The following is a 144179-nucleotide window of genomic DNA, read 5'->3' on the forward strand; positions in this document are numbered from 1 at the left end:
TGCTCCAGCTACTTTCCAGCAAAGGATGAACGATCTTTTTCGTGAACATTTGGGAAAATTTGTGGTGGTGTTCCTGGATGATATTTTGATTTATAGTCGTACTCTTGAGGATCATGTCAGACACCTCACGATTGTCTTATCTATTTTAAGACAGAATCGATTATATGCTAAGTTGAGTAAATGTAAGTTCTTTATGACCGACATCATTTACTTGGGACACAAGATCACTAGAGATGGATTGAGCATTAACTATGACCGAGTTCAGAAGGTTTTGGACTGGCCTATACCACGAACAGTGAAACAACTTCGTTCCTTCCTCGGTTTTGTTGTTTTTCTTCGGAAATCTGTACGGGAGTACTCTCAGCTCACACTACCGATGACCGACTTATTGAAAGGTCGTGGACGTAAGTCAAATCAGCCTATCACTTGGAATAACGATTTGGATATGGCCTTCAGACTTTTGAAAGATAAAGTCAAGGAAGCACCTATCTTAGCATTGCTTGATCCTAGTCGGTCTTATGTTCTTGAAACTGATGCCAGTGACTATGCTATCGGGGCTGCTTTATTTCAAGATGGTAGACCCGTTGCTTTTGAAAGTAAAAAGCTAGACGACACTCAATCTCGTTGGCTAACCCTTGAGAAGGAGCTTTATGCTGTGATTCATACTCTCAAGGTTTGGAGACATTATTTATATGGCTCCAAGTTTGTGGTATTGACTTATCATCAGTCAATCAAGTATGTGTGTGATGCGGATGATTTGAGAGGAAGGAAAGCTCGTTGGGCGGCAGAGTTAATGCAAGATTTTGATTTTGAGATCCGTTATCGGAAAGGGTCCATGAATAGTATTGCAGATGCGCTTAGTCGGATTAGAGAGGTGAATACTTTGTCATTCACCGAGATTTCTACTGACTTATTTCAGTCATTGAGAGGGCTTTGCAGGACTGATAGTTATTTTGGTCCATTTTGGCAGAAGATCCAGGACGGGAGCTCATTGATTGACCAAGACTCGATGACTGAGCAGTCTACTATTCAGGTTGCAGGAGGTCAGTTGATGATTCGGAATGGTTTGCTATTCCGTAATGACAAAATTTGTGTACCACAGATCTCAGACATTAGGTCCAAGATTCTTAAGGAGTGTCACGACGCCCGACTCTAAGTTTACAAGTGATTTTTGGAAACTTGTTTTTGAGAAGTTGGAAACAACTTTGAATTTGAGTTCCTCAGATCATTCTCAATCTGATGGCCAGACTGAAAGAGTGAATCAAATTTTGGAGGATATGCTTCGAGCATATGTATCCAAAAGACAGAGTTCATGGGAGGATTATCTTCCTATGTTAGAATTTGCATATAACAGTACTAAGCATACGAGTACAGGGTTTAGTCCTTTCATGCTTAAGTATAGTTTTCAACCAAGATCACCTGTTACAGTAGGATTCTCAGGACTTTAGCATGATGCAGCACGTGATTTTTTGCAAGATATACAGGAAATGTTACAAGTTGCAAAGGAATCTATTAGAAGTGCTCAAGACCGAGACAGGTTTTATTCTAATAGACATCGTTCACCTAGAGAGTTCTCTGAAGGAACGATGGTGTATTTGTGAGTTCCGAAAGATTCCGAGACTTTACGGACAGGTAGATCTCCGAAATTATCCCCTAGATACTGTGGACCATTTCGTATTACACGACGGATTGGTTCAGTTGCATATGAATTGGATTTGCCTTCTCACGTGAAAGTTCATCCTGTATTTCATGTCAGTAGACTTAAGGAAGTATTGGGTGGAGCAGATCAGTTAGCTACTCCTCAAGAAATTATAGATGTCGAGGACATGACATTTGTTCCGCACGAACCTGAAAAGATTCTTGGATTTCGTGAACGAAGATTGCGTAATACGCTTATCACGGAATACAAGATCAAGTGGAAGGATCGTGTTGAGGAGGACGCTACATGGGAGACATTGACTACTCTTCAGAGAGATTACCCTGGCTTTTTAGAGAGCTCAGGAGTGAGCTCTTAGAGGAAGGGGAGTATGTCATGTGCACAATGTCTATCTACCGTGTGCTATACGCATGCAAGACTAGTTTCGAGGCTTGGGGAAGCTTGGAACTAGGTAGGTTGATTGACGAGCTGAGTTAGGGAAATACTAACGGGCGGGCACCCAAGTATGGACGGGCGAGCGGCCAAGTGTGGACGCCCGATGACCGGCCAAGAGCCTATAAAAGGGTGGCCAAGGTTAGTTATTGTACTATAGAGTCTCGCGAGTTTGTGAGAGCTCTATGGTCTTGGAGCCTGGATCTAGTGCAGACGTACACCTGCTTTATGCAGCCGAGGCCGGTAGCAATCTCGAGGCCCGCGAGGGCAGCTTCGTGGCGGTATGGGACGTCGCGAGGAGGAGATTGGTCGGTATGTCATCCTAGTTAGCTCAGCTCATGGCTCGGTGGGGACAACCAAGACTGTGGGCTCGCCCACGGCTGTCATGGTTGGGAGGTGAGTCAGGCCTGCACCCCCTTGCTTGTTTGTTTGTTCGTTTGTTTGCAGGATTCGAGTTTCGAACCAAGATCGATCACGAGGGGATCCGTGGGGATTTGACAATGAGACTTCATCCGCATGCCAGGAATCCTCACCAAGGTATCTACCCTTCCATGAAGCTCTTCCACATGTACTGAGCCATGCCATTAACTCACACCAATATATCAATCCTTCCATGGGGTCCTTCCACATGTAACAAATCATGCCAGGAGCTCACACCAGGATCTCAATCCTTCCATGGGGTCCTTCCACATGTAACAAATCATGCCAAGAGCTCACACCAGGATCTCAATCCTTCCATAGAGTTCTTCCACATGTGCTAAACCATGCCTGGAACACACACCAGGGTCTATACCTACCCTTCCATGGTGTTCCTCGACATGTGTAGGAGCTCACACCAGGATCTCAATCCTTCCATGGGGTCCTTCCACATGTAACAAATCATGCCAAGAGCTCACACGAGGATCTCAATCCTTCCATAGAGTTCTTCCACATGTGCGAAACCATGCCTGGAACACACACCAGGGTCTATACCTACCCTTCCATGGTGTTCCTCGACTTGTGTATAGTCAGAGATATGACAATTTACCAAGCACGTATACCCTTGGCAGTTTAAGTTGCAAATGAGAGCTCCGCCTTACTCACCTTCTCTATCGGGCTTCATGGTAGACTGGAGAGAGCCAAGACCCCTTTAGAGGATTTTAGGAGATGCACCTTGTAGAGGGTGAGGGTGATTGGTTTTCATGGACATGAGTGGTACATCGACCCTCCACCGGCCAAGGTGGTCAAAGAGAGACTCTGGTGGTTATGGATATGGGAGGGCCGGCCTTTCACGAGTCTCTAGTGGGACTCGGGAGAGTGAACATGGCATGATCCAGAGGATAGTGAGGAGACGCCTGGCACCCGCTTTTTTGCTTACACTGCACGGTTGGGCCGTTGGATTCAGATGTGAGAGTTGGAAGGCACTCCAGGAGTAGCAAGACATTGTCTTCTGCCACACGGCCATTTGACTGCTGTAAGATCAGGTGCCCATAAGTGTGCTCCATACATCAATGCCGGAGTGTCCAAGGTGTCAAATAGCCTCATCTTGGTCCTCGGCTCTTGGAAGTGGGCCTAGAAGCGTTCTCTCCATGAGAGCAAGAGATGCATACCCTTGTATCAGTCTAGCCTGTGTAGCATGGCTCATCGAGAAGACCAGTCCTGGAAAAGTGACTCAAGTACACGAGAGTATGCAATCTCCATTGGGCTGCCCATGTAGGTGAAACTCAGTCGAGATGTGAAAAGAGGAGATGTGTTGAAGAACAGAATCTTGGTTTTCCCAAGGTTTACTGCGAGACCCCACTGTGCACAAAAGTCCTGTAATGTGTCAAGATGCTATTGAAGAGCCTACAATAAGCACAATGTCATTAGCATAAAGTAGTATGGAAACAACGATGTGTGCTAGTGATACACCTCCTCCCCCTCCTCTATCAACGAAGGCCGAAATCTCGTCAATGTAGAGGCCAAAGAGAGTGAGAGACAGTGGGCATCCTTGCTTCACTCCAATGGTGTTGGAGATCTCCTTTGATAATCCTCCTGGGCATCTCACCCGCCCTATGACCGACTCTTATAGTCCCATGATCCCCCAAATCATGTCTGATGGTACCCCCAAATCGTGGAGTCTCTGCAGTAGTCTGCCTAGAGGCACTGTATCAAATGCTTTGCAGAAATCCACAAAGCAACAATAAACCTGTTGGTGTCGTGATCTGGCCTCTTCTATGATGGCTTGGAGGGTGAAGATGTGATCCAAAGTAGAGAATGACCTGCGGAAGCCTACCTGCCCTATGCTCTGTGCGCATGTCTCTCTGCTAGTGTGTTGAGCTGAAGATCAAGTACTAACTAGTGTGTGGCCAATCATAGTAGTCTTGTAGTTGTTGGGGTCCATGGGATCTCCAGCTTTATGGATGGGTGTGATGATATGGGCTGTCCTGGTGGGCGGGAAGCCTTCTGAAAGAGCCCAGTTGAACATATGGGCCACGAGGGGTGTCAGAGTCTCCCCTGCATGGGAGATGTGCTTTGCCAAGAGGCGCTTGTGTTCTTGTGATCTACCGTTATTGAGTCTTTGGATGGCTCGGACTACCATGTCAGATGTGAAGAAGGTGGATGTGATGGTGGTGGGATGGGGAGCTGATTTGGTACTTTGGATAGGGATTGTGCATATGTTTGCCATATGGATGGAGATGTGATGGGTGTGGGTGGACATTTCTCTTGGATTTTCTTATAGCTTTCAGTACAGTTGACACCTTTGAGAGATTGGTACAAGTCCTTGTATTGGTATTAGTACGATGCCCTGCATCTTTGGAGGTTTAACAGAAACTCAATACGAAGGCCTTTGTGTGAATATATGCTCGTGTGTGTGTGTGTGTGTGTGTGTGTGTGTGTGTGTGTGTGTGGAGTGCGTGTGTGAGAGCATATCTTGATACAGAGTTCTACACCCACTATTGGGCACTGATGACGTTAGTGGGGATGTCGTAGTATCTAGTCCATACTATGCATGATGGAGTTGATAGTTATATAGTCTTGTGGGTTAACTACCATGAGTATATAACATGCACGTTCCTAAAAGGTGAATTTGGGCATGTTCCTGGATTCATCTAGGTATATAAGTCCTTGTATTGGCCCTTAACATGTGCTCGTTTCTTACGTCTGGTTGTGTATTGGTTAATCCTTTGAGCATCTCGCTCTCGGATTTGGCCAGTTGCAACCTTGCGTAAGAGACACTCACGTGTTGTGTGGCATTCCTCGTCATACAATCATTCTGAGGCATGGTGCTGGTGGGGGGGTTTGGCGGTAGATTGGTTGGTGGATGGAAATGCGGCTATGGCAGAGGTGTGTAAGATTGTGGTGAGCTGAGAGGTGAGGTGGGCTAGTGGGAGATTGGGGTCTACATATGTTAGATGCCGGTAGAGACGGTTGGAGTAAGTCGAGTCTCCATCATGGTGGAAGTGAATCTAGGTGTAGTCAGAGATGGGTGGTGGTGGTGAGGATGGTGGGGAAAAGCGAAGGTTGAAGGAGAGATATGCATGGTCGGCTCTGAGGGGGCGGGTGGGAATGGTGAAGGTATGTATGGATGTGGCTAAAGCCGGGGATCCCATTAAGTAATCCACTCTACTCGAGTCTCTGCCATGTGGGAAGCATGTGAGAGATCCGGAGGAAGGCCAATGGGACATCCCATTGAAGATGGATAAGCTATGTGTGGTCCCTAGCACGAGGAACTCTCTCCCTGATGCGGTAATGTTCTCTGTGTCCTGTGATGCTCGTTGAATGCCAATCTCCTCCGAGTCTATCTCCTGCATGGTCGGCTCCTCCTGGTCATATACAGATGCCTGCTCGCTCCGGGTCCTGGTGTTGAAGTCCCCTAAAAGGAGAACTTCCCCCAAGCGTGAGAACTCAATGATGTCTGCATGGAGAGGATAAAATTGCTCTCCCTCCTCCAGAATAGCATATGGGGACTTGAAATTTCCTACGTGCGCAGTAAAATACTGCAATGTGTATACATCTCTCCAGTGTGATTTGTAACTTCACCCACATAAAGCATAACTCTACGTCCTTGCGGACTATGGTAATCATGGGCTGTAGATGTGTCTTGAATAGTACCTCCACTCTACCAGACTGGCGTACCCCACCACATGTGCGTGTCTCCTCTCAGTAGGCAGATGCCCACTCATAGCTTGAGATGCGTGGTAGCCCTCTCGCTGGGCTCTAGCGGGTCTTCTTATCTGAGAATGAGGTACATAAGGTTATGAAACATGGAAGATGTATGTGAGACCAAAATGTGATGGTTATAAAACATGGAAGCGTAAAACAACCTATCTCTCTATTGTTCCACCAACACATGGTAGCAACAATATGCAAGAGAGCACGTAGGACAAGAGAACATTACACAGGGTATGTGATCTTGTAATCCGGTTCCTCCCTCCTGCACTTTCTTCCATATTTAAGCATAAAAGCTTACCAATCGCAAGTAGAGTCGATGACAGCGGAAGTCTTCGCAATGGAAGTCCTTTCGAGTGCTTCGATTTGTTGCATTTCTTTGCGACAAAAGTCTTCAAGAGGATGAAGGGAACCCTGGGAAAGCTTCCCCTATGGTTCAATTTGAGAAAGGAGGGCTGAAATTAGGGTTTTCAGCAAAAAGACCAGAAATTACAGCAATAAAGAGCTGTTTTTCTGAATTTCAGTCATTGGGAGTGTGTAGGAGAGTGATTAGCACCCGGAAACACTCTTGGAAGCTTGAGAAACACCTTAGCAAGCTTGGATATGGAGTTGGGAAGGAGAAAGTGCAGAAAATACAGCCCAAATGCCCTCATGAAGGAGGCGCCTATCTCGAGAGAGATGAGTGAGGTGGTGAGTTGTCCTGTGTAGGTGGCAGGCAGGTGCTTTGTGGAGCAAGCTAGAGTGGACACATGGCTGGTTACTCCCTTTGTACAAAGGGGATAAGGACTGGGCGATGGGAATTGGGTTTTGTCCACCTCGGGACATCAGTGTGTGTGAACACGAGGCTAGTCATAATTTATAAGTGAGTTTTGGTCGCCCAAAATTTAATGAAGTGTGTACACATTCACTTATAAATTAGTGCTAACTCCGAAGGCTAGGTTTATGACCAATACTTACCACCTATCACATGCCACATAACCATGTTAGCAGACAGTTTCACACGCACGGTTCACGAGCGAGCATCCCCTTACCCGGAACTACACATTGGTCAAGCAAGCATGAAAACAGCATGCAATTTCAATTGCAAGCAAGCACATAAAGATGCTATGCAATGCAGCATTGGTATGGACAATCCCCGTTCATGAGACTACACCAAAATAGACGTGTTCCAGGCAAGTACACGAAGTACCAGACCCAATGGAACACCAATCTACCAAGCAGCATGTACACAGAGGCACAAGTCCCAACGGAAAGCCAAGTCCACAGTATCACATGAGTGGCATCAATCCCCGGCATATACAACTGCCATGGGCACCAATCCAATGTACATACATGATGAGAAAGCACGGGTGGACCAATTGGGTGGCCAAATGGTGACACTTGGATGTGCAACAGGCGGTGTTTGGACGTCTGTTTGGGACTGCCTTTGGAAAGCTTTTTGGTGTTGTTTGTATCTTGATGTTGAGGAAGAGTTTTGCTGAAGCTTTGTGGAGAATCCAGTGCAAGTTTGCATGCGCACCTTGGTTTGTTGTAAAAGCTTCTACTCTTAATGAAGAAGTACCTACGGGGGGTTGGCGGTTCCAACTTAGTGTTGTGCTTTGGTATTGCTTGTGGTGTTTTCTTTGTGTTTCAAAGTTTGTGTCTGGTACTGAAATGTTTGTCTATTGCCATGAGTTTCCCTGATTGGTTTCATTGGTATGAGAGCTTGGCCTTTCTAGTAGAGCCGAAAGGAAAAGAACTTGGTGGAAACCGGGTTTGATAGCTATTCATACCATGGACAGGTCAATTTTGTTGGGTTACGATCCATACAAGCTTTTTGAGCAGATGTTTGCAAGACTCTTGATTGCCATCAATAGTTCTTTTGTGAGGAATTGGATAAGCTTTCAAAGCAATTGGTTGACAAACAAGCCTTATTGACACTCTATAGATGGGATCCTTATGCTAATCATAGTCACAGGGGACGCCTGTCTTAGGCCTTTGGGACGAGGGAACGTTGTTCGAGCCTCCCTTTCACGTGGAGATGCGTCCCTTTACAGGGGGAATGTCCCATGTGCCGTCCCTCATTAGGGGACGACCGTCCTGTGTCAGGGGACGACCGTCCTGTGTCAGGGGACGTCTAAAATTTGTGGGACGGGGGTGTTTGGGGACATGAAGAAAAAAACGTGATCTTTTCTTTTTGGAAGGCTTTGCCTCTTAGGTTTTAAGTTTTAATGTTTAAAAAAAAGGTACGTAGAAAGGTTGAAGTCTGAAGTTTGCTCAACGATCTTTGCTCTCCTCCATGTCTGCTGTGCACACTAGCTCTCCTCCATCTCTGCTTTGCAGTGTGCACACCGCACAAGTTCTTGAGGCTTGAGTGCGCCAAAGCTCCATCTAAGCTTCTGTCAGCCTTCAATGGCCTCTTCCTTGTGAGCACCAGCAGTTCGTGATGGGGGCAAGGGTTCAGGTGGTCTTGGTGGGAAGAGGTGAATGCCCAGTGACACACCCTATCCCTGTTCCACCCCTCGTCCCTGTTCTCTACCTCAAGGCGTTGAGGAAGAGCACCAGCAACAAGGATTCAGGTTGGTCTTGGTGGGAAGAGATGAATGCCTAGAGATGCGTCCTGTCCTCGTCCTCATCCCCATTCCCTACCTCCAGGCGTTCCCCATCCCCATCCCCATCCCCATCCCCAAACCCTTCCCCCTCCCCTCCCCGTTCCTGTCCCCCGACCCATGTGACTATGATGCTAATAGGCTTCTCCAGGGCAAAGTGGCTCGAGATTGAGATGTTATGGACATCTTTGGAGATCTTGCTCAAGTATATGCAGAAAACACAAGAGATCTAGCTTAGAGATATCTTTGGGAGAACGGGGATATCCAGGTTAATCCTACTAACCAACATATCATCCCACATCCTTCTCTACAGCATAGGAATCAATAACCAGAGGGTTTAGACAGAAACTCCTGCTACGAAAAGAAGAGATCTAGATTCTCTTTGGTGACACCTCCGGTTAGACACGAGGATTTGGAGAGGACTCTTGATCTTCTTTCTGGCCTTGAGGATGGCCCTCGAAAGAAAACAAAACCAAAGTGCAGAGTTAAAGACGGTGTTGGGTTTAACTTGATCAGGTTCTTTGTCCCCACAGTTCACAAGAGACTTGAGAGCAATTACCATCTTCCCTTGTTTGTGGATATTGTGGACTCCGTGACCATGAGTCACTTTTTTGCACAAAATTGATAATTTTGAGTGATTTGGAGGAAGAGTTTGAGCAACGAACTCAAACAAGGCACATTGGGTTCGAACCAGATGAGTATGAAGGAGAGTCTCAAGAGCTCTGAGATCGTCTATTATTATTGAATATTTTTCATGTGGTAATTCTTTTTCATGGCTCGAGCTATGCTTTTTGGGAATCCCCCGATGATTATGCTTCCTTTTTGGTTAAGTACTACCTTATTTGTAAGTTGTACTTTTTGATTCCAGCAATATTTGTATATACTCCGAATTTTTGGCTTTTTATGAAAGTGCAAGGAGCAAGTGTGTTTTTCTGAGTGTGCTTCAGAAAAGCAAAGATTTCTTGTTGTAGACAGCCATGTCTTAAGTTTTTCTGGAATGGATCTCTACTTTCTTGTACTATGGCCGCAATGCCTATAACTATGTTGAGATGGAAATACTTTCTTGTTATGGAAAGGAATTTTATGATTTCTCTTATGATTATCTGATCCAGCTAGTGGTGTACTGCGGGCCATCGTCTTCGAGGATTATTATCGGTGTTGAGATCAAGCTTTTGGAGTGATTCAATGGCTGGTAATGAGCTGTATTTCGCACTTTTACAGGCTATTCTGAGCCTACACCCATATGGGACAGCGGTTTTCTTAAGTATGACTATTCAGACAGTGTTTATATCAAATTTTTTGATGAATATGTCTTTTATCATGGCTGGCCATGTGGACAGCACTATGGACAACCCATAAGGTTTCCATCGAGGATTGATGTATATACGCATGAAGCGAGGTTCATTCTGTATGACCTCGTGGTGAAAAAGGAACGCCTGTGAGGACACCATCTATTTGCTTATAGTGCTAGTGAAAGATCTAGCCTTGTGGCTTAATTTTCAATATTTGGCTTGTACAAGAGTTAGTGAAAGACCTAACCTTGAGGTCAGTGGACACATATTCTGTGCATGTGAATGGTTGGATCCCCAATAAAAACTTTGGTGTGAGCCCAAAGACATGCCAAGATGGATTTTTGGCATGTATATAGGGATTAGCTAGCCTTGGTGCCATGGCTTATGACATGTACAAGGTTTACCCTGATGTCTATTTTTGGAATTCATGACGTGACAAGAGCAACTCTCGCATCTACATCATATTGTGCATGTGTGGCATATTGAGCGCGACATGACACCACATGTATGGCATATGGAGCTTGACATGACAATACATATATGGCCTATGGAGCCTGACATGACAGTGCATGTATGGCATATGTAGCCTGACATGACAGTGCATGTGTGGCCTATGGAGTGTCACGCGTGACATGACAGTACATGTGTGCCCTATTGAGCTTGGCATGGCAGTACATGTATGGCTTATGGAGCCTCACGTGGTGTGTTTTCCTAGGACTAGCTATCTTGGACTTCACTTTATATTTATGTTTTGGGAAGGTTCCGGAAGAATCCTGGATCCTTGAACATTTTTCCTGATTGATACAACTGGGCAAATGGGTGTTTCTTCCAGCTTCCATTTATGTATGTGTGTGAAGAGTATTCCACTGGTATCACCCTTATCCAGTTGCGGACAACTGCTTTATAATACAGAGGGGATGTCACCATTAGGTTCCTTTACGAGTTTTTATCAGTGTCTTGGGGCAAGCCCACACACTGAACAAAACCAAGGTGTGAACGGGGATTTTCCATACAAGAAAGCTAAAGCATTCATTGGCAAATTTTGGCCTGAAAGATGGCTACAGAGCATGAGCAACATGGGATTTTATTTGTTGGTGTGACTTATAAGGTTTATAAGTCAACAGGTTCACACATAATCAAAGTTTGGCAGTACTTATTACTTTTTGGGCATGCATATGTGGACAGAATGAGGCGCCTAGTGGAAACTTGGGCTACAAGTTGAGAAAAGCATAAAGTTGATATTTTTGGGCTAGTCCAACTTCTTTTAGAACAAAGGGAAAAGCACCACCCAAAAGTAGAGCTGGTTGACTTTATTAAAAGCGGGGAGGTGTTCCTCTTGGGATCATCTTCAGCAGGCGCCCTCATCTCCTGGCCGGCAGCAATCCTCTCCTTTTCCTTGCGCTGGCCGTACACAGCAGAAGTAGCCGGTTGGTTCTGTTCTCTCTCTCTCTCTCTCTCTCTCTCTCTCTCCTCATACAGGTATCTGGCGGTGCTCTTTTCCTAGCGCTGGCCGTACAGTTCAGTATCCGTGCAGTCCTAGCTGTGCAGCAGGGTGTGTTTGGACTGATTTTTAGACTCTTTGGGACTGCCTTTGGAAAGCTTTTTGGTGCTGTTTGTATCTTGATGTTGAGCAAGAGTTTTGCTGATGCTTTGTGGAGAATTTGGTGCAAGTTTGCACCGGCACTGTGGTTTGTTCTAAAAGCTTCTACTCTGAATAAAGAAGTTCCTATGGGGGGCCGGCCGTTCTGGCTCAGTGCTGTGTTTTGGTATTGTTTGTGGTTCTTCCGCTGTGTTTCAAAGTTTGTCTAGTACTGAAGTGTCTGTCTATTGCCCCGAGTTCCCTGGATTGGTTTCAGGTAATGTCTTGTGTACTTGGGAAAAGCAACAAATAAATATTCCCTGGCTAATTTTAGGAATTAGGGCTGAGTATTGATGACAGTGACTAGTGTTTCATGAACCTGATATATACCCTTGTGAAGGAAACCCCAAGTTTTACAACAGTCTGCGAGTTGCAATTCTGCCTTTAGCCAAACTATGCCAGTAGTCGCTGTAGAGATCCTGCAGCAAACCACCACCTCTGCACAGATTTCCCAGATCAGGTCACTAGAAGTGGTATTCCCGGCTGCCACACTGTGGAACTGTAGCAGGTCTGGGCTGAATCCATCAGGATGTTAGCAGGTTGCTCGGTCTGGGCTAAGTTTGAGTTGAGATCTGTTCTGTTGAACTAGGTTTTGGCTTGCTGCCCCTTGAGAGATTGGGCACCTTAACGTTTAAAAGGGTGGGCTTAGTCCTACATTGACTGGGCATTTGGTTGTGTATGTGTGGGGAGAGAGAGTGGGGCAAGCAAGGAGAGAGAGAGAGAGAGAGAGAGAGCAGTTGCACCTTAGCGAATAGCACACCTCACTTCAACAGAGGGACGATAGTGGGGCTACTGTGCAGGTACTCCAAGGGGTTTTGCGTGAAAGAGCTACTCACCAAAAGAACATTTTCTAGTTGGCCACAGATGGCTACCCAACTTTGGCCCAAGCAACGGTGACTTAATGAGAACAGAGGCTATTAGCCATTTAGGAACGAGAGATAAACACTCCATTATATTAAATGAATACTTGGATTTGTAAATAATATTTTTGGTGATTAGTTACAATTCTTAATGTTTACTTTGCATTGACTTTAGGATGCTTTTATCAAAATCCATATGAAAGAATACTATGGTCATCCACGTCTAGGATGCAACTCTACTTCTTAGGAGAGTGAAGTCAAACCCCTTAGACTAGGGTGCCTACAAAATGGGTCGTAAACCATTGTATTTTGAGGAAAATAACTTGAAAAGTTTCTACACTAATTGATAGTATAAAGAATACAATGTGTAGGAGGCATGTGGTAAGGTTGAGCATAAGGATTCTTAAGGTCAAGAGCACGAGCATGAAACCACATGCTATCTAAACTAGGAGCATGGCGAGGGTGATTGCGAGGACACAAAATATGATGAGATCAATCAGACATGTATTTTCTTACAAAGTTCCATGTCATCCACACATTGTGACATTAATAGGATCATTTTGCAACTATCTAGATGCTACTCCCCTAGCAATACTTACACTTCAAAGAAAGTTCTTAATGTTTGACGTGTTGCAAGGATCTCTTTTAGTTGTAGTGGTTTGTCCCAGCTTTTCTTTTTTGCATGTATTTTTTCACCCTTGTCTATGGCTCCTTATTTTTGATAAACTTTCAAGCCGAAAAGTAAGCTGAGAGCATTTAGGGAGGCATCCTTGAGTTGCCTCTCTTCAATGCACTTGAGTGCTTTCTCACCGATGCCCATCTATGGCATATGCTTGATTAACAAATTCCACAAGACGTCTTAAACATCATGCTTGTTTAACTCATGTGCTATGCTAATCCACAACAATGGGTTTTCTAGTAGCCCTATTGTCTCATTATGTATTTTTTCCCCTTTTTTCATGGCTTCCATCTTGCTACAAGCTATCAAGATCCAAACTATTGACACCATATGCAAAGTATTTGTTTAAAACACTAAAGTGACAACATATGCAACGTATTTGTTGAAAACACTAAAGTGCTATTTCCTCATACCCACCATTTACTTAGGGAATTTGACAAGCTTGCCAGAAAATTCGTTGACCTTGTTTGCAGTTCCATTACTTTCTTATGCTTTTAATTTGCTAAAAATGTGGCCATGAAGGGAGAGCATGTATTTTTTATTTGTGCATGTTGTACGGTTTATGGAAACAAAGATTGTTTATAATTGAAAGATGAGATAAATGTAATATGGAGATATGAGGAATGTCATAGGCTCACATGTTGTTACATGGATTGTGTTATATGCACATGGTGTACAAGCTTTCAAGATCCAAACTAAAGTGACACCATATGCAAAGTATTTATTTAAAATACTAAAGTGCTATTTCCTCATATCCACCCTTAATTAGGAAATTTGACAAACCCGCCAAAAAAATTCCTTGACCTTGTTTGTGGTTCCATTTCTTTCTTATGCTTTTAGATTGTTGAACATGTGGTGATGAAGGCAGAGCATGTAACTTTGATTTGTGCATGTTGTTGTATGGTTTATGGGAGCAAAGATTGTTTATAAGAGATAATGCAATATGAAAAAGGGGATGGAGATACTATATGTCATGAGGGATGTCATAGGCTCGCATGTTGTCACATGGAGTTTGTTATGCATGTGGTGTAATAAGATTTCCTATGTTATGAATGATATCATGGGCTCCGATGTTGTGCTAGTCATATAGAGTCATATAGAGTGTGTGCGTCATCAGCGCTCCTTGGTCCTTGAGCTATAAATGATTATACTTGGGTCCAAGAGAAAATTTGTATGAATAGATTGATGTGATTTATTATTTTCTAAGCATGTTCTTTATTAATCATTAGTTGTTTTGATCCTCCATAGGCACCTTGATTTCTAATATAAGTTATAAGCAAACATAATTTTAATGTTTTTTTTGGGAAATAGATATTTATAATATAACACTGCAAAATCTTCACAAAACAGAACCGTTCAGAGGGGCATTGGCCTATTCTAAATCTTTTACATTGCAATTCAACAATTTACATAACATATTCCACCTATCATCCTCCCAAACAAAGGAAGACTGGCTCCAAGATACATGGTACCCCAACTGCATACATACATGCTATCATCATTGCTTTTGTGGCACATTCTTTAGGGGGCATCTTCTCCAAGATTTGTTTGCCTAGCTAAACCTTCACCATTGGTCTAGTTCCTAGAGGGTTTTCTATGAAGGCCACAAAGGTATAGGTGGGGTGTTTTCCTTGAAGTACCATCTTCTTGTCTTTGGCCCAAATTTGGGGTGCCTTGTCTTCACATCATACCCTAAATATCCTTGCACAACACCAGAAGTTAGGAGACCTAGTATGTACACGGGTCTACTCACCAGCAAATCAACTAATCCTAGTTTGTAGAGAGTAAATATCTTGAAAAATATTAGCATACATCAACTCAGTCACATCTAGACCGTTGTTTCCTCCTTTCTGAAACATAATCTTGTTCCTGGATACCCAAATTTCCCATAAGCAACCAAATCTAATAGTATTAAATAGTATATTAGTGACATCTTCAAAATCATCCCCCCTTCCAAAAACTCAATCCCCCCACATCCCCTAAACTCCCATAGACTTAGCTACCCATTTCCCTATTCTAACCCAAATCCCCCTAATAGTAGGGCAATCCCAGAAAGCATGCCTTTCATCCTCTAGAGCTGATCTACACCTGGGGCTGCAGCCTGATGTGAAATTTCTTTGAAGAAGTTTAAAACCAAGGGGAAGAGCCAACAAGTAGACTCTTCAAATAGAAAAGCCTCAAATTTCAAGGGAATATTTGCCTCCCCATATGAGTTTCCACCTCTTCCTCCAAGTTCCATCTTTCCAATTTACTTTCCAAACTTTATTACAGTAAACAATGTTTAGTTCACTTTTCCTCAATTCCATGTAAATGACCTTAGCCATCCCTTTATCTAGCTTCACCCTATTGAACCACATCCAATCCTTAATCTAGCATGAGTCATCAAAGGTAGGAGACATCCACTCTTTTTGAACTTCAACCATCATCTGTCCAACCAACTGTCTTTCTTTGGGTAAAAGATCAAATTCTAATGCCAGATGATCTGGTTCTTTCTAGCCTACTAGAGACCAATCCCAACAGTCTGCTAGTCTCCTTAATCCTCTATTGTTTAGTATTTTGGAAAAAGGAGAGCTAGAGGGGGGTTAAAGTTATGGGACCACCAAATCCCCAAGTTGAAGGAGTTGCCGGTGGCTTTGAGGTAGCCATCTCAGTTGATTAGTTCCCTCACTTCCTTCCATTTCCCACATAGGAAGTTGCGGAAGGGGGAGCTTGAGATCTTGAGAGGGGTAGTAGAGAGTAAAAGTTCAGGCCTAGCCATCTGCCTTTCTGAAGGACAAGTGAGTCTTCCACCACCCCTTTGAAAATTCTAGACCATACTTCTCCTTGGTGTAGACATTTGGGAAGAAGGAGAGCAGTTATGGCTAAAGCATGAGTAGGAAAGTGTAGTATACCCAGGACACCTTCCATTTAGGCATGCTTACCTTGTCCCACGCTAACCAAGCTGCCATTCTCTTGTTACTGCTCGTATTTCTCTATAAAAATCCCCCTATAGGACTTATGATTGTGTTCCATTGGGCTTTGCTAAAGTTGATAACAGGACAGAGAAACATTATATAGGCATTCAACACAATATTACAAATGGTCACTCTATCATGAAATGGAACTCTTATCCCTTCCCATTTTTTCATTTTCTGAAGGAATCTTTCTAGGGCCCAGTAAGATATTTGCTTGTTTGTAATCTCCACTCCAAAGAGAACTCCCAAACAAGTGCCTAACAATTTGTCCTCTTCTGACCACCTCACAGCCCCATCTTTCCATATCAAAATCATTTAGCCACAAAGGACCAATGAATCCTATCATTTCAAGATCCAGCAGAAGCATTATACATTTCTGATTAGTTCTTTGGGCTACCTCCCTCCCTATCATAACAGTGAGAATATTTTCATAAATGGATCTTACCTTAATAAAGCCATATTGTTTCCTAGACACGACTTCATGAAGGACTAGAGATATCCTTAAAGCAATAAATTTGGCTAGGATTTTATATATGACAGTTAGCATAGTAATGGGTCTCCAGTGGTGGTTAAATCTGCCTGCAGGTAGCTTGTTTAGGAATAAGCTTCAGCACTCCCTCCTTGAGATCTTTGTCTAGGAGTCCAGAGCTAAAAGCCCTCTACATATGTCCCAAACTATATCCTTAAGAGAAGTCTAGAAGGAGATAAAAAATTCCACTGACAGCCCATCCCACCTCAGGGATTTTTCCTTACCTAGATTGAGGAGAACTAGCCAACATTCCTTAAGCTCAATTTCTCTCTCCATCCATTTGACTTTATGTGTGTCAATTCTTTGCTTAACCAAGTTTAAAAGGTTTTTTTCAGCTTGCAATCTTCTTCTGGACCCATCCTCTTTCAAGCATAAGGTGAACCCCAAACTCTACCCATTTCCTTGCCACTTGATGAATCGCTCCCAGCTCCTACCCATTCTCATCCTTGATAAGTCCTACTAATTCCCTACTACCTTTGTCTTTAATTAATTTGAATAAATATCTATTATGCTTCTTTTTGGAGGTGAAGGTTCTCCTTCTAAGGGCCCCAAGACTAGAACTTGCAAGTTTGTCATCCTCCTCTTTTAGGCTAAGTTGGCATTTGGTGTAGAGGTAAGTCTCATCCTTAGTGAGTTTTCCCAACTGTTTTTTTTTTGTTTTGTTTTTTTTTGTAGAGCTTCTAGTTGTTCACTCCAACATTTCGTCCTCTTCTTCCTCTGATAGGCTCTTAGTTTCCCCACTTTTCTAATGATACTTTTCATCTCATTGTTGGCAAAAGACCTCTAGGCTTCTTCATAGTTACCTTTCCTTCTCAGTCTAATGATGGCATCCTCAATGTACTTGATAAACAACTCATCTTTTTTTCTCAATATGATGATGGCATCCTCAGTGTACCTGATAAACAGCTCATCTTTAACCAGGGAATTGTTGATCGTCAGCTTCCTAGTTGGAACTCCGCTCAAATTCTCTTGCTCCCACTCCTTCACATGCCATTCCCATTTCAAGGGCATATGATTAGAAAGGGTAGTTGAATTGTCAATTTCAAACCTTAGAGTATGGGGAACCTAGGTTGCTTGTTGACTAATGAAAACCCTATTTATTCTGCAGCAGGAAGAGTCAATGTATTGTAGATTGAAGTACGTACAGCCAACCAGGGTTAGCTCCCCAATCCCCTAAGCTCCACCCATCAACCAAGCCCATCTTACCTCTCTGAGAGCTCTTTCCATTTCTTTTTTTTTCGGGCCCATTAAGGTTGCATTTTGTTTTCTATCCTTGTGATACCTTTCACATTCCAAGTGCACCCCCTAACCTCTAGCTTGTTATTCATGAAAGAGTAGTTTCTAGGACCATATCAACCTCCTCACTACCTCCCTTTGGTTTTTGGGCATCTTTCCAGGCTGCTTCAACCTGCTAATTAAATCTTTCCATAGATGAAGTCTCACTATCTATTCTCCCAGGAGGATTAAAGGGATTAGAGTAAATCAAGGACTAAGGTCACTAGAGGGTTTGATGGTACCTTTTTCCTTAATTATAGGTTTATTTTGAGTTTTCTTAGCTTCCTCCTTAGCTAATCTAAGGCTAGATTTGTTCTTTGTCTTCTCAACGACTAGAGGGTTTGATGGTACCTTTTTCCTTAATTATAGGTTTATTTTGAGTTTTCTTAGCTTCCTCCTTAGCTAATCTAAGGCTAGATTTGTTCTTTGTCTTCTCAAGGACTTTAGTCCACCCCCCTTCCATTTGTTTACTTCCTTGAGGATCAAGCATGCCTTTACCTTTGTTGTTTTTTCTCTAGATCTCTACAGCCTCCTCATTATCAACTTTCATGTCCCCCCTGAATCAACTACCTCTTTCTCCTTACCGCTGTCTTTATCTTGAGGCCCATTTCCACAAAACCTGGCTATGTGGCCAAAGCCTCCACACTTGAAGCAGGCCCCAAGGAAGGGGCCAAATTATAGGACCAGTTCTATCTTCCCCAATTCGTACAACATCAGTGTTCCAAGTGATACAAAAACTATTTGCATGCGGGCTGGAATCATCTTCCTTTGGGATGTACAGAGTCGAGCCTAGAGAGGAGGCAAGAACCCCAATCGCTAGAGTTAGAGCAGCCAAGGAGGAAGACCAACAAGTTCAACCCACACACACAGCACAAGCCTCTTTGAGGCTTTTATTTACATCAAATAGAGGGTCAAAAGGTAATGCATGCACTAACTTAGGACCCATGAACAAAGGCGCTCTTGCAAAGAGCTCAGAAACTGTTGATCCTTTCGTGAATAAAACATTAAAAAAACCTTTCCCAATATAAAACATCTACGCAACCACCTTGTCATGAAAGATATCTTCCTGCAGCCATTTACCAAGTTTTGCTTTAGAAGGAGACCTACCCCTGGACATAATAAGATGGCGATGCATAATAAGATGGCGATGCATAAGCCACACTCGCCCCATACACCCACATCTTGCCCATGCAACTACTTGACGTTTTACATGCGCGACATATGCCATCCACGTGCCCCACTCGCTTGACCATGAACGCTTGGAGTTAAACGCCACGTTCCCACTTGTCCCACTCTCTCACTTAATTTTTTAATGTTTTCTCACCACACTCATGTGTTACATATTAATCCAATGTATGTTACTACATCTCTAACCAAAAGCAACTTTGTGTAATTTTGCAAGTGAACCACATTTTGGAGTACATATATGATCAATACGCTGCAAAAAAAAGTGTTTGATAGCTTCTTTCTAATGATCTCAACATATCTCATTACCCTTATATATGGTTTTTATGCAGCTTTAGATGATGGATTAAGAGGATGGATCAAGATGTGCTCATGGGAGATCAAAGAGGATTAGTAACACGATCAGGACGATTAGTGAGAAAAGTGATTAGAATGTTAATGACATACTAAATCACATGATTGAGGCAAAAGTAATAAATTAATCCAACACCAATTTTAATTTAAATGGAGACTCTTGTATAGGCTTGTAGTACAAAGCATTTGACATCACTAATAAGGTCAAAAAGTTCCCCCATAGTCTCCCCCCATGAATCTAGACCCCATGTGGGCTCAAAGTCAACATATGCACTTGCATTAAAAATAGTAGAATCTCCTACAGTCCCATTTGAGTTAGGCACCTGTTTCTAGTAGATTCTTGAGCTTTTACTAGAGTAACTAGCAAAAGCATATGAGCTTTTACTAGAGTAACTAGCAAAATCATATGTGTCCACTTTAGTCCCCAATGTCTATGACCACTACCATTACCCAATAATGTCCATACCATAACCATAATTGGAGATGTACACTAGGAGGTAACTTCTCCTCCCGTTGGTTCTTACATGGCCATATTTTGGGATTTATGATGACTCTCAAGCGGAAACCATTAAGGGTTATTAACAAACATACCATTACGTGACATGACATCCATAAAGTTCATGAATTAAAAGGCCCATTCATCATCATAGTGAGTGAGCTTAGCCTCTTCCATGGGGGCTTATTCAATCATATTAGCTTTGGGTTCTTTAACTATGTTGACTTTGGCTTTGTTTTTGTGGTAGCATCCATCTTCTAGGTGTACATGTTTACCACAATAGGTGCATTCCAACTTTGGGTTGTCTTTGAACTTGCAATCCTTGAGCATGTTCCCAAGTCTTCCACAATGCATGTATCTTGATATTGTACCATTACCATTGCTCTTTATTTGGGTCTTGGTGTAGAAAGTCCTAAGATCTCCAATCTTGAGTTGCTTCTGATTCTTTTATCCTCTTCAAAAAAGGCACTTTCTATGCCTTCAAGTATGGGATCCTTCATATACTTCAAAGCAGGTTCTTTTTTAACATGTTATTCTTGAGTATATGCAATAAAGTGTCTTACCTCACTCAAAATGTGACTAAAATTGATGGTGAATTGATTGGTAGCTTTGATTTTGTGGGAAAGTTGTATAGCCAGAATAGGCAAAGCTTTTCCATACACGATCTTGAAAGGAGCTCGACTAGTAGCCGAATGAGGAGTATTACTGTATGCCAACTATAGAAGATGAATGAACCTCAGTCTGTCCAGAAAGCCATGGAGAAGTCAAGTTAGCACTTGAGTTGGAGAAAAGGGCGATCCAAAATTACTATAGAATCTAGAGTCTCTGTAAAAAACAATGAATTTTGGCAAACCATGATGCACAAAGATTTGCTTGATAAACATAATCGCGGCTTGCTAAGAAGTAAGCGTTTTCTTATAAGGTAAATAGGCTTGCTTACTTAGACGGTCCCACTATAGTCCAAATCATATCATTATGACCCGATGTACTAGGCAAATCCGTGTTGATGAAGTCCATTAATATTTGTTCCCAAGTATCATTTTGGATTATTAGAGGTGTGAGAAGCCTTTGGGTCTTACCTTTTATAACTTTTAATTTTCTAACAAATAGAATAACGTTTTCCTTTCCTAGTTGATATTGGATCATGGGTTGAAAACTCGCTATAAATGAAGCCCATTTGATAGGGCGGGCAGTCAGAAATCAAAGGTTGGGTCAACAAATGATAAATGCTTTGTTCATCAATTTTGATTAAAAATTCAAATCCCATTATGTAATGGTTTGAAAGTCTTAAAGCATGTATAACAATAGCTAATTTCTTATCATATGTACTATAACTTCTTTCTACTGGTTTAACCTTATGACTCTCATAGGTAATGGGATGTTCATACTTAATGAGAACATCACTAAAACCTTGCCCAATTGCATTAGTAACTATTGCAAATAATGATCGTTGAAAATCCAGTAGTGGAAGAATTGGTGCACGAGTCAAAGATTTCTTAAGCTCTGAAAAAGGAATGGTCTTGTTTGCTAGTCCAGTCAAAGTGTCTAGCTTTCTTAAGAGGTTCGGCTAAAGGATGTGCAATGTATGCAAAATTTCTAATGAACTTCCTATAGTAGCTACATAAGTTAAGAAAAGATTATAGTGTCTTTTCATGACACTTATTAATGTCCTCAAATGGAGGAGCATATTTGTTAATCCAAAATGGGATTAACATCCCCCGCTAACCTGATGTAGATTTTGTCCTCAAAACCTGTTTATTGAGGTCGAAAGACGTGGTCGCCGAACTCATGACGATAGAAGTTATGGCACGCGACTAAAGCTTTTTCAGGGTTCTTCTGAATGCAGCGTGTGATCTCTAGAACCCAGTGTCGACCATATCCTCAAATGTAACATGTATATATGATGGTAGACACCTTAGGTGATGATAATATAGCACCATATCCATCATATCTTTCTTTGGGTTGATCTATTAGAACCACAATCAGTTTTCAAAGGATCTACTCTCTGTGTTGGTGGTGCACACATATATTGATGGCTATATTCTGGAATTGTAAGGTACTCTTTCCTCCAATTTGGCTATATACCAAAATCCTTCAGTTTGGGGTTGGCATCATCTGTGATAATCGTTGTATAACCCTCTCTTGTGTGAACTGGATTAGCCTTCCTCCACCTGCGGAAGTAGTAACTGATCATAAATGTAACAATCCTTATTTCTAGCAAATCTGCCAAATGTGGGTTTGCCATCTTTGTGTGTTGTGCCACGTTGGACCATAACGTGCCCTGTCTAGCCAAAGGTAATAGCTCTTCTAATTCTGGTCTTGGTGATCGAAGAGGGTACGGTACATACAGTTGTTTCGTTGCTGTGATGGTAGAATTCGTCGAGTAGATTCAAAGGGTGTTATTTGCATTACCACCTTGAACGTGAGCTTTGGTTTAAGTAGTAGATTCCTGGCTCTTATTAAACCTTCGTACTTTGAGCAGACAAGGACTCAAGAATAGAATCATCAGTAAATGGCGCAATTGTATCTTGTGGTAGAGTGTGAGTAACCTCTTGAGTTGGCTGTGGTGGAGACGGGTCAGGTGCCGAAAACTCCTCAGGGGCGAGATTGTTGGTGGGAAATTCTAAGTGTTGAGAAGGAAGAGTAGAAAATATACATTCGGCTTGAGATTGTTAGTAGGCAAAGCACTTGGATATGGATTAAGTTACGGCGACATTTGAATATACAGGGTAAGTAGGATTAAGGGATGAACTAGATGCTTCTTCATGATCTTCTCCTAAACTAGGGGGTGGGTGGTTGGGTTTGTGGAGCTTCATAAAGTCTTGCAGCTTAGTGATATCCTCCGGAGATATGTTAGGATACTCAATATGTGTTTTATCAAAATTATAAAGTATGGTGGTTAACATGGCTTAAATGTTAAAAGAGGAATTCCCATTACATTGGAATTCCATGATTGGATGCGAAAAGAGAATTTCTTATGATATAGTTTGAGAATACCAAAAGGAAGATATAATGAGGACTCACATAGATTTAAACGCTGGTGAGTATTATATACCTCTAACCACCCATGGCTTATGATCCATTGATAACTTTGAGCTGCAACCTTGTAGTTGGCCAGTGTTTTAGGAATATCATCCGAAACAAACACGTCTAATTTATTGACGCTATTGTCCAAGATGTCGGAGTTTTATAGCACTCGACACCAACTACAAAGGTTGAGTACAATGGGGTGCAAAGGATAAAAGTAAATATCTTTAGGATCAGTTAGTACTAAGTCCCCTTGAAAAATTCCCATGATGATGGTAGGATCAGCATCACGTTCTGTGTTTTGTTTAATAAGTGTTAGTTCTCCTAGGCTTAGGTCATCAAACAGGTTTATATCATATTGAAGTAAAGAGAGGGTTAGTGTAGACAAAAAGAGACTCAAAGTTTGAGGAGGGGCTTGAGGAGTTACTAGCAACAAACCTATCTCCGAGGCTCGCTCAAGGAGTAGTCACATCTCATCAGGGTTGGTTCTTGTCATTGGTTGTGTTCTTGGATGGCTAGCTGGCATTCCAACTCTTGTATTCGCGAGTCCTTGGTGGTGAGAAGGTTGGAAATAGCGGTTTCTCTTACCATCCTTGCAGCATTCGGCTCTTCAAAACACCTTGTTGCTTCTTCTTGTGCTCGTTTGGCTGCAGCCTCCCTTCCCTGAGCCTTTGTAATCTTGTGAAGTCTTTCTGCGGTTAAATTTTGACTTTCTTGGAGAGCTGCTGTGTTATTTGCACCATAGCTTCTTTGTGTGTAGCCATCATTTTTTGCATTTCAGACTTATTGGTGCTGATGGTCTCATTAAGTGCTTAAGTTCTTTTGCATTTGCTTTGTTGCTCTGTTCCCTTTCTTGTTGTAGTTGGAGCACTCTTTGTTCTGCTTCCTTCAAAGTTAAGGATAGTGAATGTAGTTGTCTTTGTAGCTCTTCTTCCTTGGCAACATCCGATATAATGCATCTCGTCTTTTTCTTATCTCCTTCTTTCTCCCTTTCTTGATCTTCTTCATGATCTCTTTAGTTTCCATCAGTACGGCTTATCCTTCTTTGCATTTCTTTAGCAATAAGTGGTGGTTGTTTTGTCAATAGTCCTGGTTACATCCTTTCTTTTGGTTCCGGATCTGGAAGAGGCTTCTGAGCTACGTGATTCAGCACCTGTGTCATTAGGTAAGGGTTGCAGATCTTTGATTGGTGGGCCTTTAGATAATTTTCCATCTCTATGGATGTATAAGCCCAGTCATCCTCTTATTCCTCATGTACCTTGGCTATCCTGTTTAGGGGCACCTTGTTATATCTATCTACTAGCTTTACTTGCATGATGAGCGACATTGCCGTGCAGGCCTTTTCTGTTGCTTCATCCTTGATATTGTCATATTCTACTCCATTAGAGTTGTACAAACTCTTCTTCAGTGTTTCATCTAGGGGCATCTTTTCGTAATTGTGTGTGTATTTTAATTGGTGGTGGTAATTGTAGAGCCTCACGTATCAAGTCTTCCATGATCAAAACCAGCTCTATGGTGCCATCCGCTTTAGTTACTGTTCCCCTCTTGGTGGCCATGTATGTTTTGATATATTCCACACACAACTCTGTATTAATGTTTTGGGGGAGACTATGTGCAATCCGCCCTAGGCCCACTTTCTCTAGCTTTTCTTTGACTTCAGCATCCTCCAAAAATTGTTGGCACTCAGGATTGTGGTACTGTAGAGCTACCTTTCCATGCGCAGTGTTGATGATCGCGCCATGGAACGCGTGGGCATACTGACCCATGTAGCTCATCTTCGAGCCGCGTCTAGGTCTTATCTTTTTGCTCGCTGGGGATCCCGTTGCACTGGCTTGTGTTATCGCCGGGTCTCTGTGGCTTCCGGGCTAGATGTAGCTCAGTCGACATCTGTACATTGAGAAGAAGGTTAGTCCATAGACTGGTGAGGGCATGTGCCATGCCTTGTTATTTTCTCTCTTTTTTTTTTGGGAAGTGTCAAGGTTAATTTTGATGGGAAGTGTGTTAGTGGTGTGAGTAAATGAGAGGGTACAAGTGCTGTGACACGACAGGGTTCAAAACTTATGAGTTGGTTAAACATCGTGAAAGTGCAGGTATTTAGGCCGTGAAGGGTTATTCCGTGAAACAGTTTAAACCCATGAAAGTGTAGGCCGTGAAGGGTAATCCCGTGAAATGGTTTAAACGCATGGAGGGTAATCCTGTGAAAAGGTTTGGAGCCGTGAAATGGTCTAAACCCATGAAAGTGTAGGCCGTGAAATGGTCTAAACCCGTGAAAGTGCAAACCGTGGTGAAAGGGAGTCCCGTGAAATGGTTTAAATCCTGTGAAAAGGTTTAGAGCCGTGAAATGGTCTAAACCCATGAAAGTGCAGGCCGTGAAATGGTCTAAACCCGTGAAAGTGCAAACCGTGGTGAAAGAGAGTTCCATGAAATGGTTTAAATACGTGAAGGGTAATCCCGTGAAAATGTTTGGAGCCATGAAAGTGTAGGCATGAAATGGTCTAGACTCGTGAAAGTTAATCCTGTGAAACGGGATAAACTCATGAAATGGGATAAACGCGTGAAGGGTAATCCCGTGAAATGGCTTAGAGTGGTGAAATTATAGGTTTTGGCTTGGAGCCGTGAAGTTGCAGGTTTTCTACCTTGTTTATGAATAGTGAAGTTGTTTCGTGTTTAAATAACCCGTTTTCATGAATGCATGATGTGATTGACCCGCAGAGCATGGGGTTTGTGAGATGATGGTAAACAAATGGGATTGAAGACAAGGGGGCAATCAATCATTTCCAATCATGCGAATTATGCTTAAGAAGAAAAGAAATGAAAACATGAAAAGAAAATGCAAAAGCATGGTACAAGCTCCCACCTCAAACCCGTATATGTCGATTTCGCACACGATGAAGGAAAGCTGAAATCGATGAGAGCCAAGCTTGATGGTTGCGCACATGATGAACGACGAATGCAAAATGGTGAAAAAGAAAGGAAATTCAATTTTATGGTGCAGTCATCAGACTGGGCGGCCGACTTAATGAAGAATGCCACGTGTAATCATTTCTTGACGGCGTGAACTCTTGAGGACCAGTTCACGGCATGAACTTTTTAGGACCAGTTCATGGCGTGAACTGCTTAGAATGTTTCATGACGTGAACCTTTTTGTACCAGTTCATAGCGTGAATTGTTTTGTACCAGTTCACGGCGTGAACTATTTTGTGCCAAGTGTGTGCAAGATTGATACCCTACATTTCTCTTCATGCTCAGACACTCAACCATGCATTCAAAGATTGGATGAAGTGAATGATACCCATTTTTACCTTGTATCCATTTTTGAGTAATGGATACTTCATCTTTTTATTGCCATGGAAACCAAGGTGATACTTTGTTGGCACTTCTGGACAGGTGTTGTTGCAGGCGTTTTAACTCCGTGTGAGAGTGCTTGATCCTTCCCTCCACCCAACTGAAGAGTGTTTCTATTGAGTCCTGTGGATTGGGGTTTGTAACAATGTCCATTTGTTGCACCTTCTTTTTCTTCTTTTTAATAATCTTGTCCAGCTCCCTGATATCGTGGTGGTCACAGGTATTGGTTTTGTTATATCTAGCCCATCCTGTTGGATAAGCTATAGAGATTTCCACCCTGAGCCGTGTTTGGCCCAATGTTTAGTTCATCTTCGTCAAGGAGAGTTAGTGAAGCCATGTTCACATGCAACATTCTCTTTTGGAGTATCTGTTTGGCATTGGCCTCCCTTGCCTTAGCCTCTTCTTGAACTTGCTGGATTTTTTCTTTTGCGAGCTCCTTCCACCCATTGTTTTAAAAGATGTTCTTGCAAGAGCATCTCTTGGGTCCGTGGTCCAAAATATTTTTTAAGTTTGCTTCCATTGATGTAACCCTCCATTTGTACGCCCTCAATTGTCGCAATTCTAAAACCGATCCCTGAGGTGTGATCTTGGACACTTGAAAAGGTCCTAGCCTTCTGTACTTGAGTTTCTTTTTTCTGGTGCTCAATACACCATACATGAGGACAAGGTCTCCCATTTCTAGTTCCTTTTGTTTTAAGTTATTGTCGAACCACTGTTTTCTTTGTAGTTTTTCGACCATAAGTCCATGTGAAGCAATTAGTCTAGTTTCATCAAGCTTCTCTAAGTCTATTAGCCTTTCAACTAATGCATTCTCCGTCAAACGTTCTTGCATTGCAATTCTCAAGCTTGGAACTAGGTACTCCATATAGGCATTAGTGCTTCAACACCATAAGCTAGACGGAAGAGAGTATATCCCGTCGCTACCTTATACGATATGTTCGATATTCCCATAAGGCTACTGTTAGCTTATATTCCCAATCAGTCGACTTGCTTCCAATGTCTTTGTCAAGATAGTACACAAAATCCTTTTTGTACTCTCTGCTTGACCATTAGCCTGTGGATAATAAGGTGATGACTTCCGATGGACTACAGGGAGTCCAACAAGTAAGTGATCAATCACCTCATTAATGAAATGTAAACCGCGATCACTGACTGACTTTAATGGGCAACCGAATCTCGAAATGATTTGCTCATATAAGAACTTAGCTGTTGTTCGTGCATCAGCTCGCTTAGAGGCTATGGCTTCTACCCATTTCGTGAAATAGTCTGTGGGCCACGATTACATATCGGGCTTATGTGGATGTGCAGCTGGACTAATAGATCCAACAAAATCAATTCCCCATTTCTCGAAAGGTTGTCTTACAATAACAGGGGTAAGTGGCATCCTGTCCCTTTGTTGTTGCGGGATAGCAAATCGTTGACATTCTTTGCACCTTCTTTTGACAATCTCTATGGCATCCCTAAACAACGTAGGCTACCATAGTCCTGCTTGAAGCACCTTATGAGCCGTAATCTCTCTAGAAAAATATCTTCCGGCTACCCCTGAATGTGCTTCATCCAATATTGTGAATGAACTCATCTTCCCTCACGCATCTCCTTAGGACATTGTCTTTACCTAGCTTGTATAGTTCTCCCACAATTAATTGATAAGATGCAGCAAGCTTAACAAGGTGGGGTGTGGATAGGTGGCCATGCACCCACCCCCACACATAAAAGGTTCCTTCTTACCCTTCATGATGAAAAAAACGTGGGTGCTCACCTACCAAGGACATCACTAAATATTTGGGAGGATGCCCACTCTGTTAATGAATGTGAACTTACAACCTTATAAAAATAAAGGTTAGAAAGAAAGCTATTAAACAAACAAGTGCAATACACTTACCACATGTTCACACGCAACAAAACTCGTCAGAAGACAGAGCAAACTTCACGACTCACTGGCAGGCATCCCCGGTCAATAAGTGGCACGTCAAACAGGCAAACACAAGAATACAAGTCATGCGAAAACAGCTCCAAACATGCAAAACATGAATGCATGTGCAAATAGTATCATGGACATATCTCGCGTTCACGAAACAAGTACAAAACATCTGTCAAGCACAAAAATGGCACGACAGAAAACATAAATCCCGGTCTTCCTATGGAGTGACAGTCCCATAGGTAAGACACAGATCCAGGCACGAGCCTCCCTATGGAGTGACAGTCCCATAGGCAAGACACGGCACAAAAACTGGCTCTTCCATGGCGTGACAATCCCATGGATAGAACACAGTCCAGGTCATACACGGGTGGCACTAGTCTGGCTCCCGTCCATACGACACCGTCCTGCTAACACACGGGTGGCACCAATTTGGCTCCCGTCCATGTAATGCAAAAATACTGGCCCCTTCACATGAGACACTGGCCTGGCCTCAAGTGAACGAGACAAATCTGGAGATGGACCAAATGGTCGGCCAATTGGTGACAGGAGTAGGCACTTCCAATTTCCTTTCCTTTATCAACTCGTTTCTTGGATACACTGTATCCATAGCCCTGTTAGCCCTTAATCTGGCTTCGTGATTTCGTTGGCACTCCTCAACTAGAGTACCCACAAAAATGCATTTCACTACCTTATTATCAAGCTTCGTGCGATGCTACTCAAGAACAAGAACATAAGCATCCAAATACACACATATGAGCCACTAATGGCTTCCTACCATGCCAAGCTTCGTAAGGAGTGATGTTTTGCAAAGCCTTTATCAGACATCTGTTAAGAACATAGGCTACACACATGACAGCTTCCATCCAAAACTTGTGAGGCAAGCTTTGGTCTTTGGCCATACATCATGCCATTTCCATGAGAGACCTATTTTTTCTCTAAAATACACCATTTTGCTGAGGTGTATAGGGCATGGTACACTGATGCTGAATGCCTCTTTCTAACAAATATGCACTGAACTCTTTGGACATGTACTCCCCCCCTCTATCTATACGTAATGTCTAAATCTTACATCCACATAGATATTCAACCATGAGTCGAAAGTGCTTAAAGAGCACATAAATACCTCAGACTTCTGCTTCATAGCATAGACCCAACTGAATCTTGAAAAGGTAATCAATGAACGTCACTAAGTATAGACGACCTCTAATGCACTTGTCAAACATGTATGTGAGGGTTGCATTTTAGGCAAAATGCATCACCATCCATTGAGTGCCAGCAATGCAAAGACCATATCATGCCTTCGTTGGCGTAGCAGACTAGCAAAGTTCAAGTGACCAAACAAAGCATATCAAAGCTCTGCATTTGTCACACTGGATATACTAGATATTGCATGTGCATCATATGCAACTCTCTTATATGCATGGAGTCTGTAGAGACCATGACCTAAAGTACCCGATGCAATAATAATATCCCCATCACCAGAATCATGTATAGTGCATTTGCCATCCATAAAACGGACCACTGGGCCGGACCCAACAATGGCCGAAACTGACAAAAGACTCTTCTTGATACCAGTACATACAATACATGAGAAAGAGTGATCGTCCCACCATGAAGCAGTGAACACAATCTTTCCAACTCCTTTGACAGCATAACTAGAGTTGTTTACACATGTAACTATGGCCCCCTTGGGACCATCCTCCAAGGAAGAGAAGAGATGACGTTGTGATGTGATGTGCTTGCTAGCACCACTATCAAAGTACCATACATCAGCATCTGTAGCTGCCATACATACATCATGCAAAGAAGAATCATAGCTACATTGTACCTAGAATACACATTCATCTTGAGCATAGCTAGCTGAATCCTTTTTGTCAGCACTTGGTGCTGATGCATCGGCCAACAGACATGCCAAAGCCTTTCTTCTCCTCCTCTTTTGCAAGCCTCTTCCGGCATTCATTTATGTAGTGCCCTGGCTTCTGACAGTAATTACATTTACCCTTCTTCTTGGGTTTCTCACTGTCACCCTTGTCTACATCCTTGCTAGAAGAGGCAGTTGTCCCACCTTGATGCCTTGCCTTTACCTTTACCTTTGCCTTGGGCAGCAAAAGCCTGATCACCAACCTTCATTTGACTTGTTCGTCTGGGATTGATAGCCCACCAGGCTTCGAATGATGAACAAGCGTATGAAGAAGGGAGACCGAATGTTGAGTCCTTAAGGCAAAAATAGAAGCAGACTAGAACCATCAGGAAGATCCGCCACCCTCAGGCCAACCTTCCGCTTGATCTTCCATTGTATCATGCAATAGGTTTGATTTCACCTATAACACACCTCTATTGTTGCACTCACTCTAGATGGAATGCACCATAAGGCTAAGCAATCTCATTTTGATCATCTTTGTCCATATCAACTATGTTTACCCTCCTCTTTTCGGTGGAACATAGAGGTTTTCAGCTGCTGTATATTTCTGGCATCCTCCAACATGCCAGCATCCACATATATGTTTGACATAAGCATATATGCAGATGCATGTTTATCATCAATTAACATGGCACTGTTGAAGCATCGTCTTCCAAGGCTCACATCACCATGCATCCTGCAGTGACTAAGGAGAGACATCCATCCCACAAGATCAGGTTGGAAAGGTAGAGTTCTGAGTATGATTTCTGCCTCATTCAAGTGTCCTGTACGACCCAGAAGGTCAATCATACAGTTATAATGTTCATGTGTCTGAAGGATAGCATACTCCTCTCTAGCAGAGTTGAAGTAGCAGCAGCCATCATCAACAAGGCCCATATGACTGCATGCAGAGAGGAGGGAAGCAAATGTCAGAGTGTTTGGCCTCAAACCTTCCTTCTGCATTTGCCTTAATGACTTCAGGACTGATGGGTAGTCGTTATGCTGGGCGTAACCTGTAATTAGTGCAGTCCATGTGGCAATGGTTTGCTCTGGCAATCTATCAAACACCACACTCGCGTCCTCAAGGCTCCCACACTTAACATACATGTCAACCAGTGCACTGCTTGCAGATGCATCTGGTTCACCTCCACTTATGATGATATAGCTGTGTACAAGCTTGCCTTCGTCTAACAATGCTATGCTTGCACATGCTGTTAGCATGCTGACAAATGTGGTACTGCTTGGCACAATGCCTTCCTGCTGCATTTTCAAGAATAGCTGCAAAGCCTCCTTCCCATACCCATGTTGAGCATACCCTGCAATCAATGCGCTCCACGTTACCACATTGTGCTTTGTCAATCTCTCAAATACTCTGTGTGCATCTTCGAGGCTCCCACTTTTAGCATACATGTCAATCAGTGTGCTTCCAACAAAGGCATCTTGCTCACCATCTTCTGCAATCACATAAGCATGAAGCAGCTTCCCCTGACCTATGTCTTCAAGCCTAGAAGATGCTTGCAAAACGCTGGCATAGGTGACACTGTCCAGTTTCACACCCTCCGTTAGCATATACTTAAAAAGCTGGAGAGCTGATCTACAATGCCCATGCTGGACATAGCCTGCAATCATCACACTCCATGTGACTGCATCCCGGCTTGTTACTTGGTCGAACAACCAGACAGCATCATGCAGACTCCCACATTTTGCACACATGTCAATAAGAGCATTGATAACATTGATGTCCAACACAAGATCTTCCTCCGTGATGTAGGCATATATCTCATTCCCACGATCTGAGGCCAAAATGCACGAACATGCTTTCAGAGTACTGACTATTGTCACCTTGTCTGGTTCGACTCCATCATCTTGCCACATCTGATTGTAAATCTGGAGAGCTTCCTGGCCACAGCTATGTTTGGCATACCCTGCAATCATTGCATTCCATGTCACTACACTTGTCTTAGGCATCCTCTCAAACACTTTATATGCATCATACAGGCTACCACATATGGCATACATACTAATAAGGGTATTGCAAACAGTAACATTTGAGTCAAGACCACTCTCAAGTAAGTGTCCATGTACGAGCTTGCCCTCATGAAGAGCTGATTTACTTGAACATGCTTTTAAAACAGCAATGTACATGTATTCCCCTGGATTTATACTTGACTGTTGCAATTTGCTGAACAAATTAATCACATTTCCACCGTGCCCAAACTTTGCATGTGCCAGAATCACAGCAGTCCATGCAAAGACATTCGGATTCGAAAGCTTTGAGAACACTAAGTTTGATTCTGATAAACTACCACACAAAGCATACATTCTAATCAAATGGCTTCCCAAGAAAGTGTTGAGCTCGTACCTACTTCTCCTTATAAGAGAGTGCACTGTCCTGCCAGCATCCAGGTCCTTTTTGTCAATGCACCCTTGTAAAAGATAGTAGAACATAGTGGTAGAAACATGAGAGCTGTGCCCGTCCACTGTCAAGTTGTCCACAGTCTGGATGGCTTCATGAAGCCTACCCTCATTACAAAGCTTTTTCAATCCTTCAACAAACTTCTGTGAGTTATCACTCTTTGCCATCCTGCATCACATGTGGTTTGATGATACCCAGTGCTTAATTGAGGATCTGCCAGCAACACTGGCTTGCTTTTAAAACATCGCGGTTCAATAGAACACGAAATATAGGGTCTTTTTTGTTGTCCTATGCACACCCGCAAATAATTTTCTGGTGAGCGAGCAATCATGGGCCAAAGCCATACAACAACATCAAAAAGGAATGGGAACATGAAGTGATAACAGGTGGGGAAAAGACATGGCATTGGATGAAAAAATTTCTAGTGAAGTTTTGCAGTTTGTAACGCTGGGTTTTCAACAAAGCACTAGACAGAACACTAAAATGAGTCGGTGGGAACTTGTTGGCCCGTAGAATGTGTCCAGGTGATAATGGTTCAAAATGGGCATGCTCAGCTCCTACGCGGGTTGCCAGGTCACATCTGGAGATGCACCGGCCTGGTCATGGTGACGATGTGGGGAACCTGCCAAAAGTTGCTGCAGCAAATCGATGTTTGATGCTTCTTTGTTTGAAAACTCCATCTTTGAAGAGATGGACAATGCCATAGAGATTGAGACTTTCCAGGTAGCTACTCTGATGGATGCAGTTTGGCTTTCACAAAGAAGTAACTCCTTTTGTAGGAAAATCTGTAATTAGGTAGCACCTCTTAAGGATGTAATGATAGGAAGCATTTTAATAATGGGAAACCTTCTCAGAGACCTCTTTCCGCCCCCCAGGGACAGTAACAGCCCTAGAGGGGACCATCAGGAGACCTCTTTCCACCCAGGGAAAGTAGCAGCTATCCTAGATGAGGCAATTCAGGAGATCAGCACCTCCCTCCAGGACACAGCCCGGGTAAGACTAGAGTCCTTCTGCCACGAGCACAAGAGGAGCCTGCATCGGGGATTCACATCCCTCAAACGTCTTCAGGAGGAGAACCCCAGACAGTGTACGGGTAGGAGCCCAGATGGTGGACAGCCCTTGAGGCAATCGAGACCTAGAAAGAAGATTATCGCTACCATGCCCATGCCTCCTTTTTAACTCAGGAAGGAGATAGGGTCACATGTGAATTCTTTGCCATGTCAGGCCCTCACCATTGCTGAGAACGTGTTTGGCGCCTTAGGGATCCAAAGGGAACGATGACCTCAGACCCCTCCCAGGTTCGTGCCATCCCCTCCTACTTTTACAGGCATCCTCTCTCGACAAACCTTACTCCACCGCGCCTCAAAGCCAAACCTTTAATCGTGTAGCACACTCGCCAGTTGTGTCAGCCAGACTTCGGTGGACCTTAGATTCCCCCTTCTCCATGGACGAGCAGGAGAAGGCCCTTCAGACTTTACCCTGCAATGCCCAGGAGAGGATTGACGTCCTGTTTCTTTCTTCCTCCACCATTGGGACATTTTGAAGGCTGGCCTTAAGGCAGCCTTCACCGAGGTCATGCAGACAGGTTTTCGTCCAGAGAGGCTCTCCAAAGACCTCATCCATCTTATCCCCAAAAAGGGCAGGGAGGACCGGCTGGAGATTCGATGTGGGAGAACACCTGCACAGAAAGCTGCTTGTTATACTAAGGGCCAAGGTGTGCGGGCACTGTGCAGGCTGTTGCATCAAGCTTGGGTTGCTGCCAAGAGCTACCGGCAAGTGCTGTATTTGCTTGTATTACTCAATTATGCAGATGTACAAATTGATAGTTACCAAAGTATGGATCTGCTGGGGTGACCTGACCTCTTTGAAGATGTGTTGGACTGATCTGGGCCTGACTTTTGGCAGATGTGCACCGGGCTGTTGGCCCGTTGAGCCGTGGAGAGAACTCAACGCAAACCTGTACTGGTCACGGAATGCTCCTTGGTCTTGGTGGGCGATCTCCTTGCTACTCCGCCCTTGCCACTGAACATTTACATGTTGATTGGTTGCAGAGGAGCAGTCCAAGGAGGAGGCTTCTTCCAAACCGGAGATGAGTGTGAGGGAGATGCATTTGTGCGCGTCTCAGTTTTCTTCATTTCTTAGAGCACACACCAGGGCTCCATTGCCTTAGGCCACATGCACGAAGTGAGGAAGTATTCAGCCAGGTCTCTAAGGGAGAGTCTTCTCAGTTGCCATCTATGGCGCACGCTAGGTGGAGAATCTTTGGCCTCCGCAGTGGTTGCTTTAGTTTCAGGGCTAGTACAAGAGGACTCTTCTCACGTGCCGTTTGCATTGGGTGGAGTATCCTCAGGGTCGGATGTCATGGAGGCACTTCAAGAGGACAGATCATCTTATGTGTCTTCACCTTGGGAGGATGGAGTGTTCTTCTCGTGGCTATTGGAGGATATACTCCCTGGCTTGCAGAGTTTCTTTAGGAGCAGTTGGGGCCGACAGAAAGTGCTAGATTAGGTAGAAGTTGGTCATCTGCAGGTTTCTTTGCAGGTCTGCTGACATGGCGAGGACGGAATGTGAGCCTTCACACTGGATAAAAGCGGTCTCGCAGTGTTCGGGACCTTCGTATCTTGGATGAGCTTTGCTTGGATCTTTCCCTTTCACGGAAGGGCACTTTATATAGACACCGTGCAATTGAGGATAGCTGCAATGCAAGTGGGGAAGAATGTGACACACCTCACCTGTGACTACACAGAGGATAGCATGTACAGGCCCATGGGCACGTGCAGGTGTCAAGAGGCACTACCATGTGGCAGTGACGTGGTTTTTGCTATGTTTCCATGGGCCAACAACTTAAGATTCTTGCCAAAAGTAGATCTCTATGCCATGAATTCTTGGTGCATATCACCATTTGGGCATTCTCTGCGCTTCTAACCTTTTGACGAGCTTGGACCAATGGACGAGCTCCATAGCGGACATTACGCCTTATGGCAGGGGACCTATGTCTACACTGAGGACTCGTAGGCTGGATGTGTTAGACTGGAGATTTTGGTCCGTGCCCATATTCAGAGTATTGGCCTGGGACATAATGTCTATGCCCAAAATGACCGCCCGTTACAAGAAAAATGAAAGAAAGATTGTCCAACACATTCTTATGCAGCTTATCAAGTGACCCCATGCATAATCGTGCAAACTTGTCTTTCTTTTGCACAAATAAAATAGGTGCAGCAAAGGGCGAGGATGAGGGATGGATAAATCCAGGTCGGAGTAACTGGGAAAGCTATGTTGGAAACATGGCTAGGTCCAAGAGAGAATGGGAGTAGAAGGAGAGGTGGAGAGATCAAGCCATGGTGTGTGGAAGCATAGACATGGGTATGAGAGAGAGAGAGAGAGAGAGAGAGAGAGATGCAATAGAACTCAAGTGAGAGAGATATTGCACATGAACACAATGATTGTATTATGAATGATAATACTCACACCATGTACAATGTATTTATAGGCACTAAGGTCTTCATCTTTTGACGTAACCCTTAATAATAAGGGACGTTCACACCTAAGAATGCGTTCACACCAAAACAACCTAGATGCAACCCACACCATTGAGGCTTAGATAATTCCTCCCCCCCCAACCTCTCAGAATATGCAGCAGAGATGAAGACAAGATCTGAAAACACAAGAGCAAGTGCACTGCAGAAAAACACAGCAATAGAGAGGGAGAGAGAGAAGCATATAACTCTGCTATATACACAAGAAAACGCGAACCTGAATACAATGTGTGGGGGGCCAAGGGGCCATTTTATATGGCCCCTATAGCCAGTCGGCCTGCACAAAAGACAGCCGACAGCAGTCAAAGGGTCCACAACCTACTCCACCATCAGTCGGCCAGCACCTGTCAGTTGGCCAGCATACAGAGAGGGTCGGGGAGCAGTAGAACCAATCGGCTAGTGTCTTGATCAGCCAAGAGCCACAGGACAGCCTTTCACACCTAAGGAAAAATAGGGAAAAATATGGAGAGTGGGGAAAAATGAGAAAACACCTAAATCGGGCGGGCACACCCACAACAGAGGCTAAATATACAGACAGGAGATGACTGCTAACATCCCTTCTCAGCTCCTGGATGTGGAACCAACCCAAGGGAGCTCGAGTGCTGCCGGAGCATAGCCTGAGATAGAGACTTCGTGAAGAGGTCCACCGCACTGTCCTCCATCGAACAAAACTCTAGCAAGATGTCATTAGCAACGATCTTTTCACGAACAGAATGCCTCTGGATGACCTCAGGTTCCACCAGTGGAAACCCAATCCCACCAAGTAACCTCTGCAACCTCGCCACCTCGTAAGCAACACCACAAGCAGCCCGGTACTCTGCCTTTGTCGACGACAAGGCAATAGTTGGGTGCCTCTTACTGCTCCATGATACCGCTCCTAAGCCGAGGGAAAAACTGCCTGATGTGGATCTCCTCGTGTCTGGATCTCCTTCCCATCTGAGTCACTCCAACCTTGGAGTCTGACTCCATCCACCAATCCCCCTCTTGTGTAAAAGAGTCCAAGATCCTTCGCATGCTGCAGAAACCACAAGATACGCAATCCTGCCTCCCAAAGAGTCCTCTGCAAACATGAGCTCAACAGCCTCATCAGGAAGCTCCCATCCAATCTGGTATGCATCAACCAAATCAATGAACCATTCTGCTTCCAAGTCAAGGAGGCATCATACTGCTCACAAGGATCAACAACTGTTACGGTGGGATGCCAAGTCCTGGAAACCTGCTGAAGACCACTCAAGGCCTTCGTAAACTTGTAAAACACCTCCTCTGAATCCTGAACCACAAAGCCTGGAGAATGTGCAACATCCGCCTCCTTCTGCAAGTAATCAACTGCCAACTGCTTAGCTTTCCAATAGGTCCCCGTGGAAAGAGCTTCCTCAAGTATAGGAGTGTCTTTGTCCCGAATGCTACGAGACATCAGAGCATAGGTTACCTGTAAAGTTTCCTCTGACTGACGAACACAAGAACTACCAACATCGGTACTGGAAAGTTCCTACCAACTGTTGCCATCAACTGGCCAGCCATCCACCATCTAGTCTAGGAAAGCTTGCACCTGCAGCGTATCCACACTTAAGTGGCCATTACTAGACTGCCACTCATCACAAAACTGAGGACCTGGGAGAGAGAGTGCTGAAAGTTTGTAAACTCCATTCTCCACTCCGCCTTCCCAAACTACCTAGCCTCAAACTCCACCCGTATGCCAATCTTGCAAACCTGATGCACTGACAACAGATGAAAACCAAGTGATGGAACATACAACACCTGGGAGGAATGCTTCCCCCTGTCAGAATATGCAGCAGAAATGATAACCAAACTTGGGTTGACAAGAGCAAGTAGAATGCAGAAAATAGACAGCACAAGAAACACAGAGAAATCTGTGTGTAAACTCTTCTCTATACACAAGATCCTGCAAATAACTGAATGAGAGGTGGGGGGCATGGGGTCTATTTATATGCCCCATGCAAGCAGTCGGCCTGCTCTAGAGGCTCTCCACGACTGCATAAAGTAGTCGGCCAGCAGTAAATGCCTCCACGACTGCATGAAGCAGTCGGCCAGCAGAGAAAACTCCACGACTGCTGTTTAGGCAGTCGGCCAGCCACACGACTGCTGTTTAGGCAGTCGGCCAGCCACCAGAGACTTCTCCCAACATCTGGCATCCATCCACACCACAGAAAAATGGGAAAAAATAGGAAAAAAATACGAGTGAGGAAAAATGATAAAACACCTCATAAGGGCGAGCACACACACAACAAAGGCCCTGGTGTATAAAAATAGACAGGAGATGACTTCTAACACCCCCTCTCAGCTCCTGGCTGTGAAATCAACCCAAGGGAGCTGGAGTGCCGCCTGAGCGTAGCCTGAGGTAGAGACTTCGTGAAGAGGTCCGCCGCATTGTCCTCCGTCGAACAATAAAGTAGCAAGATGTCACCAGCCAAGATCTTCTCACATACAAAGTGATACTGTATCTCTATGTGCTTGGTCCGGGCATGGAAGACCGGGTTCCGAGCAATAGCTATACAACTCTGGTTATCGCACTGGATGACTGTGGGCTCCTTCTGTGGAAACCCAATCTCGCCTAGTAGCCTCCGCAGCCACACAACCTCACAAGCAGCCCGGTACTCTGCCTCAGTCGAAGAGAGGGCAATAGTTGGCTGCCTCTTGCTGCTCCAAGAAACTACTCCTAAGCCGAGGGTAAAACTGTATCCTGAAGTAGATCTCCTCGTGTCTGGATCTCCTCCCCAATCTGAGTCACTCCAACCTTGGAGCCTGACTCCATCCCCTCCTGTGTAAAAGAGTCCTAGATCCTTCATACTCTGCAGATACCGCAAGATCCGCAATCCTGCGTCCCAACAAGACTTCAATGGCGTCTGCATGAAAGAGCTCAACAGCCCCACGGAGAAGCTCAAGTCCAATCTGGTGTTCAACAACCAGATCAATGAACCAACCAACTTCTGGTACTACGAGGCATCAACTGGCTCACAAGGATCAGTAACGGTTAACTTTGTGTTCGGGTCCATCGGCGAAGTAATAGGCTTGCAGTTCTCTATTCCAAAGGCCTTAAGCAACTCATGAACATACCGCTGCTGAGAGACAAAAAAACCCCCTCTTGGTCTGCCAGATCTCCAATCCCAAAAAGAAGTGGAGTAAGCCTAAGTCGGTCATCTCAAACTCCTTTGACAAGGCAGCCTTCGTCACTCCAATGTGCTCCACATGACCGCCAGTGAGAATGAGATCATCCACATAAAGGATGATAATCGTGACCATGCCGTGTTCCCGAAAGAGATACAGGTTTGGATCTGCAACCGATCTCTGAAATCCAGTCCGAACAAAGAAGGAATCAATCTTCTGATTCCAAGCCCTGGGAGCTTGCTTAAGACCATACAAGGCCTTACGTAACCTGTAAACCATCCCTTCAGATCCTGGAACAATAAAGCTTGGAGGCTGCTCAACATACACCTCCTCTTGCAGGTCACCATTAAGGAACGCAGATTTTACATCTATTTGATACACGGGCCACCTCTGAGAAGAAGCAAGGGCAAGAACGGTCCGAATCGTAGACATCCGTGCTGTCTGCAAAGGTATCCTCGTAGTCGATGCCTGGCCGCTGAGCATAACCTTTAGCCACAAGTATGGCTTTGTGTTTGTCCACTCACCCATCAGACGCATATTTGGTCTTAAAGACCCATTTGACACCAATGACTGACCGCTTTGATGGCCTCGGTAACCAACTCCCAAGTGTTGTTCTTCTCGATGGCATTAAGTTCCACCTGCATGGCTTTCCTCCAAGTATCCTGTGAAAGGGCTTCCTTCGGAAGTGGGCTCTTTGTCCTGCATAATACGAGACATCAAAGCATAGTTCACCTGAAGAAGCTCCGCTGTATTGCTTCTATCTCGGACTCTATGTGATCTTCGAGGGCCGTCCTCTGTGGTCCACTCGGAGGGTAGCTCCGTGACACCTGACTCCCGAAGGGTGTCTAACAACCACCTAGGTACTCGAACAGATCCTGGAGCCTCCTGTGGTCGCGGGGGCTCTACTCCAGCTACGGGCTCAACCTCCTGTATTGACTGAGGTTGATCAACTGGAATAATGGACTGGGAATCATCATCAGACTCCTCTGGATCTCCAAGAAGTGACGGCTCCTCGACAGTGGATACTGGAACATGCTCGTCAAAGACCACATCCCGACTGACAACAATCTCGTTCCTGTCTGGATCATACAATCTGTATCCCTCGGAAAGAGAATTATACCCCACAAATACAAGCTTGCGGGACTTGGAGTCAAGCTTCCCCCTTTGCTTCTTCGGAATATGTACATATGCGTCACTCCCAAAGACACGGAAGTGCGAGACATCAGGTTTCCTGCCAAAGTATGCCTCAAATGGAGTCATATGGGGTACTGACGTCGTCGGAGATCGGTTGAGGGTATGGACAGCCGTTGCCACAGCCTCTCCCCAAAGTGGACGAGGAAGATCACGATGCTCTAGCATGGTCCTCGCCATCTCGCTCTAGCATGGTCCTCGCCATCTCCACCACAGTCCTGTTCTTGCGTTCGACAACTCCATTCTCTGAAGGCGATCCGGTATTGGCCAGTTCCCTTTTGATGCCATGATCTGCACAAAATCTGAGAAATACAGTCGAGGAGAATTCACCTCCTTTATCAGCCCTGAGAGTCTTGACTTGAAATTCAGACCATCATGTGCCAATCCTTGAACCAAGCAAAAGCTTGGTCCTTCTGGGAAAGAAAGTAGACCCACGTGAATGTAGTACAATCATCAACAAGCAGCATAAAGTAGAGAGATCCTCCCAAAGATGGTGTCTGCTGAGGTCTACACAAGTTAGTGTGAATCAACTCCAATGGTTTCGAAGCCCGCCTGGAAGCTTGCTTCGGAAAGGATTCCCTGTGCTGCTTACCACGTATGCAAGAACTGCAACGCCCTTGCCTACTACCAACATCTGGCAAGCCAACCACCATCTGGTCTCGGAAAGCTCGCCTCAATGCATCCACATTTAAGTGGCCAAAACGAAAGTGCCACAAATCTCCGACCTGAGAACCTGTCAACGAGGAGAGTGCAGAGAGCTTGTAGATACCATTCTCCACACCGCCTTCCCAAACAACCTGGCCAGTCTCACGGTCCCGTAGAGCAACTGAATGCTCCTCAAATTCCACCCGAAAGCCAGTCTTGCATACTTCATGCACTGACAGAAGATGAAAACCCAGAGCAGGGACATAAAGAACACGGGAAGCATGCTTGCCCCCCTTGCCGTCGGGAATAATCTCCATCCGGCCCTCACTATGTATCGGAATAGTGGAGTTGTCGCCAATAAAGATGCGACCTGACTGCCGTTTCAGATCCAGAAAGAAGTCACGGGAGGGAGTCATGTGCCTGGAAGCACCACTGTCAAGAATCCATTCCCGGGTATCCTTCGCGGTGAAGCCAACTGCCTCCTTGCTCGAAGATGATGAAGCGTCGGAGTCCATCATCTCTAAGTGCACAAATGCCGGAGTCGTTGCAGCTGAGGCTGAGGAATCAGCACTCTTCCCTGTCCGCTTAGGACACTTCCTCCAATAGTGGCCTTTCTCGCCCAATCATTGCAGAATCTTTCGGCCTTCAGCTTCTCTCGTTCTGAGTCAGGCTTCTTCTCTGAAGACTTCTCCGGTGAAGCCTTCCCTTTGCCCTTGTTGTTATTCCGGCCTTTCGACCGTTGGCCAATTAAGGCCTCCGAACCGCCGCTGTGAGGAGGGTTCGTGAAACATTCCTCCTAGTCCAAGACCATTGGCACAAGCTCCTCCCAGGTAATGGTGCTGAGCCTGCCACTCGTAATCAACGAGGAGTAGAAAGCAGAATACTAAGCAGGCAAGTGGGACAGCAAAGTGATGGCCATGTCTTCAGATGATATCTCTTTCCCAGCTTGTAGGACTTCCTGCTGAAGGGCCTGCAGCTTGTTAATGTGTTCCCGCATCGTTGAGGACTTTGTAGGGTTCATAACCCGCATTTGCACTTCCAAGGAGATCCGTTTCATGGGTGATACCCTGTTATAAAGAGAAGCCAAGTGCTCCCAGATGCTTCTCGCCAGCGTCATGTGCTTTACATGATTGATCACTTGTGGTGTGCAGTTGAGGAAAATAAATGACCGGACCCTAGCGTTGACACGATCCCACATGTGTGCCTGTGCCTCTCTGTCCTTCCTCATCGACAGTAACTCCCCTTCCTTTGCTTCCGGCCGTGGAACCCTGATGATGATGAAATCGGCAAGGTCATATGACTCCAGCACAGACTCCATCATGACCTTCCAGATGCCGTAATTGAACCCGTCCAACTGACGGTCCACTGGAACGTGGGGAGAGTCAGAATCTTCACGTGCTTCTCAGCCATCTCTAGTAAATCTGCCATCGCATGGAGTAAACTGAAAGGGTGGGTGGGTGGGAAAAAAAAATCTCTAAAACCTGCAAGTGGCTGTCCAGCACCTTAGCCCGCCTTCCTCTTGCAACTTCTCTTCCCGAACAGTCCAAAACAGCCCACCAATCAGCAACCTAACGCTCCCCCATCTGGCTCGCTGAAGCTCACGCTCCCCCCCCCCCTCTGCTCGTGCTGATTGCACGCCCTCCCCCCATTCCCGCCCTCGCGTCCCCCCCCCCGCCTGGCTGTCCTGCGCGCCCCAGCGCTGTAGCGCCCGCCGTCCCCTGCCCTTGCTCCTTTCCTTCGCGCCCTCCCGTCCTTCTTCAGCGCCCCGCCCCCCCTTTCGCCGCCGTCGCCCTATCTTCCCCCCCACCCCCCTTTTTCGCGCTGCTTCCGCCTCCCCCCCGGGGTTTTTTGTCTTCGCCGCCTTACCCCCCCCTTTTTTTCTGTTTTTTCCGTCCCCTGGGGTTTCCTTTTTGCCTTCCGCCTTCCCCCTCCGTCCTTTGTGTGCAGCTCAGTTCTTGCAGGACTCTCCGCATTCGCTCCGCCTTCGACATAGCTTCAGACACTGATGGAGGCTCCTCCCGCCCCACCTCAGAGGGACTCTCCCGCAGCCCCCTCGCCCGCCCCTGAGGATACCCCCATTAGGCTTTCTCTTTCGCCAGAAGAGGAAGCGAGCCTTGCCGCAGAGGTGGAACGCCTCCAGGCACATTCCACCATCTGTCGTATAGTCGGCACTCGCCCCAGCAGAGGGGAGATCTGGGATCTTCTCCAGGCCCGCCTTCTTGCAGATGTGGGCAAGATCCTGGACGTTCAGCTACTGGGCCGTGGACACTACCAGATCGAGTTCGAGACAGCCCATAGCGTGGCCAAGGTCCTCGCCATGAGTCCCCTTGACATTAGGGGTGCTCGGGCATTCTTCAGACCTTGGTAGCGGCCGAGCAGGGAGAGCGACCCTGGATATGTATGCATACACGAGGTTGCTCTGTCTGAGCGGGAGGCAGTCGCCATGGGACACAGCCACTGGCGCCTGATCCGTGATTCTTGCAGCACACCGGGTGGGCAGATTCGTAGCCGCTCGGATGGGGACTATTCTCCATCCAACCCGCCTACGAAGGCCCGCCGTACGGTTGAGACAGCATCCACCTCAGCAGGTCATCCATGAGGATCATCTCATGGAATGTACACGGCCTTGGCGGAGCACATTATATACGTTATCGTGGTTGCTTGAGGCAGGAGCTTCAGAGATGCCTGGTTGGTGGCAGTATTGATATTTTGATGATGCAGGAGCACCACTTGGGTGAGAGCAGGATCCGGAGATATGGTTCGGTGATGCCTGGTAGATGGGACACCTTTTGGTCTGCAGGGTTTGGCCCTTTGGGTGGACAGGGAGGAGTATGTATGGTCATTGCAGATGTATGGCGGCAGGCCATTGTGGATCGAGGGGTCATTGTGCCTGGTAGAGCACAGTATGTCATTCTGAGGACGCATGATGAGCTCTTGGGCGTGCTCAACGTCTATGCGCCCAACCATGCTAGTGCCAGAGCAGAGTTCTGGACCCAAGTTACGGATGCATTGCCAGAGGCCACACATTGGTGTGTCGGGGGAGACTTCAACATGCTTGAGGACCCGGCCGATAGGGTGGGAGGCAGTCATGTTACAGTGCACGGCACGGAGCTTGCAGCTTGGGAGCGATTTTGCATGTCACTGAGGATCACTGATGCATGGTAGCATGGGGCCTTCTCCCGCTCTCAGGACAGCCTTAGTTTCTCTCGGTCGGATCGCCGGCAGGGAGGGACTAATCTATCACGGATTGATCGCTTTTATGTGGGTGACTGGTTAGGGGAGCGAGGGGGCTCCGTTGGCATTCTCGCTGGCACCTCATTTTCAGACCATGCGTATTTTGACACTTGAGGAGAGGACACGGGAGACTAGCTTGCAGTTGAGGATCCCAGAGAGGGTACTTACAGATCCTAGTCTCGCTGAGGACATTGAGAGGATCTGGCATGATAGTCAGTGCTCTGACCAAGATGCAGCAGGCCAGTGTGCCCAGGGACTCATCGAGCTTAGCTCTTTTCTGCACGCTGCAGCCTTAACACGGCTGGGAGAGACTCGCGAGCGGGAGCATCGGCTGAGACACAGCCTTGCTTCGCTTCAGCGCCTTCAGGAGCAGCAGCCTGCATGTGAGTGGGTGGCGTCCCAGTTGAGCCAGGCACGCCAGGAGGTTAGAGAGGCAGAGGAGCAGAGACATGAGTTTTACTATCGTCGCCAGGCCTCTCAGTGGACGCAGCTTGGTGATAGAGTGACTGGGGAGTTTTTTGAGATTACTGGACCCCGCCATGCTCGAGCAGGAGTCCGTCAGCTTGGGAGGCCGGACGGATCGGTAGCTACTGAGCCCGGGGAGATCAGAGCCATTGCCACTAGGTTCTATAGAGACCTGCTTTCAGCGGAGCCAGCCCCACTGAGGCTCGGGATGCTTGCAGACAGACTGTGTGGGCCCATGTGCAGAGGAGGGTCACAGATCGTATGCGTACAGTTCTGGGTGAGCCTCATTTAGAGGTTGAGCTTGCTGAGGCCTTGAGGGTCCTTCCGCGCCATAGTTGCCCAGAGGAGGACGGATTGATGCCTGCCTTTTTTATGCGCTATTGGGACCTTTCGGGGCCAAGCCTCCACCACAGGGGCTTTCAGTATGTTTTGGACACTGGGGTGATGCCACAGAGCTTTTCATAGGGCTTGATCTTTCTTATCCCCAAGGGGGAGGGAGTATCAGATGATATTCGGCATTGGAGACCTATTACGATCCTCAATACTGTCTACAAGGTCTTAGCAAAGGCCTTGAGTTTGAGGATCCAGCCCTTCCTGGGGGAGTTGATTCATGCTACCCAGACAGGATTCCTCAAGGAGCGTAGTATCCTTGACAACATTTTCACCTTCTGGGAGGCGACGGCCCGAGCTAGATTTCTTGGTGAGAACTTGGTCGTGATGCTTCTCGATTTTGAGAAGGCATACGATAGAGTCGATTGGGGTTTCTTAGAGGGCACTATGCTTCGCCTGGGCTTTGAGCCAGGTTGGATTAGAGGGGTGGCGGATCTGTATTCCACAGCTCGTAGCCAGGTGTTGATTGCAGGAGGACGGGGGCCGAGTTTTGAGCTGACCAGATCAATCCGTCAGGGGTGTCCTCTCACCCCGTTTCTTTTTCTCTTCTTTGCTGAGGCTATGAGCATGTATTTGACGGCAGAGGAGGTTGGTTTGAGAGGACTCCAACTCCCAGTCCGGGGGGAGGACCTGCTCGATGCTGAGTTTGCTGACGACACGGGCTTATTTTTGCATGGCCAGGAGGCCAATCTTCTTCGGGCAGAGCAGTCGCTCCAGGTTTTTAGTGCAGCTTCGAGAGCATTGATCAATTGGCGCAAGACAGTGGCCTTTTGGATCAGTAGCGCTCTCACTCGAGCATGGAGCCCAGACCCGGGTTTTAGATGGATTCCTCCTGGCACAGCAGTGCGATATTTGGGATGCCAGATTGGACTAGATTTGCCACCTGAGCAGCAGATTGCCCCGCTTCTTCTGAGCATTCGGAAGAAGCTTTTGTATTGGAGTACAGCTCGGCTATCCTTGGCTGGGAGGGTGGTGGTGGCAAATGAGGTGCTTTTAGCGACCATGTGGTACATTACGTCTTGCTGGATCTTCTCGAGCTCTTGCATCAGCTAGGTACAGAGGCTGATCAGGAACTTTCTTTGGTCTGGGCGGGACGGTCAGCCAGCCCGGGCAAAGGTTGCTTGGGCAGTTATTACACTTCCGCTGGCCCAGGGAGGCTTGGGCATTATAGATCCAATCGATCAGAGTAGAGCCTTATTGGGGAAGCTTATTGTTCGGGGGCTGCTTCCAAGCGCTGAGCCTTGGAAAGAGCTGCTTTTGCAGCGGCTGCAGGCTCGGGCTCCCCTAGCAGGAGGCACTTGGGCACCAGAGATACGATAAATCTTCATAGAGATGAGGAGGACAGGCCTCAGTAGAGGATGGGAGGACAGATTTGCCTTGAGCATCCTGAGAGCTTGGGAGCTGCTGAGACCGGGGCTCTCTCAGAGACCTCCTTCTTGTGTTGAGGAGCGGGCCAGACAGCCGCTCATCTGGAGCCTAGCGGTTCGCACAGAGCAGGGTCATATGCTGGGTTCTCGGCCTCATCTAGCCTTGGGACCTTTGGCGGCAGGCCCAGCACGTAGTTTTGGAGACTGGCAGGCCTTCTGTAGTCTCCCAGAGGAGATCCGGGTGGAGAGACTGAGTCACTTCAGAGGGGGGTTGATTATGAGGGATGACATTCAAGAGGCACTCACAGAGGAGTGGTTCACGCCTCTCGAGCTAGTGGCCCCCCGGTGGATGGGAGCCTTTACGCAGTTGGAGATCCTGATTGCTGTCAGAGCTTGCACTGAGGATGGCAGATGCCTCTACTATGAGATTCAGGATGAGGGCAGACTTCAGAGAGTGGAGGTGGAGTCGCCTTCGGTTGCAGAGTGCAGTGGCCGCCGCTTCTCGGAAGTGGCATATTGACCCAGACGCTGCAGATGTGCTCCCGGATTGGCGCATATGGCATATGCAGCGCGCCCCTTGGCCCGGCTCCAGTGGGACCCTGGTGAGTACGAGTGGCATGATCCTTATGCATCCCTTGAGGCCACAGAGATCACCTTTTTCCAGTATACTGTTTGGTTGGGGCGGCATATTTTGACGGCGAGGAGGATGGTCTCTCCAGCTGCAGCGGGGCATTGGCGGCTACAGGGACTCTCACAAGAGTTCCTAGAGGATTTTTGGACCCGGCTCTGGGCTAGTCGACAGGCCCGCAGGATCTCGACTTTCCAGTGGTGGCTGGTCGCCCACAGGGGCTCAGCAGTTGGCACCTGGCTTGTCTACAGCGGTCTTCCGGCGGCCTGCGTCCGATGCACAGAGACATTGCCTATGGGACTGCCCTCAGGCGCAGCAGATTTGGCTGCGGATGTTGCGTATTTTGGCTCCCCTCTCTCCAGAGGGTATGTATACGTGGGGTGCCGTTGCTTGGTCGACTTCGTCAAGGCCTGCTATGGGCTATGAGACGGAGCAGGACAGCCAGGCCATCAGATTCATTAGGGGCCAGCCTCGCCTTGTTTCTTCATCGGATTTCTCGTCCGCCAGCTGGACACAGGAGAGGGATCTACGATGGGAGCTCCTCAGCAGCCTCACCATCTGGTTCACCTGGAAGGCCCGGTGTTTCAGGGCCTTTGAGGGGAGACTGGAGCCACCAGCAGAGACTGTTCGGGGGATTTGGCAGGAGTTGATTCACACCCTGTGAGGACCGTATGACCGCATCCGAGGCGACTCGGATGAGGCGATCTTGCGGCGCCAGGCTTTTCACACCACTTGGTGCAGCGGCCCCTTCTATACCCTACACGCGGGGTCCCCCCGTTGGCACTACAGGCCACCTGTTTGGCTTTTCCCCCCTCCTATTGTATGATATAGCCCCTCGGCTTCTTTGTACTGATACTTGTACTTTTCAGCACCTAGGGAGAGTCTCCCTGGCTGCCTTGTTTTGTTCTCTGCTCTGTTTTCTTGTGAGCAGGAGAGGATCTTTTGTAGCCCTAAGGGCGTTTTTATATAACTAAGGAAAGGATCTTTTCTCGGGGGAAAAAAAAAACCTAACGCTCCCCCTCTTGCTCAGAAAACTCCCAAGATCTATCACGAGCCTAGGGCTCTGATACCATGTCAGAATATGCAGCGGAAATGATAACCAAACTTGGGTTGACAAGAGCAAGTAGAATGCAGAAAATAGACAGCACAAGAAACACAGAGAAATCGGTGTGTAAACTCTTCTCTATACACAAGATCCCGCAAATAACTGAATGAGAAAGTGGTGGGGGGCATGGGGCCTATTTATATGCCCCATGCAAGCAGTCGGCCTGCTCTAGAGGCTCTCCACGACTGCATAAAGCAGTCGGCCAGCAGTAAATGCCTCCACGACTGCATGAAGCAGTCGGCTAGCAAAGAAAACTCCACGACTGCTGTTTAGGCAGTCGGCCAGCCACACGACTGCTGAATGGGCAGTCGGCCAGCCACCAGAGACTTCTGCCAACATCTGGCATCCATCCACACCACGGAAAAATGGGAAAAAATAGGAAAAAAATACGGGGAGTGAGGAAAAATGATAAAAGACCTCATAAGGGCGGGCACACCCACAACAAAGGCCCTAGTGTATAAAAATAGACAAGAGATGACTTCTAACACCCCCCTCTCCCATCGGGAACTATCTCCAACCTGCCCTCACTATGAACTGGGATAGTGGATGTATCCCCAGTAAGGATGTAACCAAAATACTTGCAGAGGTCCTGTAAAGCCGAACGAGAAGGAGTCATGTGCCTGGAAGCACCACTGTCGAGAATCCACTCCCGAGTATCCGTAGCGGAGAGTCCTCCAACCTCCTCCCTGCACGAAGAAAATGAAACATCGGTGTCCATCACCTCCAGGTGCACAAAAACTGGAGTCTTCACGATTGCTGCTGAGGATTCTGCACCCTTCTCGGTGCTCTGCTTGGGACATTGTCTCCAATAGTGGCCTTTCTTGCCACAATCATTACACGTCCTCTCTGCCTTCCATATGCTTGATATGATTGATTACCTGTGGTGTGCAATTGAGGAAAATGAAAGAACGGACTCTAGAATTGACACGATCCCATAACTATGCATGTGCCTCACGTTCCTTCCGAATCGAGGGTAAGTCCCCTTCCTCTAACTCCAGCCGTGGAACTCCAACAACAATGAAATCAGCAAGGTCGCAAGACTCCAAAATAGATTCCATCATTACCTTCCATATGCCGTAGTTGTTCTCGTCCAATTGACGGTCCACTGGGAACGTGGGGAGTGTCGGGATCTTCATGTGCTTCTCAACTAAATCTGCCATTGCGGTGGTGTAACTGAAAAGGGAGGATGGGTGGGAAAAAATGAGGAACTAAACCTGAAAAAGTGGCTGTCCAGCAAATCAGCCCGCCTTCCACTTGCTTCTCCTCTTCCCGTATGGCCCAAAACAGTCCTCCAATCAGCAACAAAACAGCCCCCCTCTTGCTCACACAGCTTCAAAGACCTTCCAAGAGCCTAGAGCTCTAATACCATGTCAGAATATGCAACGGAGATGAAGACAAGATCTGAAAACCCAAAATCCTGAATACAGTGTGTGGGGGGCCAAGGGACCATTTTATATGACCCCTACAATCAGTCGGCCTGTACAAAAGACAACCGACAGCAGTCAAAGGGTCCACGACCTGCTCCACCATCAGTTGGCCAGCATACAAAGAGGGTCGGGGAGCAGTAGAACCAGTCGGCCAGTGTCTTGATCAGCAAGAGCCACAGGACAACGTCCTACACCTAAGGAAAAATAGGGAAAAATATGGAGATGGGGAAAAATGAGAAAACACCCCCCCCCCATCATTACCTTCCATATGCTTGATATGATTGATTACCTGTGGTGTGCAATTGAGGAAAATGAAAGAACGGACTCTAGAATTGACACGATCCCATAACTATGCATGTGCCTCATGTTCCTTCCGAATCGAGGGTAAGTCCCCTTCCTCTAACTCCAGCTGTGGAACCCCAACAACAATGAAATCAGCAAGGTCGTAAGACTCCAAAATAGATTCCATCATTACCTTCCATATGCCGTAGTTGTTCCCGTCCAATTGACGGTCCACTGGGAACGTGGGGAGTGTCGGGATCTTCACGTGCTTCTCAGCCATCTCAACTAAATCTGCCATTGCGGTGGTGTAACTGAAAAGGGAGGATGGGTGGGAAAAAATGAGGAACTAAACCTGAAAAAGTGGCTGTCCAGCAAATCAGCCCGCCTTCCGCTTGCTTCTCCTCTTCCCGTATGGCCCAAAACAGTCCTCCAATCAGCAACAAAACAGCCCCCCTCTTGCTCACACAGCTCCCAAGATCTTCCAAGAGCCTAGAGCTCTGATACCATGTCAAAATATGCAGCGGAGATGAAGACAAGATCTGAAAACCCAAAATCCTGAATACAGTGTGTGGGGGGACAAGGGACCATTTTATATGGCCCCTACAGCCAGTCGGCCTGCACAAAAGACAACCGGCAGCAGTCAAAGGGTCCACGACCTGCTCCACCATCAGTCGGCCAGCATACAGAGAGGGTTGGGGAGCAGTAGAACCAGTCAGCCAGTGTCTTGATCAGCAAGAGCCACAGGACAACGTCCTACACCTAAGGAAAAATAGGGAAAAATATGGAGATGGGGAAAAATGAGAAAACACCTAAATCGGGCGGGCACACCCACAAGAGAGGCCCTGGTGTAAATATACACACAAGAGATGACTGCAAACAACCCCCCCCCCCCCATCATTACCTTCCATATGCTTGATATGATTGATTACCTGTGGTGTGCAATTGAGGAAAATGAAAGAACGGACTCTAGAATTGACACGATCCCATAACTATGCATGTGCCTCACGTTCCTTCCGAATCGAGGGTAAGTCCCCTTCCTCTAACTCCAGCCGTGGAACCCCAACAACAATGAAATCAGCAAGGTCGCAAGACTCCAAAATAGATTCCATCATTACCTTCCATATGCCGTAGTTGTTCTCGTCCAATTGACGGTCCACTGGGAACGTGGGGAGTGTCGGGATCTTCATGTGCTTCTCAGCCATCTCAACTAAATCTGCCATTGCGGTGGTGTAACTGAAAAGGGAGGATGGGTGGGAAAAAATGAGGAACTAAACCTGAAAAAGTGGCTGTCCAGCAAATCAGCCCGCCTTCCACTTGCTTCTCCTCTTCCCGTATGGCCCAAAACAGTCCTCCAATCAGCAACAAAACAGCCCCCCTCTTGCTCACACAGCTCCCAAGATCTTCCAAGAGCCTAGAGCTCTAATACCATGTCAGAATATGCAACGGAGATGAAGACAAGATCTGAAAACCCAAAATCCTGAATACAGTGTGTGGGGGGCCAAGGGACCATTTTATATGACCCCTACAATCAGTCGGCCTGTACAAAAGACAACCGACAGCAGTCAAAGGGTCCACGACCTGCTCCACCATCAGTCGGCCAGCATACAAAGAGGGTCGGGGAGCAGTAGAACCAGTCGGCCAGTGTCTTGATCAGCAAGAGCCACAGGACAACGTCCTACACCTAAGGAAAAATAGGGAAAAATATGGAGATGGGGAAAAATGAGAAAACACCTAAATCAGGCGGGCACACCCACAACAGAGGCCCTGGTGTAAATATACACACAAGAGATGACTGCAAACAACCCCCCCCCCCCATCATTACCTTCCATATGCTTGATATGATTGATTACCTGTGGTGTGCAATTGAGGAAAATGAAAGAACGGACTCTAGAATTGACACGATCCCATAACTATGCATGTGCCTCATGTTCCTTCCGAATCGAGGGTAAGTCCCCTTCCTCTAACTCCAGCTGTGGAACCCCAACAACAATGAAATCAGCAAGGTCGTAAGACTCCAAAATAGATTCCATCATTACCTTCCATATGCCGTAGTTGTTCCCGTCCAATTGACGGTCCACTGGGAACGTGGGGAGTGTCGGGATCTTCACGTGCTTCTCAGCCATCTCAACTAAATCTGCCATTGCGGTGGTGTAACTGAAAAGGGAGGATGGGTGGGAAAAAATGAGGAACTAAACTTGAAAAAGTGGCTGTCCAGCAAATCAACCCGCCTTCCGCTTGCTTCTCCTCTTCCTGTATGGCCCAAAACAGTCCTCCAATCAGCAACAAAACAGCCCCCCTCTTGCTCACACAGCTCCCAAGATCTTCCAAGAGCCTAGAGCTCTGATACCATGTCAAAATATGCAGCGGAGATGAAGACAAGATCTGAAAACCCAAAATCCTGAATACAGTGTGTGGGGGGACAAGGGACCATTTTATATGGCCCCTACAGCCAGTCGGCCTGCACAAAAGACAACCGACAGCAGTCAAAGGGTCCACGACCTGCTCCACCATCAGTCGGCCAGCATACAGAGAGGGTCGGGGAGCAGTAGAACCAGTCGGCCAGTGTCTTGATCAGCAAGAGCCACAGGATAGCGTCCTACACCTAAGGAAAAATAGGGAAAAATATGGAGATGGGGAAAAATGAGAAAACACCTAAATCGGGCGGGCACACCCACAACAGAGGCCCTGGTGTAAATATACACGCAAGAGATGACTGCAAACAACCCCCCACCCCCCGAAGTGAAGGTGGTGAGACCCGAACGTAAAAGAAGAAACCAACCTCCAGCTCCATCACATCACTGCAAAGAGGGGACCTACTAGCCATGCGCACCTCTCGTGCCATAACTATTCTCTCAATCAACTTATGACAGGAGCTTATTCAGCTCTCCCAACTCCTAACTGGGACAAGAATACATCTTTGCCTTTTATAGCATCAAGGCATTACAACAACTCCAAAAAGACATCCAAAACTTCAGATTTTGGGGGACAACTTGGGCACAGAACCCTTGACTCAACATAGAATAGAAAATAGATTAAAAGATAGGGAAGAATCCCCCTCTCGAACGTATGTTGGTGAAGATCCTTCTTCGGCGACGTTTCCAAGCAGTGGATGCTTGGGTCATCCTTTTAGTCTCATGGGCCAAGGCAGAGCATCCGGATGTAGATGTGTTCGATGAAGATGTGAATGTCAATGCCGAACACATATGCCTTGAGATAGGCATCAATGCTGAAAGATCCGATAGCTCCATGAAGGAAGCATAGGATGTAGATCATGTGGTGGTCTTAGCATCATAGATTGAAGCACATGTTGGTGCATCCCTAGTCCCTTCCTTGAAGGAAGTAAAACATTGAAAGAAAGATTGATCCATTGAATCTCTTACCAAAGAACATCTGAAAGGTACTGCACATATTGTAGATGATGTTGATGAAGAATTCCCCCATGCTTCATATCTTTGTAGAATCCCCCTATTAATGACTTTAGAAAACATAGACTGACTGTTAAAGTTGCAGTGTGAGAATATGTGAATATGAAGCGGAATCAAGTAGAGATCAAACAAGAGAAAGTAGACAACCAAGATTGATCCAACACTTAAGCCAAGAACTGAAAATGTTGAATTGAATTATGAATGAACAATGTCCATGCTTGTATACATATATATAGAGCCAGTCGGTTGTAGCAAAAAAGCTACTATTTTGGACAAATGGTAAAATGCCTAAAAAAGCCTAAAAGTAAGCTACAAAATAGCTGAAAAATATGGAAAAATTACATCATATAAATATCTTGACAAAAAGTGGCATAAAATGGAGTAAAATGGACTGGAGATGACATGTCCAACACCGCCTCTCAACTCCAGCACGGGGGTCCGACTCCCATACGGGTAAGGAGCTAATCAAGAAAAAGGTTTGGTGAAGAGATCAATAAGGTTGTCCTGAGAAGGACAATACTCCATGCTGTCGGCGGCCAGCTCAGGAACGAAGTGAAAGTGGACCTCAATATGTTTGGTCTTGCCATGGAAGGATGAAGTTTGAGCCAACGCGCACTCTAGCAGTCCGTAAGAATACGGACTGGAGAATTTGAGAGTACATCAAGATTGCTCGACATCTGGAACAACCATAACAACTCACAGCAAGTATCCAAATAAGCATGGTACTCAACCTTAATAGAAGATAATGAAACTGTATTCTACTTCTTGGATCCCCAGGAAATAAGACCGGAACCAAGAGCACCAGGTACCCTCGATGGCTTCGCTGCATCGAGCTCTCCATATGTGCCAGACTACAATGCTGCTACAAATCTCCTATCTCTGGCACGAGCCCAGAGTCCAATGACCAGTAGATGGGGCTAGGACTAGTACTGCCGATATGTGAAGGTGAGAGACCTAAAGGGCTAGCCCCAACCTTCCTCCTCATCATAAGCCATGACAACCTCAACTTCTATGGCCCAAGCCACAGTACCCCATGAAACGATACGGGTCGATGTCCTGTCCATCGTGAAAATGCTGAGAATCTGCTACCAAACCTGTTGAGTCTTCGGGCAATCCCAAAGACAATGTCACTAAGACTCCTGCGGGTGGCCGCACCTCGGACAAGCTGCTGGTCAACCGCCAATGGCCAACCAAGTGCTGTTGTATTATGTTGTTTTGCGCTAGTAGATTCAAGATATGTGATGTTTACGGTAGATGTGTGGGATCTATGATGCTATGAATCAAGACAAGGCACAACCCATGTAATGGGCTCCCCATGCCCATTGTTGGGGTAAAGGCACTATGCCCACCCTTATAGTGTGTACAAGCCCATAAGTTATAGTACATAGTACACTTAGTACATTAAAGTTGAATGGGAGAGATAATTAGGGTTACATGTGGTAGACATACACACAGAGAAGAAGGGAGAGAGAGAGAGAGAGAGAGTTGTGGGGATAGGTCAACTCATTAAGTGCGAGTGTGTGACTCCCCTATCACACATGTATATTGCACTAGTACACATAGTGCACTTAGTACAGTAAAAGTACTAAGTGTACTATGTACTATAACTTATGGGCTTGTACACACTATAAGGGTGGGCATAGTGCCTTTACCCCAACACCCATGTGCATACGTAGATGCTCTTTACATGCTTTTCTATGGACTGACTTAGATATGCCCTAATTTCACATGACTCTACATGCTTGTTGTCCAAGTGGGTTAAGAGACCGACCCTAACACCTAAGGCTAAGAGTGACCTACATAGCTCATGCCTGACATGTCCCGGATTGGGGCTTACAATGGAGTCACTGAAAGAAAGAGCAAACACAGGTTGTAGGCCCAAATCACAAACTGTAGAAGGCTGGGAATAGTTGATTATTGCTGAAAAATGAGCACAAGGGCAACCCGTAGGTGCTTACAAGCCTAAGAGACCGTTGCTACAGCCAATGACCTCCAGTAGATATGCAAGAATGAGATGGGAACTGAAGAGAAGGGAGTGATCCCTCCCATATGAGCTGGTCGGCAAGCTGTAGCAAGCCAACAGCTGTCTTGAAGCATAAATGTGCCTAAATAGCCTAAAAAAGGCTCATAAAATGTTGGAAAAATCCTAAATAATGTCTGCAAAATATGCTAATGAAGGGCCTCATAAAAATGACCAGTACAAGCATGAAAAGGTGTATGTAGACCCTCTGGAGATGATATATATTCCAACACCTCCTCTTCAGCGCCAAAGGGGCGGTCCAATATGAGCATGCTGAAGTAACACCTCCAAAGTAGCTCTCGGAAGTGGTTTGGTGAAGAGATCAGCCACATTGTCCTTGGTAGAACAGTAGGCTAGCCGAAGAAGTCCCACCTCAATCCAATCACGTACAAAATGATAATGCACCTCAATATGCTTGGATCGTCCCCGTATCACAAGATTCTGAGCCAGAGCAATAGCACTCTGAGAATCCGAGAAGATGGTAACTGGGGAAGTCTCGGCACAGCACAAATGCTCCAAAATCTGATGAATCCAAAGTGCCTCGGTGGAGGAGAGAAGGGAGGATTTATACTCAACCTTGGTGGAAGAAGCACGAACAGTCCTCTGCTTTTGAGACTTCCAAGAAACCAATCCAGTGCCAAGCATGAAGCAATATCCAAATGTAGACCTCCGAGTATCAATGCAGCCTACCAACCAAATCAACACCATTGGAATAGGTGATGCCATAATCTGAAGTACCTCGAAGATAACAAAGAATTCTCAAGGTTGCCTGCCAATGAGACCTTCAAGCGGATGATGAGAATTGGCTAGTAACACTAATAGCATATGAGATATCTAGACGGGTGTTGGCTAGGTAAAGCAACGAGCCAACAATCTGCCGGTATTCTATGGAATCCACCAAGGGTGTATCATCCTCCTTGGATAACTTGGCATTGGGATCCATGGGAAGAGAGAGGTGTATAGTTTGACAACCCATAAAGTGAGAGTAGCTTCTTCACATAACTTCTGCTAAGATTGAAGATACACTCGTCTTTCTGCCAAACCTCCAACCCAAGAAAATAATGAAGAAGGCCAAGATCAGTCAACTCAAACGTTGCTGAAAGCTTGCACTAAACCTGTGTGACCAACTCAGTATCTAAGCCAAAAAGGATGAGGTCATCAACATACAAAACAATGACACAAATATCCCCATCAAAAAGAAGCACGTAGAGATTGTTGTCAGCATATGCCCTCTCCAAGCCAAGAGATAACAAGAAGGCATCAATCTTCTGATACCAGGCATGGGGTGCCTGTTTGAGACCATAAAGAGCCTTTTGCAGAAGATACACATGGGTGTCCTATCCCTAAATCACAAAACCAGGAGGCTGCTCAACATAAACCTCCTCCTCTAAATCTCCATTCAGAAAAGCGGATTTGACATCCATCTGGAACACGAGCCATCTGAAGTGTGCAACCAGAGCCAAAACAATCCTGATGGTGGTATACCTCGCTGTAGGAGCAAATGTCTCATGAAAGTCTTCACCTGCCTTTTGAGCATATCCCTGGGCAACAAGGCAGGCTTTGTACTTGTCTGAAGTACCATCGGCATGAAACTTGACTTTGAAAATCCATTTCACACCAATCACACGACGATGTAAAGGTTGTGGCACCAAAGACAAAGTGTGATTCCTCTCAATAGAGGACATCTTTGCTTCCATGGCTTGCCGCCACTACGACTCAGAAAGAGCCTCCTCTCGACTCTCAAGCTCATCAATCTCTTGGAGAGAACTCATGAAAGCATAATTCACTGTGTGATGAGATGTGGAAGCCCGAGATGAACGGCGAGGTCCAGGGGTGGTGGTAGAGATCTAGTTATGGAGCTGGGCATCAGTGAGACCAGAATCTCTAAAGAGTTGTTGAACCCACTGAGGTAGGCTAGCCTTCCTCTCAAAGCAGGAAGAAGAAGAAGGTCCAGCTGCAGTAGAGGACTCATCCGATGCTATTGGGAGAGGTGATGAAGGAAGCACTGGTGGGTAATCCTGGAGTCAAAGCAGAACTCGTAGAGGGAATTGGAGCTACCGAAGCTGGTGCGACAGGAACTGGTGGCTGAAAGTAGCAGCTGGCGCCGGAGTTGCAACAAGAGGAGGAGGAGGAGGAGCCGAACATGGAAGAGGTATAAGATCACTAACATCGGCCGGGAATGGATCATACAGAAAGTCGGAAGATGCATCCACGGCTTCACCACCGAAAGCAGGAGGGAGACTTGCATGATGCAACAAAGAACGAGCCATCTCTTTTATGGTTCGCTTCTTCCGTTCCACAACTCCATTCTGCTGAGAGTGTAAGGACCTATGGTCTGTCGGTGAATGCCCTTTGACGCAACGAAGTTATCAAACGGTATAAACTCGCCACCATTATTAGTCCGGAGAAATGAAACGGTACCCCCAAACTAATTTTCCACCATCGCGATCCAAGTCTTGAAACTGGCAAAAGCATCTGACTTGCGAGCCAGAAAACATACCCATACTTTGCGAGTGTAATCATCCACAAGAAGAAGAAAATATCGAGCCCCTCCAAGAGACTCAACCTCCATGGGTCGAGCAAGATCTGCATGTATAAGCTCCAGTCTTCGGGTTGCTCGATGAGTGGCCGCCTCTGGAAATGCATCTCGATGATGCTTGCCCATCATGCAGGATGAGCAGATGTGTGAAAGAGACCTAAGCTGAGGTAGTCCGCTGACAACCTGCTGAGAATGGAACTTCTGTAAGGTAGCAATGGGTACATGACCGAAGCGAGAATGCCACAAAGAAGTATCTGCCTCAGAAACCAAAGCCATCAAGGGGGAGAAAAGCTGATGAATACATGAGTCAGTTCGAGGAATCTGGGAAGAAAAGCTGGTGATCTTGTAGAGACCCCCATCATGGAGTCTTCCTGTTGATCACTTCAATGGCCTCATCATCAAAGTACACACCAAGTCCCTTCTAAGAAGCTTTGTATACCGAAAACAAATTTTTGGAAATCCGTGGTACATATAAAACATCATGTAAGGTGGCAGAGGAACCCAAAGAAACATTACCAACACCGGTGACAGGAAGTGAGGAGTTGTCACCTGATGCAAATTGAAGAAGAGAGAGTCTGATAGTCCTCCAAGATATGGGGTTGATTGGTCATGTGGGCAGACGCACCACTATCACCAACCCATTCCACCGCTTCAGGTGTGTCACTGACCTCTTCTGGAGAAGTCATCTCTGTGATCACGAGGAGTGAATCCTGTGAAGAAGTGGTTGAATCTCTGACTGCCATGTATGCTACTTTGGCAGATCCCTCCTTTGAAACTTTGTCCTTGCCCTTGTCTTTGGTGTTGTCCTTTTCATATGCTTTGGAAGCATCCTGGGCTTTATACTTGGCTTTGGTTGCTCAAAAGCTATCGCGACGAGCAAAGCAGCGAGCCTCATTATGACTTGTCCTGCCACAATAATCGCATTCAGTGCTTTTGTCCTTGGACTCCTTTAAATCCTATTTACCCTTGCCTTTGCCTTTGTTTTTGTTGTTGTTGTTGGAGTTTCCTTTTCTGCCTTTACCTTTGCCCTTATCAAAGGCAACAAAAGCAGACTCCAACTTGCCTTTTCCGCGAAGCATGCACTTGTCGTGGAGATAACTCACGATTTCCTCAAAAGGGGAAAGAGGCTCACAAAAGTAAATATTATCCTTAAAAGAGTCAAAGGAAGCAGGCAATTTACCAAGAAGTTTATGGATAGGATTGTTGATTGTGCTCCCGTACTCCTCAAGCTGCAGATTGATACGGGTGACCTCTCCAATCTTCTCAACCATGTTATCGGACTCATTGATTGTGAGCTTCTCCAGATCAAACTTTAGTTTGGCAATCTTCACTGTCGAAACTCTCCCATACCTCCTCTGGATCTCCGTCCACATCTGATGAGCATTACTCCGAGCAGAGATAAATTGTGCCTGTATAGACAGAGTCATGCAATGGATGATGATCAGGCGGGCCCGAGCATCTAATATTCTTCTCAAAGCAAGGTCCACCACGTGCTTACAAGCCTAAGAGACCGTTGCTACAGCCAATGACCTCCAGTAGATATGCAAGAATGAGATGGGAACTGAAGAGAAGGGAGTGATGCCTCCCATGTGAGCTGGTCGGCCAGATGTAGCAAGCTGACATCTGTCTTGAAGCATAAATATGCCTAAATAGCCTAAAAAAGGCTCATAAAATGTTGGAAAAATCCTAGATAATGTCTGCAAAATATGCTAATGCAGGGCCTCATAAAAATGACAAGTACAAGCATGAAAAGGTGTATGAAGACCCTCTGGAGATGATATATATTCCAACAGTCACGACATACAACAAATATTCCTAAAAAGGGTATTAATGATGTACCAATGTTACACTGAATGATGAGCTAGTATGTCACATAGCACCTCAGTGCAGGGTGCATGTGACACTATTATGGAAGATCCACCAGAAGTGGATGAGCTAGAAGAGGTGTTACAACTTGAGCAAATTGTGTTTCACAAGGAGCGTAAGCTTGCAGATGGCAAACTTCAGAGACACTACCTTGTAAAGTTCAAGTACTATTCACCTATGGATGCAAAGTGAATGGATAAGGTATACTTTCAGGAGTATCCGTAGTGAACTTAGAAGCTTTTTTCGTTGCGGTCAACTGTGTAGGAGTGGAGGAGGTTGTCACCATTTGGGCATTCTATGCGCTTCCAACCTCTGGATGAGCTTTGGACCTATGGACAAGCTCCATAGTGGACATGACGCCCTTCAGGGAACTTATGTCTACGCTAGGGGTCATGTGGACTGGCACCTCATGGCAAGAGACTTATGTCTACTCCAAGGGCCAATAGGTTGGATGTGTGAGGTTGGGAATTTCGGTCCGCACCCATATTCACAGTTTGGTATTTTGGTTGGCTTAGGAACATAATGTCTACGCTCGGAATGACCACCTGTTACAAGCTAAATGAAAGGGAGACTGTCCAACACATTCTTATGCATGGCATACTTGCATGCTTGGAACTGTCTCTGTGTGAACTCTTTTACTGCTTGCAAGATCTGTGTGTCTAGTTTACGGATAGGGATCGCCCTCTCATGAATTGTGCATAACAACAAGGACATCGATCAAAGAAAAGGCATAGAGATGTTGCTAGATGAGCAGAAGGCACCACATATATGAGGAAAGACCAGATGCACAAGATCACCAGATGGGGCTAGTACCAGGAACATATGGATATACTTGGAACATATGGATGTGTCAAATCCCCATGGATCTCCTCCTAGAGTGCTCCCGAAACATGACTTGAAACCTGCAAAACAAAGCCAAATAACGTGAAGGGGGTGCAGGCCTGACTCACCACCCAACCTTGACAGTCATGGGCAAAACCCACAAGGCTTGGCTGTCCCCACCGAGCCACAAGCTGAGCTAACTAACAAGACATACTGACCAGTCTCTACCCCGTGACGTCCCATACCGCCATGGAGCTACCCTCGCGAGCCTCGAGACTGCTATCGGCCTCGGCTGCATGAAGCAGGTGCACATATGCACTAGATCCAGGCTCCTAACCATAGAGCTCTCGCAAAGACTCGCGAGACTCTATGAACAACTGACTAACCTTGGCCACCCTTTTATAGGCTCTTGGCCGGTCACCGGGCGTCCACACTTGGGCGCCCGCCCGTCCATACTTGGGTACCCGCCCATTAGTCAATCCCTAGCCCAGCTCGTCAATCAGCCTGCCTAGCTCCAAGCTTCCCCAAGCCTCGAAGCTAGTCTTGTGTGTGTCTCGCACATGGTAGACACACTCTATGCACATGACATACTCCCCTTCCTCTAAGAGCTCTCTCTTGAGCTCAGTAAAAACCCCCAGTGGCAATCAATGTCTCCTATGTAGCGTCCTCCTCGACACTTGGAATCGTGAAAGGCGATTACGAAATACACTACTCATGGAATACAAGATCAAGTAGGGGGGGAAGTAGTGCGTTGGAGAAGTTTCCGTCCCTTTTGAGAAGTCTTTTCTGCCATCGCTCTCTGGGCACGTTGAGGAGAGCGACTGATGGCCATTGGCCGCCTCGTGTGCTGGAAATGGTGGAACCACCGCGACGCACACAGTAACTAAGCAACTGACTAACCTTGGCCACCCTTTTATAGGCTCTTGGCCGGTCACCAGGCGTCCACACTTGGGCGCCCGGTCCATACTTGGGTGCCCCGTCCATACTTGGGTGCCCGCCCGTCAGTCTATCCCTAGCCCAGCTCTTCAATCAACTTGCCTAGCTCCAAGCTTCCCCAAGCCTCAAAGCTAGTCTTGTGTGCGTGTTGCACACGGTAGATACACTCTGTGCACATGACAGGATGTACTTGGAAAAATATGGATATGCTTCGAACACTTGCAACTCGCAGTTGAGGACAACTACGATGTAAGAGGGAGGGAATGTAATTATTTGGCCCTCCTACCTCTATTTCAAATGATAGACCCCTTGTCCGAACATCAGACAGGTGTAAGAGGACAACTACGATGTAAGAGGGAGGGAATGTAATTATTTGGCCCTCCTACCTCTATTTCAAATGATAGACCCCTTGTCCGAACATCAGACAGGTGGAAGAAGGCATGGGGACAAGGACCGTAAGGTTTGCTCAAGAAAAAGCACCAATCTTGGTCAAAAAGCAAGAAAAAGCAAAAAGTCAAACTAGGTTGACTGCGAGCCAAGGGCACCATTGGCAAGAGGAGACTAAGCCGGACCAAAAAGCTAAAAGCCGCTTTTTCAAAAAGCAACTCTAGGGCCAAAAAGCAAGGCCCTGAAGTTAGAAAAGCAAAGTTAAAGAACTTTGACAAAAGTGAGTAATATTCTATTGTAAAAAAATGGAAAGCAAAGGGAAAAATGCAAAAGCAAAAGCTTGGTTAAGCTTTTGGCAAAAAGCAGAGCCCTCTTCAATTATAAAAAGGCTTGAACCTCTCTTGTAGCATCAGGAAGGAGATCGTGGAGTGTGTGTGGGCATCATTATGATCATGGAGAGCCTCTTCTTTGCCATCAGCACCTTCTCCAACTTGCTTTTCAGATGTATAGTCAGCCCTAGACTAGTATGGGCATATACATGGGCAATACGGATGCGTGTATGGAGCCGTACCGACATGTGTGGAGCTCTACAGACTGAAAACTTCAAAATTTCAAAAACCCTAAAACTGCTCTAGAAACCCTAAAAGGAGGTTTTTATCACCCAAAAACCATTAAAACAGGTTTCATATCAGTTTTCTTGCCAAAAAGAGCTTTTACATGGTTTTCTTCATCGACAAGGCTGCAGGAGTTGTGGAGATTACTCATGGGATGAGCGAGTGATTCTTGGACTTGGACTTGGACTTGGAGCTTGGAGCTTGGACTTGGACTTGGACTTGGACTTGGACTTGGATTTGGATCTCGATTTGTACTTGGACTTGGATTTTGGATTTTGGATCTGGTACTAGCCCGGTGAGAGATTCTTGTGGGTCATTTGCGTGGTGTGCTCGGCATCAGAGATCTTGTGCCTCGACATCGACCTCGACTTGGATATCCTACATTGGCATATCTGTTTGTTTTGTATTCATTGATTGTATTGATCCTGGTCAGTGTGCCCGTGGATTGTTCCTGAATAAATTCGTAAAAGGGGGCGGAAGGGGGCGGGGCTTGTTCCCCTCTCGGTGTGGTGTACTGTGCAAGATCCCTATTCCCTTCTCTCTCTCTACCATTATCTCTTGGACACGTGGTCGAATCTGTCACACAGCACGCCTCGCTGGGCTTACAATGCACATGAATCTGTATTCTGAGCTCAGTTGTGGGTTGTAGACAAGTGGTAGGTGTGACTCTAAACTCCTTGTTTAAGCTTACTAGAGTTTTAGTTCACTTTGGTGTTTTGCAGGTCCACACTTCATTAAAGTACAATCCGACAACTTATAAGTGAGTTTGGGCAACCACACTTCACTGATGAGTGGGCGAACTAAATTTGGGTCATTTAACCCTTACGGTCGCCTACCAGGCTATTGACCAGGCATCCTCCCCACTTATGGAGAGGTGTGGCCTCTATTGAGGTGGTCCAATGGTCACCCATTTTGTATATGGAAACCTTATTCTCTCTCCCTCCTCCCTCATGAATGGGACGCCAACTTCAAGAGGCTAAATTGAAGATTTTACTCATAAAAACAGTCCATACGCTTTCATTCTTGCTCCTTGGAGGTTTTCGTACATAGAGCTTGTACATGGTCTAATTACAGATTCCTAGCCCCGGATTGACCTAACCGACTACTCTCTCATGGATATCTACATGGTGGCACGGGTTTCGAGCAATTCTATCGCAGACAAATCTTCCAAACGATGAAACCCTAGTTTTGTAAAAACCCTAATTTTCAAAAACCGTAATTTTGTAAAAACCGTTGAAACCGTAATTCATTTGAAACGCTAATTTGCTTCATTACTTTGACCTAAAGCTCGAAGGTGTGTGTAAATGGCAACCAATTCTCGGGTGAGAGTATCTTATGTTCTCTAAACCTACTCTACATCCACTTTGTTGGCCATTATGTCTCCGCTTGACACACACTTGCACGTGTATGGATGCCAGTGAAGCATAGCTGCTTGTGGCAAGATACTAAGGATTGGGTAGTGAGGTTCATCGCCGATTGAAGAGGTGGATTCAACCTCTTCCATGACACAACATGTTTGAAATTGTTTTCATAAGCATAAATGTCGTTGGGAATCTGGTAAGCATTGCCCATCAAGTTTGTATGTCAAGCTCCTTAATAATACAATCATATGTAGGCATATGCTCACTTATGGTAGTGCTATGTGTGAAGAGGGCTTAACCAAGGGCACTTTTTCCCATGTGGTTTTTCCCCTTGGATATCAAGTGTGAAAGGACACTCTATCCATATAACTTTTGTACTTCTATATTATATGGATGTGACACACATGCAAGGGTTGACTTGCATTTTGTGGCTACCACACACTTGGTGTTTTGGCTCTCTCTCTCTCTCTCTCTCTCTCTCTCTCTCTCTCTCTCTCTCTCTCTCTCTCTCTCTCTCTCTCTCATTTGTGTGTGTGAGCTGCTTCTTCCTACACCTAACCCTAATCTACAGGACTCTGTGTGTGTGTGTGTGTGTGTGTGTGTGTGTGTGTGAGTCCACCAACAATTGGTATCAGAGTTGGGCTGCCTTTGTGGATCTCCGTCGCCTGCAATTTGTCAAGTAGTACGTCTGACAAGGTTCTGTCCGACAAGGTTCCGCCCGTCAGCTCCATCGCCCTTGCTGCTCCTCCCACCGCTCGATTCAGGCTCCCAGGTTGGTGGCTTTAGTGGAGAGAGTGCCACCGCTTTCAGCCTCCCAGGCTCAGGAAAACCTTTACAAATAGTAAAAGTGTCCTGCCCCCAAACGGGAATAGGCTCATACTGACGAAACCACTGAATTCCTAAGATCATGTCACACCCCAACAAAGGTGAGACGATGAAATCTCGTTGAAATGAGGCCTTCTGAACTTCAAAGGCAAATAGCTGTGCCTTCTGGGAAATGTGGGTGCGAAGACCAGGTGTAAACCTGTCCACATCCAGATGATATGGGACTAATGTGCAGTTCAATTTATTAGCCAACTGGGGAGAGATGGCGTCTTCAGAACTACCCATATCGAAAAGGACTACAAACTGTCGGCCCTGGGCAGAGCCATAAGCTCGGATGAGGCTCTTCTGAGCAGCATCGCTCTCACCCTCCTGCTTAGCATCAAATACCACGGATGGCATAGGATGCATAGAAGGTAAAAGTTGAACTGCATTTGAGGTAGTAGGCGGGGCTGGAGGAGCTGGGGAGGCTGTGGCAACTGTGGTAGAAGGAGCTTTTGGCGGCTTGTGCCGCTTGCCATTTGTGGCAATCCTTCTTACCATGCCCTATAATATGACAAAAAAAACATCTATTTTTTGATGGTACTTCCTTTGCTCCTCTGGAGGAAGATAACCTCCAGTAATGCTTGCTTTAGCCTTTTCATCAGGGGTTTTCTTAGGTTCTTTATCTTTCTTACCCCCTGAACTAGAGCTATTACTGTCATCCTTCTTAGCATCTTTAGAAGAAGCGTTACCTTTCCCTGTCTATGCAATTGATTGCTGCTATTGGGGTTTGGTACTGGATGGAGATGACTGCTTGGGCTTTCCCCCGTTGAGCTTCATTTCTCCATTCTGAGTGAGAGTCAGAGCCCGGTCATATGCACTTGGTTCAAAGTTACGAACTGTGAACCGAATGTTAGAGTCCAATCCACGAATGAATTGCTCCATCTTAGCTTGCTCAGAGAACCCTAACTGTTGTGCTAAAGTAATAACCTTACCGGAAAACTGAAGCACTGGGGATCCGTTCTGTCTGAGTCCATAGAACTCATCTTTCAGACCGGTCATGTACTGGGGCGGGAGAAATCTGGTCTTCAGGTCATGGACAAAGATGTCCCAGTCAAAGGCTGTGACACTTGTGGCCTGGTTTGTATGAATACTAGACCAATGCTGCCACCAAGTGACTGCCTCACCAGTGAGATGGGGAGCCGCTAAATGGACTTTATCTTGTGGATCTGTGATCCTAGCTAATGGAAAATGAGCATTAAACTGATGAATAAATTGATTAACTGATGAATTATCACACTTACCATCATACTTACTGAAGTTTGGTTGACTGCGAATGACGGTGGTTGATGCTACTGCGGACTGCTAGCAGGTGACACCTATGACTGGGGAGACTGAGGAGAGCTGCTGATACCTCAAGTGTATGACCTCCTTTTCCCGTTGGTGCTCGACTAACATACGTTCTTGATCAAGCTCACGTTGGTGTTCCCAAGCGGCGAGTTCAGCTTGACGCCGGTCTTCGTCGATCCTGCGTTGGGCTTCCTCATAGTCCCGTCTTTCTGCTTTTTCTTCTTTCCTTCGGGTCTCATCCTCTCTCCTTTGTTGTTCCATCTGAAAGAAGAGGGAGATGTAGTCGGGTGCTGCTGGAGGTGGAGAAGGATGTGCTGCTGCTGCCTCCAAGAGTTGGAGACGCTCCATGAGCAGCTGGTTCTGAGCTCTAAGAAGAGCTATGGTGTCTGCTATAGGCGGAAGAACATGGTCTCCTTCGGGGGAGACGTCTTCCGGCTGATGAGTACTCTCTTCTGTAGACATGATGCTGAAGTCGGTGGTCGTGCCGGAATGCAATCTAACCTGTCAGAATATGCAGCGGAAATGATAACCAAACTTGGGTAGACAAGAGCAAGAAGACTGCAGAAAATAAACAGCACAAGAAACACAGAGAGATAGGTGTGTAAACTCTTCTCTATACACAGGATCCCGAAAAAACTGAATGAGAAAGTGGTGGGGGCTGAGGGGCTATATATACATCCCAAATAGGGCAGTCGGCCAGCAGAAATAGTGCCCACGATCGAAGAAAAAAATCCCACGACTGCATAAATGCAGTCGGCCAGCATACAGATGCCCACGACTGATGAAAACCAGTCGACCAGCAGTCCTGAAGCCCACGACTGATGAACATCCAGTCGGCCAGCACTGGGGTGCTCCTGGCATCATCTGGCAGCCCTCCCACCACTAGGAAAAATGGGAAAAAATACGAGGAGTGTAGAAAAATGGTAAAACACCTCATAAGGGCGGGCACACCCACAACAAAGGCCCTGGTGTATACAAATAGACAGGAGATGACTTCTAACACCCCCTCTCAGCTCTTGGCTGTGAAACCAACCCAAGGGAGCTGGAGTGCCGCCTGAGCGTAGCCTGAGGTAGAGACTTCGTGAAGAGGTCCACCGCATTGTCCTCTGTCGAACAATAAAGTAGCAAGATGTCACCAGCCAAGATCTTCTCACGTACAAAGTGATACTATATCTCTATATGCTTGGTCCGGGCATGGAAAACCGGGTTCCGAGCAATAGCTATACAACTTTGGTTATCGCACTGGATGACTGTGGGCTCCCTCTGTGGAAACCCAATCTCGCCTAGCAGCCTCCGCAGCCATACAACCTCACAAGCAGCACCACAAGCAGCCCGATACTCTGCCTCTGTCGAAGAAAGGGCAATAGTAGGCTGCCTCTTGCTGCTCCAAGAAACTGCTCCTGAGCCGAGGGTGAAACTGTATCCTGAAGTAGATCTCCTCGTGTCTGGATCTCCTCCCCAATCTGAGTCACTCCAACCTTGGAGCTTGACTCCATTCCCTCCTGTGTAAAAGAGTCCTAGATCCTTCGTACGCTGCAGATACCGCAAGATCCGCAATCCTGCGTCCCAATGAGTCTTCAATGGCGTCTACATAAAAGAGCTCAACAGCCCCACGGAGAAGCTCAAGTCCAATCTGGTGTTCAGCAACCAGATCAATGAACCAACCAACTTCCAGTACTGCGAGGCATCAACTGGCTCACAAGGATCTGTAACGGTTAACTTTGTGTTCGGGTCCATCGGCGAAGTAATAGGCTTGCAGTTCTCCATCCCAAAGGCCTCAAGCAACTCATGAACATACCGCTGCTGAGAGACGAAAAACCCCCTGCCAGATCTCCAATCCCAAGAAGAAGTGGAGTAAGCCTAAGTCGGTCATCTCAAACTCCTTTGACAAGGCAGCCTTTGTCACTCCAATGTGCTCCACATGACCGCCGGTGAGAATGAGATCATCCACATAAAGAATGATGAACGTGACCATGCCGCGTTCCCGAAAGAGATACAGGTTCGGATCTGCAACCGATCTCTGAAATCCAGTCCGAATAAAGAAGGAATCAATCTTCTGATTCCAAGCCATGGAAGCCTGCTTAAGACCATACAAGGCCTTACGTAACCTGTAAACCATCCCTTCCGATCCTGGAACAATAAAGCCTGGAGGCTGCTCAACATACACCTCCTCTTGCAGGTCACCATTAAGGAACGCAGATTTTACATCCATCTGGTACACGGGCCACCTCTGAGAAGAAGCAAGGGCAAGAACGGTCTGAATCGTGGACATCCGCACTGTCGGTGCAAAGGTATCCTCGTAGTCGATGCCTGGCCGCTGAGCATAACCTTTAGCCACAAGCCTGGCTTTATGTTTGTCCACCGACCCATTAGACGCGTATTTGGTCTTAAAGACCCATTTGACACCAATGACTGACCGCTTCGACGACCTCGGTACCAACTCCCAAGTGTTGTTCTTCTCGATGGCATCAAGTTCCACCTGCATGGCTTTCCTCCAAGTATCCTGTGAAAGGGCTTCCTTTACGGAAGTGGGCTCTTTATCCCGCATGATACGAGACATCAACGCATAGTTCACCTGAAGAAGCTCCGCCGTGTTGCTTTTATCTCGGACTCGATGTGATCTTCGAGGGCCGTCCTCTGTGGTCCACTCGGAGGGTAGCTCCGTGACACCTAACTCCCGAAGGGTGTCTAACAACCACCTAGGTACTCGAACAGATCGTGGAGCCTCCTGTGGTCACGGGGGCTCAACTCCAGCTGCGGGCTCAACCTCCTGTATTGACTGAGGTTGATCAACTGGAATAATGGTCTGGGAATCATCATCAGACTCCTCTGGATCTCCAAGAAGTGGCGGCTCCTCGACAGTGGATGCTGGAACATGTTCGTCAAAGACCACATCCCGGCTGACAACAATCTCATTCCTCTCTGGATCATACAACCTGTATCCCTTGGAAAGAGAGTTATACCCCACAAATACCAACTTGCGAGACTTGGAGTCAAGCTTCCCCCTCTGCTTCTTCGGAATATGTACATACGCGTCACTCCCAAAGACACGGAAGTGCGAGACATCGGGTTTCCTGCCAAAATATGCCTCAAATGGAGTCATATGGGGTACAGAAGTCGTCGGAGAGCGGTTAATGGTATGGACAGCCGTTGCCACAGCCTCACCCCAAAGTGGACGAGGAAGATCACGATGCTCCAGCATGGTCCTCGCCATCTCCACCACAGTCCTATTCTTACGTTCAACAACTCCATTCTCCGAAGGCGATCCGGTATTGGCCAATTCCCTCTTGATGCCATGATTTGCACAAAACCTGAAAAATACAGTCGAGGAGAATTCACCTCCTTTGTCAGCCCTGAGAGTCTTCACTTGATATCCAGACTCTTTCTCCACCATCACGTGCCAATCCTTGAACCGAGCAAAAGTCTGGTCCTTCTGGGAAAGAAAGTAGACCCACGTGAATCTGGTACAATCATCAACAAGCAGCATGAAGTAGAGAGATCCTCCCAAGGATGGTATCTGCTGTGGTCCACACAAGTCAGTGTGAATCAACTCCAATGGTTTCGAAGCCCGCCTGGAAGCCTGCTTCGGAAAGGATTCCCTGTGCTGCTTACCACGTATGCAAGAACTGCAGCGTCCTTGTCTACTACCAATATCTGGCAAGCCAACCACCATCTGGTCCCGGAAGGCGCGCCGCAAAGCATCCACATTTAAGTGGCCAAAACGAAAGTGCCACAAATCCCCGACCTGAGTGCCTGTCAATGAGGAGAGTGCAGAGAGCTTATAGATGCCATTCTCCACACCGCCTTCCCAAACAACTTTGCCTGTCTCACGGTCCCTTAGAGCAACTGAATGCTCCTCAAATTCCACCCGAAAGCCAGTCTTGCATACTTCATGCACTGACAGAAGATGAAAACCCAGAGCAGGGACATAAAGAACACGGGAAGCATGCTTGCCCCCCTTGCCGTCGGGAATAATCTCCATCCGGCCCTCACTATGTATCGGAATAGTGGAGTTATCGCCAATAAAGATACGACCTGACTGCCGTTTCAGATCCAGAAAGAAGTCACGTGATGGAGTCATGTGCCTGGAAGCACCACTGTCGAGAATCCATTCCCGGGTGTCCTTCGCGGTGAAGCCAACTGCCTCCTCGCTCGAAGATGATGAAGCAACGGAGTCCACCATCTCTAAGTGCACAAATGCCGGAGTCTTCGCAGCTGAGGCTGAGGAATCAGCACTCTTCCCTGTCCGCTTAGGGCACTTCCTCCAGTAGTGGCCTTTCTCGCCACAATCATTACAAGATCTTTCGGCCTTCAGCTTCTCTCGTTTTGGATCAGGCTTCTTCTCAGAAGACTTCTCTGGTGAAGCCTTCCCTTTGTCCTTGTTGGTACAGTGGGTAATTCGGGACCCAATCTGGTGTACAGTTCTCATATATCTCTCTCTCACCTCTTTAAAGTTTGAAGTATTAAAGTGGATTGCTAAACTCACAAAACTCAAGATATAGAAGACGGTGCGAGCATTTGTGTGGCAGGATCTTCCAATACAAAGACTTCCGCTACATATCACATTGGTATCAGATTCAGATTGTCCACACACACCGTATCCTAGCGTGGGGGCATCCTTGGATGGTTATGTTAGAAGTCATCTCCTGTCTATTTGTATACACCAGGGCCTTTGTTGTGGGTGTGCCCGCCCTTATGAGGTGTTTTACCATTTTTCCACACTCCCCGTATTTTTTTCCTATTTTTTCCCATTTTTCCTAGTGGTGGGAGGGCTGCCAGATGATGCCAGGAGCACCCCAGTGTTGGCCGACTGGATGTTCATTAGTCGTGGGCTTCAGGGCTGCTGGCCGACTAGTTTTCATCAGTCGTGGGCATCTGTATGCTGGCCGACTGCATTTATGCAGTCGTGGGATTTTTTTCTTCAGTCGTGGGCACTATTTCTGCTGGCCGACTGCCCTATCTGGGATGTATATATAGCCCCTCAGCCCCCACCACTTTCTCATTCAGTTTTTCCGGGATCTTGTGTATAGAGAAGAGTTTACACACCTATCTCTTTGTGTTTCTTGTGCTGTTTATTTTCTGCAGTCTATTTGCTCTTGTCTACCCAAGTTTGCTTATCATTTCCGCTGCATATTCTGACATGGTATCAGAGCCCTAGGCTCTAGACAGATCTTGGGCGTTTTTCTGAGCAAGAGGGGGAGCAACAGGTTGCTGATTGGTGGACTGTTTCGGGCTGAACGGGAAGAGAAAGTGCAAGAGGAAGGCGGGCAAAGGTGCTGGACAGCCACTTGCAGATTTTCAGATTTTTTTTTTCCCACCCACCTATCCTTTCAGGTTACTCTCCGCGATGGCAGATTTATTAGAGATGGCTGAGAAGCACGTGAAGATTCCGACTCTCCCCAATGTTCCCAGTGGATCATTAGTTGGACGGGTCCAATTACGGCATCTGGAAGGTCATGATGGAGTCGGTTCTGGAGTCATATGACCTTGCTGATTTTATTATCATAGGGGTGCCACGGTCGGAAGCTGAGGAAGGGGAGCTATTATCGGCGAGGAAGGACCGAGAGGCACAGGCACACATGTGGGATCGTGTCAACGCCAGGATCCGGTCGTTTATTTTCCTCAATTGCACACCACAAGTGATCAATCATGTGAAGCACATGACGCTGGCGAGAGGCATATGGGAGCACTTGGCTTCTTTGTATAATAGGGTGTCACCCATGAAAAGGATCTCCTTGGAAGTGCAGATGCGGGTTATGAACCCTGCAAAGTCTTCGACGATGCGGGAACACATCAACAAGCTGCAGGCTCTTCAGCAGGAAGTCCTACAAGCTGGGAAAGAGATATCATCTGAAGATATGGCCATCACTTTGCTTTCCCACTTGCCTGGTCAGTATTCTGCTTTCTACTCCTCGTTGATCACGAGTGGCAGGCTCAGCACCATTACTTGGGAGGAGCTTGTGCCAATGGTCTTGGACCAAGAGGAATGTTTTACGAACCCTCCTCACGGCGGAGGTTCGGAGGCCTTAACTGGCCAACGGTCGAAAGGCTGAGGATATGTGTCTACATAGAGTATTAAAAGATTTACTGTAATAGAAAGTGTTGTTCAATGATAACCTTTTATGAGAATCATAAGTAACTCTATGATAGTGTTACTCACCTCTTATCCAAAAAATTTTCTAATCTTCATTGTACACTACACATTCAATAACATGTCCAATACGAATCCATATTGCTCGGCCTTGCCTATCGTGGTTATCACTTGAAACATTATACCAATGACAATAAGGGAGCCATTTTCATCAAGGATGGTCTCACAAATCTTGAGAAATAAAGGCTCATCTCCATCTACGTGACATTGACGTGAAAACATGAGAACTTGTGGCTTAGCTTACACAGTAACACATAAGATTTTATTGTTGAACAATTTCTCTTAATCACTCACATGTACAGAGAATCCATGGTGGGATTTTGTCATTAAGAAAGCCATTGACTGCTGAATTGCTGCGTTAGTACTGCTGAATTGCTGCGCTTATGGCTGTAGGGACTGTTGAACTGCATGCGTTGGAGAACCAAGACTGGCTGAAGCAAACTCAAGCACTCCAAGGGCTGGATGAGACTAGTCTAGTGCTGACGGCAAGGGAACTCCTAGAGTTGAGGAGGAAAGCTCTTAGCACACTGAAGATTGAATGGGAAACTAAGCCCTATGCAAGCCTATTTATACTAACTAGAGGCTGGTCAAGTTGGCTGGTCATTTATTTAATAAAGTTCATATTTAAATACCAGGAATCAGGATATATGGAAAAAATACCAGATAAATCCTAGTAAATTCCCTAAGGCTTCTGGGATGTTCTAAATGATGCACAGGCATATGAATGCATATTATGCAGGATGCAGAGTGCTTTCTAATCCAAACCCTAAGGCTTCTACTGACTCTACATGCATGAATGATTCTCTCCAAGTGGGTTAAGGGACTTGATTGACTGACTGACCCGCTAAGGCTGAGGAATGACCTACGTAGCTCATGCCTGACTTATCCTGGACTGAGGATGTACAATGGGGTCACGGCGTACGACAAATATCATCCTACTGGGTTCTAATACTATACAACTGTTGCACTGTTGATGATGAGCCAGTTTGTCACCATGCACTGAGTGCAGAGTGCATGTGACACTGACCTACTGTACACTAGCACTTTGCCCACAAAGAGCGCTCTGTGAAGTCCAACGCTGAGGAAAGTGGATGATTATGACAATTTGGCTACCCATGTATATCCAATGCTACTCGTCGGTTTGTTTCATAACTATCCGCCACACGTCCACGACCTGCCACATGTCCTCGCCACCACATCTCATCATTGCCACGTGGCACATGCATTGTCCGATTGCTCCCCAAGCTAGCTATCTGATGTCCGACTGGTCCATGCTTGGGGATTGTGCCCTGAATACTCATTGGTGTCACATCACATAGGGAATCTCCATGTGCTACCATGTGGAGGTGAAGTCGGCCATAATCCTAGAACACGTCTTATCCCCTCTATATCCATCATGAAAGCTAGGAACCAATGATCACTGAGAGAACCCAAAAAGGACTTTCCCCTAGACCTGACTCTATGCACTCAAGAATCAAGGCGCTCTACCCTATACAGCTCTCAACACACATGGGTGCGAAAAGAGAAAATTTTGCACGTTCCCTAGGCTAGCCCTAAGCTCTAAAGCTAAACTAGTAGTGCTGCCCAATTGTAGAGTGTCCATGTAATCCGTTTGTTTGCACTCTAGAACCACCTACTACTCGCAAATCTAGCTGAAGTAAGGTTAGGCTCTAATACCAATTGTAGAGTACTTGTGCCTATGTGCTAGAGTTTATGGAGATAGAGAGAGAAGAGTGCGGCGGAACTCAAACCACGCACACTCAAATAGCCCTGAATCTTTGTTTGTATACTGTACAATGAAAATGCTTACAACAGATGTGATCCCTGATCTCAACCCAACTTGTTGCTGTTAGATATCAGTGCTCAGCCCATCACTACTGCATATGGTTTTCCTCCCAGCAAGTAGTCCTTAGAGAATCCCTTGACATTTATATATACCTAGATGAATCCAGCAACATGCCCAAATTCACCTTTTAGGAACGTGCATGTTATATACTCATGGTAGTCAACCCACAAAACTATATAACTATCAGAAAAGTAAGATGTGCAGACATGAACCCAAACGCTCCTTTTATAGGTGCACCTAGAAGTTGGTCGGTTTGTAGGTCCAATTTGGCAATTTGCCTCTGCTGAGCTGCCCGATTGCCCACGTGCCTACCCAATCCCTATGCATTGTTGTCCTCCCCTATACATTGTTGATCGGCCCTGTTTATGCCAGTCCAAGTCCTCTGAGCCTATGAGTAGACCCATGGAGGTGTCACATCCAAGGTCAATTGAGTTTGAGCCCCCTTATACTTGGAGTGGGAGGCCCCGGTGGACTAATTGTGGGTCTCAGAAGACTTGTTATCCAATTCGGGTTAGACTTGGGCGCAAACCCATGATTTGTTTTCAACTTTCTGTTACATGCGGAAGCTCTGAGAGTCTTCTTTCAGCTCTAAACAACATCTGGGAACATGCTGAGTGCAAAACGCAAGCAGAAGAGAGAGAAAGAGAGAGAGAGATAGCTGAGTATTCAGTATATTACATAGTACAAAAAGGTACATCAGTCTTGTAGCCCTTGGCTGCCTTCCATGAAATGGTGTAAACCTAATCTACAAGCCTAACCTAGTGACTCAGCCCCTTGAAGGATTGAATGACCAAATCGATAAGCAAGTCTTGTCTTTTATAAGCTTGAGAAGACCTGATGGACTGGCCGACTGCTAGTCAGCCAGGTCCAGCCAGCCAACTGTTGGTCGTCTAGGTCTAGGACAAAAATACACTTGCCAAATCAGCAAAACCCTTGCTCAAACATCTGTTTTCTGCTCTATCTTTATCTCGTTGCCTCTTCTAGATTAGCTTTGAGATATGCATGTGCATGTCTTGCACAAGACATCCCCGTCTACTAAACTTGATGACAAGATTCCAATCAATATTCTTGGATGACTGTCATCATCCCATTCTATTTCCGGAGTCCCCCTGTCATCCTTCCTTTTCTGGCAACCAATTCATTGAACACTCGACTTGGTCTCCAAATCCACTCTAACTCTGATGAAAATATATGCATAGGTTCCATCCAGTCCCCATTCCATTCCTGCCCTATCCCTGAACATTGTCTATGGTCTTCTCTCCTGAGAAATGAGTCTGGCACTCTCACTCCACCCCTAGGAGGATCAACCTCCCCTAGAACCATTGCCTGAGAGCCTTTCTTGGTGTGCCCCAAGTGGCACCTGACTCATAGGACTGCCATCCCCTTGGGCTTTGTGGAACAACACCAACCAACCTCCTCGGAATTCTTCCTTGTCTTGTGTTCCTTGCCTCAGGCCTCGTACTTGTGCACTTTCATGTGCCTTGGACCTGTGCACCTTCATCTGGGACTGAATCAGTGTTTAGCCTTGCTGAGCCTAATGCTCTAATACATGTTACATGCGGAAGCTCTAAGAGTCTACTTTCAGCCCTCAAGGGCTCACAGCATGCTCAGTGCTCATCCAAAAGGTAGCTGACTGTGGATTGTTGTCCACATGGCATCCTAATATAGGGGTGCACATGACAAGTAGTGAGCCCCAAGCTAGTACAACAGGAAGAAGCCCAAGTCAACCTTCAACTATGGCAGTTATGAATCAGGCAGCTTACAGAGACAAAAGCCAGCCCATCTTTACAATGGGCAGATGAGACTACTGTGCATGGACATCCTCTACTGTCGGTCAGCAAAACTTGATCTATGAAGGAAGAAGCTGCCGGGGGAGGGGGGGTGTGACGGCATGGCTCCGCGGGGCTCGAGGGGCCAGGCCGGGGGTGTGAGGGCACGGCACCGGGGCGTGAGGGCACAGCTCTCCGGGGATGGGGCGCGTGAGGGCACGGCACGTGGGGGACGGGCGCGTGAGGGCTCGGCTCCGCGAGGAGGCAGGCACGAACAGGAGGCAAGACCCAAGAGAGATTTCCATCATGAGGGGCTTACTTCTCAAGCGATATGGACCGGTTAAGCAGATGTTTAGCTGATTATAGTGCAGCTCACCAGGAGGAAGCAAGGGTAGATGACAATGACATGCCAAAGATCAGTGTAGAAGGAAACTTCACAGAGAATGCACTCACCTTCATTTCTTTAAAGAAGAACCCATTAGTTGGCCTGACTGAGTAGCAGGCGAGCCTCTCTTTTAGCCGTAATCGCTGCAGCTATCAACGAAGGCCTGACTCTGTCTCCTTTTCACATGACGGCATGCACATTAATGTTCCTTTAGGGACCTAAGGATCCAGTCATTCATTTTTTTTAAAAAAAATTTGGCGAGAAACACCGGTTTATATACACCATTTACACACCCAACTCCAATTACATGGACACGCAACACCGTAGAGAGCACGGATCGAACCTGCACCACCGGCTAGGACTTCATCCGCTTTAACTACTCCACTACAGCCGTGTTCGCAAGGCTCCAGTCATTCATAAAAATGTGATTTCCTTTTTTCTCTAAGAACCTTTACACATGGGTGGATGTCCGTTGCTAGATGTGATTTTCTTTTTTCTCTAAGACCCTTTACACATGGGTGGATGTCCATTGATCCCTCCACAGGTTGTAGAATCTGCTCCCATGATAGATGGATCCATTCTTTCATGAAGTAGGTTTTCTCAATATGTAAACAAACTTTTGACTCCCATGATAGATGGATCCATCCTTCATCAAGTAGGCTTTCAATATGTTAACAAACTTTTGACTTCCTTTTTGGGTCCCAGTTCAAGCAAATGTTTAAGGGGCATGAGTCTTTGTAATCAAAAAATAATAATCGTTAATTGTAGTGTACATTATGTAATGTTGTGCACATGGTGCAGCAACATTAAGGGCTTCCCTCTATCCATGCTTGCCTCAACCACCTTCTTAGATCTCAAAATCAAGGTAAATTTGTAAAGAGACTAAGAGTCCACTCCCATAGTGAGGGACCAGTCGCCCCACTCCCTATAAGAGGTCATCATGAGAAATCCATGGGATAATTTGTAAAGAGACTAAGAGTCCACTCCCATAGTGAGGGACCAGCCGCCCCACTCCCTATAAGAGGTCATCATGAGAAATCCATGGGATAATTCCCATAGAGGTCAATATATAAAGGTCCATGTGAGAGGTTATTGATTCCTCACAGAACTCACTATGGGAGGTGTAGAAAAATGATGACCAATGTCATGGGAACCTTTACTATTAAAGGTCCATGTGAGAACTTATTAATTCCTCATGAGAACTCACTATGGGAGGGTGTAGAAAAATGATGAGACCAATGTCATGGGAACCTTTATTATAAAGACTTTATAGTTGTACCACAAACCATATATAACAGGTAGCATACTCGATCATATCATGTGTGTTTTTCAAGACATTAGAATGGTGTTGACTTGGTCAATTGTGTCTACTGAGAGTAAAAAATGACCTTTTCATTATTAAAGAGTGTGATTTTTGAGAGGGCATGGTGGAGGGAGATTTTCTCAGCTATCCTCTCTCTCTACTTAAACTATCTTTCTCTAACTATTGCCACCATCTCCACCCACCACCGCCCAACCCAGCCCACCCTCCCTCTCTCTCCTCTCCACCCTATTCCCTCTCTCTCTCTCTCTCCTTGTCCCACCACCGCCCAGCACGCCCTACCGACCATTGACCTTCATCATTTGCTTCCTGGCATTGTCCCTTTTGTAACACAAACCCACCAGCCTCCAATTCTCAGATCTCATCCACAATCAGGTTTGTACCTCGTCCCACTGGCCAAACAACCGAGGTCTAGCAGGTGATTGACAAATGGTGTTACATACTCTCCAAGTATGATCCACGTTGCTGTTACAAAACCACATGAATTGATGCCTTTGCCTCCCAAACCATTCTCTCTTACCATAGAGAGAAGGACCTGGAACACCTTGCCCGCAGTTCTTGATGCTCTTTTTGCACTTGCCATCTTGGCCACCTAACCATCCTTAGCAAGTTACCTTGCTGTGTAGAGATGTTCGACGTATAGCCCACATTGAATTGTGTATGTCACTCTCCACAATTTCCTACACCTCTGCTTCAGTTGTCTCTCCCTCTGTATTTTTTTGACCACTTGTAGTTAAAGGAATAGTGGGTGGAAAGCTTAATCTTCTACCTTCTTTCTTGCATGGTTAGTTTTCTATGACATACTTTGGACGATGTAATGAGTTATCTTCCTCAAGATTTATAACTGTGGGTTTTTGACACTAGCTAATAGTAATTTTATTACCAAAAAATTTTGGTTGCACATGCATTGGTGTGCCACTCAGTGCTTTCCCCACCAATCTGCTAGTGCTTGATGGACTTGGAGCTTTTTATGTTTTGGCCTTCTCCATCAACTTTGTTATTGTAGGGCCTGCTACGTGATATTTACCTTGCATGAATGCATGCTTCTTTGTGGATTGAAAGTGGGCATTAGCAAGGTCTGAAATAGCTGCATCATATAAAGAGATGGTTCCCCTAAAACCCTCTCTTGTAACCAACTTGCATGAATCATTTTTACTAAATTGGTGGTTAGCATGTGTGGCACACAAGCATCATTGACATCCTACAACAAGAAATTAAGTTAATTGCATCCTCCAACCGCATTCTATAACCAAATAATTAAGTTAACAATTTAGATTCAAAATACAAGCTATTCTTTTTGAGAACCAAGAAAACAATACTTACCCCTACAAGATGTTTCCTCCAATGGGGATATCTAGTGTGCCACCAACTAAGCCAACAATCCATGGCTGGTAAGTTTGCATCAGGTGACTTTACCGTTCACCCACCACGATCTAATGTGTCTATATTTTAAAAGTGCCTCTTCCTCACTCAATGCACAACGCCACTGAACGACATAGTCGCTTGTGCTCTTTCTAAAAATTCCTAACTACATATTGTACTATATGGATTTTCAAGATTTGTTCCCAATGAAAAATACATGAACGCTCATGACCTTTTAATATATTCTCGTGTCCATTATTATAGACTATCCTAATTGCCCTCCAATTAGCTCCAGCCTCATCAGCCATGAAGCGAAGCCAAAAAAATCTGGCTTGGAGAAGCCTTTTTGGACCACAACATTGTTAATTATCTCCTAGAAAAGCACTTGTGCCATTGTGTCCTCCTCTTTCATTTCACAACTTGTAATTATCATGAGCTCTTGCAGGTTGCATGCCATCATAAGACAATTGGAAAAGTACTAAAAATAAGATTAATTTTTTTAAGAACTTAACAAGACCAAACTCTACCTTGGATCATATACATGTACAGCCATTGTTGTCCATCCTTGTATACGCCTCTTGCACATGCCTGACATGATGAAAACAAACCCAAGCCTTTCTTAAATCCCCGTCTCCTGTTTGGCGCATACGATTCACCAGATCTAAACCCAATGTAGGCCTATGGTGGTTGACATTTTAAACACATAATAACACCGGTCTGACTCATTGCCCAAGAAAATGACTACCATGGAAGAACTCAAAAGCACATTGTCTCTTCAATTCTAGGATACTTGACTTTGCTCCACACTGAACTGTTGATCCTAGAAGCACGCACCATCCTCCTGAATCTACAAGAGAATCGGACAACTTAACAAACTATGTAAACGTTCATTCACAAGAATTACCAAACAATTAAAATCAATATGGAAAGAACATTACCTTTGACATTGAATTAGGGGATGCATGTGTTCCAATAATAGTGACAACTCCATGTTGCTAATATTTGATTCATTCTTCGTATGCTTCCTGACAACTACATCCAATATGAGTTGTTTGGCGATATCCATTTGTACCTTCCTTGGACCGCTTGTAGCAACCTCTGAAACTGCCTCTTGCACAAGTTCTCTTATCTTTTGCAATGCTTGCCTTGATGTGCCCCTTTGCACCTCATGCAAATGTTCCCCTTGATGTATCATCAATCTCGACATATGTGGATTAGCAGGCATACAATAGTACACCGTAACACTACACATTCTTCTATATACATGTTTGTTCTTGCAATAGAAATAAGCTAGTGATCCATATCTATTCGTTGTTAAGCCCAGAGAGAGGGAAGTTTCTGTGTGAGCTTACCTATTATGTGAAAATTTACAAAGTTCCAATAAATACTCTTATAAATCAAATTTTAATTAAGCCAAGACAATAAGCTTACCAATCCATGATGTTGTATTCGGTGTGCCGTTCATAGTTATGCTTCCACGCAAGGCATAAGTGCACTCAAATAAGCCTCCACAAGAACTCTTTTGTACAACTCCAGGAAACTTCCACATGACTCTCTATAGGTTTCACCCAACAAGGGCCATCATGTGCTTGCTTCATTCCTTTCATTGGAGAGGCTAAAGGATCATGTACATTCGGCAACTCAAAAGCCACATTACCATTATAGATTTGAGGAATCTCTTCTACTTTCTCAATATGTATGCTTGCTAATAACAATCTATGAAGAACACCAGCATGAGATCCCTCAGACAATAAGTATTTGACCACACTCTTTTGAAGTGGTGTACCTATGGGAGAATCTCCTATCGTAAGGTCAATAATGACTTCTTTTGAGGTGCTTGTTATAGTGTTGCTTAACTCTCCTATTATTGGAATAATAAGGTATTCTATTGTTATATATTTATCAAAGATATAACATGGTTCCTCTCCAGCGGGCTGACTGGATAGGTATAAGATGTTCTACACCATCGTCTTGTGGTTTGATTGCAAAAACTTTCAATCCAAAGTGAGGACATGATATGCCATCAAAATCATCAGCTTTAGCAATATAATAACGACCCTGTACAGTTTTAGCAATAGGATCACTCTCCAAACCTCCCACAAAAATGTGAAAAGAACTGCTCTTCATGGCAAGAAAAAATCTCAGAAAACCAGCTCAGAAACACACAAGCTCTCAAAAAACCATCTCACAAACATACAACAAACTAATGACAAGAATTCAAAGTCTAAACATGAATTTTATACATATTAGATTTTTTTAAAAATTATACTCATTTTTTAAAAATAATAATTATAAATAATGTCATTAATACACAAAATCTAAAATTCGTTTTCAATAATTATACTATACAATAAATGCATGCATAACTATCTCTCATTTAATGATTATCCCATAACTAACTTCTATATAATGATTATTCCATAACTAACTCTTATATAATGATTATTCCATAACTAACTACTATATAATGATTATTCCATAACTAACTCTCATATAACGATTGCATAACCTTTATATCTCTACTGTGATCCCAATTTAAGCTGTAACCTTTTTGTAATTAGTAGGGTGACACAGGGGTGACTAAGTGCAACAGTCGCCCTTAGTGGGGGGTGGACTAAGGGCGACTACCCCCCACTAAGGGTGACGTTGCCCTTAGTGGGGGTTTCCCACTAAGGGCGACGATGGCTCCTAGTAGGGCGACACACGGTTACCCTTAGTGGGGGTTTCCCACTAAGGGCGACGGTCGCCCTTAGTGGGCTTGCCTATTAAAGGCACCCCCCAAAAAAAAAAAAACCAAAACGTACCCCCCTCTCTGCAACGCGGCAGCTCTCTCCCCCCCAAAACAAAGCACGCCCCCTTCTTCTCCTCTCCCCCCCCTTCAAAGCAAAACACCCTCTTCCTCTTCCCTCCCTCCTAATAGCAGAACACCCCCTCCCCTCTTTAAAAACAAAACTCTCACACACCCTTGTCCTCTCTCTCTAAGAGATTCTCTACCTCCCTAAATCCTAAAAGGATAGCTCTCTCTCTCTCTCTCTCTCTCTCTCTCACCAACTCTTTCTTCATTCTCTTTTTTCCTCTCTCTCTCTCTCTCTCTCTCTCTCTCTCTCTCTATACATTTTCCTCTCCTCTCTTTTCTTCAATGTTTCTTCTCTTCTTCTTTGTTTGTTCCTTCTTTCTCTTCTTTCAAAACCTTAAATTTTTTAATTTAATCTTTTTTTCTCTATTTATATCTAACCCTCTATTTATGTTACCTCTATTTATATCTATTATTATTTTTTGCTCTATTTTTATCTTTTGCTTCCTTATATCTTTTAGGACTCTTTCTTCTTTATTCATTCTCCTTCTTCTCGTGTTACTCCTCATGGCGTCTCCCCAATATAATCTTGATGTTCAGTGATACCACGGTAGCTACTGGGACCGTTTTGCATGTTCAGTGATACCACGGTAGCTACTGGGACCGTTTTGCATGTAGACCCCACTGTGGATACTATCTATGTGGAATCGCTTTGTCACATGGTCATGTTGGCGTGTTGATAGAAGATGTTGAAGTGGGAGAAGTTCCTCTTCCTTTTCCCCTCAAAGATAGTGATATCAACAAGTGAACTTAAACCAAAGGATACATCATTGTGTGGCCAGCCAGAGATTGTGTTAAGTCTTATTTTATCTCTCTCCACCTTTCCAATTATGCTCTTTTTTAGTGATTTTTTTGAGAGCAATCTATCTTGTATATGTTGATGTGTTTAGATTGTTACAAACATATCAAAGGAAACCCCATATCCAAAGCGCGCAAAACGTGTAAAGAGAACACCTACTAGGAAAGCAAGCTAAGAAGTGACAAGTACCAAGAAGAGGAAGAAAGTGCAAGAGGAAGATGATGATTGGAGTCCTCCTCGAAGGAATCCAAGTTGAGTTGCTAAGTCTTCGAAGAAAGGTGCTTCTTCAAAAACCATTAAAGAAACAAAGGAAGTAGGAGAGGTGGATGAGGGAATTGAAAAATAAGGTGAGAATCAAGAGGGTTTCATGGTGACTCCTTATTACAACTCGCTTGCAATTAGAACTCCTACAATACAATCTTAACAAAGTGAAGGTAATTGTTTTTTTATCAAATCTTACATAAGGTATCTTTTGGATTATCAAGCATAACGTGTGTGTGTGTGTGTGTCTTGTAGGTGGTGAAATCCACTCCTTTGTCACCTATTCCCTTGTGCATACTTATGCCTAACCCCTCTATACGAAAAGTGCAGTTTAAGTACAAAAAAGTTGGTGGCAAGGGAATTTTATACGAATGGCTATGTTGCCGATAGATGCAGGTTCATTTGCTCCATCTCCTTATCCCATAATCCTGTTAGAGAAGTGACTTAAGATGATGCAACGATAGAGGGACTACGTGGGCCGACACTCTCATTGAACCCAATGGCTGACATCTTTGAACCATTGAGATCCATGCCACAAATGCACCTCCCAATACCATTTGCCATGCCAACAACAAGTGTGTCATCAGATTTTACACTCCCTGTCCACATCAATTCCACCGAGACTTGGTTCCTTACCTAACATTCCCACAAATCCTATAGGTAACAACCCTTTGCAACCCCTGGATGCCCACACCTTGGATATATTGACCAATCTAGGAAGGGGGGTTGCCCAAGGACTAAGTGAGTCCCTACCCACAAGAGTACTCACTCACGGCCTCAGTGACTCATACAAAAACACGGCCATACAGATTTCAAAAATCATGGACAAATATGATGGAACAACTGACCCTATTCAATTCATTCTCAAATGTTTGAACAGAGATGTGAAGCCTATGGAAATCCAAACTACTCTACCAAGGTAAATGCGTTGAACCTATGCTTAGTGGGAAAGGCTAGTCGATGGTTTATCACATTGATGTCGGCGATCAAGTATGATGGAACAACTGACCCTATTCAATTCATTCTCAAATGTTTGAACAGAGATGTGAAGCCTATGGAAATCCAAACTACTCTACCAAGGTAAATGCGTTGAACCTATGCTTAGTGGGAAAGGCTAGTCGATGGTTTATCACATTGATGTCGGCGATCAAGACAAACTTCAGGACCTTGAAAAAAGCCTTTATCTATGGCTTTTCAAGACAAGGTGATCATTGGAGTGCAGCGACATAACTCTATTCAATTGAGTGGAAAACGAATAGAGATGTGAAGCCTATGGAAATCCAAACTACTCCACCAAGGTAAATGCATGGAACCTATGCTTAGTGGGAAAGTCTAGTCGATGGTTCGTCACATTGATGTCGGCGATCAAGACAAACTTCAGGACCTTGAAAAAAGCCTTTATCTACGGCTTTTCAAGACAAGGTGATCGGTGAAGTGCAGTGACAGAACTCTATTCAATTGAGTGGAAAATGAACGAAACCATTCGGGATTTTATCCTTCGAATAAAACTCTTGGACTCACGATTTGAGTCATGGGAGAAATTAAACGATTCTCAATTGAAGAGATGTTTCGTGATGGGCTTAAAGAATAACAGCTTACACCTCTTGATCATCGTATCCAATCCGAAAACATTTTATCAATGTTGTAAACAAAAAATACGTTTAGATGACAACATGATGGAAGATAATCATGATACGAGATGTTCCTCATCTAAACTAAGTGAGGCAATGGCTAAAGAACGATCGATCTCGGAATTGTCATTCCCCGAATTCTATGCAGCCTTGCTTAAAAGCTTTCAACCGACATCTCTAAGAGAGAATGAGATCCTTCAAAACCAAACATCCTTAATGCCTCTCCAAGTGATGAGTGAAATGCCTTGTGTTCAGTGAAATCACTACAACCATCTCAATCCTCATTGTGCGTGCAAGTCACCTGTTTTTCTTTACTACATATATTGTAAAACCTTTGGTCATGATACTACCCAGTGTCCCAATTCATCAACAATTGACTCAAAACCTCCATCTCCCTTGCACCAAACAGAAACATTCAAAAGGGTAGAAACTGCTCAGGAAGCAGTTAAGCAAACACTTCAGTATTTCTATTGTCATGGACCTCACAAAGTGGTAGACTGCACAGTTTGGAATACTTCCATGCCCATAGTCACTGACACTTTGCAACCCCTATGTGAACAATGTGGCATCGATCACATGTTCCAAGATTTCCCAAGGCGAGTTGCTTCAATGCAACTTGTCTCACAAAATACAACTCTTAACATCTTAAGTGTACAAAACGGGCAATTGTCCATGGTACCCTTGAATGTGCTTACAAGCCAAGGCACGAGAGACAATAAAAAAGAATGCAAAAGTAAACACTTCGAAATGGGTAGAAGAACATGCTTTAAAGCAGAAACCAAAAGAAAAAGCAAAACCTTCTAAACCCAAGAAGGACAAGGGACAACAAACTATTGAAACCAAAGCTGAAATAAAGGATAGGGAAAAAGAGCCTGTGGAGGTCATAACCCCAAAAAAGCCAAAAGCTACACAACATAGAATACAAAAGCCCGAAAGAAAATTTGTTCTCGTCGCATGGGTAAACATAATGAAAACATGACGATCCAAAGAAAGTCAGAAGATGAAACAAGTTCTAGTACATCGATAAGTGAGGATGAAACCAGTTCTGATTCGGCACTAGGTGCACGTCACAGACCAATCAAGAAACTAGAACTAGCCCAACCACCCCAAATTGAAAATCATGATCTCATGACATATGCGGAACTCAAAAAGCAATCTCAGAAGAGCATGCTTAGCATGGTTGAGTGTCATACAGGATCACCAATTGTGATTGAATCTCATAATGCTAATCCTAAAAAAGCAACCAAAATATAAAACCCAGAGGAGTTCCGCTTCCCCTTTCAAGAGGAAGACATACTCTCCACATAAGAGTCATTAGAGACAGATTGCACGAATTATGAAAAAGCACATGAGGAATTCAATGAATCCCTTACAAAATTAAAGCAATCTCTCAAATCCTCATTTGGAGGAGTGCACAGCGTTAGCACTTGCACCTTTAACGGCTAAACATGAGTTATATAAAGACATCAAGAGCTACATAGAATGGGATTATATGGATTCACAAGTTTCCAAACAGACCTTAGTTAGAATTGTCAGAGTATCGACTGTACTATTGTACACATTGGGTACTATTGAAAAAGCTTAGAGCCAAAAAGAGGATGAGAGTGCATGGGAATATGAAACCGAAATGGGATCTGAAGCTGAAACAAAAACTGAAACATCCATGGTTCCTCTTGAAGATTCTATCATGGTATGGTTAGATTTCCCTATAGGCAGTGATTTTAAGCGCAAATGTGAGTTGGTCAGCCCTCGAGTTCTAGTCATAACATCTTGACAATAGACACTTGGGTGTCATTGGGGCAACCTAAACTCATCCCTAAAGACAATGGTCTTGCAAGAGGAGCCAATGGAAAAAACATTGAAGTTCCAGATTACTTTAGCTATGCTACTCAAACAATCAATGGAGATGTGGAATTTAGATTCTATGTTACCCCAGATCCCCTTGAGTATGATGTTATCCTTGGCGGAACTTGGATGTATGACTCATTGTATTCACTTGATGAATCCATGCAAACAGTTACCTTGAACACTCCTGCAGGCATTGTGCAATTTCTCTTACGGGAGAAGGAGACCTTGGAGGAGTTGGAACTTCCAACATATCTGATAGCATCAACACAAGCATGTCTTGATGCGACGTTCTTGAATGCTATAGTTAGACAGTGCAAATGTAATTAGTCCCAAAACTATTTTATAAAACAAAAGACCGCATTCAAAAAAGTAGGCAGTTTAAGTAGAGTCACATTTATTAATCTCCTCCATCCATGCCACAACTCGATGATTGCCATCCCACACATACAACATCTTGTTGCTCATGAATCCCCACTCTGTGTCTTCGATCATATTCTCGAACTCCTCGTTTTTCAATCGGCCAAATGTCATCCCATGCAATCATGACTTTGTCTGCATTCCACCTGACGGAATATGCTCCAAGGTATCGGATAATGTCTTGATTTGCAAACAAAGGAAATTATGCATTGTCTTTCAAGAATTTCTTGTGGAATATAATGAATTGTGGAAACTTCAATCGATTTATGTACTCTCCCATGCTGAGTCCATTCCGAGTCCTCCCACGCGTTTGCCTGCTCCGCGACCGAGAAACTCATCCTCAAACACAACCAGCTGCAACACAACAAATAAAATAAGCTACTCAGCACGATAAAAAGTAATTAACAAGTAAACACACCTTTTGTTGATTTTCATCATTTTCAAGTAAATCATTTGTCCATATATTGATTGTTGAGTTAGTGTCTTGGACCATCGATGAGGACGCCCCTTCCCTTCCCATGTGTGAAATATTAAGTCTTTGTTGAATAGCCTGAAATTCCCCTTCAGTGGGAAGGTTGGATTCATAGATTTTTGCATCCTTGTACATCATGGGGATAATGTGTCGGTAGCATAATGGAACTCACTGTCCTTGACATTTGAATCCAATAAGAGATACTTATCCAAATCTGGATCCACAAAATCTTCATCTTCCTCAAGATTCTGTGCAATGATGGCCAGACAGTAGTCTTCCCTTATGTCAAAGAGATCTTGAATATCTGTAATTAACAAATATTCTTTGTTACCAATAGGAAATGTGGGGAGTAGTGGGGTTGGAATGTCCCTTGCTTCCTCTATCATAGAGGGCTGCTCGTCACCTGTAACCACTAAGGTATCTTCTCTTCTGAGCGCATCAATATCCAACTACTCACTTAAGTCCCTCTATGCAGCCAAGTTTATCTCCTCTGCAATCTCTTGAACTTCATCTTCTGCTCTTGGAGGTTCCTCTGGCTTCTCCTCAATTTTTTCATTTGCAACTTCTTCATCCTCAAGCAGCATATGCAGGTAGCAAATAAATCCATAGTGGTAAACAACAAGACGACACTTGCGATTGTGAATGGGGCACTTACTGTGTGTCTTCTTCTTATCATCTGGCACCTTTAAAACATCCATGTTCAACTTTTGTCTCAGGGTTGTTGAAGGCACGATATCATTCACGTGCACATACTGGACGCCATCAAACATGACTGTACCACTCAAAGTGGTCTGCTAAAATTACATGTCTTCGATGAAGAAATTGAAATTAAACATGCGTGAGATTTCAGGATGGCGACGATGATGCTGTCGAACGTTATACAAGAAGTCAAACAACTTTTCATCTGAGGTTTGAAGGCCAACATTAGACTCAACCTCAATCCCGAAAGGTTCCATCTACAAGCCAGGAAATATGTCAGGAGGACGACGAAAGTTTTGTGTAAGATAATAAAGGATTAGCCAAGATCAGCATAACGCGATAAGCGTTGGAGAAATCTCATCAACATCTCTAGTCACGAAGTAATTTGATGAAATATTAGTGATAAAATGAAATTGCAAGGAAAAATGTACCAAAATCACAGCAACACGATACGTGTGGGAGAATTCCCAACAAGGAGCCCTCTCTTCACGTTATAGTGATTTGATGCAATATTTCAAAGGCAATGACGATTGTAAGAAAAATCACTATAAGAATGACAGTAGGACAAATCACTTAACGCGATATGGGTGGGAGAGTTCTCACTGACTCCCCTCTTCGCGTTGTAGTAATTTGATCAATTATTTGTAAGGAAAAAATTAATTTCTTAAAAATTTAAACGATAAAATCTTTGAAAAAGTAAAAAAAGAATGACAGTAGGATAAATCACTATAGCGCGATATGCTTGAGAGAGCTCGCACCAAGACCTCTTCTCACGTTGTAGTGCTTTCAAGAAATTTATGCAAGCAAATTACCATTGTGGTGGGCAAAATCACTTCAACGCGATATGGGTACGTTAGTTCTCACCGAGATCCCTCTTCGCTTTTGAGGTTAGATTGAATAACATACCTTATGGCCGTTGCACTTGAACACATAATCATCAGGCACTTGTAGGTCATCCTCATTTGCCAAGTCTGTTCTCACTTGACGCAGTGAGATTTTTGACCTTATATTGAGTACTGTTAAGAGCTCATGTTCAAACCATACCTCTAATAACATCAATGGATTTTCAATGTCATCCTCCAAGTCCTGATCAACTGCTACAAGTTTTCCATTGACATAATGCCATCTCATATAATGAAAGGCCAAAATAAAATTCTGGGAGCCAATCATATATTTACAGACAATAGATTTCCTATGGAGTTTGCAGGTAACCCCATTTAATTCTTTCACATCCCAATTTTGACCTAAGAAATCCAAACATTTCTTTGATTCACAGATAAACATTGACAATGTTTTTTTGACCTCCCCTCATAAAAGAAGTCGACAAAAACATGCAATGGCATAAAGACAACAATTTTCACCTGACGATTTGCTACATTTGGTCTTATACACCTTTGCACGTCTTGGTATATCTTTAATCTAAAGCACTCACTTGTTTCTGCTATTGATATGGGCCATTTTGGACTATCGAATGAAGGCAGTGGTAATGCTTTCAAAGATCCATAACCTGTAACACTATGAGGTGCCGTGTAAAATTCATTATAAAAGAAAACTCCTCTCTCTGCCAAAGACCTGCTAGATGTTTCTTTGTATAGCTGCTCACCAATAGATGCATGAAAAACATCAAAGATTTTCACAATACTATCTATAGGCTGCCAGTCAACTAAGTTTGAAGGATATATATCTATACAGACGAATACAAGAGAAGCATAAGTATAGAAATGAAACACATTACATAAACATAATGTAAAAACATTTACTTATAGTTTGGTCTATGGAGTGGGATTCCATCAAGCAAACATTGCAGACGCAGTTCTAAGTGCATGTAGGCATGTTGTATAAGGACTTCCTTAATGCTCCTACCTGTGTCAGAGAGTTTGAAGTCTTGAACTCTGCCTTTATGAACTCATTCTTTGTTTTTTTTTACTTGCTAGTCTACGACATAATCCAGCTTAGGAATCCATCTTTGATTATCCATATCAAAACTGTTGTATACTATAATAGCTCTTGTAGAGGAGCAGGGATAACACCATATTAGATAATTTGGGAAAAATCCCATTCCCATTTGAAAAATGGGAACATGGTGAACTTGTCCAAAAGTTTGTCAAAACCCCCTCATGTGACATATCATCGGAAAGATCTTGAAGAGCAGAATCTAAATCTATGATCTCCGACAAATTTGGAGTTAGTATGTTTAAGATATGTCCAAAACTATATGGAGTAATTGATTCCCAAAATGTGAGATTTTTCCCAAATTACCTAATATTGACTCCGATGCCTAGGACGTCTGGTTTCCATGAAAGCAAATAGAAAATAAAAGCAGATGTAAGAAGATGGAAGAAGATGAGATGGCAGAAGAGATAACCTCCAAAACATGCAAAATTTTTAGAGGAAAATCCATTCATTAAATGACGTAGGAACTTTGAAGAGAACATTTCAAAATTTTAGAGGAAAAAGGCACTTTTATTAAAAGAGCTGAACGAGGGAAATTTTTAGATTGAAAACCATTCATTAAATGAGCTGAGATTTATTAAATGAGCTGACAACACTCTATTTTTCATATATATTAAAGAAATAACATTATAAAGTGTGGTCAAATGCATTTCATATTTCTTTAATAACAATATATTCATATAAAGAATATATGAAAAACGTCTAATTATCAAAAGTTCCATTACAGTGGCTCTCTTCCTATTGGTCGAAAGCCTTTCTCTCTCTAGAGAAAAAAAGCCCAAAGTTGAGTCCAAAATTCACCTAGTGTTAAGATTAGCATTCTCCCTGATCTTTTGTACTATTGTTTGGCTTAATACCATGTTATTATTCTCCAGTGCATTGTACATGTTCTCCTGCTCCTCTGTAGATTTCAAACTCTTCATAATGACCTCTTTGTGGGTCTCAGCTGCTTCCAAGTTTGCCTTTAACTTTTGTACTTGTGCATATGTATCTTTGACTTGCTTCTAGAGGGTAGTGTTACGGTCATGGAGCATATGTGTTGTTAGGAGGTGGCATTGCCAAACTTTTTATTCCTGCTCTCACATTACATTGGTGCTCGATTTTTTCTCCAACCCACTCTGTGGTTGGTTGGGCATCTTATCAAGTCCTTCTATGGTCTCTTGCAAGAATTGTTGATAATCGATGTTCTATAGGGAGGCCAGCTGTGGGAGTCTTTCTTCGTCTTCCAATCTTTGCCTCTTGCTTTTGGGCATTTGTTGATGCAATCGTTTTAGTTCCATGTGGGAGCTTTTTATTGTTCCTTCCACCCAACTAAACAATTTTGTCGTTGTGTCTGGCTGTGGAGGGCTTCTATCTGCCTCTCTCCTTGTTGAATTTCTTTGTTTTTACTTTTAAGTTCCCTGTTTAGTTCTGTAGCCAAAGTGGGTACTTTGGTTGCTTTGGGAATTCCCAACCCATTGGCTGGGGTTTCTTTTTCCTCCACACAAGGGTTGGTGTGGTGATTGCTTGAGTCGGAAGTTGATGTTGCATGCTCTTACCACCCTCTTTTTGATGATTCGACCTGTTTGTGGTATTGGCCCACTGAGAGGGGTTTGGGTACCCATATTGCTGCATTACCTTGATAGTATCCTTGTGCTCATAGTAAGTCCTTTTGGACCCATTGCTTACGGGATCCTTGAGGTCTCTTTGGATGCTTGGAGTCCTGCCAATTGGTTCGAGTCAACAAGGTCTGACTTTTGAACTGTTTGCAGGCTCTTCTTGGGTTCTTTATATCATTCATAGTGTCCATCTTGTTTGGTTGATCTGTTAGTTGATTCTTGGGCACCCACTTCTATGTACCCTTAGATGTAGGATATTGTGTGGGTAAGCATTGTGGAACGGTTATTGGTTCTGTCCTTTGAGGTGTTGCCATTGCACTCGTTATTTGTTCATTAGTTTTATGATGTGCTTCCCTCTGTTTGTCGAGTTCCATAAGGGTATGGACATGACCTTCTTACCTATGCTTATCAATGTTGTTCGTTCTTCCCATTAGATATTGTATTTACTGGCACAGATCCAGGATTGTCCTAGAATCATCTCTTCTTCCATGGAACCTGCAGGCATGACAAACACCTTCCCGACCAAGGAATTATTTTTGATGGAAATGTTAACACTTAAAAATCCCTCAGCTTTTGTGGCTATCAAGTGAATGCTATGAACTTGCGCATCAGTGGGTTCAAGGTGTGGTACCTAATGCTACCCAGATTTCATATGAGATCAAGTTATGACTTGACCCCGTATCTATTAATGCAATGCTTGTTGCATGGCCTTTAGCTATAGTAAGTCCCACCTTGAGTTGTGCTGGCTCAATGTTTAGTTCCCCTTCGTCCAAAAGGGTCACAAAAGACATGTTGACATATATCAGTCTCTTGTGTAGTAATTGTTTGGCTTTGATCTCTCTAGCCTTAGCCTCTTCTTGTGCTTGCTGTATCTTTTCTTTTGCAAGCTGTTTTTGTTGTTTCAACAAGAGATGTTCTTGCAAGAGCATCTCTTGGGTCAGTGGTCCAAAGTATTTTTTAAATTTACTTCCATTGACATAACCTCCATTTGGATGCCGTCAATTGTCTCAATTCAAACAGACCCCTGAGGTGTGATTTTCGATACTCGGAATGGTCTCAGGCCTCGATATTTAAGTTTCTTTTTCCTGGCGCTACCGACACCATACATGAGGACAAGGTCCCCCGTTTCAAGTTCTTTTTGCTTAAGATTTTTGTCAAACCAATGTTTCCTACATAATTTTTCAACCATGAGTCCATGTGATGCTATCAGTCTGTTCTCATCAAGCTTCTCTAAGTCAATTAGCCTTTCAACTAATGCATTCTCCGTTAGACGCTCTTGTACGGCAATCCTTAAGCTTGGAACTAGGTATTCCATAGGCATAACTGCTTCCACACCATAAGCTAGACGGAAGCGAGTGCAACCCGTCTCGCTACTTTATATGATGTTTGATAGGCCCATAGGGCTACTGCCAGCTTATGTTCCCAATCTGTTCGACTTGCTTCCAAGGTTTTTGTCAAGATAGTACACAAAATCTTGTTTGTACTCTCTGCTTAACCATTGGCATGTGGATAATAAGGTGATGAGTTTCGATGGATCACTAAGAATCCCACAAGTAAATGATCAATCACCTCATTGATAAAATGTGAGCCACGATCACTCACCAATTCTAATGGGCGGCCGAACCTGGAGATGATTTGCTCATATAAAAAATTTTCAGTTGTTCGCGCATTAGCTCTCTTTGAGGCTCTAGCTTCTGCCCATTTCATGAAATAGTCCGTGGCCACGATCACGTATCGAGGATGTGCCATTGGACTAATCGGTCCCACAAAATCTATCCCCCATTTCTCAAATGGTTGTCTTACAATAATAGGGGTGAGCGGCATCTTGTCCTTTTTTGTGGAATAACAAAACGTTGACATTCTTCGCATCTTTTGACAAATTCTATGGCGTCTCTGAATAACATAGGCCACCACAGTCCTGCTTGAAGCACTTTTTGAGTTGTGATTTCTTTAGCAAAATGCCCGTCTGCTATCCCTGAATGAGCTTCTTCCAATATCCAATATGGTGACGAACTCATCCTCTCTAACGCATCTTTTGAGTACATTATCTTTTCCTAGCTTATATAGTTCTCCCGCAAAAAATCAGTTGATAAGGTGCAGCCAGCTTGATAAGCCGCCGCATTTTATCTTTGCTCAAAGGTATTTCCTGCGGAAGACCGTAAGCTAGATACTCTAAGATTTCTTCACTCCATTCGAGAACCATGTCCAATTTGAATAAACAAGCATCAAGGAGATCATTCATCAACACCAGTTTTGCTGGCTCCCCATTTGGAATTCTTGACATGTGGTCGGCCAACACATGCTGTGTTCCCTTCCTTACCACCATGACTATAAAGTCGAATTCCAACAACAATAGTAACCATCGTGTGATTCTCCCTGTGGTGTAAGGTTTATTTACTAGGTATAGTAAGGCTTGATGGTCCATGAAAATATGAATTTGTTGGCCAAGAGGTAATGTCGATATTTCTTGATGGCGTAAACCATGGCCAATCCTTCTCTCTCTGTGGTGGTGTAATTCACCTCTACATCATTTAGCTGACGACTCGCGAAGCAAACTGGATAGTCCAATTTGAACTCACCAGGCTGGGCTAGTACGTAACCAATAGCAAAATTTGATGCATCAATATGCACATGAAATATGAGATCCCAATCGGGGGGTCGTAGAATTGGTGCACTTACTAACACTTGCTAGTTGATCATATGCTTCTGACACTCCTCGGTCCACTCAAAGACAATGAGGAGCTTGTACAAGGGTCTAGCTATTTCTGCATAAAAGATTATGAAGCGGCGATAGTACCCCACATGGCCCATAAATCTTTGCACTCCCTTGTAGTTTTGGTAGGCGGTGGCAGCTCCAATATTAGCTTGACCTTGCTATCATCCATGGATATACCATTATTTGAGATAATGTGTCCCAATATCACACCATGCTTGACCCAAAACTGACACTTCAAGGGGTTCAGGGATATACGATATAATCGACATCGTTTGAACACTTTCCTCAAGCAGGCCAGATGGTCTACCCATCAAGAGTGTGTGCATAGATCATCAATGAATACCTCCAACCACTTTTGTAAGTAGTCCTTGAAGGCTGTGCACATCAACCGCCGCCATTGAAAGTTTGCTGGGGGGGCATTTGTGAAGCCAAACGGCATAACCTTGTATGCAAATGTCCCCCACATTGTGTTGAAAGTTGTCTTATGCTGGTCCTCTAGTTCTATGGACACCTGATTGTAACCAGAGAATCCATCCAAGAAGTTGTAAGCTTCTCTCCTAGCCACTCTTTCCAAAACGTGTTCTGTATAAGGCAATGGATAATGGTCTTTCCTAGTGACCTTTTTAAGATCGACACATACCCTAAGCTTTCCATTCTTTTTTGGCACTATCACGATCAGTGACAACCAATCCATATGTTCAATTTCATAGATGAAATTTGCAGCAATGAGCTTGTCAATTTCCTCCTTTACAATTGCCATATACTTAGGATTCATCTGGTATGGTTTCTGCCTAGTTGGTCTTGAACCTTCCATGATTGGAATCGTATGTCATACCACCTCAGGCGGTACCCCCTTCATCTCCTTGTAATTCCAGGCAAAACAATCCTTAAATTCCTTGAGGAGAGAAATGAGCTCGTCTTTTTCAACCGAAGTCAAATCTTTAGCAATGTATACGGGCCAAGTTGCTTCCCTTGGTCCCGCAATATCCACTTCCTTGACTTCTGTCAAGCCATCGTATGATGTGGATAGCCCTTCCTCTTTCACCCTTGTAGCTGTCAATCGGACCACCTTCCGTTCGCCCCAACAATGTAGGTTTTGAAGTGGTTGGATACTGAGAGAAAGTCTGGTTTGTCCTCATTTTCACTTTTGGCTTTAGCCATGATCTTTCTAGGGCCTCACGTTCTGCCTCTACCAGGGCTTTATTGCATTTTCAGCGCCCAGCTTTTGTAAGCTTGGGTGTTTCTGGCTCTTGAAGGACGATTTTCTCTTTGTGCCTTTCCTTCAACGATATCTTACTCAACTCCTCACCCCAATCCTTTGAGAACTCATCGTGTACCTTAGTGGCCTCAAGGTACCTTAGCCATTGGGCATCCGTGAATTTTCTTCGTAATAGGGCATTTCGTCGGGCTATATACCGTTTCTATTTCCACCACCATCTAAGGCATCTAAGACGTTGAGCACAGGTAGTATGGCTTCGTGCTATAGTACCTTCTGTACTTGATGTCTCCCCTCTCCTGATTCCTCATTAATGATCTGCCAATTAACCATGCAGATAGAGGTCGTGGGGACGATTCCAGATTCCAAATACTGGGTTCCCCTAGGCTGCATCACATCAAAGGTGGCCAATACATGCATTCAATTTTCACTGAAGTCTGGAGGAGGAAGTGACGCATACATTTTCATTTCCTCTTCATCCTTGGGATCTCCCTCTGAGGGTTGGCATATTTGTATAGAGGTGGTTTGCTCCGTTGTGACCGAATCATTACCAAACAACTGCCCCTCCATGGGGTGTGCTTTCCATGTTCTCAGATCAATCTTTAAGATTTGTGAATCCCTATGTACATACACATGATCCAAGGCCCAATCATACACCAATTTGGATTCCCTCATGAAGGGCCTTCCCAATATTATGTCATATGTATTAGGTTGGCGCATGAAGTCCATGACCACGAATGCATAATGATAGCGAAACATAAAGAGCCTAAATTTAACATTCTCCATTAGCCCAATGGGCCTCAAAGATGTTCCGTCAGCCATTTTAACGATCAGAACTGCTTTTTTTAGATCGGGTTTCCACCAGTTTTTCCAGCAATTTTTTGTAGTAGCATCCCAGTTGGTTAACCAGTATCTTAATGACTCGGGTTTTCCTTGTATGCCTCAAGGTTCTTTCTGCCAAGGTGGCAGAGTCTCATCTATAGTATCAGCCTGCCATCTACCCATTCTTTTATGTCTATCCATAGGGTTGGTGAATTGCGTAACAGTTGCCCTATGCATTTGGACAGGCGTGGACAACACAACCACGAGACTTCCTATGTCTTTGGGTTCTTTGGAGATAGAGGGTTCTTCCCATGTAGGTGTCTCGTATTCTTCCATAGGGAAGGAATGGATGGACTCCCGCAACCCATTTTCCTCAAACATTCTGGACAGTGTGTTTGCTTGGGACTCCTCTTCTGTTTCTTTTGGAATTGGGGTTGACACATCCAATTCACTATCCCGGATTGGCTCATTTCATGGATAAACTGTATCCCTTACCTGGTTGGCCCTCTGCTTTGCTTCATGAAGCCATTGGCACTCTTCGACTAAGGCCTTGGCATCTTCGAGCTTTCTTATTTCCTCGTCGACATTGGGGTATTCACCGACCCCCTTAGGAGTTGTTGGTTGCTCTCTTTGCTTTTCCTGGTCTAATCCTCTATTATTGATCCCTTGACACCCCTCTTCTTCAGATCCGTCTTGGATTGTGACTCTTGTGTCACCCTTACCTACTTTTTTCACTCTCATCGAGTTCTGGAAATAGTCTCATCCACTCAATTTCTTCCCTTGTCTCCTAATTGAGCTTGAGCACTTGTTAGGACATTGAGCGGTGTGATCTTCCCCCAGATTGTACACCCCAGATTGTACACTAATGGTCCAGATGGTGGCTTGATTGGTAGTAGAAGTAAAGCCACTTGCTCGGTATAGACAATCCTTGATCAAATGATCAATTCCACATTTAGTATAGGTGAGCATTGGCATGTCATTGGGAGAAGCCACCACTTGTTGTGGTTGATGTGTATAACCCATATTCTTGTTTGGGCACTCGGTGACTCGATGCGGCCCTCCGCAGCCAAAGCATTGTAGCGGTCCTCTTCTCAAATTCGAGTTCATGTCCTTGCCCTTCCATTGTACCGTGGTTTGAAACACATGTACTGGCGTGTTATTCTGTAGTAGGACATAATATTTCGGTGTAACCTCATCCGTTTTCTCGTTAGTTACTCCCCGCTAAGTTCTATTTTCCGCACCATGTCAACATCTTTTGACGGCTCTTCGATCAATACTTGATTGATCTTAGCCTATGGTGGTTGTGGTGGTAGAACTGGTGGTGGCAAAGGTGAAGCGCCTTGTACCCGAAACATCCCCCTAGGTAAGTAGGAAGAGTTGGGTTGTCGAGAAGTAGCGGTGATCTGTAGTACAGGTGGCGCCGATAAAGCCAATGGGGCTCTAAGTGCTGGTAGCTGTGCAACATTTTGAAGTGTCATGATTTCCTAATTTCACACAGTGAGCACAATAGAGTAATGGCCTTGCTCTTAACTGTGGACGCTCGGTGGTAGTGTGATTTAATATGCACATAGAGCACCACACTAATTCCTTGCAGGGGTAAAGGTGATTATGCCCATGCCTAGATGTTTCTCTTTCCTCTTTGACTTTCAATTTCTCTAATATGGCATTACTGAGCTCATCCACCGTCATGTTTCTGACTTGCTTGCTCGAGACACGTGATCGTAGTTGTTGAATATGTTTTTTCATCTTCTGGTTGCGGCAATTCCAAATATTATCTTCATATTCAATTGCCAGTTTGCAACATGCATCAAGAGTAATAAGCCGGTAGTACTACCAAGTAATCATGCATTTTATGGTCTCTCTAACCCCTCTCCAAAAAGCAAGGCAACAATTGATCATCACTTAACCTCTCTCAAAGTTTGCACCTCGAATTTAAGTGCTTAAGAAGAGAAACATAGTCTCTCATCGACTCATCTTCCTTTTGTTTAATATTATGTAATTGTGCCATAGGGTTCCATCTGTCACCACTACAGGGGCAAAATCGGGCATAAAAACATTCTTTAGTCTTGTGAAGTTAACCTTATCCTCAGGCTTAAGGTCAGTTGAGAAGGCATGTATCATTGTCACATCACTGACTGGCCCGCAGGTTTCACATGTAGATTCAAAAATCTCTACATGTTGAATAGGATCTCCATCCCCAGAGAACTTTTGGATAAATTTTGAAATAATATGTGGTTTCAACTGGGGAAGGTCGAGATTCTAGTGCAGTGCCTAGTTCTCTGACCATCCCTCGGCCCATCTCTATCGCCATATTTAGCAGGTCTACCCTTGTGGCTACATTAAGGTCCATGGTTGGATCTATCCTAAGCCTTTGAGGAATTGCTCCCCCCCTTCCTAGACCTTGTCCCCTTCCCATATTGGCTCTTCTAGGTAATTCTGATCCATGGGATGGTCCAGCCGCTATACCTTGGAGTGACTCCCCATTAGTCGCATGCGTACGTCTTTGCAGAATCAGGAGTTCCATGTCTTGTAGGAACGTAGGGTGATTGATCATCTACTCAATATCCTTTTTGGTGTAGAGACGGTCCTCTACTTCACCTACCATGCTTGCTAGGTTACCCTCCTCTTCTGTGGTGTTAAGCCCTTCCTCCGTTTTGGATTCCTTGTTTATGGGTTCCAAGTTTGGAAATTCTCCCACTTCTACCCATAACTATTTCTGGTTCCTTCCCTCGTGAGACTAGAGTGGGTTAAAACTTCCCGTTTCTTTTTGCTTAGCTCTCGTCCTTCGAGTATCGAGCTCTTATTTCCTTAAGCTCAATTCTCATAGTTGTCGTTCCACCTCACTCTATTTGAGGTCTAACTCTACTTCCTCGGTGGTGGTTGGGGAAGAATATTTGACCCGTCTTGGCCGTACTTTCTATGTCCCATCTTATTCGGGGGTGCCAGTATTTGACATGTTTTTTCAGTTGTATGTATGAAAAACTCATATATTAAGCAAGCTTAAGTTTTTCATTTACCTTTTTGCTGTTCAAAATAAATGAGAAGCTTCCTGAAACATTCCTTGCTATCTCCGGGAGCACATCATGATGTAATTGTGTAAGTGTGCAGCACTACTAAGCAATATAACACCTAATAGCAATCCATCTTCATAAACCTTAATATTAACCAATTTATTATCATCACCAAAAGAGTTTAGGTCTTGATCCATTGGGAGCAATTGATTTTGAATAAGCTTGCTACATTTGTAGTAAAAAGAGAATATGAAATTATGAGTCGCAATCATATATTTGATTGCAATTAAGTTTGGTACCACTTCACAATAGACTTTATTGTAGGTTTTTATGTCCCAGCCATCATCCAAAAAGTTAAAATTATCTGCAGCAGTAGCACTAGCTTTGTAGCTGAGCATTGTTCTACAAACCTTCACATCATATTTTCTCAACAAGTCCACAAAAATTGTAATGGCAATGCAAATATTTATTTTGACAATTCTAGTTGCAATGCCTGGCCATAGAGAATGTTGCACTTTCGAGAAGAGTTTAGCTCTATAAGTCTCTGTAGTAGTGGCATGAGGAATGGGCCAATCCATACTATGCCATTCTGGAAGATCTAGCCTTCTCAAGTCACCATAGGCATTTCCTTTGTCTAGCAATTGGTACAAATGATCATAAAAGAAAATACCTGATTGGGCTAACTGGGTGGCAGATCTATTTTGGTATTGTAACTCTCCAATGCTACCATGTAGAACATCCGATAGTCCCAAAATAAACTTATTGGCTTACATTCTTGATAGGATGATGGATAAATATCTGCAATAATCAAATTATGTGGTTAGAAAACACTTAAGGTTTACAAAAAACATTAAGGATAATCATGCAACACAAGTTCTTTGTGCATGTACACATGCTGAATTAAAATCTCCGTGACATTTTTCTTCCTTTCTACAGTTCTAAAATCCTTCACCCTATCTTTCCATGCTTCCAAAAATTGATTCTTTGATCTTTGGTTCTTTCTCTTGTTTGGTTGCATCAAAACCCAGCTCCCTTTTGATACAATAAGCTTTTGCCAACACCCAGTTGTTGCAGAAATTATGTTGGCAATCTCAATAGAGTTAATAGAAGAAGCGGGTTGACGGGGCAAAGAACTTCTATAACCTTGTACTTTGATGTTAACACAACCTTGTGGCTTGAACCTTGCTCCTGTAAAATGAACAACACTATTACATTAGAGCATAACTTGAAGAGAAGAAAACACAACAAAGGAGCTATGGTGTACAGAAGAGAAAGCTCACGTGAGAAAATGGACATAAATTAGTGAGATTTTTTCAAAATGAGATGAAATTTTAGGAGAAGGTAGCTATGGCGAAGAGGAAGCTACTTGTAAAATTTTGTGAAGAAAAAAGCAAAGATGTAGAGGATATGATGAAATTGAATTTTGTCAAAAATTGAAGGGAGGGGGGGAAATGAAAAGGTAGACAAATGAAAAAGGAGGGAGAGTAGAAAGTTGAACATAAAAAAGGTAAAAAATGAAATACTTTTTTCAAACTTCCATGTGTTGACCACAATGTACATCTAACATGAAAGAATACTTTTTTAATGGTGAAAACCACAAGCACATCTGACATTTCTCTATTTTTTAAAGTTATGAGCTCTATTTTTTTATTGTACTAAGAGATTTGGGCAAAGATATGACAAAAAGATCCATGTTACATGAATCTGGAATATTAGCTCTCTCATTGGTTAGGCCATTCTTTTTTTATTCACTCCTTAAGGGGCAAAATGGAGAGTCCATATTTCTCCTAATGAAACCCAATGACACGTTTGTTGTCAACATGGCAAATGGTATTGGAAGGTGCTTTTGGGGCATGAATTGCAATGGCTCAAAGATTTTAGCCATTGGGTTCAATTTGGGTGGCCCACGTAATCTCTCTATCGTTCCATATCTTGATGTTGTCAATTGCTCCTTAAAAGTAGGCACGTTTTTTTTTTGCTTTTTAGGTTTTCTTACAACCCGTTACGGCCTCAAGAGGACCGGTGCACCTTGCTCTGGGTCAAACATCCGTTTACCTTAATTTTCTTAGGCGCTAAGTTCACATGAATGACCTCTTAGAGGTATTTTTTCGAAAAAAGTGCGTGCCACTGGTGTCCCAGCTAGAAGCCGCGGTCTCAAAAGCGCATGTGAATGCCCTTAGGATAAACTTTTCTGGAAAAAGTGCATGCTATTAGCATCCCAAATGGAAGAGGAGGTTTCAAAACCTATTTTCTATCACTGTCTCAAGATGGAAAAAAAAATTTGGAAAGATTTTTCCTGTTTCGCAGCCTATTTTTGAACGTGTTCCAAAAGGAATTTGGAAAAACGTTATATGAGAGAGTTATAGTATTTGTAGAGTACTACAACTTTGTCTCTTTGACTTTTTTGTGATTTTGTTGTTTAGAGACTCAAAAAGTAGCCCAAATATGGTACGTGGTCTTTTCGGGCTATTTTGGGCAATTTTATGCTTGGGTCCGCTTTTTCCAAAAAGGTAAGTGGGAATAACAAAAGTCAACACTTTTATGACACCCCCTTACACCATTCATAAATGACTCCCAAAAGTGGCCATTTGCCAACTATGGGGCATCTTTTCATTCAATACTCATTAGCCTTAATGAGTTATGAAAAAAGTGCTTAAGAATTAATCAAAGATTAATCCTTCTACTAATCTTTTTTTCTTTTGAATTAATCAAGAGTACTTATTAACCCTTAATCATCAATTAATCCACACCATTAAGCACATCATTAGATAGATCCTTGGACTGCTAAACTTTGTGCTTAATCTAAAATATAAATTAACTAATAATCAAAGATTAATTAAGCCTTTAATTTTGGCTCTTTTCTTTATGCAAATTAGTTCAAAGAGAGCAAAAATTCTCTAATTGGTGAAGAAATTGATGCAATTAGATGTTTTGATGCATCTAGATGCTCCCAAAACACCCAAAAATGTTAATTTTAACACTCAACTTGATCAATTTTGATCCCAAAAAACACATTTTCTAGTTTTTTTAACCTCTTAAACTAGATTAATCACCCCTTAATGATAAAAACCAGTCAATTAAGGAAGACTAGTCAATTTTAAGAGTTTTTAAAAGTTTTTATAAAATTTTACAAATGATTAAGCTACCCCTAATACTTGCTAACACTCTAATTCATACAAATCAAACAAAAAACACATAAATCAAGCAAAAATCAATGATTCTAGTTCTATGTTTAACTCTAAACAGAGCTAAAAATCATCAAAATTGTAATTCATTGCATTGTTTGATGCAATGGATGCAAACTAAACCTAACACACTCTATATGCGCACTTAAAAAACACTAAAAACTAGATTAAAACTAACAAAACAGCACATTTAAGCCAAAAAATCATTCTTTCAAAAGACCAAAAGAGAGCCATTTCTCACAACATCACACATAAATCTCCATATTAACCATATCTTTTTCGTCGAAAACCACTAATCAAGACAATGGACAATGGGTTTGCGTAGATTAGAGAGCAAACAATGGAAAAAACCAAGGGATGGCTCCCCGGGTTATAGCCCACCCAAACTCCCTTCGAAACAAATCCCACAAGAAGATTACCTAGCGACCGCAAAACTGTCATGGGGATCTTTTCGATGACCGAGCTTATAACCCTTGAGGTCTCCAAGCTTCACAACTCCTTGACAAGCAATTCCACCATGGCCTTCCGCGTGCGTTGTCACATCGTCGCGTTGCACTACGTGTACTCGTCCCTCCTCTCACCTCACTTCACTCACACACACTCACTACCTAGCATGGATTAGAGAGAGATTAGCAAGAGTATTAGCAAGAGCAAGACTCTATTGCACAATGGGAGAGTTCCATGTATTATAAGATATTTTCACTTATATGCATGGCCATAAGATATTTTCACTTATATGCATGGCCATAAGTGTTACACTCACTTAAACTGTAGGCCGCTGTAGGCTGGCCGAGCACTTTAGGCTCGGCCGGCACATTAGGCTCATAAGAGGCCTAATGCATTCACAATGATTAAAGTGCTCGGCCGGCACATTAGGCTCATAAGAGGCCTAATGCATTTACAATGACTACTCTCATAATATATCCATGAAGTACATCACTTTTGGGACTTCATCCGAACTTACTACCACATGCTCTTGAAGCAAAAATCGCCCTAAGTATTCCATCAAACCATTATGAGCACCCATCCAAGTTGTAGATTTGGACACCATTGCTTCATATCTTGAATGTATGACCTTTTGGTGTGTCTACCTTGACTCCTTGATGTAAGATAATGGCGGTAGCTCTTGTTAACCCTAGAAATGGGTTAACATCCGTCCAGACTTACCAGCGCAAATGTTCATGTTTCCATTTTCTTGACAATTTCGAATGGACCAATCTATCTCAATTTTAATTTTCTTGGGTGGGGTCCCATTTTTTATGAGAACAACAAGACAGCATCTCCTTCTTCAAAGATCTTAAATTTTATGTTCCTGTCCATCTACAACTTTCTCCTTTTCTACACAATCTTGGCTGTCCATGGACTGTGCAGCCTCCTTTCATCTAGCTTGAGGAGTTGTTCGATCTTATGCACCTCCGATTCTTCCGAAGAGAGCCTTTATACTCTACGGCTATCCTGAGGCTCTGTGTTACGAAATCCATGGGTACCACTGCCTCAAGTCCATACACCATGCTGAAAGCTGTGAGTCCTATTGCATTCTTATACGCTGTCCAGAATGTCCACAATGATGAGTGCAGCTTTGTGTCCCAATCGGTACTATTCTCATTCACTATGATCAGTATTCCCTTCACGATTTTATTGTGGATTCTATTTGCCCATTTTCTTGTGGGTAATAGACTGTTGACTTTTTATGTATTATCATGTGCTACTCTGTCAGTTTCACTATCACTTCATTAAGGAAATGGGTCCCTTGGTCATCACTATCTCAGTTGGGCATCCAAATCTTGCCATTATGGTTTCATAGAGAAACTTCGCTACTAATGATGCCTTACAATCTTTTAGGGCCATGGCCTCTACCCATTTGGTGCAGTGATCCGCTACCAAGATGTATTTGTTTCCTATTCTTTGAGCTGTTGGCTTAAATGGGCCCACAAAATCTAGACCCCATTTCTGGAATGGCTCTAGGGGCAACGCTGGGGTGTGCAGCATTCTATTTGCATGATTTGGTTACTCTAGCCTTTGGCACATATCGCATTCCTTTGCAAACTTATGCGTATATTTTAATGCAATTGGCCACCACAAGCCTACCTGGAACACCTTCCGCCCTGTAACTTCTCTGAAAAAGTACCCATCACTTATCCCTTAGTGTGCTTCTGCCAACATAGCTTGTTGCTCATGGTCGGGGACATATCTTCTCAATATATGATTGATGCCCATCTTATAGATAGTGCTGTCCACCTACCACCATGAATGACTTGCTCCGGAGAGTCATCTTCTTTCTCTAATCTCTAGACATGCACTTCGAAAAGAACATGTTAGAGAGGAATTGCCGCATTTCATTGTACCAGCTAGGTCTTTCTCCTTCTGTGAGGAAGAGCTGCGCATCCAAGAAATCATCTTCCCCCCCTCTGGTTCTTCTCCTGACTCTAGTCTTGATTGGAAGTCTGCTATTGCATGCTTGTTCTCGAGGATGTGCCTTATGTTAAACTCGAACACATGTAACAAAAGCATCCATCTGGCCAATTTTCCTGCCAGTTCAGGTTATTTTATTAGGTACAAGAGAGCTTTGTGATCTATATGAAATTCAAACATTTTTCCCAACAGATAGTGCCTGAACCTCTTAATGGAGTAGATCATTAAAAGTGACTACTTTTCCCTAGTGGAGTAGTTCTTCTCCAGCTTGGATAGCCTCCTTCTTGCATAGTAAACTAGTATATACTAGCCTTCTTATGCTTCCTACATCAGTGCATCAATAAACACATGCAATACTAGGTCATAGTTTGGTTGCCTGCTGGAGAATGGGCGCTACCGACATTATTCTCTTGAGATTTTGAAATGCCACCTGACAGGATCTGGACCAAACATATTATGAATCCTTCAAATTATACAAGGGAACTACCACATTTGCCAAGAACCTCATCAATCTGATATGCCACTTAATTAGCCCTAGGAATCTTGCAAGTTCTTTGGCATTCCTGGGCGGCTGCAGCTTTATAATGATTACGACCTTGGCCAAATCCATAGCTAGCCCTTATGTAGACACTATGCCCCAAGAGGGATCCACAGCGCAGGCACACTTGGCTGGATTTAGTATGGCCTTCTTGCACTTCTCGCCAAGCACATTGTGAGATGTGTTATGTGGTCATCTTTCTTTCTAAACACACTAAAATCATCCACAAATACCCTCATGAAGGTGTTCATATATTCATAGAATATTTCTTGAACCTTCCTTTAGAATGTAGCAGGAACATCATCACATATATTCATAGAATATTTCCTGAACCTTCCTTTAGAATGTAGCAGGAACATTTTTCAGCCCAAACATCATCACATTGGAGGAAAATTCCCCCCATTCTGTCACAAAAGCTATTTTTTCTTTATCTTTTGAGGCCATCTATACCTCATTGTACCCACCGCTAGTTGTACCCATCGCTAAGCCCATCTAGAAAGGAGTATGTCTCATGCTCGACTATGGCATCTAGCAAGGAATCCATGAATAGTAGTGAGAATGGATTCGATATGGTGGAGGCATTGCAGTAGTCGATGCAGACCCTCAGCTTCCCATTTTTCTTTGGGATGATGACTATCAGGGAAATCCATTATGCTTTGTCCACTGGATAGATGAACCCAACTCTCAGCAGCTTGTCAATTTCCTCTTTCACGGAGCATGGGTTAGGACTAACCTTAAGGGTTAAGGTTAGGGTCAGGCATCCAAGGGTCACACATGGGAAATGGAGAGTCAAGAGTCACTTGAGGGCCCTCCTATATAATAGGGGCATGGGGCACACTCAAGGGGGCTTGGAGGTTTATGCTATGGTCTCTTGTGTAGAGGTCCATATCTACTCATCTACCATTTCACACTATAGCTACATGCTATTGGATTGGAGTTATACCTCTTGATGGTATGGGACATCAAGGTAGAGGTATGATGTATTTCATTTATGATTCATGTGTGCATCCCTTGGGCTCGAGGGTGGTTGGGTGGTTGAGTTTATGCCTGATTTATGCATGTTTATGCATAACAATTATCTAGAGAGATCTTAGGGTTTTAACAGTGGTATCAGAGCAATCTCTATTTAATTGTTGTTGATTTTTTAAGTAAATTTTAATATTTACTAATAAAAATGTTATTTAATTGATTTGTGTTGATGAATTGTACGTGGATCATCGATATGGTGATTGGAACATGTGTTACTACAATTCAATGGATGAATCGACGTTGCGAGGGAATTTTGTAAGTTTAATGCTATTTTTTCCTATTTTTTATGGTTTAAATTCCATAAGTTTAATGCTATTTTTTCCTATTTTTTATGGTTTAAATCGAGCATTAATGGAAATTTTTACAAAAATATCACATATTTTATTGTGGATATTTTTGGTAGAATGGATTCCTTAAATTCTTGGATTTTAAAGGAATTTTTTTCTATTTTTTAAGGAAATTTTGAGCACTTTTATGATTAAAAATATATTTTTTATACATTTTTGCGGGTTTTTTTTGCGGGTATGCAATCAAATTTCTGTCGATTTTCTACTGAAATTCAGTAGAAACAACGTGTTGATGCATGAAATGCTCTCTCGTGTGCGTGGGGTCCTCTCCGTCTCTCAAATCTGTATGATTAATGTTAATTATGATTAAGTATTATTTAATTAAAAACTTTAATCAAAGATTAAAGTTAATCTCTCTGATTAACAGAGGGGAGGAAAGAGAATGGAAGGAAGAAGGAGAGGAAAGAGGGGAGAAGAAGTAGAGGAGGGAGTTTTCTTACTCCCTCCCTGCGCGCACACCCTGCGCGCACACGGGGGGGAGGGCTACGCAAAAAATGCCCCCCTTAAAAAAATCAAAACATGGATAAGCTAATAAAAGTTTTTTTATTTTTTTAAAAAATGAGTTTTTTCATAAAAAAAGCTTTTTGATAATATTTCAAAAAAAAAGAAGCTTGAAAAAAGCCTGAAAAATAGTGAGAAATTATGGGATTCGAGGAAAAATCTCTGAAAAATTTCTGGAAATTTCTTCTTGAAATTTTTTTGGCTTTTCATCTTCTAGAAAACCTTTGGCTTTCCGTTTTCCCAAAACCTTTTGGCTTTCCGAATTCCGGAAAAACTTTTGACCTTCCGTATTCTGGAAACTTTTGGCCTTTCACATTCTGATTTTTTGTGTCTTTTCATTTTTCCAAAACTTTTGGCTTTCCGTATTCCTGGAAAATCGTTGGAATTCCAAAATTTTTTGACCATTCGTATTTCAAATGCGTTTGGGGTAATTTAAATTTTTTTAAAAATTCCTAAAAATTAGTGGAAAATTAGACAAAGGTTATTTTAAATTTTGGGTAAATGTGGGGTTGGTGTTTGGCATGTGGTGTGTCCATTCAGGCGCCCGTGACCATTCAAATTTCTTTAAAATATATTTTTTGATACAAAAAATTAAAAAATCCATTAAAATTAAAAATTTTCATTGGATTTGAGAATTGTCGGGCAGAATTGGAAATTTCGTAAACGATGGGATTCTCAGGAGAAATTAGGAAATTTCAAAAAAATATATATAAATCCTAAAAATTGATATTTTTAAAATATCAATGGTATTTTAGCAAAATTAATTGCTAAAAATTTTCTGGAAAAATATAAGTTTGGAATGCCATAAGATAGGTTTGGTGGAATTCAGAATTATCATATTTTGAGGCCCTAGAAAATTAGAAAAAATTAGGAAAAAATCATGATAATTTTTTTTCTTGAGAATTTAATATTTTCGAGGGTTATTTAATGTTGAAGTACGTTTTCTCGTGCTGACATTAGATAGATGCGGGTTATTCGCATATTATTAATACGATTATATCTCGTATTAATGGATATTTATGTTTGGATTAATTCTAAACGATGTATTCATGATTTTTTACCATTGTTTAGCCATTCTTTTTGGGCATGTTCCTTAATTTCTTTTGATGGCTATAATTTGCGTTCAAAGTGTGTTTCACCTTTGACACTTTTCCATGATAATTTATTTTGCACTTATTTAAGTGTGGATTGTGCTTAATTTCTTATGCCTAAGATAAATTCTATCATGGGTTAGTTGATCGGTTTGTTTTGGTAGATTTTTATTGATGTTTTCCAAGTTTTATTTGGACTCATCAGGTTCTGCCTAGATCACTTGTGTCTAGGGGTTTTTTATTCAGTGTTACACACATGTGTTTCACTTGCTTACTTTGGAGTTTTGTTTGAACAACACAATGTTCATATACTCCGGATTGATGAGTTGGCCACCAATTTTAATGCTTCTTTTGGCATGATTAATGTCCATTAGATGGTATGCAGTGATTTTTATGATCAACTATGGTCTCTATGGATTGGAGGAGCTTCTATGCTTTTATCCATGATTTTATAAGGATCTTTTGATCTTTTAAATAATTACATGTGCTTTGAAGGTAGCATTTGCCTTCGTTTTTTGCACGTAATTTTGGAGTATATTTCTTATACTCTTGTACATATTCCAACTCGGATACCTTATATATCTAGGTGAGTTATTTTTCTACCCTACATTTATTGTGTTTTGGGTAGTTATCATTAGAAAGGCGCCAATAATTCAATTTTATTTCTAATGATGTACTCAGAAGGAGTTATCCTTGATGTAGTCTCAAGTATATAGAGACATGTTTAGTATGTGAAAGTCTGGATAAGGCCATCTTATTCCTTTTATACAGGATTTTATTCATATTTCCTAGACGGCATACTAGGGAGTTTCAAATTGTTAAGGTATGCATGGGTGGTATCATGGTGGTATGGGATGCTAGTGATCCCTCACATATATTATTTTATGGGATAATTTGGGCTCAAGATTGTTGCTTTGCTTACATCACTTAGCATGTTGACCTCAACATTCAAAGACAATCTTATTTTCTAAATTCACTAGAAGTTATATTGTGGGTATTTTCTAGATAAACTTCTTTTATCTATAGCTTGCATGTTTTGATGAGGGTAATATCGTCGGCATTTTCACTTGTTGAAATCTCTTTCTTTAGAGTTCAAACAAGTTTATCTTGTTGTGTTCGGATAAGGAAATTTGGATTCTTCCTTTGTTGGCATTTCTTTCTCTAGTTCTGTACTTTAGGTGATTTATATAGTCAGCCTGATTGTTTTACGGATGGACATATGTGACTCATCGAGATGCTGATGGACATATGTGACTCATCGAGATGGACATATGTGATTTATATAGTCAACCTGATTGTTTTACGGATGGACATATGTGACTCATCGAGATGCTGATGACTCTCTATGTTGATATGGGTAACTCGAGACGTCGATTATTCCATATGCAGATGTGGGTATGTCGGGGCGCCGATGAATCCCTGGTTTTTGCTGTTATAATGCCATGTTTTCTTACTTTATTCTGAATGGTTTACAATGAGGAAGTTACTTTGAATGTGAATTGCTCTGATCATCCGCAGTCTGATGGGCAAACAGAGTGTATGAATCAGATTGTAGAGTATATGCTTCGTGCATATGTCTCTAGAAAATCATCATATTGGGAAATATTCCAATGATAGAATTTGCCTATAACAGTTTTAAATATACGGCTATTGGTTTTAGTTCGTGCATACTTATGTATGGGTATTAACCCAGGGCACCTATTGATGTCGGTCTTAAGGACATCGAGCTTGATGCATCGAGGGATTTCTTGTGTAATATACAGGAAATGCTGACCGAAGCTCGGGATTCTATCAGGAGTGCTCAGGATAGAGTACGATTCATAGGAAGAGGACATCTTATATGCCCCTCTTCTTGTGGGATCCAATTGCCCCCTCTGCGCACCGGATTCCCGATTGCTGGCAGCGGAAGCAGCTCCCTCTTGCGCGGGGCAGGGTTTCCCACTCGAGGCCTTGCCCTCGAATTTCCGGGCACGAGACTAAGCTGGTGGTCATTCCGAAAACCGAAACCGAGAAAATTTCCCATGCCCGAAAAACGAGGATGATTCCACCATTTTGAATTTCTTAACATTTGAATTTTTCTAACGAGGTCAAGATACTGAAATAACCGTCATCTGAATAAACCAGATAGAAGGGAAACTATTACAGACTTAACTTGAAGGAATCGACACTTTTTTCCTAATTGAATTAGGCACAGCCGTTGATCTATTCTTTTGAGAAGTCTTCAGGTTATTATTTAACTATTCGAGTTCTAAGCGTATTCCTATTGATCAATTTTATTATTAAAACTCTACTGATTCCAGCCTAACCCCATCCGGCCCATGGGTTACAACCACTGGAATTGGTAGAACCAGACAAGTACTCACCCACCCATAATTGAATGCCTTTCTTAACTTTTGCTTTAGAATACAGATACGCACACACTCCTCTTTAAACTTTAATTTATAAAACAATCCATTGACAAACAATTATTGGTTACAGATGTCATAACTCAAAATTTCCATTCAATCCTTGTTTCTCACAAAACAGTATCACTCTGGACTCTCCGTTGAGACCAACAGGTCAGCCAACGAGATCGAGTAAACAGATTACAATAATTTTCTCGTCATCATACATATATATATCTTCCACGACATATGCATGGGTGTCCTAAGCATCGTGAGCCCGTGCATCGCCTGGTCAGAACCCTCCAGGTTCCTCCTTAGGTGTCCTGGCACTTCACTCAGGGACCGCTTCGTCGGCCCTCACCCATCGTACCGGAAGCACACCATTTTACACCATACCCAGGCTGGTCAAGACCTGGGTAGATTTTTGCCGCGTGGGCCGTCCTTTGAACACTCCCTACCAGCTGTTGCAACCGAACTTCCCTTAGCAAAACACATATACCAAATGCTCCCTCCAGCATTCTGGCGTAAGACAGTCCTTTAAGAAAATAAGGTTTCTATGCAAGTTTTCAGTTTTGATTTTTTTTAATACAATGAGTATATCTTAATTCCGTATCCCAATACTTCTAGATCACAGGTTTGGATTCTAATAGAATTTATATTCTGTAACCTGGATCCTTAGATCAAAATCAAAGGTCTCAATTTAATTTCAGATTCGGTGGGTGATTTGAGTGTAGTTTACTGAATTGGTCACATCGTTTCATTTACCAATATTTATGGGATTTAAACAATGATTAAAGAGAACTCTTATTTTGATATAAAAAAATTATATATACATCTATTTATGCATAAAATCCAGCTTCTATGGAATTAACACTTTTATATAAAAGAAAATCCTTTTATGCATCTATTTATGCATAAACATCCATTTTGATGAAAGTGACACTTTTATAATAAAAAATTCTTTTATGCATCATTTTATGCATAAAAATCAGTAATGATGAAAGTAACACTTTTATAATAAAAAAATTCTTTTATGCATCATTTTATGCATAAAAATCTATAATGATGAAAGTAACACTTTTATAATTAAAAAAATTCTTTTATGCATCATTTTATGCATAAAAATCAATAATGATGAAAGTAACACTTTTATTAAAAAAAAATTCTTTTATGCATCATTTTATGCATAAAAATCAATAATGATGAAAGTAACACTTTTATAATAAAAAAATTCTTTTATGCATAAAAATCAATAATGATGAAAGTAATACTTTTATAATTAAAAAAATTCTTTTATGCATCATTTTAAAAATCAATAATGATGAAAGTAACACTTTTATAAAAAAAATTCTTTTATGCATCATTTTATGCATAAAAATCAATAATGATGAAAGTAACACTTTTATAATAAAAAAATTCTTTTATGCATAAAAATCAATAATGATGGAAAAATTCTTTTATGCATCATTTAATGCATAAAAATCAATAATGATGATAGTAACACTTTTATAATTAAAAAAAAATATCCAATGTACATCTTTCTATGCATAGAATTTAAATCTAATGAAAATCACTCTTTTATAATAAAAAAATAACCAATATGCATCCTTTTATGCATAGAATTTAAATCTAATGAAAATCACTCTTTTATAATAAAAAAATAATCAATATGCATCTTTCTATGCATAGAATTTAAATCTAATAAAAATTACTCTTTTATAAAAAAAATAATATTCAATATGCATCTTTCTATGCATAGAATTTAAATCTAATGAAAATCACTCTTTTATAATTAAAAAAACCAATATGCCTATGCATAGAATTTAAATCTAATGAAAATCACTCTTTTATAATAAAAATAATAATCAATATGCATCTTTCTATGCATAGAATTTAAATCTAATAGAAATAACACTTTTGTAATAAAAATATTTCTACTATGCATTTTTCTATGCATAGAATGAAAATAACACTTTTAGAATACACAAACGATGGGGATTACTCTTTTTGAATAATAAAAGGTACTAATACTTATTTCACAAAATTTAAGAAAATCTTGCCATAACCTCCTTTGTATGGCTGACCATTTTTCATTTTTTCTTATTCTTAATTTACTTAAAAATTATCCCCAATTAGTTTAAAGCATCCTAAGCTAGTCAAATTCCACTTTGAAAAGAGAAACAGTATGAAAAGTTTAATTCAAACAATTTGATTACTTAACTAGGATAAAGAAGGACTGAATTTAAGAATGAGAGAGGGGGAAAGCCTTTCCAGCAAGGCATAGCATCAGATTATCATTTTAAAGATAACAAAAAATTAGAAAACCATTAAAAGAATAAGAAAAAGTAGGATTTCTAACTTACATGAAATTCTGGGAGCTTTCCTTTGGCTTGATGGTTTGAGGGTTCTACTCTTGTTTGCAACAAGAGTGGCCACCAATTCTTTAGAAGAGGGAATGGTAAAAACTAACAGTTTTTGGCTCTGGGGAGAGGAGTAGAGTAACAGTGCATAAAACACTATTAAGCTTCAACAAAGGGGGAGGCTTCTATTTATAGGAAAAAGTGAGTTTCTAACCAACCAAACTGATTCTAGAATTTTTCAGATCAGTTTGGTCAATTTTTGATCATTTTTTGGTCAGTTTAGCTTACTTTTTGGAGCTAGACTTGAATTAGGAGAGAGGAGAGATAAAATATCTCAATTTTTGAGAATTTAAAACTCCACCACACATGTGAAATAGGCACCTCCTTCATGAGGGGGAATCCCCACATCTGAGGTGTCAAAAATTTATTTTTTTAGTATTTCCTTTGGTCCTTAGTCCACTCTTCATCTTATGTGAGTATTTACTCATTTTTGGAAGGATTTTCTTTATTTCTTCTTTTTATCTCCTCCACACATTTGGATGAATCTGATTGGCCCCTCAAAACCTTAATTCTAAATTTTCAGAAAATCTGGACCCCTAGGATAAGGCCTTTTGAACAGATTATAATTGATTTCTAATGCACCTTCTGAAAATCTTTTTGAACTTCTGTTTCGGGGGAATTTATTTTAATAAGAAGAGATATTTTTCCATCCAAAAATATCTAAAATCTGAATAATCTCTCTCTAGAATATTTTCTCTCTCTAAGCCAAAATAGGTAGAAACAAGATCTTTTATATATCTGAAGAGGGATTTGATTACAAGGGAAGATACTCGACATCTTGAGAGGCTAGGGAGGAATCTTACATTCTCTCCCACTTGAAAAATGTGAGATGTCCTCATCTCGCAAACTGGGGTAATCTCATAACAGTTCGGCTTCTTTCTCCCAAGTGGCATCTTCAAAAGGATAGAACTTCCATTTGACCAATAATTCTCTCAGAATTCTGTTCCTGAGAACCTTTTCTCGAACATCAAGGATTTCTTCAGGTTGGAGTTCCATCTGTCCTTGGGTTGAAGGAGTTAAGATTTCATCATCAAGCACATGATTTGGGCTTGGTATATACTTTTTAAGAAGGCTGACATGAAATACATTATGTACTTTGAGATGAGGAGGCAGAAGAAGCTCGTAGGCTAAGTCACCTACTTTCTTTATAATCAGATATGGTCCACAATATCTGGGAGATAACTTCTTGTACTTCCCAAGAGATAGAGAACTTCTTTTGGGGTGTACTCGAATGAAGACCATATCTGCTTCTTTGAATTTTCTGCCTGACCTCTTCTTATCTGCATACTGCTTCTGTCTATCCTGGGTAGCTTTTATATCTTTGCGAATTGACTGCATTTGCTGCTCCATGTCATCAAGCATCTGTTTGGACATCTCGACCCTAATCAATGGGTCGGACCAAGTTAGTGGAGTTAAGCAATCTTGTCCATACAAAGCTTTGAAAGGGCTCATCCCAATACTTCTGTGATCAAGCATCTGTTTGGACATCTCGACCCTAATCAATGGGTCGGACCAAGTTAGTGGAGTTAAGCAATCTTGTCCATACAAAGCTTTGAAAGGGCTCATCCTAATACTTCTGTGATAAGAAGCATTGTAGGCGAACTCGACTAGGTGCAGATAGCTTAGCCACTTCTTGGGTTCCCCCACAGCCTGCTGACCGAAGTATATCTTCGATCCATACATCCATTTTCACATCTACATCCACATTCATACATACACATCCATATCCACATCCATACATCCACATCTACATTCATACACATCTTATCACATCCTATCACATCTCATACACATCTTATTAGGCATAAAGACAACTTTAGTAGGAATACCACTTTAATAATAATCCTTTTATGCATTTTACTATGCATAAATTCCAATTTTATGAGAATAATACTTTCAAAATAAAAATAAATCTTTTATACATCTTTCTATGCATAAATTTTCATCTTAATGAAATTAACACTTTTAGAATAAATCTTTTATGCATCTATCTATGCATAAAATCAAAATTGATAAGAATAACTCTTTTGAATTAAAAATAAAATTCTTTATGCATCTTTCTATGCATAAAATCAAAATTGATAAGAATAACTCTTTTGAATTAAAAATAAAATTCTTTATACATCCTTCTATGCATAAAATCAAAATTGATAAGAATAACTCTTTTGAATTAAAAATAAAATTCTTTATGCATCTTTCTATGCATAAAATCAAAATTGATGAGAATAACACTTTTGGGTTAAAATAATTTCTTTATGCATCTTTCCATGCATAAATCCAATTTAGTAGGAATTACACTTTTAGAATAAAAGAATTTCTCTTATGCATCTAATTTGTGCATAAAATCCAATTATGATGAAAATCTCACTTTTAATATAAAAAAATCTTTTATGCATATGTTTATGCATACAAATCATTTATGATGAAAATCATTCTTTTAATATAAAAGAATTTCTTTTATGCATCTAATTTATGCATAAAATCCTTTATGATGAAAATCACACTTTTAATATAAAAAAATTCATGGTGGCACATGGAGTGTGAGAATTTATTGACACATGATGGAACAAGGAGGTACATATAGCTTGTGATTTAGCTCATCCTTCTCTCTTGTGTGTTACTTTCTCCCATCTCCCATATAAGATTCCTCCCTCTAGCTTTTGAGGTGTACATGTGTAAGAACCTCCCCTTATGTTCTTGTAATTATTCCCCTCTCTGAAATAGAAGAAAGATCTTGTTTTACCCTGTTTTGGCCTAGAGAGAGAAAATGTCTAGAGAGAGATAATCTAAAATTAAGATATACTTGGATATAAAAATCCTCCTAGTGTCTAAAATGGATTCCCCTGAAATAGAAATTCAAAATGAACTTTCCAATGTACATTTGGAATTAATTGAAAATGTGTATAAAGGACCTTAGCCTAAGGGTCTACATTTTTCAAAAAAAAAAAGATTATGGTCCAATTAAGGTTCCAAGGCCAAGTGGATTAATCCAAGTGTGGGGATGAGATAAATCCAAAGGAATAAAAGAAAATACCCAAAAATGAGTAAATGCTCACATAAGATGAAGAGTTGACTGAGTACAAGGTTTATTAGTTAAAAACTATGAGATATTACTAAAAAAATGAGATATTTTAGAATAATGATGCATTTTCGACATCTTGGTAAGGAGAGGGGGACTCTTGAGGTAGGCGCCTATTTCACACATGTGGAAGGGTTTTTAATTTAAAAAAATTGTGATATTTTTATCTTACCTCTAATAAAAAAGGAAGCCAAACTGGTCCAAATCTTGTCCAAATTGAGTCAAACTGAACCTGGAAAATACTAGAACCTAGTTAGACTTGGTTAGTGGCCTCCCTCACATATATAAATAGATCCTTAGTCTTTTGGAAAAAAACTGTAAGCTATACCATGCCAGTAAGCTTCTCTCTCTCTTCAAAAACTCTTGGAGCTTTCTTCTCAACTTACTAAACCAATTGATTGGTTGGGGGCTTCACTTCTAGATAAACAAGCAAGCCAAACCTTGAGGTAAGAAGGAATTTTATGGTTTTTGTTAATTTCTCAAATGATTTCACTTCTCAACCCCTCTCAAGCTTGAGAAGTTTCTAATTAGTTGTTTGTGCAAGTGTCTTCCCTGATCTGACCATGTGACTTATAGGTTTGGTCAGATCAGTTTGATTAGTTCAGGCTCTTGACTGTTGAAAATACAAGTGAATAGGGTGTGTGCGGGAACAAGCCCTTGGTTAGAGGCTGTAAAAGAGAAGATGTAAATGTGAAAGAACATGTGAAAAGGTGAGAAGAATCTACCGAGAGAGAATAAAGGGTAGCATGAGAAGATTTAGGAAGTGTGGAGATATTCTGGGAAGTGTGGAGTTATTCTGGGAAAAGTGAAGAGGTGGAGAGAATCAGGGAAAAGAGGTGGAGTGAATCATGGAGAAATCAATGGGATTTGATGCTTGATGTAAACTCTATAAATTGAGGCATTGCCCTAATGAGAATTTGCTGGTTTTTGAGTATCCATGCCTACATTAATCTATTTGCTAATTATCCACTAATTACATCTTAATTATTTGTTAATCACTTTGTTAATGATGTTGATTCTAGTGTTTGATCCACCATAGCTCATCACAATGCTCAAATTTCAACATGGTATCAGAGCCATGCCTAGAATCCATCAGATTTATGAGCCCATTATCTAATTAATTAGGATTAGTAGATAATTAGGAAATAATCAAAATTTTTAGTTATTTTTCACTTCACCCCTTCACCCCCAGCCAGTGGAGGATCTCATTCACCTTGCACACATAGAATTAGGGCAAACCCTTCTAGCATATGGTAGCCAACTCACTTGGCTTCAAGCCCATCAAAACGGCGTAGCAAACCACCAGCGAAGGAGGGAGAAATCGCGTTTTTACCCGGCGCTTCTTTTTCTGAGTGAAATTGACATTGCAGCTTGCACAGATCAAAGGTCTCTAATTCCTCTTAGCCCAAGGTGTTTTCAAGCATGCTCTACAAGCTGGTGAAGATAGAATTCAGTTTCATCAAGTCTACAGTGAGATCCAAGCTCTTCATCAAATCTACAGGTGACTTTGGTAAAACAGAGATTAAGCTTTCAATATTTGGTCAAATCTTGTGTTTCTTGGCTTAATCCTCTACTAGACTCATTTCTATTGATGCCTTTGAAAGCATTTGAGCTCATTTGAAGTCTAAGGCACCAGATCTGGACTCCCCGCATACTCTATTTTTTGCACACAAAATAGAGCATTAATTTACTAATCAGTGATTAATCAGTGCTAATCACTATATTTTGGTGCAATTGAGGGTTCAAATTAACCATTAGGTATGTGATACAAATCCCTATAACTTCAGATTGCAAATCGGAGTTGGTTTGATACTCCAACCATCCCGTACAAATTGGTTACCCTTAATTTAATGTAATTTCTAGTGATTTTATGCTGATAAAATTGTTGTAATCATCTATTAAACACCAGATTGAGTTGTAAAAGGGTAGACACTGCCCTTGAATCTTGAAATTGGATCAAGAGGTAAGAGCCCCTTCACATCACCATGAGTTCAGCACAGGAAATAGCCAAATTTAATGGGGAGCAGTTTTATACATGGCAGACAAAAACCATGTATTTGCTCATGAGGAAAAATCTGTGGGGATTAGTTGAAGGGAGAGATGAATGCCCAGAGAGAGGAAAAAATGAGTGGAAGAGCAGGAATGAAAAAGCATTGGGACTTATTGCACTCAGTTTAAATGATGAAATCATTCATCACATCACAGGGATACAATGGGCAAAAAATGCATGGGATGAACTCAATAAATTATTTGGTACACAAGCAAAAAATTCAAAGATAAATCTGTTAATGCAATTCTACAAATTGGACATGAAGGAAAGTGAACCTTTAATCACTCACTTGAACAAATATAAAAGCATTAAGCAACAGCTGGCAGCTATTGGCCAAAAGGTAGAAGATGATGAGGCACTAGCAGTGCTTCTGAAGAGTGTGGACAAAGGTGATTATGAAAACATTGTAGCAATACTAAAGAATGTACCTGAATTGAAGCTACACGAGATAGAAGTAGCTCTACTAGAGCAAGAGAGCAGAGGCAAAGAGAAGAAATGGCTCGACTCAACAGCAAGAGAAGAAAAGGCATTCTTCACCTGAGGAGGATTCTCTCGAGGATGAGGACAAGGAAGAGGCAGAGAAGGAGGAAGGACCTTCACTTGCCACAAATGTGGAAAGCCAGGACACATGGCGAGAGACTGCTACAGCAAACCCAGTGGATAAGGAACGACGTCGGCAAACTTCATGGAGGCTCCAAAGGAAGTGGAGTCGGATCATCTTTTCTGAGAGAGAGAGAGAGAGAGAGACCCCACAACCCAATGTAACCTGCCCCAACAAAGTAAAACCACCTTTGAGCCACCGATGATGTAGGCCACGTGGTAGATGTATGTGTGAGCACTTTAGTCAAGGTCGCGGGCACTTATAGTAGTAGCCTTGGACACATAGAGAGAGAGAGAGTGTCAAGGACTATGGAGTTTAGGGACTTGAGGCACTGGTCGCGGGCTATCAAGTAAGAGGGAAACTTGGTATAGTGTCCAGGTGTGCTAGAGATTATTCACTTGAGGGGAGGTGTTGAAAATACAAGTGAATAGGGTGTGTGCGAGAACAAGCCCTTGGTTAGAGGCTATAAAAGAGAAGATGTAAATGTGAAAGAACCTGTGAAAAGGTGAGAAGAATCTACCGGGAGAGAATAAAGGGTAGCATGAGAAGATTTAGGAAGTGTGGAGATATTCTGGGAAGTGTGGAGTTATTCAGGGAGATATTCTGGGAAAAGTGAAGAGGTGGAGAGAATCAGGGAAAAGAGGTGGAGTGAATCATGGAGAAATCAATGGGATTTGATGCTTGATGTAAACTCTATAAATTGAGGCATTGCCCTAATGAGAATTTGCTGGTTTTTGAGTATCCATGCCTACATTAATCTATTTGCTAATTATCCACTAATTACATCTTAATTATTTGCTAATCACTTTGTTAACGATGTTGATTCTAGTGTTTGATCCACCATAGCTCATCACAATGCTCGAATTACAACATTGACTACGTTAGAATAAAAATATCCTGGAGGAATCACTCGTGCTTTCTAGGTGAGGGAAGTTTTTCAGGGTTCGCGGTTTTGGAAGAACCGAGGGATTAGTCTCTTGTCTAGATATCCGTGGTGGGCGAGGCCCCGAGTGAGAGGCTCTGCCGCCCTGTGCGCAAGAAGTGCTACTTCCGCTGCTAGCACCCCCGATTTCGTTGCGCAGAGGGGGTAGGGATCTTTCATCCCATGTTTCATTTGCTTCTCACACTAAGCTCACTGCAAACCTAATGTGAAGATTCAACACAAATAGAGTCCACCCTCTCTCAAAAGTGAAACCCATGGGAGCTTCCAATGCTCACACCAATTTCAATCTTTAGTTTGGTGAAATTTCCTTTAAAAAAATTAGTATACATAAGCTAATGACAACCTAGTTGCTCACATAAGTACCATGAAACAAGAGAGCTTAAGAGGGAAGTAGAGAAAAAGAGATCCCAAAGTAAAAAATAGGATGCAAGGATCTATTGAGCGCTTTGAAATATATAACCACTTATTCCATAGTCTAGTATTTGACTCCTTATTCTCCCAGCTTCTAAATTGAACAAAAATGGCAGATGCACATTATTGGGCATACATTAGTGCCACCACATGTGCCTAACATTATAGCTACCTATTTCTTTGAAGCTCAAAACAAAAAATGTATTTCCATGTCTTTTGATTCTAGTCTTTAAGCATTAGGAACACGTCTTTAGTTAATATAGGCTTATAATTTAGCTTGAATTATTGTACTTGATCTTATCATTGACATCTTTAAATATGTGTGATCATCGTGCACCCTAGACATTGTTCATGCGCTTATCATTGTTCCAAAACTTTATGTCTCAAGAACTTGTGACTACTCCTTGTATCCTTGGTACTAATAGAAATCACGTCACTTGTTGTCCTTTGACTCACATGGTCATGCATTGACTTGTGTAACATAAACACTTTTTTTTTTCTAAGTATCAATGAGCAAAATAGCACATTTAAACCAACCACAAGCGTATCCCATCATTTAAACCAACCACAAGCATATCTCCCATCATTTAAACCAACCACAAGCGTATCCCATCATTAACCAATGTGGGGTTCAAAGCAATTGCTTACTGTCAAAGCAATTGCTTACTTTCAAAGACTACTTTGAGCAAAATTCGAATAGCCAAATAGGGAGAATCTATAACAAGTGCTAATAAGCAACCAAATAAGGAGAACCTTAAACAAGTGTTGAACCCAAGCCATGGAGCAAGGTTGCATAAATACGATATACCTTATTATAAGGTATGTTTTAGTGTACAGTATGGTATTGTAACATATTGTATGGATCTGTATGTGGCAAGTTCCCTCCCTCCCCCAACTGACCTTTGGCCCAAGATCCTCCCATAGTTATTGATTTTTCACTGCCCATAGACGCCCACTTGTAGCCTATATTTATCCACCTATAGGTGATGCCGCCGAGGAAGCACCAAGGGGGGTTTTGAGCCCAAGGCCTCTTGGTCCTAGGCAAAAACCTTCACCACTTGAGCTATCACCTCATTGGCAAGTACGTGGTAGTCTTTAAAAACATTTTGGGCCAAAAAAAACCCTAGGCCAACCACTATCACCGATTTTAGCCAACTTATGCAAAGTACGAATATAGCCATTCCTCTCATTGATATAGACATTGCAGTGAGAGATGATGATGATGCGATTCCAGCCGCCGATCATCGCCATTGCAGAACCAAAGCTGAGAGTATGATAGAGTGAAGGAAACATGTTAACAGATGGAGCTTTCATTTTGGTAATTGTGTTGTGGTTGAATGTTTAGAAATGAATTGTTTTTTAATTCATTTTTCTGTATATATATGTACACTATATAGTATATTTTTTATGTTTTTACGGACCTTACGCATTTAACATACCTCAAAATCTCAACCCATACCTGAATGCATACCTTACCATACCGTACTTTTCCACCTTGCCATGGAGGCAAAAATGTAAAAGAAAAACTACCATAAGCATAGGGCTACTAGACGAAAACACTCTCACATGGCTACCTAGGGAAGCTATAAGTCCTCTCCCCGAAAGAACTCACCAAAAAATCATAAAAAATATGAAGAAGTAGACAAAGGCCAACCAACCAACCATATGTGTGAAAATAAATATTAGCCTTGCAATTCTTTCCAAACTAATAGACAATATACAATATTGAATTGGTTCAAAGTTTAAATAGATATTAGCCTTGCAATTCTATTAAAAAAAATAAGGGATATTATACAATATGGAATTGGTTCAAGGTTCAAAGTTAGTCTCTTTCTTTAAAAGTTCAAACACTATCCAAGTACACAGCTTTAATCCTGTCATTGAAAAATAAAATAACTTCAAGTGATATTACAGCACACTACTCCCCCCTCAACCATGCACACATGCACACACACAAAAACTAACATAGAAGGAATTTAAGCAATACAAAATGCTCAAAAGAACCATGTGAACAACATCAACCAACCTACCCGAGTACACAACTTTAATACTTGTCATTGAAAAATAAAATAACTTCAAGTGATATGATAGCACACTACTCCCCCCTCCACCACACACACATGCACACACACAACAATAGCATAGAAGGAATTTAAGAAATTAAAAAAAAAAACATCAACTACTAAAAGAACCATGTGAATAACATCAACCAACCAACCCAAAGGTGTTGCACCTTCATAGGTGCACCTGCACAGGCCGTCTTCCCTCCTTAGTTATCTAAAACTTCAATGTTTCCACCCTTACACTGGGGTGGATAAGATATACCTTCTACATATCCTATGCTCCCCCTTCATTGAAGATTGCATGGTAAACCAACATTTTTAAAAAAAAGCTACATGGGCACCTTGTATCCATCCTTATTACAAATATTGCTTAAGAAAATTGGCCTTGTAATTCTTTCCAAAAAAGAGATATACAATGATTGCTACATGGGATTGGTTCAAGGTTCCTTCGAATCCCGAAGGAAAACCTAACTCAAGCGCTTTCCACATGCCATTTCTTCCCTTGAAAAAAAAGCCTCATGCTTTGTTTTGGAGGGACTACAAGGGTCACACTTAGTCTCCTTCTTTAAAAGTTCAAGCAATGTCCAAGTACACAACATCCTTTTATTGGAAATAAAAAAAGCTTCAAGTGATATTATGGCGCACACCAATACCCTCTCCCCCACACACATGCACACACACAAAACCAACATAGAATGAGTTTAAGCAATAAAAATGCTCAAAACATCAAAACCTACTAAAAATATAATGTGAACATCAACCAAAAAACCCAAAGGTGTTGCACCTTCACAATTTGTTTCCCCTCCTTAGTTATCTAAAATTTATTTTTTCCACCCCTCCAATGTAAAGAGAATGTGGGGGAGAGAGAGAGAGCTTGAGTTCCTTGCAACAAACAAACACACACACAAAGAGTGCAAGACACAAGAGAGATGGATGGCTGAATTTTTTTCTATCTTCTTCTCTTCTCTACTACAACCATATAACTAAAAGATAAGAGTACATAGGTTACTGGCCAACTATATGCTGCTCATGTTGTCACAATAAATGATAACTGTCCTATCCACGGGCTCACCCATATCACCAACTTCTGAACCCAAGCTACCTCACAAGCTTCCACAGTAGCACCCCTGTACTCTGCCTCTAAACTCGACAAGGCAACTGTTGGCTGCTTCTCACTGCTCCAACTCCCAACAACACTCTCAAATGAGAAAATAAAACCACTGGTAGATCTCCTATCTACAACACTACCAGTCCAATCAGCATCTGTGTACCCATGTAGTTGTATCTCTATACCAGCCTCATAGAAAAGTCCATAATAAACTGTGGACTTTATGTACTTGAGAATCCATCTAGCCACATCCAAGTGTGGCTTCCTTGGGGTTGCATAAAAACTGACTCACAAGTACAACAGCATAACTCAAGTTTGGCCTAGTAATGGTCATGTAGATCAAGCTACTCACTATATGCCTGTATGTAGTGGGGTCCTCCAAAAGCTCACTTGTATCTGTGGAAATCTTCGTGTTCTGCTCCAATGGCATTGAAATAGGCTTACAGCCTGTCATAACATACTTGGACAACATGTGCAAGCCATATTGCCTCTGCAATAACAAAATGCCATGAGGTGATCTCACCACCTCTATGCCCAAGAAATACCACCGCTCACCTAAATCCTTCATCTCAAACTTTTGCTTCAAAAGCCTCCTGGCTCATGTATGTCATCACTATCACCAGTGATGACATAGTCATCCACATAGATGACTAATAGCATGATCCCTCTATCTATCTTTTTCACATAAAGTGAAAAATCTACATTGGATATCTGAAATCCAATGGTAAGAAGATACTCCCCGATCTTGTTTGACCATGCTCTGGGTGCCTGCTTTAAGCCATACAAGGCTTTGTGTAACCTGCACACAAAAATCTAGGTGTGCATCACTCTCATAACCTGGTGGCTGCATCATGTAAACTTCTTCTTGAAAATCACCATGCAAGAAGGCATTCTTTACATCCATCTGATGTAAAGACCAACCCTTTCTACTGACATAGTAATGAGAGCTCTCACGGTTGCCATTCTTGCAACTGGGCTAAATGTGTATCCAATTCTGCCATCTCCTCATTCATGGCATCTTCCCATTTCCTATTTCCAAGTGCCTGCTCAAAACAAGTGGACTCCAATTCTTTTATGCTTTAACCATGTAAGCATAATGATGGGCTATATATCCATCATATCTCAACCTGTCAACAGGGTACCTAACCCTCGTGGACCTGTGTACACCTGGATCACTGCCAGGTGTCCTCAAAACAACCCTCATTCTCCTTACACCAGGAGTAACCTCATTAAGGCTCTGCTCAGAGCCGCTAGAGTCACCATTCACATGTGAGTGACCTACTAACAGATCAGGCACAAAGGGTTGATCTACCTTTTCCTTCCCTTTTCATGATACCTACATCTACCCTCAACGTACTTGACCATGGGCTAACATTAGATCCACTGCTAGAGGACTCTCCAGGTTCACTAAGCACCTGTGATTGCTACTCTATATGTGGTGTGGCATCATCACTTCTTACATTTGCATCTTTTGTTGCTACCAGCTACTCATCTCGTCAAAAACAACATCTCTGCTTACTCGCATCTCACGAGTGGTAGGGTTATAACATCTATAATCTTTCTACTCCATAGAATAACCAATAAAGATGCATTTCTCTGCCTTAGGATTCAACTTTGTTCTCACTTCATCCTCAGGAACATGCACATATGCAATACACCCAAACACTTTCAAGTGAGACACATCCGGTCTTATGCCTGTAAACTTTTGTTTAGGCATCATATTGTGAACAGCTACAATGGGTGTCCTATTCATAATGTACACAACAGTTGCTACTGCTTTTGCCCAAAAATAATGTGGCATATTCTTTTCAGCCACCATCAAGGCACGTGCCACTTCTGTAATGTGCTTATTTTTTTTTTCTGTAGCACCATTATGTTGCGGAGTGTACCTACATGTAAACTGTCTCTTGATTCCCTGCTTCCTCAAGAAATCGCTGAACTTATTGGAGAAATATTCTCCCCTAACATCTGATCTCATGCATTTTATTTGCATGCCTTTTTCCTTCTCGACCAAGGATTTAAATCTTTGAAAGTGAGCAAACACCTCATTTTTCTCCTTCATGAAGTAAACCCACACTTTCCAAGTGTGTTCATCAATGAATGTAATATAGTACCTGCAATATGTAATTGTTGCAGTCTTGGTCGGTCCCCGTACATCTGAATGTATGGCCTTACACTGACATGCTTTTCGTGTGGGAAAGCATGTTTGGCCTACTTACCAAGCTAGCATGCTTCACATACTTTATGCATACCATCAACCTTAAACTTTGGCAAACCTGCAACAATATTTTGGGCGTGCATAGTCTTTAGTCTCACTGTACATTCACATGACCAATGCGCTTGTGCCATATGTCAATATCTACAGTGACACTTGTTCCATGTGCAAACATGCATGACTTCCTTTACTTCAGGCGTGTTCATATCGAAAGAAAACATCTTGCCATTTTTGTTGCCCTTTGCAACCAAGCAACATTGATTTTTGAAGTCTTCCACAAAACATCCTTGAGGATTAAACCTCCCTTGCAGACCCTGCTCAACCGTATCTGTCCAACAGAAACCAGGTTTTTTGTAATATTTGAAACATGAAGTACATCTACCAAGTACTTCATTTTGCCATCCTGCATAGACAATGGCACTTTACCAACATGCGCAATGGGATGCATAGTATCATCACTTGTTTCTACATAACCTGGTTTTCCCATTTTTTGCATGTCTCTAAACCACTCAACATGATTTGTCATGTGATTAGAGGGACCAAAATCCACATACCATTTATCTTGAGATCTTGACACATCTCCTGTTATGGAATTGAGCATGTGCTGCATCACAAACAGTTGCTCACTTTCGTCATCACCTCCCTGTTTACTAGATGATGCATAGTTGCCTTGCTGCAACTTTCAATGTCATTCTACTTTTTATAGTAGTCCTTTGTCATGTGCCCTAGTTTGCCACAATAATAGCACTCTATGCTATTTGCATTCTGATTTCTTTGCCAATCACCTCAGCCTCTTTGGCTCCCCTTGCCTCTAGATTGGCCTCTTCCACCTGTGTATGATTGCTGTTGTGAATCATTGGACTATTGTTGTCCAAAATTCTAATTTCCTTGTCAGCCACCACCACCTTGGCCTCGACTACGATCTCTACCTCTACCTCTACCTGAATTGGAGTAGAAGGCTTGTTCTAATGTGTTCTTGCTTTGTGAAGAAGAGTCCTCACCTAAAGACTTTTCTTCTATGATCAGCATAAACACCAAGTCTCGAAAGTTGGGAATATTCTCCCTAACTGCAATGGAGGTCTTGAATGGCTTGTACTCTTTGCCAAGCCCATTCAAACAAACACTTACGAGATCTGATACCATAAAGAGAATGTAGGGGAGAGAGAGAGAGAGAGAGCTTGAGTTCCTTGTAAGTAAACACACACATACACACACACACACACACACACAAAAAAAGAGTACAAGACACAAGAGAGATGGATGGCTGAATTTTCTTTTATCTTCTTATCTTCTCTAAAACCATATAAATAAAAGATAAGAGTACATACATAAAGGGAAAGTACTCTCCTACAACATACAAAGTGGTCGCCGGTCTATAGTGTGAACCTGACTATATGAGCTGGCACTATAATTATGCCATAACTCTAGTACTCCAAAGTGGCAGTTACACAGCCTATCATCCACTGGCGGCATATCAACCATAATCCTACCAACCATGCCAATGACATAAGTCTGGAAGCTATCACCCAGGCGAGTCATCAATGTCTGCCATAGCACTAGTTGAGCTTGATATCTCAACACAATGGTGGTTGAATCTTCTACATATCCCATGCTCCCTTCATTGAAGATTACGTGTTAACTCGCATCATCTTTTTAAGCTACATGGGCACCCTCTATCCATCCTTATTATGAATATTTCTTAACTTAAGTATATGAGCCTTGCCAAAAAAGAGATATGTGATAATTGCATGGAATTGGTTCAAGGATAAAACTTAAGTATATGAGCCTTGCAATTCTTTCTAAAAAAGAGATATGTGATGATTGCATGGAATTGGTTCAAGGATAAAACTTAATCTCCTTCTTTAAAAGTTCAAGCACTAACACACACAACTTAGCCTCTTTCCTTAAAAGTTCAAGCACTACCCAAGTACACACAACTTCAATTTGTCACTGCAAATAGCGTAGCTTCAAGTGATATTATAGCACACCAGTACCCACTCCCCCCACACACAAGCCTAACATATAATGAATTTAAGAAATAAGAACTAATGTCAAGAAATACTAAAAAACTAATGTGAACATCAATACCAACAAACTCAAAATTATGTTTCACCTTCACATTCTCCCCTCCTTAGTTATCTAAAATTTAGTGTTTCCACCCCTCTAATGGTGGTGTTGCACCTTCACAAGTTGTCTCCCCTTCTTAGTTATCTAAAATTCAATGTTTCCACCACTTTAATGGTGGTTTGGCAATGAATATTAGCTTAGGTTCATCACCAGAGCTAGTGAGATTTACTTCCTTGATCTCCTCAAGGCTGTGTCATTTTAAGAAAGGTAAAGGTTTATATAAAAAATGCAAGAAAATGGGTAGGAATATTTTTTGTACTAGACCCCTCTTATTGGTGTTTAAAGGGGAGATAAAAAAAGAGGAATATTAGCTTGGTTTTTTTGAAATAAGAATATAAAATTATAAGATTACTCATATGTGCTTGTGTAGGTACTGGCCATATCTATACTATTAGTGCTTATTTGCAAATAAAGAGAACCATGATCAAACTTCAAGGCACTAACATTTCATACGCCAGCTTCGAAGGTTAGTATCACCTTCTAAGGTGTATATATATACCTTTGAAGGTTGGTACCACCTTCCAAGATGTATATATATACCTCAAAAGGTATCTATATACCTTCTAAGGTGTATATATATACCTAAGAAGGTATCTATATACGTGCTCCAATGGTACAACTTTAGTGATTTTTTTAAATGCTTTCAATCATTACTTTGAGATTATTTGAAAGAATCAATTTGGGATTATGAGCAATCATTCCCAAAATATATAATTTCCTAGAGTAGTCTAGCCTTGACGATGACCGAAGTAAAACGGTGTTCCTATCATACCTAAAAATGATTACTTTTTAGGGATTAAAAAGGACATAATGCTTCATTATATTGAAAAAGTTAGGTGGTTTTCATTGATTATCAAGCATTTGGGATGATAAAAATTTAAGTGTTAGGATTGTCTAGCAACCTTTCAAAGAAAATGTCGCTTCACACATTGTGGACAGTAAAGTCACAAAGATGATACATCCCAAAAGTATGTAGATTTATAGTTGATGGTGTGTGTATTTTCGAGAACTTTTAAGTTAGAAATATTTTATGTAACCTTGTGCATAGATGTTATATAGAAGCTTTATTAGAATTGAGGCCTTTGGGCGTAAAGGTTGGTGGAAATGCAAGTGCACATTCAAAAAGGGATTTACAAGCAAGGATAAATGACTCGGTAAAAGGAGACATAAAGTGTCATGCCACGTTTTGTTGTTAGGAGTGATGAGGGTAGATTGTGGCATAGTTTTTGAATTTCTTGGAGGTCATATCCATGTTGAGAAAAACAATGTGTGAGGGTGCAACATGAATAGAGCAAGGGGAGGAGCATGCACATTCGAAAAGAATAGACTAAGGGTACATTGGAAAAGGTTGATTTGTTTGGTCATTTGTAAAAGGTGAAGCCAAAGGTCAAAAAGGTAGCACATGGAAATTTCAAGGTAGCACATGTATGAACACAAGGATGGCACAAGGGTGCATGGAGCATGTGGATGAGATCTTAATTTTAAAAAAGAATGGTGGTTATTGTGAAAGAAATTTTTTTTGGGTACTATTGGAGGCGTGATGATGATAGAGAGTGTTGGGAATTACCTATGGATTTCAAGCTCCCCAACTTCCAAGTTCTGAAGATAACATATTTTGTCCACACCATAATAAAATATATAGGTTTGAACTTATAAATCCAAGAAGCTATCAAGGTGACATTTCTATGCACATAAAATAATATTATATGCTTATTCTTGACTTCTTTCTTGGGGCTACCCACTCACTTGGCATTTCATCCTTTTATCCATGCACGATGCTTGCCTACTTGTCATTTACTCAATTTAGCCATGGCTGCCCACTTGTCATTTTCTCATGGGGTGGCCCAATTGGGAACTCTGACTTCTAATCCTTAAGGTGTTTACTAACATAACCCCCCATTTATGTAAAAGGCTACATATCACCTCCTTGACCCAACGATCTCCCTTATTTAAGAGCCACATCCCAGTGAGGGAGCGGGGTTAGTAGAAAGAGGAAACCCTTACAATAACCTCTCCTGTGTAGGGTTAGTTGAGGCCCTAGAAATTAGGAGGGTTAAGATTGGTTTGATGGTACCCCTTGAAAGGGTGGGTGCTACCCTACTCTTGTGGAGGAGGTTTGGTAGCTTTTACCAATGAAAAGAAGGCATAAAGTTTTAAAGCAAATGAAAAAAGTCCAAATTTTTTAAATTTACACAATGCTACCCTTGTGGTGGGATAATAGTACCTGAAAGGGGATGGTGATTCTCCTATCTTTTACTTGCCCCCGGAGTGGGACGAGGATAACTAATGCCCATTCAATGGGAAAGGGTCTTTACAGACACGACCCCATTTGCGAAAAGGGGCAGATTTGAATGGCTCAAGGGTGGGTGATCCATTTATCCAACCAGTGTTCGATGGTGGGCGAGCCATTGGGACCGTTAGTACACACAACCTAGTCTCCTTCTTTAAAAGTTTAAGAACTACCCAAGTACACACAACTTAGTCTCCTTCTTTAAAATTTCAAGCACTACCCAAGTTCACACAACTTTAATTTGTCACTGTAAATAGCATAACTTCAAGTGATATTATAACACACCAATACCCCCCCTCCCCCTCCCCCCCCCCCACACACACACACACAAACCTAACATATAATGAGTTTAAGTAATAAAAAACTTTCAAACTATTAAGAACTACTAAAAAAACTAACATGATTTTATGTAACCTTGTGCATATATGTTATATAGAAGCTTTCTTAGAAGTGAGGCCTTTGGGCATGAAGGTTGGTGGAAATGCAAGTGCACATTCAAGAAGGGCTTTACAAGCAAGGACAAATGACTCGGTAAAAGGATGACATAAATTGACATGTTATGGCCAAGTTCATTTTGTTGTTAGGAAGGATGAGGTTAGATTGTGGCATAGATTTTGAGTTTCTTGGAGATCCTATCCAATGCCAAAAGAGACTATCAATGTAATGCATGGCCATTGACTTGTTGTTTGCTCAAATAATTCACGAGGTGGGGAAGCTATGATCGTTGGCCCTAAGTGTGAATGTGGGCAAGTCTTTAATCATCCATCCAAACTTGGGGGTGAGTATTGGTTGCTTTGTTTTCTTATCACACTTTTGTGAAGGATAAGATGTTGCGTCATATCAAAGCATCCACCCAAACATTTGCATAGCTTGGGTGAGTTTTGCTTGTGAAACAACCCTAAGATGCTTTGTTTTCTTATCACACTTTTGTGAAGGATAAGATGTTGCTTCATATCAAAGCATCCATCCAAACACTTGCATAGCTTGGGTGAGTATTGCTTGTGAAATGACCCTAAGATGCTTTGTTTTCATATCACACTTTTGTGAAGGATAAGCTGTTGCTTCATATCAAAGCATCCATGCAAACACTTGCATAGCTTGGGTGAGTATTGCTTGTGAATGACCCTAAGATGCTTTGTTTTCTTATCACACTTTGGATATGGTTTTGTGAGAACGATAAGATGTTGCTTCATATTGAAGCAAAAAGAAAGGTCATTTAAAATTAATTTTAAAAAAGAATGGTGGTGATTGTGAAAGAAGAAGATTCTGGGTACTACATTGGAGGTGATGATGATGATGGTGCGTGTTGGGAATTACCTATGGCTTTCAAGCTCCCCAACTTCCAAGTCCTAAAGATAACATATTTTGTCCACACAATAATAAAATATGTAGTTTTTAACTTCTAACTCCAAGAAGCTATGAAGGTGGCATTTCTATCCACATAAAATAGTATTATATGCTTGTTCTTGACTTCGCTCTTGGCTACCCACTCACTTGGAATTTCATCCTTTTATCCATGCATGATGCTTGCCTGCTTGTCATCTACTCAATTTAGCTTGGTTGCCCACTTGTCATTGTCTCAATTTATCATTTTGTTGTCCATTTATTTATGTGGCGACCCAATTGGGAACTTGGGTCTTTACTAACATAACCCCCATTTGTGAAAAAGGCTAGATATCACCTCCCTGACCCACAACGATCTCCCTTATTTAAGAGCCACATCCCAATGAGGGAGCGGGGTTAGTAGAAAGAGGAAACCCTTGCAATAACCTCTCCTGTGTAGGGTTAGTTGAGGCCCTAGAAATTAGGAGGGTTAAGATTGGTTTGATGGTACCCTTGAAAGGGGGACTCCCCAAGCTCGCTTTGGAAGCTCCACTCCTCCGAACACCACCTTGGTTGCTACCTTACTCTTGTGGAGGAGGGTTGGTAGCTTTTACCAATGAAAAGAAGGCACAAGTTTTAAAGCAAATGAAAAAAGTCCAAAATTTTAACATTTATTAAATTTACACACCCTTGTGGTGGGACAAAAGTACGTGGGAGGGGATGGTGATTCTCCTATCTTTTACTTGCCCCCAGAGTGCGACGGGGCTAACTAATGGCCCTTTGATGGCCAAGGGTCTTTACAGACACAATCCTTTTAGCAAAAAGGGGTAGATCTCAATGGCCCGTCCCCCAAGGGTGGGTGATCCGTTTGTCCGACTGGTGTTCGATGGTGGGTGAGCCACTGGGATCGTTATTTGGCTCCCAATGCTATAGCCCAACGGTTGCGTCCATGCCTCTGTAAAAGGGGGTATTGGGTTGGAATTGTAAAAGGGTGTATTGGGTTGGAATTGTAAAAGGGTGTATTGGGTTGGAATTAACAGTAGTGGGTTGGAATTATAAAAGGGTGTATTGGGTTGGAATTAACAGTAGTGGCATCTAAATTTTAGTATTCTCTATCATAATTTTTCTTAAGAAAAAGGAAAGAGTAAAGTTTCACTTATAGTTGTCCAACTATGGAGTGGGGGAGATGGCCTAGTGGTAAGGGCTCTTGTTCTATACCATGACAGCCCGGGTATTGATTGAACCATGACAGCAAAAAAAACTGTGGATGTCCGTTACCAATGTGAAAGGCTGCACAATTACTAAATACATTTTAATGATCCCAACATTAACATGTTCCTCTCAAAAATTTGCATTGCGGCGCACATGCTGTGTGGCAGCAAAGTTACTGCATGCGAGGCAAGGTGAGATTCTACTCATGGGTTGTGAACTTGGGGATATGTGTGTGTCTCTCTCTCTTTCTCTCTCTCTCTGTGTTGTCTTTCACTTTTGCTTTGCACAGCCACACAGAGAATGGGTTCCAAGAAACTGTCTGTGCACTGCAAAGCAAGCATCGACAAGCACTGAAAAAAGCAGCACAGATGGTACAGAGATACGCACTTGGATAGTGATAATGATGAAAGGTGGCACCGTACTACCGAAGCTTAGCTTGCCCACTAAGATCATCATTGCCTATGGCTTGCTGCAGTATTCTCTTAAGGTTAGCAGCTATGGCTATGGCTTTCTTGGAACCCACATTCTGTCATTAAGGGTTGGCAGCTATGGCTAGTCTCTCTGATCTCGGCAAAAAGCTAGTTTTCTTCTTGATGGGCAACTGGGCTTGATTTTGGGTCCATCAAAGCACGTGTCCGTTGTCATAGCTTCACAATTTCAGAGCTTCTGTCAATGTTTAGCGCCATAGCTTCTGTGAAACTCTCTGCTTCCGCCATAGCAATAGCTTCAAGGGATTTAGCCTTTCTTAGAATTCTCTTCTTCCACTGTAGCCATAGCTTAGCTTCTGTCCAATTCTCTTGCGCCGCCATAGCCATAGCTTCAAAGGTTTAGCTTCTGTTGCTATTGCTGTATCCGTTACTGTTTTATCAAAATTCTTCCGCGATAGCTGTAGATTCTTAACCTCCTTGTGAAGTGCTTCATCTCCTCGTAATTTTGCTGCTTACTGGCCTTGGCAAGCTTTTGGTTTCCCATGGTCGCCATAGCCAGAGCTTTGTTTCGCGCGATTAGTGCAAAAAATTCGGCATAGATAGGTTTTTCTCGCCATAGCCAGACCTTCGTTAACTCCTCTAAAAGCTTTTTATCTCCTGAATGATCATCACTGAATTCTTGAAATTGCGTGCCGGAATAGCAGAATTGTGCTGGTAGATACGTTTTCAATGGTTCTGTGCAGGGCCGATTGTATGGCGATTGCATCCGCAGGCAGAAATTGTGAGCAAGAGGAGCAGGAACTTCAAGAAAGATGTCCTTCTTCTTCCCCTTCGGCGGAGGAGATGGTAACACTAACCCTCCACAAGCCGCACCGCCATAGTCCCCCCTCTGATGAGCTGCGCCATAGCTCCCCCTCTTACGAATTTTCTATTGATGATGCTTCTATGGTACCATTCAACACAGCATTGCTCCTTCATAGCGCCATCTCTAATGAAGCTTCCATGGTACCAATTATGCACCACCATAGCTCTCCCTTTGATGAAGCTTCCATGGCACCAACACTTCACCACCGTAGCTTCCAATCTGATGAAGCTTCCATATCACTATTCACGTCGCCAGAACCTTTGCCTCTCTCAGCTGAGTATTTCGGCCTCGCCATCGCTCTCTGCGCACTCGGCCTGCTGCGAAACCCCTGCCTCAAAACGCTTACTGTGAACCCGGGGTTTTCAAAGGCCACCACTCTACGCAGGGGTATGCAAGGCGCCACCTCCCGCTTGGAGCGTATGGCGCAGAAGTCGATGGTTCTTGAAGCCAAGGCGAAGCAAGAATCGGGGGCTGCAGAGAAATCTGCAGCAGAGCATTCTGGATTCCTGCAGCAGATTGAGCATCTGCAGGGCGAGCTTCTCGAGCTCAGAAGACAGCGAGCAGAAGACGGCAAGGCAAACGAGAGAGTGGTGTCCATCTTTGCCAGCAGAGAGCAAGCTTGGAAAGCAGAGAAGAGGGAGTTCAGAAACGAGCAGAGGAAGCTATGGCAGGAGCTGCAGAGATCTTTCGACCAGCAAGAAGGCCTCCGCCAGGAAGTTGAGCGCCTGAGTATTGTCCAGCAGCAGGCCTGTCCAGAATGCGAGCTGAGAGAGGGTCTTCTTGCAGAGCTCAAAGAACGCATCGGTGAACAGGAGTTTCTCATCATGGCTACCATGGAAGAAGCTCAAGCAGAGCAACAGGAGAAGAATGCCCTTGCAGAGAAACTAGCCTCTGTTGAATCCTCTTTCTTTCAGCTGGAGGAGAAGCTTTCCATTGAAGCACAAACCCACTCCGTCGAGCTTACCAAGTGCGATGAAACCATAGTACAGCTAGAAACTCGACTCAGAATGGCTGAGATGGAGAATTCTCAGGCCTTGCAAGGCGTTAAATCTGCCCAAACCAGCCTTACTGTCCTCACTCAGGAGAAAAACCACTATGAACAGCTCTTTGCTCAGGTGTCGTCTGAGATCAGCCAGCTGCAGAAATCTACACAGGAGAAAGAAGACACCATATCTACCATGCTCAAGATGGCTAATACCGACACAGACGGCCGACATGAGCTCGAGAGGGAACTTGCCATAATCAAGGCCAAACTTGGCCATGCCGAAAGAGAGAAGGAGAAGTGGAAGGAGCTTGTAGAAGATAAGTCTCGGTCGTGCTTGAGAACAGAGATTTTTAGGCCACGGAACAGCTTTGGAAGCAGGACAGATTCTGGTGGGTTTTACATGATAGAAGAGCTGCAGAAACTGCATGATGTTGAGATCAGGAGCTTGCAGTCTGCATTTGAGGAGCAGGTGAAGCTGCTGCAGAACAGGCTGGTTTTGTACCGGGAGAGGGTGACCGATCTTGAAGAGAACATGTTGGTGCATATGGCTGATAGTAAGCATATGATTAGTTTTGCAGAACACGACTGCTTCAATCATGCAGAGCTCATGGATAACAGAGGTTTGATTATTCTCAAGGAGTCCATGGAAGCTGAACTGGCCACCAAACAATTTCAGCTTTCGGTTGCGAAGACTTTGCTAAAGCAGTACATGGACTCAGAGGCTCGCAGAGAGCAAGAAATCGAGAAGTGGAAGAAGCTCTATATAACATCCAAAGCCGCCATTGGGATATTCCACAAGGAGAAAGAACATACAGGTGCTGTGTTTCTACTAACTGAGATGACAAGGCCTATTTTTCTGAATCTCAGCTTAATTGTGTTCATTGGCACCCTCTGTGTGTTCATAAGGTTTGCAAAAGGGGTTTTGTGTGTGTGTGTGTGTGTGTATTGAAAGAGCGGAGGTGGGGTTTTGGGTGTGTTTGTGTGTGGGAGGGATGGGGCTTGCCCACAACACATGATGAAAGAAATTGTGAAGTTACATCTTTCTTATCTATGATACACAGGCACTGCACCTGAGAATCCCCGGCTGCAGGACCGGGTGGGGCTGGAGAAGGCTCGGTACGCATCTAAGTTAGAGCAGAGATATTGGCAGGAGATCAGTGCTTTTGAAAGGCAGATGAAAGCAAGAGATGAAAGGATGGAGGCTTTCCGGTGGCAGCTGCTAAACATGGAAGATGAAGCCCAAAGAAGGGTTTGCCAGATTGAGGCCCTCAACAAAAGTCTGGCAAAAGCTAATGATGACAAAACAAGATTAGAGGAGCTCCTCAAACAGAAGGAGGGCGAGTTCATGGTTTATAGAGACAAGGTTCTAGGTAGCTCTACTGAGGAAGGTCATGAGAGAGAGATTTGCAGTTTGCAGGAGAAGGTTTCAGCCCTTCAAAATTTGCTCACAGAGAAGGAGATGGAACATGACCTGACTCTGACAAAGGTGTCTGTAGAGGCTGAATCTGAGCTGCAAGACAGGGAATACAAGCTGGCTGTTGTGGAGGCCCAGCTAGTTCAGGCACATATCATTTGTGACCGAGAGAGAAAAGGAAAAGAGAAGCTACTGATGGAATTTTTGAAGGAGAAATCAGCTCTAGAACACTTCCTCAAGAATAACATATGGGCTGAAACTGAGCAAGGATTACAGGATGTAGCTTATAAAGCATGCCTGGCCTTGCAGAGGCTGTCCACAAGAATTTCTGAAGCTCAGACACAAGTCCTACAGAGAGAGAAGATAGATGAGGAGCATGTGAAGGAGCTTGTGGAGCAGTCTGTGCAGTATTCTAACTGTGGTTCTAAGGTGTTTACCTTAGGAAAACCTTGTTTTGAGGATGAAGAGAGGAGTGGAAAAAAAGGGGAACTTTTGGTGGATATCAATGATGGCTCAACTGTAGATAAGTTCATTTACAGTGTCCAACCTGATGGGCTGGCCTTAAACTGTTAATACATACAGGCTGTTTGGAATGTTGATATGGAGTACCTCTTGAGTATCTTCATATCAGGGCTAGGTGAGGATGATACAATGCTCTTAACAAGGTGCTTCTCTTGGATCCTTGCATTTCTTTGATGCATGGCTTGCTTATTGACATGGTCTTTCCTCTGTGTGATTACCAGATGAAATTTGAGGTAGAGTGTTCTAGCTACCATGATATTTTGGGACCAATTAACAGAGCAAAGATCCCCCAGGTTTTCCAAATGCCATGGGACACTAATAGCCGCCATCCTTTTATTGCTGCTGGTCTACTAAAGATCGGACTTTGAAGGTGCACCATGAACATGAAGCCGAAGATACAAATTGAATGCACATAAAACTTGCAGTTGATATGCTTGGGAACAAACCCTGGTTGCTTGGGTAAAGCTGAGCTCGGCTACCTGTATTGTTTCTATGGGACTTTATATGCCTGCGAGCATGTTAACCATCATGCTGTTGGTTGGATTGTTAACTGGGGGGTGCCTGGCTTTTAGTTCTCTGGTTTAGTGCAATGATGGATGCGGGTTTTCGCTTAGGAGAATACAGCGTTTCTATGTTTACTGTGTCTGCATAGTTGGGGGATCATTTTTGGGTTTTGCATTCTAGATAATTTTGCTAACATAATTCTAATGGAATGTGTCATCCTTGTCATTGTACTCGGTCAAGGGGAATGAGATGTCAGTTATTCAGTTGATGTCTTTCTCGCAAGGGCTTCGCTTGTTCTAAGATGGTGACTAAATGATAGAGCTCACCAAAACAGATTAAAGTTAGGGAATGTATAACCTTGAGCAAGAGGAGGGAGAAACAATGTGGGATTACATTGGTAGAACCAAGTATCTCCACATGAGATGCATCATGGGTGAAAGAGTGGATGATTTATCGTTCTTTGATTGATTTATGGTCGGTCTTAAGAGCAAGAGGCTTCACGACCATGCTTACCCATAGGACATCTCCGCTGACGAGGCACATATTTTCCAAAGTTATAAGCCTGAGGATGAGGAGAACGACCTTGACATGTTCTAATAAGGAACCTAGGGCGGCCACTAGTCTTCTGGAGAAGCAACCTTGCAAGCCAATCAAGCCCCCTCTTTGGACAGTTTGAGTAACAAAGCAGATCTCCCAAAGCCAAACCCACCCACCTCTCCAACTAGCCCTATTCTAACCCCCATCCATAACCCTCTTGTCAAGCTATCCACAGTATCTTCCATGGGAGCCCCTACCTCATCCACTGCTCGACCCCAACAACTCCAAAGCCTCGATCTTCTCCCACAACTAAACCACTTCATTAGCTACATCCACCACAAGCCTTGCATCCTTAAATCATTTCATGAGGGGTCAAATCTCAATGAGGAACCACTGCCAACTACTCAAAAGCAACACCCCATTCAACATGGCCAAATTTTGTGTAGTGAACCAACACACAGATCACCTATTTGTCTAGTGGAAGATCGACTATCCGTGGGTACACCAAAGGAGGTTGGCACTCTGTTGATCCTAGGGACTACCCAACAACAAGTCACATAGGATTCCAACTCGAGTGGCACATACCCTATCTCCTTAGTGATCACCAAATGTGGCAGTAATACATGGCTCGGTGCTCGGAGAAGTCTGCATTGATCCCAAGTTCATACCAACCAAAAGAAGGTGGTCTTGGCGCAAGTTCTTACAACTTTTCATACACAGACGACCCCCATACCCCTTGCCACCATAGAGAAACTTCCACCAATAGATAGACCTTTATGGCATGGTCAGATACTTCCATGGCCATAGTCACTTTCGAGACATGCCAGATACTAGGTTTTGGAAGCCCTTTGAGATCATGTCCCAATACGGTCAATGGATTTTTCACAAGCCCTTCATTACGTCTTTCTATGGGACTAGTGGCATGTTTGGTACCAATGTGGATGGGTGAGTCTCACCCCATGTCAGGCCCTATCTACTACTTTTCAAATTCTTTATGGACCCACTTTTTATACAAGACCCTTGTCCTAAGGGTACTACACATAAACTGTAGCCATATTTGGTACAAGACCCTTGTCTAAGGGTACTACACATAAACTGTAGCCATATTTAGTAGTGATGTGTGTGAATAGACTAGGACCAACCGGGGTACTTTTTTCCTCTTTAGGAGGTTTTTTCTCCCGTGCTAGTATACACCCATCTTTGGGTATACTTATTGTCTTTGTACAGCACACATTCATGATCTATCTATCATCTAATTGTGTGCTCCCTTAAGCTTCTCTGCTCTGTGTGTGTGTGTGCACGCGCGTGTGCGCTCCCTTAAGCTTCTCTACTGTGTGTGCGTGTGTGTGCGCGCGCTCCCTTAAGCTTCTCTACTGTGTGTGCGCGCACACATTCTTGGAACCTTATTTTCAACATTTAGTATCAGAGTATACGCTCCTTACCCGTGTTGTTGCCTACCCCTCACCCGAGTTACCTTCCCTTTTGAATTGGATCAAGGAGCCCTTTTGGGAGAAGAAAGAGGACCGTGAAGTTTATAGTACTTTGTACCACAGCTTTTTGGTCAGATTTTCGTTTCGGGCATGTTTTGGGGGCCATTCGCACGGTTTTTAGTTTTCTGCAGTCAGACATCTTTGGGGATTGGATTTGCAATGTACTTCAGTGGATTTTGGAGTAGTTTCGTTAGATCTACTACAGATGGGTGTGCAGATACATGAGAAAGCATCTAGGGGCTTCACTTCAGCGACATCGATCTCTACATATCTTACGAGTAAAATTTTTACTCACTATACTCTTCATTTCTTTCATATACCTTGCAAGTCTCCATTGTCAGTGACCTTATTAGCAGTCACCTTGGTTGCAGGAAAGAGTATTCAGCACTTTGTAGGTTGCGTGATTACTTGCTTGGGTATTATCAGAAATGGCAGACAGTGATGTATTTCGGATGTTATCCGTTGAGGATAAACTTGACGGGACCAACTACCCATTATGGTCCTATATAATGTGGCATGTATTAGTAGCTAAAGGGCTATGGAATGTTCTAGTTAGCATTGAGAAACGTCCTAGTTCTTCTGATGAGCATGATACAGACGGCACATCTGCAGACACGGACTCAGTTTCACATGGTACACTACCACAACATAGCATACCTCCTACGTATGAACAAACAAAGTGGGATAGAAGAGATACGCAAGCTCATGCGATGCTTGCTTTGTTAGTTAAGAGGAGTATCATTCCTCACATTTAGTCATGCAGGATTGCTAAACATGCTTGGAATGCACTTGCATCATTGTACCAGGTACGTAATGAAGCATGTGTTTGCTTATATTTATACGCAAGCAATTAGAGTTAGATCATATGGATATGGGAGACTCCATGGAAAGTTTTCTTATAAAAATCAAGGATTTTAAGGAGCAGTTGGCCAGTGTTAATGAAATATATCCTAACATTTCATTGGTGCTTATTGTCTTGAAAGCATTGCCGGACTCATATTAAGGTTTTGCTTCTACCCCTATAATGAAAGGCAATCCAAATGCCTTGAAGTTTGAAGAATTGGTTTCTGTGCTCTTGCAAGAAGAGAAATCCATGCAAAATAGATCTGTCATGCGTACATGAAATCAGGCTTTTGCTGCTGCCAGTCAACAAAAAGACAAAGGAAAAACCTTTCCTCATGGTAGTTACAAGCCAAAATCAGAGTCATCAGGCAAGCCTGCAGACAAGGAAGGCGACAAGCCAAAGAAAAAGGGCAAATGAAACTATTCTAGGAAACCTAGTCACTACATTAATGAGTGCAGGAAACGACTGGAGAAGGAGAAAAATAAAGACTCAGGTATGGATGTAGTAGCTAACGCATCAGCATCCAATGTAGAAAAGAAAGAGTCTGCAAACTATGCACATGATGATTGGGCTCAATACAGTTATGACCCTTTAGATAAGGATTTATGCATGGATGTTACAAATGTACATATTTAGTATTTTGACAGTGGTGTTAGTAAGCGCATTACTTCTCATCGTAGTTTGTTCTCATCACCTGAATATTCTGCACAGGGAAACACTGTAACATGTGCAAACTGTTGAGAAATGTGGTGCCAAAGAGCACAAGGAAGATGTAGGGAGTGAGTTGAGTAAGGGAAGAAAGTGCAAAGCCTAGCATGAAGCCATATAAGCAAAGGGATTTATTCCACATTGATGTACGAGCCCAAGGGTGTACCTCCTCATATAAAAGGGGGCCATTTCAAGCAATGAAATCATATCACTTGCACTTTATCTCAAGTCTCTTTATGTATCCAATCTAATTTATCTTGGTGTCTAATTTTACTTGAGTGTATCTTAATTAGCACACACTCATTATGAGTTTTCTTCATTTCTATCCACCTTAGATTAGTGTTGTGATCAGTGTAGGATTAGTTTATCATTAGGTAGATGTTTTGTCTTTAAGAGAGCTTGATCCATGATTAATAATTATCAACATGGTATTAGAGCTAGGGTGCATCTCTCTAGTTTTGTAAGGAAATGATTAGATCTCATTAAAGCATATGATAACATAAGTGATTAACTCATTTAGGAGTTGATTAGGCTTTTCTTAATCATTTCTTTTAGTATTATATAGAGTTAGGATTAGATAGAAAGAGAGTGCAGATTTCATCTTAAGAGAGAGATCATGGGAATTCAAAGCTAGTGTGGCATTGCAGAGGCCGGAGTGAGGTGAAGAGAATCACAACCCTAATCAAAGCAAGAATTAATTAAAGAGTAAAAGAGCTGTGTAGCTCTAGCAAGTTTACAGGTTGTGAGGGAGAAGCTAGCTAATAGCCAGAAGAAGAGAAGAGGGAGCTAAGTTGTCCCACTACATAACTGAGAAGAGATTAGAAGGGTTGAATAAGAGCCAGCAAAGCAATGTGCACCAAAGTGCAGACAGCTTCATTAGCACACATCAACGAGCCATAACAGTAGCAGGCCTTCAACGCGTGCAAGAAGCTCCTACACAAGTGCTTGCAGCAGCAAGAGCCCTCCTCGCGATGGACTAGCCAGCAGCTCCTTCACCACACCCAACATCACTCCATGGCTGATCGCCTCCTGGACACTGTCCTGCACCTGCTACACATCAAGGTAGATTTACAGGCCTCGGCCTCCCATGATCCCCACATTACCCCAAGAGAGGGTATCGCCACCTACGTCGTTCGACTGCTTGTGAGAAAGCTAATCAGACACGCGGCCGTTGAATGCCATTGCCAGCCTCATCTCACAGGCAGAGAAGAAGAGCCTTCTTAACTGTCTTGGTTCTGAGGCACCCCGTATTCACAGTTTGGTCTGTAGATGCGAGCAAAAGACGAAGACAGTCTGGCCTTGTCCACCGACAACAGAAGAAGCTGCACGAAAGAGCAATAGGAGCCGATGAAGCCGACTAGATAAGGTTGCAATAATAAATAATAATTCAAAATAAAAGATACAAATTTAAAAAAAATATTTCCTCTCTTAAGGGTGTGTTCACACCAAAGAAGCATTTCAAGCATAATTGGCCTATCTGGATTGGCATCATCGCTTTCAATATCAACAAGGGCATGTTCACATCACTACGTTGTGGGTTTTCAAATGTGTATTTTGGGCTTATCGACATGGGCCTTGACAACATCAAATAATGTGATCAAGGCGTCATCCGGATTATCATCATTAAAAAAAACTATTTTCAAATTCTTTTGTAAAGTGGACTTTATGGGCGCGCATTCAAAAATGAAGAAGAAGCAACAAAGAAACACTTAAAAACTCAATCACTACCCTAACCTAAATCACATGTCGTTAAAGCCACCAAAAACTTATTGTCCTACCCTCTGGCACCGATGCTATAGCCAAGGTAGAAGAAATAGCCAAAATTTGTAACCCTACTCTTAGAAGAGACCTCTAGACCTCAAAGATAGGTCAAGTCTCTATCAAGGGGGGGGGAGCCTCACTGTTAGAGATGACCTCTAGGCCTCAAAGATAGGTCAACTCACCCCATGAGGAGGGGGGGATGAAAATATGTTGTAAAACCTCGCATCCAACCACCTTGAGTAGCCCAAAGATTTGGAACCAAGGGGGGGTGTTGAGAAATGTGGTGCCAAAGAGCACAAGGAAGAGGTAGGGAGTGAGTTGAGTAAGCCAAGAAAGTGTAAAGCCTAGCATGAAGCCACATAAGCAAAGGGATTTATCCCACATTGATGTACAAGCCCAAGGGTATAAAAGGGGACCATTTCAAGCAATGAAATCATATCACTTGTACTTATCTCAAGTCTTTTATGTATCCAAGCTAATTCATCTTGGTGTCTAATTGTACTTGAGTGCATCTTAATTAGCATCATACACTCATTAGTAGGAGTTTTCTTCATTTCTATCCACCTTAGATTAGTGTTGTGATTATTGTAGTATTAGTTTATCATTAGGTAGATGTTTTATCTTTAGGAGAGCTTGATCCATGATTATCAACATAAAAAACTCCTCATATCTTGTAGGTAAAGTTGTTCTCATTGTTGCAAATGGTGGAACAATCACGCTTTCAAATGTATTATATGCACCACGGATCAAGAAGAAATTGTTATCTGTCTCTGTCACCATTACCGTAAGGCTGGCTTAGTGGTTTAGTTTGAGGATTGCATATTTATTATTCATGATCGCAGTGACGACAAGATAATTGTTCCTTCTAGTACTTTGTCTCATGGTCTTTACAAGCTAGATGCATACGAAAGACAAAAACATGCTGCATTTATAATTTCTTAATATTATTATGAACATGCTAAGAGGAGTGGGTAGGTGTGGACTAGTTGGTGTAGTCTAGTTGTAGAATCTTTGAAAAAGATATGTCGGAGCCAGCTACCAAAAACCCGCCAATGATGTAAATGTCGAATGGTCATGCAGGCGCCTCGTGAGTGTCAGCTCATATTGAGCTTGACATCTCAACACTCCCCCTCAAGCTCAACTCTAGCTCATGAACTCCAAGCATATCTGGAAATCTGTGGAGCTTCTTAGCTCCCAAGGCCTTTATGAAGATGTCAGCGACCTAATCCTGTGTGCTGATGTAGGCCAAGTCGATGTCGCCTACTAAGACTCTCTCCCTGATGAAGTGATAATGTACCTCAATGTGTTTTGTCTGCACATGGAAAACTGGGTTCCATAGCCTTCTTCACACCAGGTGTCCTCATTGTTGGAATCCCAAGATCCTCATCAAGGCTTATCTTCGAGCCACTAGACTCTCCATCAAACAAGAGAATGCCCTACAGAAATATCAGGCATACCAAG

At 43.1% G+C, this 144179-nt stretch overlaps 2 protein-coding genes across 7 annotated transcripts; one reads left to right on the forward strand and one right to left on the reverse strand.

Annotated features, from left to right (window-relative positions):
• Nucleotides 1-28936: 28936 nt before the first annotated feature.
• Nucleotides 28937-76498, reverse strand: LOC147617800 (pentatricopeptide repeat-containing protein DOT4, chloroplastic-like). Of its 3 annotated transcripts, none has more exons than XM_086776057.1 (2): nucleotides 76420-76498; nucleotides 28937-32968 (listed from the first exon to the last, which is right to left on the reverse strand). In XM_086776057.1, exon 2 carries the CDS (start codon nucleotides 32845-32847, stop codon nucleotides 30772-30774), a length of 2076 nt encoding a protein of 691 aa, XP_086632183.1. In that variant the 5' UTR covers nucleotides 32848-32968; nucleotides 76420-76498; the 3' UTR covers nucleotides 28937-30771. The 3 variants fall into 3 exon arrangements, with proteins under 3 accessions (XP_086632183.1, XP_086632181.1, XP_086632182.1); XM_086776055.1 differs by lacking the exon at nucleotides 76420-76498 and adding an exon at nucleotides 34541-37886 and having other exon boundaries at nucleotides 28937-34358; XM_086776056.1 differs by lacking the exon at nucleotides 76420-76498 and adding an exon at nucleotides 34511-37886 and having other exon boundaries at nucleotides 28937-34358.
• A 55993-nt stretch (nucleotides 76499-132491) lies between these two features.
• LOC147617801 (uncharacterized) lies at nucleotides 132492-137445 on the forward strand. 4 transcript variants are annotated; one of them, XR_015262257.1, is made up of 5 exons: nucleotides 132492-132851; nucleotides 133832-135753; nucleotides 136000-136499; nucleotides 136573-136989; nucleotides 137096-137445. XR_015262257.1 is itself a non-coding variant. In XM_086776060.1 (4 exons), the coding sequence occupies exons 1-4, from the start codon at nucleotides 132781-132783 to the stop codon at nucleotides 136576-136578; spliced, it is 2499 nt and encodes an 832-aa protein (XP_086632186.1). In that variant the 5' UTR covers nucleotides 132492-132780; the 3' UTR covers nucleotides 136579-137445. The 4 variants fall into 4 exon arrangements, 2 of the variants coding, with proteins under 2 accessions (XP_086632186.1, XP_086632185.1); XM_086776060.1 differs by having other exon boundaries at nucleotides 136573-137445; XR_015262256.1 differs by having other exon boundaries at nucleotides 132496-132851; nucleotides 136000-136989.
• The last annotated feature ends 6734 nt before the right edge of the window (nucleotides 137446-144179 follow it).

The sequence above is a fragment of the Cibotium barometz genome, chromosome 36, assembly GCF_041138505.1.
Source record: "Cibotium barometz isolate CiBa-2024 chromosome 36, ASM4113850v1, whole genome shotgun sequence".
Classification (NCBI taxonomy): domain Eukaryota; kingdom Viridiplantae; phylum Streptophyta; class Polypodiopsida; order Cyatheales; family Cibotiaceae; genus Cibotium; species Cibotium barometz.

Excerpts from the sequence above, each read along its gene's own strand:
- LOC147617801 (XM_086776059.1), top strand. The coding sequence starts at position 132,781 with ATGTTCCTCTCAAAAATTTGCATTGCGGCGCACATGCTGTGTGGCAGC. Across the intron at positions 132,852-133,831 it reads GTTACTGCATGCGAGGCAAG|GGCCGATTGTATGGCGATTG; the intron begins GTGAGATTCTAC and ends GGTTCTGTGCAG. Across the intron at positions 135,754-135,999 it reads CAAGGAGAAAGAACATACAG|GCACTGCACCTGAGAATCCC; the intron begins GTGCTGTGTTTC and ends TATGATACACAG.
- LOC147617800 (XM_086776057.1), bottom strand. The coding sequence starts at position 32,847 with ATGGCAAAGAGTGATAACTCACAGAAGTTTGTTGAAGGATTGAAAAAG.